At 42.4% G+C, this 144179-nt stretch overlaps 2 protein-coding genes and 1 long non-coding RNA gene across 4 annotated transcripts; 2 read left to right on the top strand and 1 right to left on the bottom strand.

Moving 5' to 3' along the window:
* Positions 1-41555: 41555 nt before the first annotated feature.
* C11H5orf58 (chromosome 11 C5orf58 homolog) lies at positions 41556-48079 on the top strand. The gene is given in 5 exon segments (XM_037799287.1): positions 41556-41607; positions 42490-42584; positions 43380-43413; positions 43416-43466; positions 47829-48079. Coding segments are annotated over 3 exon segments (234 nt in total). The 5' UTR covers positions 41556-41607; positions 42490-42584; the 3' UTR covers positions 47978-48079.
* Positions 48080-49931: 1852 nt separating this feature from the next.
* Positions 49932-107852, bottom strand: LCP2 (lymphocyte cytosolic protein 2). Of its 2 annotated transcripts, none has more exons than XM_037798878.1 (21): positions 107563-107852; positions 103377-103439; positions 97042-97088; positions 85961-86026; positions 85464-85495; positions 84709-84746; positions 81969-82161; positions 79086-79183; positions 77382-77448; positions 77206-77289; positions 73281-73306; positions 73173-73192; positions 72976-73083; positions 71494-71524; positions 69382-69394; positions 68541-68670; positions 67095-67144; positions 54596-54699; positions 53935-54012; positions 52262-52417; positions 49932-50696 (listed from the first exon to the last, which is right to left on the bottom strand). In XM_037798878.1, the coding sequence occupies exons 1-21, from the start codon at positions 107638-107640 to the stop codon at positions 50574-50576; spliced, it is 1605 nt and encodes a 534-aa protein (XP_037654806.1). In that variant the 5' UTR covers positions 107641-107852; the 3' UTR covers positions 49932-50573. The 2 variants fall into 2 exon arrangements, with proteins under 2 accessions (XP_037654806.1, XP_037654805.1); XM_037798877.1 differs by having other exon boundaries at positions 77382-77451; positions 107563-107851.
* A 205-nt stretch (positions 107853-108057) lies between these two features.
* LOC119506505 lies at positions 108058-141142 on the top strand. The gene is made up of 4 exons (XR_005211008.1): positions 108058-108187; positions 139774-139843; positions 140874-140975; positions 141104-141142. It is a non-coding gene; the product is annotated as an uncharacterized LOC119506505 (long non-coding RNA).
* Positions 141143-144179: the final 3037 nt, after the last annotated feature.

The following is a 144179-nucleotide window of genomic DNA, read 5'->3' as shown; positions in this document are numbered from 1 at the left end:
AGCCACCATGTCTTAGGAAATGAAGCTCATCTACCTTCCTCCCAGCTGTTCAGAATACCCACTAAAGAGGAAAACACTGAAGCTCAAGGAGAATGAGGCACACAGCTGGCGACAGCAGAGGGAAGATCTGAAATCAGCCCTGACCTCAGTACGGGGTCCCTTCCTTAGAATGCAGCCTCCCAGAAAATGACAAACATCTGTGGGTTTGGGAGAAACCAAACCTCCTTGCATTTCTTGCCTGATTGCCTGAGCCAGTGTGTCCCACACTTTGCTGGTCTATATGCCATGCAGGTGAGCTTTGCCACATCCATGGCCACAAACATTATCATTTACTTAATAGTGAAAAAGATGTTAAACCCACTTTTCTTAAAATAAAAATTCACAGCCTCCTTTAAAAATGCCATAAATCAACAAAGGTTATCACAAAAACAAAACAATGTCATTAAGTCCAAACCAGAAACACCTACTTTCTAAAGGGCCCAAGACAGAGGCCTTGTCTTTCTTTACTTAAAAATTGGAAATGTTAAAGCAAAATAGTGCCAAACTGAGACTTTGTCCTTGATTTAATCAGAAGGACTGAAAGAGAGTTGAAAAGCTAATCATTATGTCACTATGTGATTCATTGTTATTTTAAGCCCTCTCTGAGCATCATCTAAAATCAACACTCATTTGTTCAACACTTTGAGAACCGTGGATCTAAGCAGACTGGAGACTGGTTCCAGGCTTTGTCTCTGAGTAATACTGTCCCCAAACTCTCTTTGGATGACAAAATTCTGGCCAGAAATCCAGCTCTTCTTTCCCAACCCACTCCTGGCCCAAGGATGAGGTGCAGACATTCCTTAGGTGTTTCAAATGAAAACACAGTGAAATCAATATGTTCTCAAGGCCACCTGGTGGGGTTGGCTCATCAAGAGACCATGGGCCTGACTGCCCCATCCTAAATGTCATCGCCACACCAATCTGTTTTATGACACTCAAGTTGCCGCCTTACAAAATCACACGCTGAGAAGCTAAGCTTGAAAAACATTCTGATATTTCTAGAGGGAAATGGGAAGTGAAAAATGGGGTTCAGTTACCTTGAAGATAAAAGGGGCAATCTAACTCATAAATGTCATACCTACAAGCTCAATTTGAAAACAGGCATTCAAATACATCCCAGACTAAGGTAAAAAGAAAGAGGGTAAAAAAAAGGAATCGTTTATTAATTGCCTTTCCACCTTCTGACTGAGTGAATTTTCTTCCAATTGAAAAAAGCTAAATGGGCTTGAAACACAATTAAATAAGCATGTTATGATTTTAATAATCCAAGCTGCAGAACTTTTCCATTGAAAGCTGAATATTTAGAAGACTCATTGGCTTGCCCTAACCACTCTACTCCCCGGAAACCACCAGATCTGAGAAGAGCTGAAGCAGGGGTGCTGCTCTTTTCCCAGGGATTTGGGGATAAAGATATCACTAAATCTTTTAAGAGAGCCAAAGACTCCTAAGTGTTCCTGCCCAGCATGTTCCCACTTTCCACACCAAGGAAACGTCACTAAAAAAGAAGAAAAGAAGAAGGACCGATAGAAACAGAAAGATGTTATGGAAATTAACTTACTCCATATGATAGAACAGCCATAAATATCCCATTTTAACTGCTACTCATTCACAATTTCTTTATATTTTTATTCCTGCTAGGTCAAGGTGTAAGAGTTGTTTTTGATTTCCCAAAGCACACTTAGATAGTGTACTTTCTCCTGCCACACATAAATACAGCTGGAACCTGACTGCCCAGGGATTGGATTCCTACTCTGTAAGTTCCCAGCAGTGGACCTTTGGGCCTCATTTTCCCTTTCTGTAAAATGGGGTAATAGTAGCACCTACCTCATAGGTTTGTTGTGAGGATTAAATGAGATAGTGCTTAGCACAGTGCAGAACACATAGTAAGTGCTCAGTTGACGGTCATATTAACTCTGGTTCAAGCTTGTGCTGTGGTTTATCTCAGCAGCTCATGACTTGCCTGTTGGGAGCAGATGCTCAGATGCTCAGAAGTACCCAGGCAACCCACAGGAAGGTGGTGAGAGGTCTGACCCCTCTGCCAGCCTCTGAGATGCTTCTCTGTCCTTGTTTCGGACAATCACACAGACCAAAGAGTTGGGGCCAGAGCCGAAGTAGGCGCTGATGGTTTTCCTTAGGACCTGTCTGGCAAAGAAAGGCCATGTGTAGCTTGCGGAGGAGATATCTGCTCAGTAGACTAGCTCCCTCCTGGAGATCCATTCAGATTGTGGATCCAAAGAAAATCCTTTTAGGCTTCATGTGCACACGCCAAAACCCGCACATGCATATGCATACTTTCTTTCTCCTTCTGCTTCTCCCTGCCCACCTGGGCAAAAAGCAACCCCTGCAGGTAACTTCTCGTACCTGTGCCTGTCCAGTCCTATGATAAAATGCACCATTTCTCTCCGAGTGATGCTTAATGAGCCTCAGCCTGGGGATTTATACCGAGCAATAAGATCCACAGACTAGAGACATGCAAATAAATTGTAAAATAAAATATTATCATTATCAACATAAAAGGCATTTATTTACTGCCCCCCAAAAGAAAATACAGCATACTGTCATTTGTTTCAGGGAATGCAAAAAAGGTTTCAACAACTAACAGGGCATGTTTCTGAACAAAATATGCCCCGTATATGATGTCGGAACACATATTGTCAGCGGCCACTTTGTGTGTCTGTGTTCTCTCAAACAAACCCGCAGAGTCGAGTCGTAGAAGGTCACATCCAGCCCGTCTCTCTGAGCCACGGGCTACCAACTCCGTCCACAAACAAACCAAGCACCATCAATTTATTTGGAGGGAGAGGCCCTCTAAGGCAGGACACACTTAGCGCATCTCAGGACAAGGGTCTGAGTGGCTGCCGATTTGGCTTCCTGAGGAACTGGAGGGTAGAGGCTGAGGAAATGGATGACGCATGTTGTTCTCAGAAAAAGAGGGAGTAAAGGGAAGACACAGCACCACAAAGATGGGGGGGCAGAGACATGGAGTTGACCAGATGCTTTTCTTGGGAATGTCTTCCAACAACATGAGCCACCTAAAGCTCATTCCATCAACCTCTTTGTTGCACAAGATGCTGACAAATAATGAGACCAATTGACTTTGGGCAATTGATTAGATAATAAATCTGTTATTCTATTTAGAGTTTTGGGTGTCAAATTAGACCCAGTCACGGTGATAATTTTGTTTCTATCTGGGAGGGAAGGATTTATATTTGCAAGAAGGCTTTACTGAATGACAATAAATGTAAAAAATGCATTCCATCCAGTTGGTTCTCCCAATAGCCCTTGGAAATATACAGGTATTATTTTAACCAATTTACAGGTGAGAAAACAGAGGGTCAAGAGAGGTGAAGTACATGTTCTGTGGTTGAGATTAAATTCAGGGTCCATCTGACTCGAGGGCCTTTGACCCTGGCGACTGCTCCCTCCTGCCGACCACATGTCAGGGACACCCTTAGAAGCCCTGTGCTGTGAGCTCCGTCCTGGGTTCTATCTCTCAACCTTCACAAGAGTCCTGTGGGCTAGGTATTATCTTTTCTGTTTTACAGATGAGGAAACTGATGCTCAAGAGATGAAAAGCATCTGCCCAAGGCACACAGCGATTATGTAGCTTAACTGGGATCCAAACCCCAAACCCTGATTCCAAGTCCTGTGGAGTTAAAAATGAGAGTGTGAAGGTGTAGTGGTTATGCCCTTTACAGATCCCCACACCGAATCTGTATCCACCTGACACACTGGATGAGTTTCATGAACTTCTGCAAGTAAATTAGTGGTACCCTCATTTTGCATCCACAGTTCATATTTTTATCTATAGATCATTTGGACAGAGAATGCCCTCTCTTGAGAAGATGGTTCAGGAAGTAGCTTTAGGAAATCCCCAGGGTTTTTGCATCCAGGTGGGATAGAGAGGTAAAGACAATGGCTTCAATCAAAGTAGAAAAACAGGAAACCCCATCCCAGAGAGGAGCTGGTTTCCCTGTTCCTAGGGGTCAGTGCTATGAAACACCCAACACAGTCCTAATAGACCCATCATAGACACCCTTTTGAGCTCCCACTGTGTACTCACAAGACATGCTATGCTCCTTCAGTTTGCCTCATTGGGCTCTCTGTCACAGAGGGTTCAGAGTGGAAGAGGATTCATTTACTCAGGCAACAAGTATGAGTAACCAATGCAATGCCAGCCACAGTGCCATAGGCTGGGGAGTCCGTGGAGAGTAACACAGGCATGTTCTCTGATATCTGGGGGCACACATCCTAGTAGGGGGTGGAGGACAGACAAGAATCATGTGAACAGAAAAACCAGATCAGCTGTCGGATGGTGCCAAGTGCTAAGAAGGCAATAAAACAGTGTGATATTGGAAGGTTGATGTCACTATTAGATGCAGAGGCCAGGGATGGCTTCCCTGAGAAGGTGACATTGAGCTGGGACCTGACTGCAGAGAAGGGAAAGGAGCCAGGCCTGGGAAGGTGGGGGGTGGGGGGAAGGCACTGCAGGAGGGCAGGTGCTGACCCTGGAGAGTTCTCTCCCGGGCAGCCAGCCACATCAGACTTTCCATGATGTTATGAGGGACACAACCGATGCCCATACTCTAATTTCAATCAACAATGAATCACAGTCATCCTGAGAGCTCCACCCTTCACAGCCCAAACCCCACCCCATCCACCTCCACCCACAATGTCAATGGGATCAGATGGTACAGTTTGTTTGACCAACAGAGAAAAGATTATTTCAAAATATGCTTGGTGAAAAACATCCACGGGGAAAGGGAAGCTTTAAGTTTCTTCTTCAAATAGAGATAATCTTTGGGTATTCCGTACTTCTCACAAGGTAGCACCTGCTGTTTGGGGTTTGCCCCTGGAAATAATTTCCACAATTCTGTTCTTTGCTTCTGAGAACTCTGCAGAAAGGGGGGTGCTGATAGAGGAAATAGGCAGAGGCTATTTTGCCATTAAGAAGTCAGTCGGCATTTGCAAAGGGAAAGGGAACTGACATTGGCTGAACTTTACCATGCCCCAGCCTTGAGCTGGATGCTGATCCCAGATGATAAAGGGATGATGATAACGGGATGATGATAATGGGATGATAAGAAGGAAGGTATTAAAGGCTCAACTTTTACAGCTGAGTTCATTGGGTCTCTGAGTGGTAAGGCAATTTCCCAAAAAGTCACATGGCAATTATGAGTCAGAGCTACATTAATCCCAACCAAACGTATTGATACCTTACTAGGTTCCAGGCGTGGGGTTAGGTGCCTCAGGTCATACAGAGTTTCAGTGAATTCTCACTAAATATTATTAGGATTCCTCGCTAAGCAGACGAGAAGATTGAGACTTGGGAAGGTGAAAGAGCTGGCCTGAGGTCACTCAGCTGCTAAGTGGCAAAGCCAAGATTCAAACCCCAAAATGTCTAATGTCAAGAGAGGGAAAGATGAAAATGCTCCATATTAAGGGAAACTAAAGAGATGTGCAAATAAATGCATTGTCAGATCCTAGACTGGATTCTGCACTGAAGGGAAAAGTGCTATAAGGGACGTTTGGTTGTCAATTGACAAACTCGGACAAGTGAATGATGTATTAGATAAAAGTGTTACATCAATCTTGAATTTACCGATGTGGTAACTCTATTATGATTATATAAGAAAATACCCTTGTTCTTAGGAAATGCCTGCTGAAATATTTAGGGTTAAAATGCCATGATATGAGCAACTTCTTCAAATGGTACAGAAAAATAAAGTGTGTGTGCACACGCATGTGTGGGTGTGTGAATATGTTTATGTTTGTAAAGAGAGAGAGAACAAATGAAGCAAAGTGGGCAAATGAGGCAATAGGTAAATTTTAGTATTGAGCATACTTTTTAGGTAAGTTTGAAATTATTTCCAAATATAAAGTTTATATAGAGAGAGAAGAGAAAAAGGATTGTAAGGTGTCATATAATGAACTTGTAGGCATCTCCTGACTCTCAAAGATTCTTCCCCTCTGTCTGAAATTCCACCATTACAAATTCATTCCTTCAGCTTAAGATGCCCAGTTTTTTTTAATAATTCAATTTTATTGAGATATATTCACATACCATACAGTCATACAAAGTGTACAATCAATTGTTAACAGTACCATTATATAGTTGTGCATTCATCACCAAAATTAATTTTGAACATTTTCATTACCACACACACAAAAGTAATGAGAATAAAAATTAAAGTGAAAAAGAACAATGAAAGTAAAAAAGAACACTGGGTGCTTTTTTTTTTTTTTTTGGCCCCTGTTTTTCTACTCATCCATCCATACACTGGACAAAGGGGAGTGTGGTCCATATGGCTTTCCCAATCACACTGTCACCCCTCATAAGCTACATTGTTATACAATCGTCTTCAAGATTCAAGGGTTCTGGGTTGTAATTTGATAGTTTCAGGTATTTACTGCTAGCTATTCCAAGTCATTAAAACCTAAAAAGGGTTATCTATATTGTGCATAAGAGTGCCCACCAGAGTGACCTCTCGGCTCCTTTTGGAATCTCTCTGCCACTGAAGCTTATTTCATTTCCTTTCACATCCCTCTTTTGGTCAAGAAGATGTTCTCCATCCCACAATGCAGGGTCTAGATTCCTCCCCGGGAGTCACATTCCACATTGCCAGGGAGATTCACTCCTCTGGGTGTCAGATCCCACGTAAGGGGAAGAAATGCCCAGTTTTTAAATACATATACTCTTGAGAGTTATTCCTTATTCACATCGTAAGGAGATTTAGTTTGAAATATTTTTGTTAATTTCTGAGATTCTTTTCCTGAGGGAATGAGCTAATGAAAAGGAGGAGAGAAGAGTATCTGTGATACGAAGTAAATGAATATACAACCTTAAAAAATGAATAGCAATTATTGCTCAGATTATTTGATTACCAAACCCATTATCATCCTCTACTTGTTTTTTGGGGTTAATTTTGCAAGTTATAAAAATAGAAATAAGCATAAAATGAGGAATAAATTTATGCCTATATATTAAAAAGTGAAAATAGGGATAATACCTAGTATTAATGAAGATGTTCTTACATATAAAAAAACAAAAAGAAAATGTTCAATCTTGCTCTTCATCAAAGAAATGGAAAAAAAGGAGTAATAATTTCATAAAACTAAATTAATGCAATTTAAAGATAATGATAATCCTTAGTGTCGTGAAGGTACATTTTTACAGTGCTGATGGCAAGTAAATAAATAAGACCTCTGGGAAAGCAATGGGGTGATACGTTTTAGGAACCATAAAAAATGCTCATACTCTTTACCATGAGAGTAATACTCCTGAGAATTCATCCTAAGTAATTAATCCAAAAGAAACAAATAGCTAAATCCATGATACTGTTCACCTTACTATTACTGATAGTATTTTTAAAAACTGGAAAAAAACTCAAATACCCTAAAATATGTTTTAAAAGGTAGAGGAAATTATGGCATGACCAATAATTTATTTAATATTTAATATATTTAATATATGTATAAATATATAATTATATATTTAATATTTAAAAATTAAATACATAATATTAATTATATACCAATTGGTATAATAATTAAAATGAGAGTTATGAAGAATATGCTCTTTGTTACATGTTAAATGAAAAAAAACAGATGGACACAAAATTGTGTTTGTGGTATGTTTACAACAATAGTAGAAAATGAAAATTCAGGTTTCCTGACTGGAAATCCAATGTTCTTTCTTTAACATCATTGTCGGGGCACTAAACACCTTAATATTGACAGAAGTAAGACTACTTGCCATCATTTGAGAGCTAAAGGCAAGGTAAACTGCTAACTTTACTGTGTTGCCTTACCATCCTAAACAGTGGGAGCCCTGATGCAGAGAGAGCAGCGATTGGCTCCAAGTCCCTCAGCTAATGGGCAACAGAGCCTGGGTCTGAACTGGGACTTGTCTTGAGTCCAAAGCTCAAACTCTTCACTTTGGTAAAGGTTAAACAGTTTGCTTTCATGGCAGAAAAATAAACTAGATACCAATTTTTCTGGAGAAGCACCCTTAGAAAGGCATCGTTAAAACTCCTCTTTTCCCTGGAACATCAGCTGACTTCTGAGCAACCACAGGGAATTTGGAAATCACTGGAGGTTTATCAGGTGCCAGCATCACCATTCCCAGGGATTCTGGCCTCCCCAGGATGGTCTCCTTTTCAGTGGCCTCTCCCATTGTCAGACCACAGCTCCTCACAAGTGGGTTGGAAAAGGCTGACCCCTGTGGCTGATAGATCATGAGATTCCTAGGGTAGAAACACCCTTGGAAGGTTCCCCACCACCCTGGGGATCAAGTGTAAACTCCTTGCAGAGTCTGCAAACCCATGAATCATCTAGCCCCTGATTCTCTAGACTCAACTCTGGTTGCCCTCCACCACCGCCTACCCCTCCCCAATGCAGATAATATCAGGTGTACAAACCCCTAAATAATCTAGGAATGTGTCTTGATCTGCTATCTAATGTCTGTAGCCTAGCCCAGAGTAATGGCTCAAGAAATATTTGGTGCATAACTGAATAAAGGAAGAAGCACTAAAGATTTGTCTTAAACTGACTTTCTCTGTGCATCAGTGAGGGCTTTGAGTCGAGTCCATGATTCTGTAATGTGAGAGGAGGTTTAGAAAACTAACTTATGACCCGGTCAAATGGACCTGGTTGCAAACTCCAGCTCTACAACCTTCAGTGACTTTAAGCAAGTTACCAAACCTCTGTGTCTCGGTTTCCTCCTCTATAAATTAGAGATAATCATTACCTCTGCCTCCTAGTGTTATTGTGAAGATCCAACAACATTAGGTCCTTGGAGCTCTTGGCACCATTTCTGACCTTAGTAAACACTGGATAAATGTTATCTATCATTATTATTATTGTTGTTGTTGTTATTATTAGGGCCATATTTAATAGTAAAAGAGAAAAGCAAGCAAAGCTGTTCAGGGGGCTGCTGCCATGGAAACATGGGACAAAAACCCTGGATGTGCAGTAGACTCTTCCTCCAGATGTTGGATGCATTGCAACATCTGGATGGCCTGCCTGAAGCAGAATTACCTCTGCAAACAAGATTTCTGTTTCCTTGGTCAAATTTAGACCTGATCAGGGAAAATATAAAGCACATCAGTTCAAACTTCCAGTCCCCTGGCATCCAGAACAAAGACAGGCATGTTCTACTAAATCTGATCTGGAACCTTGAGTCAGGCCAGGCTATTCTTTGGTCTTTCAGGAAAGTACTTGCTCTCACGTGTGTTTACCCAACAGCTGCAGTGTCTTCAGTCCAGCAGGTGTGACTGCTGCAGCTAGAGAGGTCTACAGCTGGTCCACATCTGGAAAGGCAATGTAACATAGCAGTTAAGCACACAGACCCCGGGGCTCAGTGGCTGTACCACCTTGGGCAAATTATGTTACCCCTCTGTGCCACAGTCTCAATCTGTAAAAGATGTCTAGTGATGGTAGCTACCCCAGTTTCATATGAGAATTTAATGAGTTGGTATTTGTAAGGAGCCTAAAACAGTGCCTCATACACAGTGTTTGTTAAATAAAGTAAATGATAGGACTTTGAGACCAAGTCAAACAAGAGAGAAAATTATAGATTATAACCTCAGGGCCTTGGGACATTGGACATGTGTATTTATTTCTGCATTTTCATTTCAAAGGTCTCTTATCTGTTCAGGAGGGCAGGGAAGGAAAGAAGCAGAAAGAAAATCCTTCTTGTTCTGTTTTTGTTGTTGGCAATCCCTTCGAGGCAGAAATCAATGACAATTTGATAAACAGTTTGCAGCCCTCCCTGGAAAATCCCTAAAATCAATTCCGCTAAGATACTTGACTTTTAAGTCCTATAAAGAAGGCAAAAATAAACACATACTTTTATTTAAGCTAAGAGATAAAATCCTATTGTTTTCAGTAGTAGTAGTATTAATACTAATAATTTTTAGAATGATAGACCAGTTACATCCCAGCCAAGGGTAATTTATTTTATGAGGGATTGTTCAAATATAGAATAAGAGAGCAAGACTTACGCTACTTGCCACAATAACCAGCAACAAATACATGGCACTTTAAGCTTCTTAAAATATATTCGCATTTCTTATCTACCTTCTTAAAGTGCCCTACTCCTCAAGTACTGATGAATAAAGAGCACACGGCCCAATATTAGGTGACTTCAAGTATTCTGTATGAACTTCTGTTCACAAATAATTTCACATTTCCCTGCCTCAGTTTCCCTGTCCATGAAATAAGGATAATATTCCTGACCTTTTAGTGTATTGCAGTATTGAGTGATGAACTATGTAAAGCCACTAGCATGGTCATTGGCACTTACTGTCAGTATCATTGGTTCACATGATAGATTTTGATGATTAGATTGTGAGAATGAGTATGAAAGTCAAATTAAATCAAAGTGTTTTGAAATTTTCACATGAAGGGTATTTAAAATAGGATTCATATATTAAGGAATGATTGTTAAATTTTTAGGTATGATCATGTTAATAGCATTGTTTTAAAAGTGGGCAGGGGTGTCCAGATTGTAGTCTCTAAATGCCATTAACCACTTAAAAGAATCAGAATTTCCAGAGAAAAAAAATGGCTGATTGCAGGTCTAGGGCAGGAAACGTACATGATGAGCCTGGGACATCTCGCATACCAGGCAACATGGAAGCTGTCAAAAACCACCAGGGGTGCTACAAAAGGGCCCAGGAGACAACTTAAAGAGGCTCCTCTGGGCCTAAAATGGGACAATTTGAGCACCAATAATGCTAACTGCAAAGTATTAAAAAACATCCACTGTTAACACCCATGGGTTCATAAATGATATTAAAAAATGGTAACTATTGGAAGGTCCCAGGGAACTGTTTTGATTTGCCAAAGCTGCTGGAATGCAGTATAGCAGGAACAGGTTGGCTTTTTCAATGGGGTTTCATTAGGTTACAAATTTCCAGTTCTGAGGCCAGGCAAATGTCCAAATTAGGGCATCAAGAGGTAGATACCTTCTTTGAGGAAAGGCTGCTGGCATCTGGGGGTCCTCTGTCACATGGGAAGGCACATGGTGGTATCTGCTGGTCCTTCTCTCCTGGTTCTGGTTTCAATGGCTGTCTCCCTCAGCTCCTGTGGGTCCTCCTTGCTTCTCCTGGGGTGTTTTCTTTCTAAACTCTCTTTCCATGAGCTCTCTTAAAGGACTCCAGTAAAGGATTAAGACCCACCTTGAATGGGCTGGGTCACTTCTCAGTTGAAACAACCAAATCAGAAGTCCCCACCCACAACAGGTCTGCACCGAGAAGAATGGATGAAAAGAACATGGCATTTTCTAGTGTACATAACAGTCTCAAACCAGCACAGTAACCAATTAGTTATTTTCAGAACTGGTTAATAAAGGGAAAGAAATCCAGCATTTATCCTGCCTTTTCTATATGAACTGTCCCTGAGTAACCAAATCATTAAGTTGGGGAAGTTTCTTTGTATGGAAGAATTCCAGCTAATAAATGCAGAAGGAATGGTAGCCTATCACCATTTTGCAAGTTCCAATGAATTAAAGGTTCTAATCAATGATCACCAGTGGTTGCTCATGTCACAGATACTATGTGCCAATGAAGTAGCCTTGCCCCTTCAAAAGAATAAAAAAACAAAACAAAACAAAACAACAGCAAGAAAAATATGCACAATCTGGTCAAACTTCTAGATTAATTACCAAATTACAGAAAATATGGGAAACAAATATGCTAAACACCACCACAGAGATACTGTCAGCAAAATTCAAATCTGTGAGGCCAGTGACCAAGCTTCTTCAATTTAAAAAAAAATTGTAAGAGAAAGAGGTGGGGAGGGAATGAATTTACATATTAAAAGAAATATAGCAACCATTCAGAATGTACAAACCTTATTTGGATACAAATGTAAACAATCTAATGGTTTAAAATTAACAGACATTCAGGAAAATTTGAATACTGATGCTATATGATATATTAAAGGAATTATCGTTAATTTTTTAAGTGTGATAATGGTTTGGGGTTATTTCTTAAAGGTATATGTCTATTTTTATTTTATTTGGTAGCATATATATAACAAGAAATGTATCATTTTAACCATTTTTAAGTGTAAATTCAGTGGTGTTAAGTACATTTACAATGTTGTGCTATGTGCCAGTTTGGATGTATTATGTCCCCCGAAATGCCATGTTCTTTGATGCAATCTTGTGTGGGCAGATATTAGTGTTGATTAGGTTGGAATCCTTTGAGTGTTTCCATGGAGATGTGACTCAATCAACTGTGCGCAAGACCTTTGATTGGATAATTTCCATGGAGGTATTACCCCAGCCATTCAGGGTGAGTCTTAATGGAATCACTGGACTCCTATAAAAATGTTCACAGACAAAAGGAGCTGCTACAACCAAGAGAGACACTTTGAAGAACACACAGGAACTGAGAGAGGAGCTGGAACACAACCTGGGATCAGCAGATGCCAGCCACATGCCTTCCCAGCTAACAGAGGTTTTCCAGATGCCATTGGCCTTTTTTTTGGTGAAGGTATACTTGTGTTGATGCCTTAATTTGGACATTTTCATGGCCTTCAGACTGTAACTTTGTAACCAAATGAACCCCCTTTATAAAAGCCAATCCATTTCTGGTGTTTTGCATAATGGCAGCATTAGCAAACTGGAACATGCTATATCACCATCATCCATTGCCAAAACATTTTCATCACCCCAAACAGAAACTCTATACCCATTAAGCAATAACTCCCCATTCTCCCCTCTCCATGACCCCTGGTAACCACTAATCTACTTTCTGTCTCCATGAACTTTCCTATTCTGGATATTCCTTATAAGTGGAATTAAACAATATTCGTTCTTTTGTGTCTGGACCTTTTCACTCAGTATAATGTTATATATGTTCATTCAGTAGTAGAATGTATCAGAACTTCATTCCTTTTTATGGCTGAATAATATTCTATTGTATGTATATACCACATTTTGTTTATCTTCTCATCTGTTGGTAGGCTCTTGGGTTGTTTCACCTTTTGGCAATTGTCAATAATTTTGCTATGAATATTGGTGTGCAAATAGGTGTCTGTTTTCAGTTCTTTTGGGTATATACTTAGAAGTGGAATTGCCAGTCATATGGTTATTCTGTTTAACTTCTTGAGGAAACAAGAAGTTTTCCACAGCAGCTGCACCATTTTATATTCCCACCAGCAATGTACAAGGGCTCCAATTTCTCTAAAGCCTTGCCAACACTTTGGTATTTTCCATTTTTTTTTTTTTTTTTTTTTTGATAATTGTTGTCCTGGGGGATATGAAGTGGTTTCTCATTGTGGTTTTGATTTGCATTTCTCTAATGGCTAATGATGTTGATCATCTTTTCATGTGCTTGTTGGACATTTGTATATATTCTTTGGAGAAATGTCTATTCATGTCCTTGGCCCATTTTTTTCTTGCAATTTTATTGAGATATAGTCACTTACCATACAATCATCCAAAATGTTCAATCAATTGTTCACAGTATCATCACCACAGTCAATTTTTTAACAGTTTCATTACTCCAAAAAAAAACATAAAAGTAAAAATGAACACCCAAAACAACCCATCCTCCCATCCCCCCTATTATTCATTTACTTTTTTGTCCCCATTTTTCTACTCATCTGTCCATACTGGATGAAGGGAATGTGAGCCAGAAAGTTTTCACAATTACAAAGTCACACCATGTAAGCTACATTGTTATAAACTTGTCTTCAAGAAAAAAAGGCTACTGGGTGGCAGTTCAACAGTTTCAGGTATTTCCTTCTAGCTACTCTAATACACTAAGAACTAAAAAGGAATATCTATATAACATATAAGAATAACCTCCAGAATGACCTCTTGACTCCATTTGAAATCTCTCAGCCCCTGAAACTTTGTTTCATTTCTCTTGCCCGCTTTTGATTAAGAAGGCTTTCTCAATCCATTGATGCTAAGTCCAAGTTCATCCCCGGGAGTCATGTCCCACATTGCCAGGGCGATTTACATTCCTGGGAGTCATGTCCCACATAGTGGGGAGGGCAGTGAGTTCACCTGCAGAGTTGGCTTAGAGAGAGTGGCCACATCTGAACAACAAAAGAGGTTCTCTGGGGGTGACTCTTATGCACAATTATAAGTAGACTTAGCCTCTCCTTTGCAGTAACAGTCTTCATAAGGGCAAGCTCCAAGATCAAAGGCTTGCATGACCCATTTGTAAATTGAGTAGTTTGTCTTTTTGTTGCTGAGTTGTAGCTCTCTACATATCATGGATATTAAGTGCTTATCAGAGATATGATTGGCAACTATTTTCTCCCATTCTGTAGGTTGTCTTTTCACTTTCTCGATAACATCCTTTGATGCAAAAAGTTTTAAAGAATTCATTGCCAAAGTCAAGTTCATGAAGATTTTCCATGTTTTCTTCTAAAAGTTCTATGATTTAAGGTATTATATATAGGTCCTTGATCCATCTCCAGTTAGTTTTTGTATATGGTGTGAGGTCTAACTTCTTTCTTTTACAGGTAGACATCCAGTTTCCTTGGCACCATTTGTTGAAGAGACTATTTTGTCCCCATTGAGCACACCTGGCATCCTTGTTGAAAATCAATTGATCATAGATGGGTGGGTTTATTTTGGATTCTCAATTCCATTCCATTTGTCTATATGCCAATCCTTCTGCCAGTACTACAGTGTTTTGGTTATTGTAGCTTTGTAGTAAATTTTGAAATTGCAAAGTGTGAGTCCTCCAACTTTTTTTTCCCCAAGATTGTTTTGGCTATTCAGGCCCCTTGTAATTCCTTACGAATTTGTGGATCAGGTTTTCCATTTCCTTAAAAAAATGGCTGCAGGAATATTAATAAGGATTGTGTTGCCTTTCCATTTATTTATGTCTTCTTTAATTTCTTTCAGCCATGTTTTGTAGTTTTCAGTGTACAATTGTTTAACCTCTTTGGTTAAATTTATTCCTATATATTTTATTCTTTTAGAGGAGTCATCTTTTAGAGATGCAAAACAAAATATTTACTGATGAAATGGTTTCTTATTTGGAATCTGTTTCAAAATAATCTATGGAAGTAGAGAATAGAGCACATACATAAAATAAGATTGGACTTGAGCTGAGCATTGTTGAAGTTGAATGATGGGTATATAGAGGCTCATAATACTCGTCTGCCTACTCCTGCATATTTAAAAGAATTCCAAAATAAAATTTTTAATAAGGGCCTTGTCTTTTGAAGAGATCTACAGAAGTTTCGAAGATGAAAATTTCTGATGTCTAAAATTTGTTTCAAAATAATTTTGGTAAGGGAATAGGGAGGGATAGGAATGAAACTAGATTTGTCAAGAGTTGATAGGTTTTGAAGCTGTGTGATGATACATGTAGGCTCATCATGCTGTTCTTTTGAATGTATTTGAACTTTTTCCATAACAAAGTTTTTTTTAATGGAGTTCATAATTCTTTGCCTGATATTTTACTTGGCAATAGTGAGAATCATCCCAAATGAAGACAAGAGACAGGCTACAAAATAGTACTGGTAGGTGGTGTTCATTATTTTTAAAAGCCAGTAAATGTTAGAACTGAATAAAAAGAATATGGCAGATGACATTTGACTGGGCTTAAAGGATGAGCATAAATTTGTTAAGCAGATAGGAGCAGGAAGTGTGGCCTAGGTAGAGGCCCTGGAGTAGTGAAGGGGTTGGAATATTCAAGAGGAGTGAGCAGCTAAGTACAGGGAGAGTCCAGGGGATTAGGCAGTGGACAACTAGAAACGTCCTTTTAACTTTTTATTTTTAAATAATTTCAAACTTACAGAAAAGTTGCAGAACAAATACAGAAATAATACTGAGAGCTCCAGTAAAACCTTAAACCAGATGCCCAGTTTTACCAATGTTTATCATTTTGTCACATTATTTCCTTTTTGCTTGCTTGCTTTCCTTCTTTTTCTTTCTCTCTCTCTCCCCCTCACTCCCTCCCTCCCTTCTTTCCTTCCTTGCTTTCTTTTATCTAATCATTTATTTTCTAAACATTTGAGAGTAGACAGCATACCTCATGTTCCTTTACCACTTAATACTTCCATGTATATTTCCTAAGTACAAGGATATTCACTTATGTGACCATAATAAGTACAATTATCTGGTTCAAGAAACTTAACATTGATATAAAGCATAAAGTCCATATTCCAGTTTTTTCAATTGTCCCAATAATGTTTTTTTTGTGCATTTTCTCCTCCCTTATGAGCTCCAGCCCAGGATCATGTACTGTATTTAATTGTCTGTGTCTTTAGTATCTCTCTCTTTTTTTTAATTATGATGGTTTATATACAACATGAAATTCCTCATATCAACTACTTCCAAGTATACAGTTCAGTGGCATTAATCACATTCACAATGTTGTGCTACCATTCGTGATAGTCTTTTCACGTCATGCTAAGGATGGACTTCCAAGTAAGCCAGAATCTTTAGCCTATTAGTATGTGTGTGTTTTAAATGTTCCAACAATTTAAAAAAATTCAGGACACTTCACCAAAAATCTGGACTTCTGCATTTCTTGAAAAATGGAAGCTCCTAACATCATAGGGCCTGCAATCTTTCATGTGACAACTGGCAAGCTGGAAAGTGGTTTCCCCCTTTAGGCAGGCCTTGCTCTCTTTAGTTCATCATGGTCTCTTCCATCCAGGAGGTCTAGTGGCTGGGCCATTAGACACCACACTCTAGATGGAGTTTTTCCTTCATAATAGGGGAATATTTCTCCGTGACTCCTTTCATCATCATCAAAAGTAGACACACTGATCTGCACATCTTAGTAAGACCTTTGAGACAGCACATTTCACTGGGGCAATGAAGAGTAAGACTCTACTCTGATGGGTTTAATAAGCAGACTGTAGCAGTGTCCAACATACACAACCTCAGATGCCAGAGTAACGACCACAATAACACCATCACCAACTAGAATTAACTGAGCTCCCACTTGCACAAGACACTCTCCTGGTGCTTTTCAGATAGTGCCTCATTTCCTCCTAATAAAGACCTTCTATTGTACAAGGGAGGAGACTGCTCCAAGGTCATATTGCTACTAGGTATGCAAGGGAGCTGTTATGGAGGTTAAGATTCAGTGCAGTCAGACTCCAGAGCTCCAGCCCATCGTGCCAGGCAACCAGAAGAAAGTTGTGACTGCTACTTCAGCAAGGTTTGTTCTTGAATGTGAACTAGGATTCATCCCCTCCACCTCTGCCCTCACTGCATGAATGACATCTGAGTTTGCTGTCCTGTTTTCAAGGGTTTTGAGCCCAGAAAAGGTATGAGTAGAACGGGGTGGAGTAGGGGATCAAAGAGCAGCCGGGAGCAGAGAGACCACATGGTACAAATTCCTACCCCAGGCAGGAACTCTCCATACAACCTCCTTTGCAGGCAGGCCCTCAGTTTTCTTTGAATAACCTTCAAAGTGCATTGCCCACTAACTCTGGAGTGAGCCTGGTTCTTTGCCTTCACTGAAGGCAGGGACACAGTCTTTACTCATGTTTGTATTCAAGACCCCTCCCCAATATCTGGCACAGTCGGTGCCTTGTTTAAGTAACTAATTAATTAATTGTTATCATATTCCCTTGGGATTTTCTCTTCTCCAGGGTAAACCTCCTTTGCATGTTCAACAATCCTCAATTCTCAAAGATAACTCAAGAACACTCAGGGCCAGGACTAAGCAAGAGAGGGACCCAGGGTGCAAAATTTAAGGATGCTCTCACTCTCAGATGCCAATCCTGCACTTGCACAAGCCTGAGAGTTCTTCCTTAAATTCTGTGTTCTGGATGTTACTCTTGCCTCACCCAAGTCCTTTCCCAGTAAGGTGCCTCTCTTTTTCATGCCCGTGAACTCCAGATATGAAAAAACCAGAACAGATTATAAAAAAGGCAGTCACCTTCCAAGCTCATGCCTATTAGTCTAAGATTCCCCTTCTAATCTATTAAAACCTCCCCTCTCCACCCGAGGTCTCTACCCCTCCAACTCCACCATCTACTCACATGGGCTTCTGTCAAGCCAGCTCTGGCCCATCCTATTCTTATGCAGCTGAATTCTTGAGACTTAGGAACAAGACTTTGCATTTAATCTGAATAAACATCACCTTGTTTCTTTCAGCAATTTTTGCAACTGAATTCCATTTTTCAGGTACTGCTTTATTATTCAATGTGTTAGCTCTTTGCTCAAGTTTTGTGTTCATTCATTCAATCAGTGCATGTTCCCTGAGCACCTGTTCTGAACCAAACCCTGAGGGCCCAGAAGTGAATGGTCTGGTCTCTGTCCTTGAGGATCAGTAGCCTGGTTCAAAGAAGAGTGAGGAAGCTGTGGACAATATCTCAGTGGGCTGAGTGTGATGGGGAGGGAGGACTAGCAGTACTGAGCACATAGAGGGAGCTCATGAACCACACTGGAGGCCCAGGGAGAGAGCAGGTGACATAAAGGTTGAGATCAGAAAGGTGAGCAGACATTGTGCATCCCCAGATCTGGTAAACCAGCCTTCTATGTCTTCCTCCAAGTTTGCTAATAAACAGTAAACACGGGGCAGGACCGAGGCTAAGCTTTGTAGCAAACAGGAAACCGACCCCATCTGAGAAAGAAAGTCACCCTGGTGTGCTCTAAAGGGCAGCTGCTGGCTTATAGGGGGCCTTTGTGTTATTAGAAAACCATGTGCCTCTAGATAAGGAATTAAAAAGGCAGCCCTCAAGCAGTCTGTGTGCTCCTTCCCACCTTCACCCCACCCCAGCATGGTCTTGTGAGAGAAGGATAATCCAAGTACAGTGGGAGAGGACCCTTGAGGTGTTGGAATCTTATTTCTCTGCTTCTCTCCCCCTTTCATCCATAAAGACTGAGAGCCTCCTTTTGCATGGTTGCAATGCAGGAGAGGGTAGTGACTAGCCCCCAGTCCAAAGCCAGCTCCAAACTTAAAGAAGTTAAAATGCAGGGCTCTGGACTTGGGAGCATCATCAAAAGATCTCTGTTCAGAACCTACACAGTCCCTGCCACAAGGAACTTGCTGCTCTTCAAGCCACCAACTTGACTCAGTTTGTCAATGCAGTATCTTTGTTGCTGTGAGCTCTTTTGATCCTTGGCTGTCACTTTATCAAGGAAACAGCACCCCCTCCTGTCACTTCAGATTGAATCCAGATTTTTTTATAGCTTATTACCTGAGATGAGCCTAGAGCCTGTGATGATTTTATTTACACTCCCTCACTATACCTCTAGAAAGAAGTCTAGCTGGTCCTCTGTTAACTGGTTTTTATTTGTTTGTATTTTTTCAAATTAACATGGTGCTGAGGATTTGGGGATTCCATCTAATGTTTTATTAACAGTAATAAGAACAACAATCATCAATTATCAAATACTTATGAGCCAGATATTAAGTGCTTATATGCATTCTTTTGTTTAATTATCTCAAGAGTAAAGATTATTATCCACATTTTATGGGTTAAGAAACTGAGAATTTGGCCACCTGGAATATTTTTATTTAATCTTTTAGTAATAATGATTTAATAGATATTTATTCACTCAACATGCTTATATTGAGCACCTGTTACATCTCAGATTTTAGGGGCCCAAAGACAAATAGGACACTTCCTAGGCCTTTGCAAATTCATAAGAGAGCAAGGTGGGGGACCAAGAGGAGACAGAACTAAAGTTGATTGTGAGCTACTCTGAGCCACTCTGCTCAGTATTTTAAATTGCAATAGCTCATCTAATCCTCCAATAATCCTGTGAGGTAGGTGTTTATATATCCACTTCACAGGTGTTAAAAATTGAGGCTCAGAGAGTTCAAATGACTTGCCTGCAGTTATACAGCAGGTTGGCAGAGGAGCTGGGCATGGAGAGGACCAAGAAGATGTAATTAGCAGCTCTGCCTAGGTGATTTGGTGATCTTTGCGTTCTGTTGTTAATTCATTTCCTCAGTCCTTCAATGAGTCAAAAAAAAAAAAAAAAGTTTGCTGAGCACCTGCTATGTGCCAGGCACTTTGTTGGAAACCAGAGAGATGGTGATGTCTGCTTCCACGGAGCTTATGGTTGCAGGGAGGGGGGAGTTGGCATTCAGCAATGGAACTCCCACTAAGCAACCTGATTGGGATCAAGTCCTAGGAGGAAGGAGAGGTATAACAGGGTTTCACAAGAGTGCAAGGTGTGCCCTAAGTGAGATAGAGGGTGTGTTGGGAAGGCCTGGCTGAGGAAGTCACATTCGAGCTGCCTTTGAAGGCTGGGGAGCAGAGAAGCAAACAGAGAGAGGAAGGAAGAACTGCCAGGCAGAGGGCATGGCATCCATGAAGTTTCAAGTCAGGGAGATGTTGGGAGATGAAGTGTTGTGAAAAGAGAAATGGGGAGGGAGAAAAGTCCAGTAAGGCTGTGTGCCAGTTTGGATGTACTGTGTCCCCCAAAACACCATTATCTTTCATGCAGTCTTGTGGGGGCAGGCTTATTAGTGTTGATTAGGTTGAAACCTATTGGTTCAGTGTTTCCATGGAGATGTGACTCAATCAACTGTGGGCGAGAGCTTTCATTGGATTATTTCCATGGAGGTGTTGCCCCACCCATTCGGGGGGGGCTTGATTAGATCAGTGGAGTACTTTAAAAAGAGCCACACAGGCTGCAGCTGAGAAAAACATTTTGAAGATGGCTGTTGGAAGCTGATGCAGACATTTTGGAGAATGGCATTTTGAAATACAAACTGGGAGCAAGCAGATACCAGCCATGTGCCTTCCAAGCTAACAGAGGTTTTCCAGATGCCATTGGCCATCCTTCATTGAAGGTACCCTATTGTAGATGCCTTACCTTGGACACTTTATGGCCATAAAACTGTGTGTAACCAAATAAGCCTTATTTATAAAAGCCAATCTATTTCTGGTATTTTGCATTCTGGCAGCATTAGCAAACCAGAACAGGCAGTTACAGATACTCAAGTAGCGTTGTGGGTTTGGAACTTTAGCCTTGGAGCTGTGCTTCTCAAACTAGCTGTGGGGAAGCATGAGTTCTGTTTGTGTTTTTCTTTGTTCCCTCACACACCAATACTTCTGTAAAATACAATAAAAATGAATTATTAGAAAAAATAAAATGAAAAAAAAAGACACAAAATAATGGTCCACTACATACATGTCTGAAAGAATAAGTAACATTCAGCCAGGGAGTAAGGAGAAAAGAACAGGAGAGGAGGGCACTGAGGATGAAGGCAAAGCCATATGAAGCAACCTGGTAAGTTTGGGGATGGCAGATTGTTGGGTGGGTGGGCTGGAGAGGTGAGCAGTGAGATTGGTGGGCAGGCTCAGGTCTTGGTGGGCTTTCTCAGATATGATGAAAAGTTGAACAGAAAGATGAACCGTACCTGACAGGCACTAAATCTCAAAGCACCTGCCAGGGTCATAATTCCTTTTTGAGTGTTGTAAAATCAGCCAGAGGCACATCCACCTGTATGCATTGTCTTGTTTTGCCCATCTAACCTCCAACCTTAGCAAAATCCTGCTCCCAAAAAGAAAAAAGAAAAAGGTACTGGAATTTGATTAGATCATTACTTAAATCTATAATTTGATTAGCAAGCTCAGACATGAAATTGCTAAGGAACTTTAACCAGTATGGGTGTCCTATATAGACAGTAACCGTTTTCTCCCATCACTGGTATTTTATAGAAATGTTAATTTTATCATCCCAAGTGTTTCATCTAGGTTATCTAATTTGTTGGCATACAGTTATTTCAGTTATTCATAGTATCCTCTTAGTTCCTTTTATTTCTGTGGGGTCGATAATAATGCATCCGCTTTCATTTCTGATTTCAGATATTCACATCCTCTCTCTTTTGTTTTCTTTGTCAGTTGTTTTAGTTTCCTGGGCTTGCTGAAAGCAGATACCATAAAATGGGTTGGCTTAAACGAGAATTTATTAGCTTACAATTTGAAGCCGAGAAAATGTCCAAATCAAGGCATTATCAAGGTGATGCTTTTTTCCTGAAGACCAGCTGCTGGTGACCCTTGGCTCCCCTGTCACATGGCAAGTCACATGGTGGCATCTGCTGGTCTCTCCCTTCTCTTCTGGGTTTCACTGATTTCAGCTTCTTGCTTCCACAGCTTCCCCCCACCCCCACTCTGTATTCATTCTGTTTATAAAGGACTCCAGTAGGAGGATTAAGACCCATCCTGACTGAGGTGGGTCACATCTTAACTGAAGTAGACCCATCAGAAGGTCCTGTTTACAGCAAGTTGCTTTTCTGGGATACATACAATTTCAAACCACTACAGTAGTCTAGATAGAGCTTTGTTGATTTTTTTGATCTTTTCAAAAAACAATTTTTTGTTTTGTTGATTCTCTTTCCAATCTTTTAAAAAAATCTTTATTTCATTTATCTCCTTTCTGATCTTTGTTATTTTCTTCCTTCTGCTCACTTTAGGTTAGTTTGCTTTTATTTTTATAGATCCTCTAGTTGTGAGGTTAGATTTGAGCTCTTTCTTCTTTTCTAATTTTGGCCTTTAGAGCTACAAATTTTCCTCTCACTGCCTTTACTACATTTCATAAATTTTGTTATATTATGTTTTTGTTTTCATTTACCTCAAGATATTTCCTAATTCTCATATAATTTCTTTTTTGACCCATTTGTTGTTTAAGAGTGGGTTGTTTAATTTCCTCATGTTTTTGAATTTTCCAGTTCTCTCTCTGTTGTTGATTTCTAGCTTCATTCCATTGTGGTCAGAGAAGACACATTGTATAATTTCAATATTTTAAAATTTATTTGAGAATTGTTTTGTGACCTACCATACGGTCTATCCTGGAAAATAACCCATGTCCTCTGGAGAAGAATGTGTATTCTGCTACTGCTGGGCAAAGTGTTCTATACATGTCTGTTAGGTCTAGTTGGTTTATAGTATTGTTCAAGTCTTCTATTTCCTTCTTAATCTTCTTTTTTATGTTCTAGTATTGAAAGTGGTGTATTAAAATCTCCTATTAATGTAGAATATCTGTTTATCCCTTCAAATTAGTTAATTCTTGCTTCATATATTTTGGGGCTCTACTGTTATTTGCATATATATTTATAATTGTTATGTCTTCTTGTTGAACTGACCTCTTTATCAATATTTAGTGACCTTCTTTGTCCTTTGTAATAGTTTTTTTAGTTAAAGTCTATTTTATCTGGTATTAGTATAGCTACCCCAACTCTTCCTTGGTTACTATTTGCATGATATATATTTTTTTCTATCCTTCTACTTCCAACCTACTTGTATCTTTGAATTCAAGGTAAGTCTCTTGTAAATAGCATATACTTGAGTCACACTTTTTTTTATCCATTCTGCCAATCTCTGGCTTTTTGATCAGAGAGCTTAATCCATTTACATTTAAAGTAACTACTGGTAATGCCAGGCTTCCTTCTGCTATTTTGCTTTTTGGTCTTCGTAAGTCTTACACCTTTCCTGTTGATCAATTCTTCCATTAAGGCCTACTTTTATATTTATTTGAATTTTTATACTTTACCATTTTGAATCCCTTATCATTTCCTTCTGAATATATTTTTTCAGATATGTTCTTTGCATTTACCATGGGGCTTAAATTGAAGACAATTCTAAATCTACAACAATTACACTTGCTATGATACCAACTGTTCTAGTTTGCTAATGTTGCCACAATGCAAAACACCAGAGATGGACTGGCTTTTATAAAAGGGGTTTATTTGGTTACACAATTATAGTCTTAAGGCCATAAAGTGTCCAAGGTAACACATCAGCAATCAGGTACCTTCACTGGAGGATGGCCAATGGTGTCTGGAAAACCTCTGTTAGCTGGGAAGGCTTGTGGCTGGCGTCTGCTCCAAAGTTCTGGTTTCAAAATGGATTTCTCCCAGGATGTTCCTCTCTAGGCTGCAGTTCCTCAAAAATGTCACTCTTAGTTGCTTTTGGGGCACTTGTCCTCTCTTAGCTTCTCCAGAGCTGCCTTCAACAGCCGTCTTCAAACTGTCTCTCATCTGCAGCTCCTGTGCTTTCTTCAAAGTGTCCCTCTTGGCTGTAGCTCCTCTTCAAAATGTCAGTCTCAACTGCACTGAGTTCCTTCTGTTTGTCAGCTCATTTATATGGCTCCACTGATCAAGGCCCACCCTGAATGGGTGGGGCCAACCTCCATGGAAATATCTCATCAGAGTTATCACCTACAGTTGAGTGGGGCACATTTCCATGTAAACAACCTAATCCAAACATTCCAACTTAATCCCCACTAACATGTCTGCCCCACAAGATTGCATCAAGGAATATGGCTTTTTCTGAGGGACATAATACATTCAAATTGGCACACCAACTTAACTTCAATAGCATACACACTGTTCCTTTCCCTGTCCATCTCCCACCTTTTTGTTGTACTTGTACACATTGTATCTGCATATGTTGACATACCAAACCACAGATTTATCATTACTTTTTATGCATTTGTATTTTAGAACCTGTAAGAAATATACAGTGGAGTTACATACCAAAAGATACAGTACAATACATTACTGGAATTTATAATTACCCATATTTTACCTTTACTGGAGCTCTTTATTTTCTTCATGCCACTTTGATCCACTGTTTAGTGTGTTTCCTTTCTGGATGAAGAACTCCTTTTAGCTTTGTGTGTAGGACAGGTATAGTGGTAACGAACTCCCTCAACTTTTGTTTATCTGGTGTGCTGGTTTGAATGTATTATGTACCCCAGAAAAAGCCATACTCTTTGATGCACTCTTGTGGGGCAGACATTTTGGTGCTGATTAGATTTGCATGGAAATGCACCCCACCCAACTGTAGGTGATAACTCTGATGAGATATTTCCATGGAGGTGTGGCCCCACCCATTCAGGGTGGGCCTTGATCAGTGGAGCCATATAAATGAGCTGATGGGCAGAGGGAACTCAGTACAGCTGAGAGTGACATTCTGAAGAGGAGACACAGCCAAGAAGGAAACTTCGAAGAAAGCACAGGAGCTACAGATGAGAGACAGCTTGAAGATGGCCATTGAAAGCAGACTCTTGCTCTGGAGAAGCTGAGAGAGGACAAATATCCCATGAGCAACTAAGAGTGACATTTTTGAGGAACTGCAGCCTAGAGAGGAACGTCCTGGGAGAAATCCATTTTGAAACCAGAACTTTGGAGCAGACACATGCCTTCCTAGCTAACAGAGGTTTTCTGGACACCATTGGCCATCCTCCAGTGAAAGTACCCGATTGCTGATGTGTTACCTTCGACACTTCATGTCCTTAAGACTGTAACTGTGTAACCAAATAAACCCCCTTTTATAAAAGCCAGCCCATCTCTAGTGTTTTGCATTCCGGCAGCATTAGCAAACTAGAACATCTGGGAATGTCTTAATCTCTCCCTCATCTATGGAAACCAGTCTTGCCAGATATAAAGTTCTTGGTTGGCAGCTGTTTTCTTTCAGGACTTAAGATGTTTCATCCCACTACTTTCTTGCCTCCATGGTTTTGATGAGAAAATGGCTCTTAATCTTATTGGGATTCCCTTTCCATAATATGTTGCTTTTCTTATGTAACTTTCAGAGGTTTCTCCTTGTCTTTGGCATTCAATATTTTGACTACAATGTGTGTGGGCATGGTTCTCTTCATGTTTATCCTGTTTGGGGTTCATTGGTCTTCTTGAGTGTTTACATTCATGCCCGTTCATTGAATTTTGGAAGTTTTCTTTTTTCTGCCATTTGTTTGAATATTCCTTCTGCCCCTCTCTCTCTTTCTTCTCCTTCTGGACTTTCATAATGTGCATATTGACAAGCTTGATGGTGTCCCAAAGGTCTTGTCAACTCTGTTCACTTTTTTCATTGTTTTTCTATCTGATCCGCAGCCTGAATCATTTCAATTATCTTGTCTCTGCTTGTCTTGTCACTGATTCTTTCTTCTGCTAGCTCCAATCCACTGTTGAAACCCTCTAGGGAATTTTTCATTTCAGTTATTATGGTCTTCAAAGCCAACATTACCTGGATTCCTTTTAAAAATTTCTATCTCTTTATGGAGATGCTTGTGTTGGGCATTTATCATTCTCCTTATATCCTTTAGTCCTTTCTCCGTATTTCCCTTCATCTCTTTGAGCATATTGAGGACCATTTTATTAAAGTCTTTATCTAGTATGTGTGAAATCTAGTCTTCTTTGTTGATGGTTTCTGAAATTTTACCTTTTTCCTATGAATGCCCCATAATTTCTTATTTTTTTTGTCTTGTAATCTTTTGTTGCACATTGTATATTTTACAATTTTAGCATGTTAACTCTGAGGTTTAGTTCCTGAGCTATCTTTTCCTTAAGTTTGTATCCAGCTAGTGATATGACAGAAATTTCCTTGAGTGCCAGGAGCTAGCAAAAACAAACAAACCAATGCAAAAGAATCTTTTTTACAATTTTTGCAACTTGGCTCTGCATTGGTGGCTACTCCCCTTCAGATGTTAGCCCTCCTATCAAGATTAGCCCAAGGTGAAACTGAAGTTCAGGGCCCTCTCCATCTTTTATGAGCCTTGGTCTTGTCTTTGAGCTTGATCTCTTCGACTTAGGAATTTTCTCATTGACAGGAATCTGAATGTTCCTATTTTTCCTATGAAATAGACTCCCTGTCCCCCTCCAGGGTGCTCTATTGTATGACTTAACACAAGTAAACCTTTGCCCTAGGCCACATTGACTTAATTGTTTCTAACACTGCTTTAATTGTCTGCAAGCTGCTTCTGCCTTCAGGGCAAGTTCTGGGAGAGCAAACCCCAGACACATATGTTTTCTGGTCTTGGAGGCTACCACCTGAAAAATTGGCAATGACATACAGGTACCCCAGTATGCTCATGGGAGTTACTCTACTTCCTCCAGAACAGGGCCAGAGACCAATGATTGGAGTGCAGGCTGGCTTCACAACATGCTTGAGAGAGGGTAGGTGAGGTGGGGTGGGGCTGGGGCTAACAAGGGAACCATGAGCTTCTCCTACCATTTTTTTTCATGCATATTATAGTTTATTAGGGACTTAAAAAAACAAACAAGTAAACAAAAAGCAAATCATTATAAATTGGGATAAATTCTCCAAAAGAATGAAAAAGGTAAACAATGAAGTAGAAAGTGGTAAGGGTAGGTGTTCTAGCTTGCTAATGCTGCCAGAATGCAAAACACCAGAAATGGATTGGCTTTTTAAAAGGGGGTTTATTTGGTTACACAGTTACAGTCTTAAGGCCATGAAGTATCCAAGGTAATGCATCAACAATCATGTACCTTCACTGGAGGATGGCCAATGGTGTCTGGAAAACCTCTGTTAGCTGAGAAGGCATGTGGCTGGCATCTGCTCCAAAGTTCTGGTTTCAAAATGGATTTCTCCCAGGACATTCCTCTCTAGGCTGCAGTTCCTCAAAAATGTCACTCTTAGTTGCTCTTGGGGCATTTGTCCTCTCTTAGCTTCTCTGGAGCAAGAGTCTGCTTTCAATGGCCATCTTCAAACTGTCTCTCATCTGTAGCTAGTCTCTCAGTTCCTGTGCATTCTTCAAAGTGTCCCTCTTGGCAGTAGCTCCTCTTCAAAATGTCACTCTCAGTTGCTCTTCAAAATGATACTCACAGCTGCACTGAGTTCCTTCTGTTTGTCAGCTCATTTATATGGCTCCAGTGATTTAATTTAGACTCACCCTGAATGGGTGGGGTAACACCTCCATGGAAATTATCCAATCAGAGTCATCACCCACAGTTGGGTGGGGTGCATCTCCATGGAAACTCTCAGAGAATTACAATCTAATCAACACTGATACGTCTGCCCACACAAGATTACATCAAAGATAATGGCATTTTGGGGGACATAATATATTCAAACCAGCACATTCCACCCACCAACCACATGATCTTCCCATATACAAATTACATTCATCCCACAACAATATCACAGAAACTTAAATCATTTCAGTAACAATAGTTAAGTACAAGACCCCACCAAAATCAGTTACAGGCATGGTTGGTCCTAAGGCATAATTCTCCTTTAGCTGTGGATCTGTGAACTTAGAACAAGTTATATACTTCCAATATACAAAGGAGGGACATGCTGGGGAGAGGGTAGGTGAGGTGGGGTGGGGGTGGGGCTAACAAGGGAACCATGAGCTTCTCCTACCATTTTTAAAGCTGTGTTTTCTTGATTCAGAACTTCCCCAAGTAACTGCCCAGTTCCTGCAACCCTTTAACTGTCTTCCAGAATTTTGAGGATGATGGTTCTGACAGTTTTCACTAGCTCTTCAAAGATTCTGTGGAAGAATGGTGGCATCTTATGCTGCCAGCTTGGTTGACCAGAAGTCACACTGACCAATGCTGGGAGCTTTACACACATTCTTTAAATGTCATGGTTCAGCTTGGTAGACATTATTATCCCCATTTGGCTCTGTACACCCAGAGATGTGGTGTACCCAAACTAAGTCAGCCAGTTGAAGCATAGAGGGCTTTGAACCCACATCTGCCTGTCACCAAAGCCTGTGCTCCTTCCTCTACCCAACATTGCCTGGCCCTGAGAAATTATTAAGTCCAACTCCTTTCTTTTATAAATGGGGAAACAGAGGCCTGGAAATACTAAACAGATTGTCCAAGGTCATCTCTCAAGGTCTAGAGAATACCTCCCTCTGACCTGACAAGGAAGATGGAAAAGAGTTAATCTGCTCTGACCTGGCCTGGTTTGCAAATAGCCTATTTTCATTTGGCCACGTCTCAGGAGGTTCAGCTAAAGCAGCTGCACATGAAGAGTGAGCATTTAATTGGGACTACAATGGAGACTCGAGTCATTTCTTTTATGGGCCTTGCCATCTCTTCTCCCTGACCTGGTGTTGTCATACTTCATATCCAGGGAAATTCATCCTGGAAGTGAAACATCTAAGGGCTGGGTGAAGGCGAGGAGCAACATTTCTGATGTTTGGTATTATTTGTTACTCCTGTTCCCTCCCTGATTGGCTGTGTGTCTTCTGGAAGTCACAGATATGATCAAGTAGATCTCTGCCATGAACTCTTCTTCTAAGTTCTGGTAACTGTTTTCTTGCCTTTTTTCCTTCAGACCCAGGGACAGAAATGATATCCCACTGTTTTTAGCCCTGGAAGTAGTGTCCTTTAACTTTCCATTTTTAACCAAAATCTTGCTCATACCTTTATAAGCTATCTCTTTCATAAGGTCTCCTCAAGTTTCCCTACTGGGACCCTGACTGATTCACTCTCCCACCTATTCTTGGATTCATCATTTGATTTATTTCCTTTCCAATACTTACCACAATCAGTAACAGTTTTATTTGTTATTTATTTACTTTTTTATCATCTTTTTCTCCACTAGAATGTGAGTTGAAGAGGACCAAGACTTTATTGATTTATTATCATCATTTTTCCCTAAAGTTGGATTGTAAGAGATGTTGGAAGTAAGCTGGAAGACTCACACTTCCTGATTTTAAAACTCATTACAATGCCATGGTAATCAAAACAGCATGGTACTGGCACAAGGACAGACATATAGATCAATGGAATTGAACTGAGAATTCAGAAATAAATCCTTAATTTATTTTTGATTAGAGTGCTAAGTCCACACAACGGGGAAAGAATAGTCTTTTCAACAGATGGTGCTGTGAAAACTGGTATCCACATTAACAAGAATGAGAGTGAACCCCTATCTCCCATGATATTCAAATACCCAAAATGGACCAAGGACCTAAATAGAAGAACCAAAACTATCAAACTCCAAGAAAAAAAAAACAGCAAGTATCTTCAAGACATTGTGTTAGGTAATGGTTTCTTAGACTTTACACTAAAGGCATGAGCAACAAAAGAAAAAATAGATAAATGAGACTTCATCAACATTAAAAAATTTTTGTATCTCAATGTGGTTAAAAGGGGAAATGTTAGGTTGTATATAAGGTAATAGGATAATTTTGTTTTCATTTCTTTGGTACTGCAAAACATAGTGAACCCTCAGTTAAACCATGAACTATAGATAATAGAATAATATAGAAATGTGCTTTCATCAACATTGTGTAACAAATGTACCACACCGATGCAAGGTATTAATAATAGGGTGGTATCTGGGAATCCTCTATTTTATGCATGATTGTTCTGTAAACCCGCAACTTATCAAAAAATAAAAAAGACAGTGTATTACTGACATAAGGACAAGCACATAGATCAATGGAAAAGAAGTGAGAGTCCAGAAATAAACCTAAACTTGGAATCAATTGAATTTCGACAAGCCTGCCAAAGCCATTCGAAGGAGAAAAGATAATCTCTTCAAAATGATGCTGGGACAACTGGATATCCCCATGCAAAAGAGAAGTTGAGCACCTCCTTTGCACCATACACAGAAACTAACTCAAAATGGATCATAGATCTAAATGTACGAGGTAAAACTGTAAAACACTCAGAAGAAAACATAAGGGTAAAGTTTTGTTATATTGGTTTAGGCAATGATTTCTTAGATAGGACACCAAAAGCACAAGAAACAAAGAAAGAATAGATAAATTCAACTACGTCAAAACTAAAAGCTTTTGTGATGCAAATGATGCCATCAAAAAAGTGAAAAGAAAATACAATGAACGGGAGTAAATATTTGCAAATTGTATGTGTAATAAGGAATTGTATAAAAAAATTAAAAACTTTTGTACATCAAAGGACTTCATGAAAGTAGAAAACAAAATGTAGAGAATGGGAGAAAATATTTGGAAAGCACATATCCAAAAAGGGTTTACTATCAAGAATATATAAAGAAATGCTACAAGTCAACAACGAAAAGACTAATGAACCAATTTAAAAATGGACAAATACTTGAATGGGCATTTCTCCAAAGAAGAAATACAAATGGCCAAGATGCACATGTAAAGATGCTCAACATCATTAACCATTAGAGAAATGCAAATTAAAACCACAAGATACCATTGCACACCCACTACAATGGCTACTATTAAAAAATGTAAAATGACAAGTGTGGGAGTGGATAGGGAGAAATAGGAACACTAGTTCATTGTTGGTAGGAATGTAAAATGGTGCAGCCACTGTGGAAAACAGTTTGGCTGTTCCTCAAAAAGTTCAGTATAGAATTACCATATGACCTGGCAATCCCACTTCTAGGTATATACCACCCTCAAAATTGAAAGCCTGGACTTGAAGAGTATTTGCACGTCTATGTTCATAATGGCATATTCACAATCGCCCAAAGATGGAAGCAAACCAATGTCCATCAACTGATGAATGGATAAACAAAACGTGGTATATACATAAGATGGAATATTAATTCAGTCATAAAAAAGAATGAAATACTGATACATGCTACAACATGGATGAACCTTGAGGACTTTGTGTTGTGTGAATAAATCAGACACAAATGGACAAGTATTGTATCATTTCACTGATATGAAATAATTAGAATAAGCAAATTCATAGAGTCAGACTCTAGAATACAGGTTATTGGGGGCCAGGGTGGAGGTGGGGAATGGGGAGTTAATGGTACAGAATTTCTCTTTGAAGTGATGGAACAGTTCTGATAATGATGGTGATGATGGTAGTGCAACATTTTAAGTGCAATTAACACCACTCAATTATATATTTTAATGTGGTTAAAAGAGGAAATTTTAAATTGTATATATTTTACTGGAACAAATTTTAAAAAAACCCATAGGAATGTGCAACACAGCGGACCCTTATGTAAATTATAGGCTAAAGTTAATAATATAATTATATTATTTCATCACTTATAACAAAGGTACCACACAAATGCAAAGTATTAATAATAGAGAAAATGGTGTGTGTGAGGAGGGTATATGGAAACTGTGTTTTCTGCATGAATTTTCTGTAAATCCACAACTTCTCTAATTAAAAAAAAGAGGAAAAATCTTAGCGTTGTGCCTGGTACATAGAGCAGGAGGGAACTCCACGCTTATTCCTTTCCTTCGAGGCAATGCTGCAGGAGGGTCAAGAGAGCAAGCTCTGAGGTAGACGACGAGGGGAGTTTGAAGTCGGCTCCACCATTTCTAGCGTGTGACTTTGGGAAAGTCTCTGTAAGCTTCTGCTTCCTCAACTGCAAAATGGGGAAAGTGCTGCCAGAGTTGTCATCAGAATGAAATGAAAGAATACATATCAAGCATCTAGAACATTTCCCCAACCCTCATCCCTTCAGCTATAATATTCTGCAGCTGTACATAACATTGCAAGGAGTTTTCCAGAATGTTTGAAGGGTGATTTTCTCAGTATTTTTAGTTTAACCAAGTTACCTGGGGTTGGTTACATCTGTTGCCGGAATTTTCACAGTAATGGGATTGTACCCGTGAGCCTGAAATCTAGCTTTGCTTTGCTCTGGATAACATGCATTCAAGGTGGCACACTGTGTGCCCAGCAAAGAGGAAGCACCAAAGAAGAGAGTATATATTAATCTCAGGTCCCCAAAAGGCTGCCAACCAAAGGTGAGCTGACCCCAACCCTCAGCATCTCAATTGACAGCCCTAACAGTTTTTCCAGCCCCTATGTCTTGACTTGGTGTGAAGCAAAATAAACTCCAGTGACCAAGGAGAGAGCTGCTAATTTAAATGAATGGCTTTGGCAAAAATGAGTTCCCCTGAAGAGCTCCGAAGGAGATGATGGCTGCTTGTGTTTGGAGGTTGAAGTCAGGATGGTTGTTCATTGTGTTCTGGGTTCAAACATTGCTATAGCAACAAATGACTTAGCTACAGTTTTGAACAGACTTGTTCTTTGAAAGAGTTTACATGATAGAGATTACTTGAGATCTTTCTGAAAGGGTTAACGTAAGGACTACCTTCCCACCTTTTCTTAAATGTAAGGACATTTCAAGGAATAATCCTTTTTCAAAGGCTGAACAATGGGGGTGGGGGTTGGGGAGAATGGATAATTGTGCATGAAATGTTAGCAGTTGTATTCCCTAAGTGGGGATTACTAGTGATTTTTTTGTTATTTTTTTTGGGGGGGTGGGAGTGGGGGCACTTTTCTGAGTTTTCCATGATGGCTTTCGTTTTGTAACTAGTAAAAAAATGCATTAAAAATAATAAATCAACTATGATGAGAAACGAGTCTGAAAATGTTTGAAAACTCAGGAACAAAACAGGAGTGGGTATTTGTGGCTGACAAAGAGGTTGGGCCCCACATTAGTGAAGGAGTGGCCCATAGGGGCTTTGGGGCACAGCAGCCCCCTGGTGTCTGCAGGCTTTGACAGTGGCCAAGACACCCCAAAGGTCAGAGTGACCCATGGTGAGCTGACATCTCCCAGAAGGGAGAATTTGAATCCTGCTGCCCTTGGGATAGAAGAAGGAGCCCCACCAGCACCTTATATCTGCATTCCATTACTGCTTGCCTCTGCAACACATGTGGGGTAATTCTCAGGAGATCAAAACCATGCTTCTTTGTGAAAAGTGACCATCTGGTAATAAGGGTAAAATGCCAGTGGTTAATGTGTAATATGAGGGTTTATTCAGGGAACTGGTGACTTTGGAGGGAACTGAGTTTTAAGAGACAGCATCCTGTGCAAATATTTATTTTTGTATTTGTGAATTGGGTGATTCATGTAGGTCTTAAGATGTATTTCTCTAAGATGATTTTTTCCAGGGATCAATGTAACTGTCTTGTGGGGCTATGGGTAGGGAATAGAGGGAGCAGGGAAATTTCAGGGGCAAAAAAAATCTAAGACAGCAAAACTTTTGACATGCATTTATTGGGTCCTATCTGTATACTAGGCATGAGTTTTAAGGAGGTCATAGTTTTCGATAAATATTTAAGTGACCAAAGTATGCCATACTATGTTCACAAACAATATGATACAAGGGTTATCAGTCACAGGGTTGGGTTCAGATTTGTGTTTGAATTCAGTTCTGCAAAGAACCAGGTGTGTGCCCTTCAGTCACTTGTTCAAGCTTATAGGAATAAGCAGTGCAGATGGGATTTGAACCAATGGATAGATGATTCCAGAGTCCTGGATTCCTTAAATCAAACCAGTTTGGACCGGAAGGATTTGTTGCTTTCTGCTCCATCAGGCTGCAGTGCTGGCTGTGCTGTGTTGCGCCCAAAGCCTGAGAACACAGGAGTTGGGACACTTTGATTGCCGAGGCTCTCCCATCATCTTCATTTTTAATTTTGTCACAGCCATGAATTAATCAGGAAGCAGATCTAATTGATTAATTCTATTCCTGCTCCATGATGTGCCCAGAGGCTTGCAAGGGCATACTATAAATCACAAATAATAATAATAATAATAATAAAAGAGCTCTCTGTTGAAAGCTGCCTTAGGGGACACCTATCTGTCTGTCAGCTTATTGGGAACTCTAGAGAGCCAACTTCCTCTTTCCTTGTTGCAGAATAGATCACAGGAAGAGGAGTCAGTAAGTGACAGGAACTTTAAGGCCAAGTACAGAGAAACCCCCTTCTCCATCCACTTATTATGTATTTCTGTGACTTGTTGATTTGGGTCTGTCTCCTCCTCCAGACTGTCATTTCCATGACAGCAAGAGACCTGTCAGTTTTGGGCTCACGGCCCTACACCTATATCTTAGCACAGTGTGTGACATAGATGAAATAGTCAAGAAATATTGGTTGCATGAATAAATGCATGGCACTCCATAAGTTTATAAAAATGTGAGCTCCTTTTACCTTGCCTTGGGCTTCCTGTAGATGAACGTTCAAAAAAAGGTGTTGTCTCGTGGTTGCTTTAATGAGATAGATGCTTTGTCAAAGTCTCCAAGCGTGTGGACTCAAGGAATTTCTCCTTCTACAAGAGACGGTCGGCAGAGGGCCTCACAGGAGTAATTATAGAAGTCAGGTCAGCGGTAGCCGCAGCTGCTGGAAGACGGCAGACCTGTCCCCAAATCTCTAGACAGATCCTTGAGCAGCTCCAAGAGATCACAATGCCAGGCTGTGTAATCCAGAGACCTCTGATCTGCTGTGGCCGAAAACCTTTTGATCTGGACTCAAGAATTCATAGGAATTCATACAGAATTCATTCAGAGCTCTGTTGATTATTTTAACACAAATCCACTGCTTGCTCCTTAAATTGTCAATTTCACACTGAAGAATTTGTAATCAAGAGTTCACACTGTTGGGTAGAAACATGCACGACTGTTTGGGGAGAACTGCTTTCTTTGGGGGCCACTTTTCTCTTGCCAGTCGGTAGTTTTTTTTCCACTTTAATTTTCAGAGCATCTGCCCCTCAGCAACAGCCCGTGGTTTGGAATTCATGGCTCTGTTGTGTGTTTATGCACTATGCTTGCTTGTAATTGACAAATTTAAATTCTGGTCATATTTCATTTATTACACAGGCCTGGGGAAAAATGCTTGGTGAAAACCTAATTACAGCAAAAGTGCCACAAGGTAATTGCTGGGAAAGAACTGCAGCCGCAGCGCTGAATATTTCATCCACCCATAAAATGATTATGCTGACAAGATTCTGAAAAATAATAAAATCTGTTTAATAAAAAAGAAGCAAAATATCCTTGTTTTTACATGCAAAGTATTAAAACATCTTTCATTTTGGACAGATCCTAAGTCATTTGATTTTTATTCAAATGCTGATCCACAGCCAAGATAGTTCTTTTATCAAAGACCAGGTTTGTAATCCTTCCAGCATGAAGCTGTTGTGAAGCTTTCAGGCATGTTGCTGCTTTTTAGAACAGTCTTGAGCCTGCTTTTCACTGCTCTATTAGACTTCAGTCTGTGTCCCAGACTCAAAAGACAGGTGTACCTGGAGGGGGAGTACCCTCTTGGTGACATGGCTGTGGTTCATCCACTTTCTCCTTAGCCACCCTGTGGGGATTGTCCTCCCTTATGGAGCTTATAAGCCCTGAAGGCCTGATTTCTGCCGTCAGAGGTTTTCCTAATAGCCAGTGCTGCTGCACACCTTGGTTTCTCTGAATCTCAAGAGTACCACTACAGCAGGCCAATCTAAAAAGGCCTTTCATCATTCATTCAGTCAGTTAGTCATTGAACAAAGACATATTGAACACTTAGCATGTTCCGGAACTGTGCTAGGCTCAGGGTAGATAATATTGAACAAGACAACCATTCCTGTCCTTTAAAAGAGTATATTGTATGTAGCTTACAAGGGATGACAGTGCGACTGTGAAAGCCTTGTGGATCACACTCCCTTTATCTAGTGTATGGATGGATGAGTAGAAAAATGGGGACAAAAACTAAATGAAAAATAGGGTGGGGGGTGATTTGGATGTTCTTTTTTACTTTTATTCTTATTTTTACTTTTTCTGGTACAAGGAAAATGTTCAAAAAATAGATTGGGGTGATGAATGCACATCTATATGATGCTACTGTGAACAACTGATTGTACACTTTGGATGACTGCGTGGTATGTGAATATATCTCAATAAAATTGAATTTTTTAAAAAAAAGGTGTATTGTAGTGACAGGCACAAAGCAAACCAAAACCAAACCAAACCAAAACCAAACCAAACCCAACCAAAACAAAAAAACCAGAAGCATAAATAAAATGATTACAAATTATATCAAATATTATATGGAACCAAATAAGGGGTTGGAATAGGGAATGGGGTAATATTAGAAGATGGTCACTCGGGATCTAAATCATAAGAAGGCACCAATATGGGAGGGTCAGAAGAAAAAGTATTAGCAGGCAGAGGGAATGACGACTGCAAAACAATTTGCATGTGCTAAGGCTGGGAGAAGAGTGAAGATAAAGACACTGGGTGGGGTGGTAAGACTAGGGTCGGAGTTTAGTGCTTGTTCCAAGCACTATAGGAAACCGCCAAAGAGTTGTAAGCCTGAGAATGACATGATCCAACTGATATTTGCATAAGCTCACCCAGCTATGGTGGGTAGAGTAGATCACGGGGCGAGAGTGGCAGTGAGAAGCCAGTAAAGATGCTATTGCCAGCTGTGCAGGCAGGAAGTGGTGGTGCCCTAGACTAGGGGATGGAGGGCAGTGGAGGCAGAGAGAAGTGTAAGCACAAAATGCGACCTATAAAAAAGTAAATTAAAAAAAAAATCACATAGAATGTCAGACACAAGTATTGGACTTTCCATTTTGATGGCAGGTGAAATAGCATACAAAAAAAAATAAAGGCTAGGAAACAAAAGAAATAAAGATCTAAATTAGAAAGAACTTGAAACTGGGCTGCCATCTCCTTCCCCCTGCCTCAGGGAATGTAGAAGATGTTAGGAGTCTGGGGAACACACAGGAAACCTCTGTTTGCAGCTGTGCCAGGGAAGCCCTTCCACCCCCAAACATGTTCCTGTCTAATTAAATGGACCTGAATTGTGACTGCCAATTATACACATACAGAAAAAGCGATACCACTGAATTCTGGCATCAGTGGTCCAAATAAGCTTCAGCTGTGGATCACTTGTTTGAGACCCATAGAAAATGCCCAGTGCTCTGCAAAATATGGTCCACAGACAACCTACCTTAAAATGGTAACTAGTAATTGCAGATTCAGGCAGCCCCACCCCAGATTTACTAAACCAGAGTCTCTGGAATCTGCATTTTCCCAAGCACCCTAAGCAGCTGTTTTGCATTGTAACGTTTGAGAATCTCTGCTTTAAAGTGATTGGTATTGCACCGTGCTGAGAAATGTCCCGGAGATTTTAAGATATAGAGAAGATAGCTTGGGGTAAAGTTATAGGTAGGCAGAATAAGTACATACAACCAAATAAAATCACCCATAAATCTCACTACCCAGAGATAATCATTGTTAACATTTTGGTGTGTATTTTTCCAAATTTGCTTTTCTGCACATATACATTTTTTTTTAATATCAAAAAAGGTGAGAACACACTTATATGCTATTGTAATTGACTTCGTGGACTCAGTATGTCTTTTTATAAAGATGCTAATTTTTCATTGAATGGTTGGCTAATGAGGTGGGGGTGGGGGTTCAGTACACTGCCCAGAGAGAGATGACATCTGACCAGGATCTATGTCTTTAATAAACAGAAGTATCGCTGGGAGTTGGAGGATGACATGATAGAATTAGAAACACATTTTATTTTGGTACAGTGAAGGGCATTCTCTGATTGGTGGATCTCTGGAAACAAACACAGCATCCTGTTATGAATAAGCCTTGCTAGATGGAGGCATTTTCTAAGAAGCCAAGCACAAAGTGTTTTCAGACAAGAAGGGATAGAAAGCAACTGTCAAAACACAGTGCCTTGTTGAATATTGTCGGCCTCTATCCATCTGCTTTCTCAAAGACTGAGCAGCTTCTTTCTTGCTTTACAAGGACGTTGAAGAAAGAGAGGAGCTAAGTTCTGGCACAGTAAGTACATCTATTTTGTTATTTTGGACATCAAGTTGTAAAACTTCAAAATTCTCTTGGCTTCCATATCTACTGAATCCACAAGCCTTCACAATCTGCTTTTTCTTTTTCATGGTTGAAGTGTTTTGGGTCTAGGATGGCCAGATTTAGCAAATATACAGGATGCCCACTTGAATTTGAGTTTCATATAAACAAGGAATAAATTTTTAGTATAAGTATGTGCCAAGCAATATCCGGGATATACTTACACTAAAAAGTTATCTGTGTTTATCTGAAATTCAAATTTAACTGGAAATCTTTTATTTTCTCCAGCAACCCTCTTTGGGTAGCTTCCAATTTCACAAGGAAACACTGGCACAGAACCATAATTTTTTAATTAGAAGTGGAAACATCGCAGTTAACATAGTGAGCCAGTGGATTTTTGTTAATAACATTTTTCTGTTTTTCAGAAGCATTTATCCTGAAGAAAAAAAAATTTGACTTAGTGCAAAGAATGTCAGCTGCCTGAAGAAGACAGGGAATTCAACTTTCACTTCAGACCAAGGGGCAAGAGTCATCTGCCTTCTGGCTTCCTTTGTATGACTGGATTTGTGCAAAGCGTTGGTTTTCTTAATGGCAGTTCTTTCCATGGCTGGCTATGCCCGTCAGGTAATGATCCTAAATGTGTTTGAGCTGTTACTTCCGAAATTCTTGTGCTCGGGGGTTGTACAAAGCAATGTTCAGAAGACAACTTATGAACCAGCAGGAAGCTGTCCCCCCGCCACCCACCCCAGCAGAGGCCAGCACTTTTCATTGCTAATGAGCAGGCCGAGGATGCCAACGGGAGCTCCGAGAGCAAGTGGAAGAAGTGAGATCATTTACTCAATTTGTTTTCCTGAAAGTGAAGCCTTTATGTCAAGAATTTATAATAAAACTAACTGAGGAGCACACAGTAACTGAAGCTTCATCATCTTGTTGTTTCCTAACAGCTTTCCTATTTATGGGTGAATTTAACCGGCTTTTTAATCTTGATTTGATTAACATTAAAATCAATAACTGCAACCTGTGCTGGGCGCCGGAAAAGTGTTGCATTCGCAAACTTAACAAGGAAGATAGATTTTTTCAGAGCCTCATTTTGAACAGTCCCAAGTCTTAAGTAGCAGATCACACATGTAAAGTTTTACCTTCCTTAGGAAAAAAAAAGAAAGAATCTATAGTTACTTAAGCAAGAACAATACTACAATAAGTAGTAAAGACATTTTTAGGGAGGAAAGGCATCATTACATTATTTTTCTGAGTTCAGATCTCTTTTTCCTCTTACAGCACTCATTTAAAATAAACACAAAGGTGATTCTCCTTTTAATTCAAAATAAAAGGCTTATTTATTCAAAGTAAAAGGTCCTGCCAACATTTGAGTGAATTCAGTGTGTTTGGGACAATTCAGCTCCAGAGACATCATGTTCTACTCTGCCCCTATCATCACTTGATTTCCAAGATTCTGGCTTAATGCTCTCTCGAGCAACAACTTTTTCACCCAACCTCTCCTAAACATCTTATTTTCTCCTGCTTTTACCTACTAGGACTTTTCAAACACACGTCTGGAATCATGCAGGTCCCAAGTGAAGTTTCACTAGTCAGAATCAAAATAAGGAGGGGGGGGGGAGGTAGGGTGCAGGGGGGTAAGAGTACACGTCCTGTAAGCTAGCCTTATTCTGAAACTATGGCCTGCCTTCCTTTTTACCCCTTTCCTTTTTGATGTTAAACTATCCTTGCTTTTATAATGCAGTTGACGGAAGTTATTTTTGTTTGGTTTGATTTTGTTAATGCCCTTCATTTCAACAACAAATCTTGCTCACCTTATGTTGGTCCCTCTTTCTGTGTATATGTATGTATGTGTGTGTGCACAAATGTGCGTTAATACACATGTATTTAGTTTCAAGGATCCAAGGAACCTGAAATGTTTGGGAGCCATAATGTGCTTGTTTACTATTTCATGAGATGGTTTCCTACTCTGGGAGACAATGTGGTGCAGAAGGAGGAACAGAAGGCCCTGGAATCTCACAGACAGGAGCTAAATCCTGGTTCTGCCCTTTCCTGACCTGGGGCCCCTGAGCAGGAGACTAAGCTCTCTGAGTTCAAGCTTCATTTAACTGGGATGGTAACAGCTACCTCAGAGAGTGGCTAGAAGATGAAAGCTCTTAACATAATGAGTGATACACAGTGAGTGCTCAGAGCATGTTTGTCTCTGATCTTCGGCTCCTCTTTTTTCCACTTAACTCAACACTCACTTGGAGACTTACATGACAAATGCTCAGTGCACATAAATAAATAAGAAAATGCAAGACCCTGACACTAGCAAGAGTTCAGAGTAAAAATGTTAAGTGAGGGGGCAATTGTTAGAGAGACTGGTAGGAGGTACAGAGTTGGAGAGGGTTAATTCAGAAAGGCTCCTTCCAGGAGCGAGGTGAGTCTTGAAAGGCACATCAAGAATTGAGAATTAAAGAGTCTTACAAAAGGAAGGTGTATGGGAGGATATACTGGGTTCCACAAAGGGTGAGACAAGTCCCACTAGGAACATGAGAGTTTTAAGTGGTACACACGCTTTAAAAAACATGCAATCACACAGGGAAAGTCATTCCCTTTCCAATTCTCTTTCAATCCTTTGGATTACATCAAGAAGAAAATCTATGCACTAAACTGTTGTTAACGCTTCTTCAATACTTAATAATCACCCCATTTTAACAGAGACCAGGCTACAGGGTCATAGCCTGCAAGAGGCAAGATTATCTAGATGACTGAAAAAGTTTTACTTTGTCTTTATTTTCCTTTTACCTTCCGTTTGTTGTATGCCATCCACACTGGTGATGTAAAGATTTTTAAGCAAATTTAAATTTTAAAACGGAGTAAATTTAAAACATTAAGTAATACAGGTGGTACACAGTTATGGTAAACAATTATAATGGTGGCCCAAGAACCAGTGAAATCTAGGAAACACTGATCTAGTACCTCCTCTCCTGAGGAAACAGATGAGGAAAAAAAAGGAAGACACCCTTTTCCAAAATTACAATTATCTATTATTAAGACTGAAGCTCATTTCTCCCATGCCCCTCTCATTTAACTGCATATCAGAAAACAAATTCTATAGTGTTAAACCAAAGGCAATCAGATATAAAACAAACAGACTATGTGTTCTGGGTTGATAGGAAGGGGCTAGTTCAAGAAGTCGGTGTATATCATAAGGGAGGGTTCGAGCCAAGAATCCTTAACGTTTTCCTCAGGGCCCTTGCCTGGGACTACAACTCCCAAGATGCATCGGGCCGCGAAGCCGACCAATCAGAAAGCCCGGCCTCTCTTTCACCACCCGCTCGACGCGCGGGAAGGAACGGTCTTCGGTGACGGTTGGTTGCGTCAATCGTGTCAGGGACTGGGTTTTCTTCCCGCCAGGGTCACTCCGGGCTCCTTTTACTTTTTCCTAATCCGGGTAGGGAGGGTGAGGACTGTGGAAACTTCCAGGCTGCCTTGGGCTCCTTCATCACCGGGCGGGCTGGCTGGCTTCCAGGCCTCCCGCCCCGCGGCCCCCAAGAGCGAGGGCGTCTCGTGGCGTCCGTTGGCGGTGAAGGCTCGGTTGCCTTTAGAATCTGAACCGCGGTGATGATGCTCGCTCGTTGGGCTGGAGGGCTTGCGCTGCCCCTGGCCACTATATTAGTAGTAGCGCCTTCTGGATACAATATCTTGACCTCTGTCCCCTTCACTCTTCTTCTGCCGCCAGAGACACCAGAGCACGGTGTCCACTTCTCGCCTCCTGGTGAAGTCCCATTTGCCCTGCCTCCTTTCTCTGATGATCGACTTGTCCGAGCTCCCTGGGGAAGTCCTGACACAGCCCCGACCTGTCTCCAGCCAGTGGGGTCCAGACACGTCTGTCCCTCTGTCGCTGCCCACCCATCCGCTGGGTGCTGGAGGGCTCTGGACAGCCCGACACCCCAGACTTGGGGGAGTCAACTCTTTTGGGCATTTCTCTGTCCCTTTGGTTGCTATCCCACCCTTTTTTTTTTTTTTTTTTTTTTTAACAGGTATTCTTCATTCAAGTTTTTTAATTCCACCCTACCCGGCCCCCTTTATTTTTTAACATCTTAACCTTTTCCCTCAAACCTGGTTCTTTTGGTTCGGCATACCCAGGTAAGACAGCTGCCATTCCCCTTTTAGAGTGTGGAACCTCGTAGGTGGATGCAAAGTGCATTGTATTCACTGACGTCTGGAAAATAAAATTATTCCCTTTACAGAGGCTCTTAGGCTGTGCACGTGCCAAAGTGAATAAGAGAAAGAGGATAAATTTCCCTGGCTCAGGAAAAGGCAGAGGCAAGGAACTGACTTCAAGGTTAGTTTGTTTTCATTATTTTGGACAAGTAGCCTGACCCATAACTGCCCATCTTTCACATTGCTGGAGTTGTGTGCTAATGGTGGTTTATGTTTCAAGTCATTTTAAGAGATTTGAATGGCCAAGAGTTCTAGTGAACTGCTTCTCTCTCTCTCATATCTGACACAATTGCTTAAGTACATGAGCTGTATATATAAGGTGGCAACACGTTGATTTACCTATTCCAGTTAAGCATAATTAAAATGTGTTGCCCTAATTTCCAAAGCTAAAATTAAAATGGCCACTTTGCCATCCACTTAGTCAATGAATTCTAACTGAATCACATTTTGAATTTTACTGCGTCCTTGAAGAAATTGTATATGGACCCTGTCATTCAAGAATAAATCTAGAGTTTAGTTGAAAAAAGACAATGACTCTAAACAAAATTAGAGAAGATCTTTTACAGTTGCTACATTGGAAGGTAATTTATGAGACTGAGCCTTTCTGGAAAGGGGACATCCACATTGTGATCATAAGAGCCCCATATATAATTTGGGTATAGTTTGATTAAAGAAGAAACCTCATCCTAAGAATTCTAATTGGAGGGGTTTTCAGTTGGGGAAATATTACATAACAAGTTGTTGCCTCCCTGTGTTATAAATCTAACCATTTTTAAAGACTATTCACAGTAATTTCAGTTCTCAAATAGAATAGAAAATAAGATTTTCCTTTTAGAAATACTGAAAATTTTAAGTGTTTTTAAGATATATGTCAATACTTCTGGATTATACATTCTTTTTTTTCTCTTAAAATCAGATGTTTAAGAATAATGTTAGTGACCACAAGCTAAAGCCATAATTAAAAATATTAACACAATTTCTTTGGAGCTGAAGAAGATGAAAGGTAAGTAAGGAATCACTGAATTAAAATGTTTGCATGCCATTGTTACAAAAAAAATAGTAGAGCCAGTTTGTTCTTCTCTTGGTATATAACTAAATTTTGTCCTCTAATTAGAATTTCTCTGTTTCTTAAGAAATTTTCACAATGTAATATGAACAAGAGCTCTAAAAAATTATCTTTGAGCATTGACCTGGGAGTTAGATGACTTGAATTCCCATTCTGACAGTGGCAAGCTTATGATGTTGTCTGACTAACATCTCTAAATTTACTTCAACAACCTATTGCATGATGATGTCACATTCTGCAGAATTCAGTGTCTTTATCCATTAATCCTTACTAAACCCTTAAAGTTTCTTCCAAATAAAAAATGTTTGTTCGATTCTGTGAGTTAAGGGTTGTTCATTTTAAACAGATTATAGTAAAGCAGGATTATACTTTATAGATCTAGATAACTCGCTTCACAGAGATATTCTGTTATTTTATCCCTAGCGTGTAAAATTCCCATGACTGAACATTTCTAGGGATAATCTATCCCGGACTAAACATTTCCTGAGTTGGGGAACTTCCTGCTTCACCAGTCAACCTATTCCATTTTGGACAATTTTTTCTTGTGGACTGGTTGAAATCTGTTCCCTATTCCTTTTGTCTACTGATCTTATATCTAACCATGAAAACTAACCATGTATATTTAGTTATTATCCTTTATGACTACTCTCGGATATTTGAAGATAGTTTCTGTGTAATTAGCAAGGTCATCAGATGGAAGTAGCAAAATACCAACTTAACCTGGCTTATACAAGAAGTTCCAAGGTGGGGCTGTCCTAAAGTTAATTTAGAGCTTTCAAGAATTCATCAGGTATCCAATTCTTTGCATCTTTCCCCTCTGTGTGTCACTCTTCATAGTCAATATCTGCAGAAGTGACCATGCCCAGTGGAAGAAGAGAAGCTATTTCTGCCTGTGACTCTTTATATAAACCATTCCCCAGATCCCTCCAGTACATTTCCCCTTTCCTCTCATGGGCCAGATTTGCATCAAAAGCGCATGCTTCCTATAGCCACTGCCAAGGGGAATGGGACTGCCAAGACCAACTTGGACCAGTCAGGATTTACCTCTGGAGTTGGGGAGAGGATCACCTCAAATGGAATCAAGTTCTGCCACCAGGAAGAGGCGGGGGATGGCTGTTAGTTAGGCACCAAATAGTGAGTGCCTGTTACGTATTTTCTAAGTGTTCTCCCTAGGGTAGCATTTCCCAGATTTTGATCTATGAACCCTATCTCAAGATGGTCTGAGAAAAAAAAAAAAAAAAATGAAGCCCGTCTTCTTATGGTAAAGCAAGTTTGGGAAGTGCTTTATGCTATATATTGATTCTCACAAGTTCACAGTACATATTAAGAAAGGCTCTGAGGTGTCTAAAGAAATTTGGTTAGTTTTTTTACAGCTAGGTTTTTTTTTTTCTAAAATGCAAATCTCAATGGCATCTTAAAATCCAAAACTCCTAGAATGAACTATATGACCTCTAGTGATCAGGCCTCTCTACCTATCTCTCCAGTCTCTTACCTCATTCATTTCTGCCTGTGCATTCTGTGTTCCAGCCAAACTGAACTATTTGCATATCCATGCCTGCTGTCTTCTGTGCCTATGCCTTTAACACATGTATCTTCCTCTGGAATGCCCACTGCTGCATCACCACCACCATCACCACAACCTCACGAGATTAACTGCTACTTATTATTAGTAGTAAGGTCACTTTCACTGGAAAAATTTTTGAGCCAGAAACACACCCCTTTAACCCTTTTCAGATCACCTATCACATTGCATGTTTACTTGTTTTTACTGTCCCCGCTCAACTGTAAGCTGCTTAAGGGTATTCCTAGCACTTAGCATAATACCTTGATATAATAGGTTCTTGGAAAATGTTTGTTAAATGAATCAGTGTTTCTGGATGTCTCAGTTCTAAAGCTTCCTTCCAAACGTCATTACTGTAATTCTTCCAGTTTGGGGATCATTCTTTCATGACACAAAATAGAAATGAGATAGGTAACATGTTCCTGAAAAGTTGTGTGAGGAGGTCTAGCAGTTGGGATATGAGAGACCTGTAGAGATGGACTAGAAAGGGGTAGATTTCTGGGAAACATGGTGGATTGAATGAATATTCTGTTTACCCTTACCCTCCCCCCAATAATAATGCCAGTGAAATTTATAGCATTTACCATATCTAGGCACTTTTCCAAGAGCTTTACATAAATGAACTCACTTAATTTTCGTAACAACCCAGTGAGGTAGGAACTGTTATCAGCATTTCAGATGCAGAAACAGACATAGAGAGGTTAACCTTCCGAAGGTTGCACAACTAGCAAGTGACAGGTATGCGATTTAAATTCGAAGTGATTTAAGAAGACAGAAACCCACAAGATAAAGAGATCTTGAGATGAGATGACAACAAACAGAAAGCAAACAGACAGCAAATGGTTAAGTAGTAGCATTTTAATTGACCCCAGAAATCTGAACCCTAAACAGACTGGGTAAAGTCAAGAAACAGCCCCAAAGATGCAATAAGTGTGGCATCTCTAGAAGCAGGGATAAAGGTGGGGCTAAGAACAGAAGGACTGGTTTAATGTCTGTTAAAAAGTCTAGACTTCTGAGGTCTTCCCACCTCTACATAACTGGGCAACTGTTCTTCCTCTATGAAAGAAGACTCAAGGTTTATTCTCTTAAGCTGATAAAAAAAGGAATCTCTGGCCTGGAGCCATTAGCCACAAAGTTGAAGGGGGGAGTACTATACTGAAACCAGGTTGATAGACTGAATTACAAGACCCTCAGCTTAATTTACCTACTTGGCTATCAGAACACTGGCAGAAAAAGGAATATTTAGAGAACATTAAAATTAAAATAACATTGGAAATTAAATATAGTACAGCAGGGATGAAAAACTCTTACGTATGGTTTGAAAATGAAGAAAATAGAATGTAGAGCAAATAGATTGAGATGGAAAGTGTTAGGGGAAAATAAAGAGATCAGTCAAGGACAGCCAATGTCCAATAAATAGGAGTATTAGAAGGAGAGAACATAGACAGTAGAGGGGAGGAATTTGTCATAGAAATAATCTAAGAAAAATTCCCAGAACTGAAGGAAATAGACCTATGTCAAGGCACAATATTGTGAAATCTCAAAACACTGGAAAAACAAAAAGACCCTTAAAGCTTCCCAGAATAAAAACACAAGATTGAGAATCATGAAAATTCTCAGTAACAACACTGGAAGCTAGCAGACAATGCAGCAGTCCCTTTGGAAATCTGGAGAAACTTTATTTCCAATGCAGATTTCCATACCCAGTCAATTAATCAATTAATCTAAAATGAGTATATAGAGAGAAGTTTTCAGACATATCATATATGATTCCTTCAGGTAGTGACTGAGTCTATAATCCACCAAATAAGTGCAAACCACAAAAAAAAAGAAAAAAAAAAGATTCTGGTTGGAAGGCACCCCTAGGATAATGGTGAAAAGATTTCCCGAGATGGGCTGTATACAGCAGTCCTGGAGAGCAGCTAGTCCAGACTAGAGCATATCAGAAGGCTTCAGGAGAGAGGAGACTTTTTCGAAATTAAAATAGCTAAGGTACTTGAATTTACCAAGGGGAGATATACCCAACAGGGGGAAATTTGGGATACATTCATGATAATTAAACAATGAAAAGAGAAAATTACTTGGGGCCGGAGGGTGGGGGTAGCTTGAAGGAAGGGAAATATCATACTAATAGATTAAACTGTGAAGAATATTTACATAATCAAAGAATAAACATTAAATATTGAGCTAGCAAAAATTATAAGTATATTGGGGGGATAGGGGTGAGTGAAGAGAAAAGCTTCATTTCTGTAGTCAGAAGCAGGTAATACCCAGCCCCCACAAAAAGGCTGTCGTTTGTTGATAATGGAAGTGAATACCAAAAATAAATAAGAATAAAAGCAACAAAACCAAAATAAGTTAAAAAGTTGAAAGTGGCTGCCTCTGAGGGTAAGAACTACTATTTTCTGTAACCTTATAGACCTGTGTGATTCTTTATACTATGGGTTTGTATAACTTAGATAAAAATAAGTTAAAAATGTATAAATCAAGTTGCAGTTTAGTAAAAGGGGCTGACTGGATTGGCTAAAGAACCTTTCTTAGTAAAATTTTATGTCATGGTTATTTTGTAGAACATAAATCTGAATTTAAGTCAGAATAGGTCACACCTAAGTTGTGGTTTGATCAATAATTTGAAAAAAAAACTAAGGAGTTAGTTGCTACTTATAGCAATAATAGTTCTCTGTCTTACATATGTGCTACAATAAGATTAATATCTTCCATTGTTTTGTTTTGCCCAGAACTCTCCCAGTTACTGCTGTGTGATCTTATCCTACATTTTAATCGTCCTGTGAAGACAGAGGACTTACAGGAAACAGAAAACAGTTCCCTCTTTGAAGAGTCTAAAATGTCAGATGTATCCCTTGCTCCTAACAGTTTTTCTGTCTGATTTCTTATTTGTTTGCTCTGAATGGCTAATTGTATTTATTAATTGTAAAATTAAAAAAATATCTGGAAGAATTGAGTTGGTTTATATTTAGTGTAATCTAAACAAAATAAAACTATGTAGAGTTATAATCATTTCATGTTCTTGAAGACTGTTTCATTGTTTTAATGTTTCAAAGAATGTTTGATTGATGTCATTAATGGCAAGAATTTGATGAAAGAAATTGGCTCCAGGACACTACTTATCCTTTACCTTGTATTTCAATTTGGCTCAGGTTGAAAGAGACTTAGTAACTTATTAATGGATGGTATAAGTTTATATTAACCAAAACTCACCTGGTATAAGTGCCAGAACAACTAAAGCTAGCTGAAGCGTTTATTGGGTCATGTGACATGGAAGTCCATGGTTGGAGTAGATTTCAGGGACTCCACTAATTCATCAGACAGCTGTCTCTGGTTCTGTTTCTGTGTGTTGGCCTAATCCATTCCTATTACAGACTAGTTTCCTTCATGGTGACTTGAAGCAGGTAGAGGCATGGCAGCAGACATCAAGTGTACAGCATTCCGTTTTCAGGACCCCAGAAAAAAGGAAGATCCTCTGGTCCAGCCTCTGTTCAACATTCCAGAGAAGGAGCCTCATTGGCTCCCCTTCCGTTAGATGTTTGTCCCTGAACAGGGTCCTGCGCAACAGTGATTGGCAAGGCTAGGGTTCATACACAGGGTCTATGGCCAAAGGAGGCAACATCCTGCAGAGAGAATGGAGTTGCTGGCACCTGAAGAGGATAAAGAACGCCTGTGATAGAAAAGCATACAGCAGTGGCAGAGGATGCCTTTATCCTAAAACTTCATAATTTCTGTCTCCTTCCACCAAAAAAGGACCACAGTTAAAATAACAAGCTTTGATTTACCTTGTAAACGAGATTTGCTACCAAATTGCTGCTTTGAAATCTACCATGTACTTCATTCAAGATATTTTTGAACATAAAGAATGAAATACCGTGAAGTAAGATGCAAGTTCAACTCAATAACAGAACTTGTAGTTGTCTGCTACCTACACCACTCAGTGTAGGTATACTAGCTCAGTGTTTAATACACATTAGGAACTAAATAAATGCTCCTTGAATATCCTGTTGAATAAATATGTAAATGAATACAAGTTTTCCAGCTTTACAACTCTCAAGTTCTGGATCCTAAGTTGAGAACTTCTGGTTTGTAAGGAGGAGATTTTGTGAAACACCATTTTTATCATCATTGGTTAAGTCTCCACATAATCGTTATTTTAGGAATTACTCAGTTTGAATCAGATTACTTCTAGATCCCTTCCCATGCTCTTTCTATCAGTTCATGAAAAGGAAGATGCAAGATATTCTTTACCATCCAGAAAACTTGTATATTAAGAAAAGAAGTACAAAAAAAAAAAAAATGTTAATAAAAGGTGTGGAAGGACCCAAAGGGTAAAACTTGAGCAATCAGTTGTCACTGTTTTGCTGATACCATTTGCTAAATGTCTAACATCTTTGTGTTGAGATATGTAAACTGAAGGAAAGAACCGAATTGCTTTGGAGGATTTATAGAGCCTTTTTGGGAAGGATGAAGAGAAGGGGCTTTATGACAGTTCAGGGGGGAGGGGCAGTGGGCAGAGATGGACAGTAAAGAGAGTAAAGGCATCTAATAGGAAAGTCTAAATTTTCTGCATATGTGTGTTAATGTTTCAACTTCCCAGGATGCCTTCAGTAAAATCTGTATCACTTGACAAAGCTTTTGGAGTTGGATACGGGTGGAGTGAATGGGATGTGGATGTGACTGACATGGTGAAGTGCCAACTGAAATCCAGTTGCATTTGACACCAAAATCTGCCTCATGTCTAAAATGTTTTTCTGTTGGTATTTGAAGCTTAAATTTTCTTTAAAACATGAAATATATGGATTAAACGATAACTTGTTTTAGGAACCCAAAAGTAAAGCAAAAAGGCAAATTAATTTTAATTCCAGGCAGTTATCCCAACATGCAATTTATCTTTCCATTAAAAAGTACACAAAAGTCCCCCCAGAAAAAAATCACCAAATAAGAATGAATGAAATTATATTTTTAAGCCTCTTAAATTATTTCTGCTGAGAAAGTGTATTTTAGTAATTTTCAAATTATTTGTATAAAACCAGTGATTGCCTCTGACTGACAAAGGTTTGTCTATTTTTAAAACAATCAGTTTTATGAGAAGCCAAAAACCACATGGTCTCATGTCTTTAAAGTTGCCCCAAATTATTTCTGTGGCTGGGTAAACGACTTTACTTTGAAATGGGTATTCAAAAATACACATCTATTTTGCTTAAATGAATTATTACAGTGCACTTCTAGACTTTAAGTGTGAACATTATTACTCATGCACTTTACAAACATTGAAGCATAATAAATAAATTATGGGGTATTTGACAGTCTTCATTTCTAACTTTTTTTTTTTTTTAAATGAAAGGACAAAACCCTTGTATCCCACGTTGAGGAATTCTACTCAGTTCAAAGTGTTTGTCTGTTTGCTGAGGGTGATTGATCTTCCCATGTGGGCAAAAGAGGCAGGAGGAAGTTTCATTTGCTCGGCTGACTTGCTACGGATACCCTGCAGCATGCGTTAAGGTGCACTGGTATCTGGAACCTCGGTTTTTCCCATCAATGAGCAGAAGTGGCATTTTCCTGAAGTAGTCGATAATATCTGCCACAGACAAAAAGTCCTGAAAGATAAGAAATAGAGAGATAAATCAACATCGGAATGGGGAGCATGAATTTCACCCTCAGATTTTTCATCTGTATCATGTGTCCTACCTCTGGAAGTTCTGAGGATTAAAGAAACTGCAAAATGTGGCAAATACTTTCATGATTTCTGCCATAGAACTTTGAAATAAACTTTCTCACCAACATCCAACAAACCATGGATAAAAGACAAAATATGTGTATATTTTTAACTTTGTATTAGGTGTCATTTAACTGTGTATTCTAATCACAATGCCCTTGCCCTGCGGTTGCTCATTTGTGCTTTTGGTTTTGGTTTCTGCAGCCCCATTTCACCCCCTGAATGATGAATAGCATATGAAGGAGTCAGGAGGTCAGGCAAAGTCCCCAGGGTCTGAAGGCGATATCAGACCCCACACAATCGTGCCTTCCTCATCTCTCTGCTACGTCCTCGCTGCCACCTCCACACTCAGACTGGCTCTGCAGCCAAGGCTTTGCATTGATTGCCCAGAGCACCCCATCCCTGATGACCAGACAGGAAAACCTCATTCATCCTTCTGGACATGGATCAGAAGTCACCTAGGGCACCTGATACAGGATTATGCTTTTCCTACTCAGTATACTAAGTATCTCCCTCCAGGGTAGCTGCAGTGAGTGGTTTCTAATGTGTCCCACATTAGACCAAGAAAAACAGTGTTGGAGAGCAGTCACCTCTGCTTCCATAGAGCCCAAGCAGCTCTATCCACACCAGATCTGGGGTGCAAATATTTTACCAAAGTCATGTCTTTTTTCTACTCACTAACATCATCATAACTTAAAAATCTTTGGAGTGAAGTGGAATTTATGACTTGCTGTTTCTCATTTTTGGCAATGTTTAATCCAGCAACTCCTTCTGGAATTTTGTATTCAATGAGCATGTTTGGGGCATTACATTTAGCTTAGTTCTCCTTTTTCAAAATGCAGCCCTGAGGGGTTCCCTTCACACTGGTTCTGATTACCACCCACAATGCCAACAGCATGAGAATCTAATCTTTTGAGGAACAGAGAAAATTTTCTGTGGCAATTCGGCCATCTTAGAGTATAAACCTCCATTTTTAGTAAGAAATGATCCAAGTATCTAAATAATCATCAAATCAAGTATTCTCCTATTTTCTTTTTTCCAGGTGGTGCTGATTACAGCCTTATAAAGTACACTGCATCTCACATTAAGATTATGTCACAGAGGTGAAAGACAGACAGGACATGCCTTTGACACCATTCAATTCTATTTTTTAAAAAATTTTACATTGTAACATATTCTTTATCTAGTTTTTAAAACTATACATGAGATTTTAGATTATTTGGAATAAAAGATATAAAGAAAGACTCCTATGGGAGAAGTAACTACTGTTAGCAATTTGCGTTATTTCCTCCCAGTAAATAAAGAGCTTCACTAATGTGATTCAGCTCTAAAGTTGCCATACATTATGGACTCCCAAAAAATGCTACAGTGAAGCTTTATGTAGGAAGGTAAGCAGAGAGGCATGAAAAGAGAATTGGGGGAAATTCTGAAACTGGAAGTCCTTACCTCTTTCCCTCGGAGCCCAGTTCCCAACAAATAAACTTGATTCTCCTCCTGATAACGGATCTGGATATTGTAAACTTTATCTTTGTACAACACCATGAGGACATATGGATTGGTTACTGTTTTCCTAGAGCTGTCTCTAACCAGAAAAGTACCGTCCTAAAAAGATAAATTCTTGTCATTACGGGAGCAATGAAAGGCAATACTTCTACAAGTCTTTAGGGATCTGCAAAACCTATTAGTCCACAACTCAGCAAATATTCTATTTCCCAAACAGCCATGGATCCCAAGTGTTACAAATTTCCTGGTTGTGAAGAAATAGGCAACAGAGATCTTATCAGAGAAATTTCCAAGTTAACCTCTTTAAAGTCTCTTAATGAAAAAGAAATCCCTTTTTCAGCAATAAGCATAGTTGTGGTTGAATGGATAAAGGACCAGGAGAAATAAGGACTTTATTTTTAAACTAAAAATATTTCTTCCTACTCCCGTGAGCTAATTCTCGAATCCTTTCTTTCCACACACAGTCAGAAAACACCCAAATGCCCAAGAAACTCACCCCTTCCAAAACCTCATGATGTCTAGATAGAGTGTTTTGTCTATCACACACTGAGTCAACACTGAATGTGAACTTTGTTATTACTTTTTTTCTGATATTTTCTAAAATAGTGTTATGATTTGCCCTGTACTATAAAATTTCATCCCACAAATTAAAAATTTCATCCAACAAATTATTGCTACATAATAATAATACTGTAAAGATCTAATATTAAAATAGAATTAATTAGTAAAAGGACTCATTTAAGCTACTCCCTCCTCCCTATATTGAATCAGGATAATTTTAAATTAGCCTTCAATTTGCAATAAAAGCTTTCCTTTGTTCTTTTTATTCCCAGTTAATTGAGCAAATCAGAACATCTCTATTAAACAAGCATAATTCTGCACCAGTGATTCTCCACCTTGGCTTCCCATTAGAATTACCTGGGGAGCTTTGAGAATCCTGGAGCCCATGGACTAATTAAATCAGGGTGAGTCCCAGGCATCCGGATTTATTAAAGGTCCCCAGGTTATTTAAATGTGCAGCTAAGGTTGAGAAGCAGTGTTTTATACTTTAGGTGCAGTTACAGCACCTCAGTGTGCTTTCAATGAGAAAGAGGAAGGATCTTCTTCGCTTTCTCTTCTCTGATATATAGATTTAAGGTTAAAGTTCATCATGGGACCACAGAAAACTTGGCCAACACCTGATGATATTAAAGAACAAGTTAGAAATTTCCAGGAGGAAAGGGCAAAAGCTGCTGCTCTCTCTCTCTCTGGATGTGGGTTCCTTCCCATGGATATGAATGGCAACAGTGCATCAAGAGGAAAATGGATCTGGAAAGATGTCTCCTTTTGATACTATATGATTCCTATGAAAAGATGGACACTTTTCATGAAAAAAATCTCCTGAGATTCTGCCAGCCAAATGACTGCCCAAATTTAGATTTTTCCCGAGGTCCTAGGAATCATTGTGATGGATTCTAGAAGGTGTAAAGCTGGCACTAATGGGTCTTGCAGGTGTTAACAGTGTCAACAGCACCTTAGCAGAATTCCCAGCCATAATTGGAACTCAAGAAAAGTTAGTTCCTTCTTTTCCCTCTGTTACTATATATAACTGCTTAAAAATAAGTTTTGCAGAGTACCTGGTTTATCTTTCTAAGAGCCGCTTCTGCCTCTGTTCGGGTAATATAAGAAACGTACCATTCTTCATCTAATGAATTCTGAAAATGTAAATTTTTAAAAAACTGAATGAATCTTGCAATTACATATATAAGTGTAAACAAAAGCCTCCAAGTCATAATTTACATAAACCATCCCCCAGTTCCATGAGGTCTGAACATTTGTTTTCTTAATTTGACTATAGAATCATTTGGGTAAGGCTAACCAGTAGATATTTTGTGTAAACTGCCTTTATCATGATATTCTTTGCAAAGATTGCTGTGAATAAGCATTTCTTATGTAATAGAACCCTCATCAGTAAAGATACAGATATAACAATTTCTTCAGGTTGGTATAATAATAAACTGAATGAGAAAACTGGGTTAAAGAGCTATAAAATGACTTATTCAAGGTCAGAAATTAGGAAACATAAAAAAATAGGATTATTTTTCTCAGGTTTAATGCAATGAAGGAAACACCAACATAAAAGAACATATTCTTTTCATCTAGATCCTTCACTTTAAATTTTTTTCCTCTAAAAAAATTAAAGTTAATAGAAGATAAAAGTACAAAAGAGAATTCAATACTAATGTTTCATTTGCTAGGGGAAAAGAAAAACAAAAATAAAAATATATGCTTTATTACCTCATCTTCCCCAGGCGACGGTGGCCAAGGTTTGTTTGGAACTGGCAAGGGAAAGTTCCTGCCTTCAGCTGTAACTCTGGGAGGAGGTGGTCTGTTGCTAACGCCTTTAAAAGTAAAAAATTTTGAAAGTTAATTTATTATAAGCTATTTTTTTTACTTCTGTTATAACACCCCCCAACATCCTTGAAATTGTTCAGATAACTAACATTTCAAGAAACCATGACATCAAAAATAATTTCTACCTGTTAAAAACCAAAAGACTGCTCAAGCATTATTATATAACTGCGCCAGTGAAATTTTGAGAGCAATACCTTCAATTTGAGTGATTTCTTAAATGTGCGTATTGCATAATATCAAGTGGCTAGAGCCATTGGTTTAGAAGTCACCAAGTCATTTTAGGATGAACATCAGAAAGAATACTCAAGAGACAGATTGTTCAGAGACGTCTGCAATATCCAGTGTACCTGGAATGGATTCTCAACCACTGAAGTAGTAACAACACAGATAAAACAATCATTATTTCCTCATCGCTTTCACAAAAAGAAATGTAAGCTACTCAAGATGAGGTGAAATTACCCTGAAGATATTGTTAGCTTTTAAAACCAAAGTGTGCTATCTGAAGTTCTTTACTGAACATTCGACAGAGGCAAAACTGTTAAACTCGTATAGAAGGCAGCAAAAGTTATCTGATCCATCAGGAAGTCTTCGCTAGATGCTTACGAAATTACCCAGCACTTGTGTCTCACTGTCTCTAAAACTTTTTTCTTGTTTACAGTTCCCTGAGACTTTCTGAGAATGTGTTTTCTTTTTTTTTTTTTTTTTTTTTTTTTTTTTTTTTTTTTTAATTCAGTTTTATTGAAATATATTCACAAACCATACAGTCATCCATGGTATACAATCAACTGTTCACAGTATGATCATATAGTTATGCATTCATCACCACAATCTATTTCTGAACATTTTCCTTACATCAGAAAGAATCAGAATAAGAATAAAAAATAAAAGTGAAAAAAGAATACCCAAACCATCCCCCCATCCCACCCTATTTGTCATTTAGTTTTTACTCCCATTTTTCTACTGATTTTTTTTCAATTTTTTAACTTTGTTTATCAAAAAATTAAAAACAAACAGGCAAACAACAACCAAAAAAACCCCACAACATTTCAAACAAAGCAATGGATTAAGGAAAACAAATAACCTAAAATAACTACTTTGCTTCCAATATGTTCCTACCATACCCCAAGAAAATTAATAAACCATGTCCAAACAGAGGAGTAAGAAAAACAAATAATCTAAAATAACTACATTGCTTCCAACATGTTCCTTCCATACCCCAAGAAAATTAACAACCCCTAAGAAAACAAAGGAATAAGAGAAAAAAAAAAACCTAAAATAACTCTATTGCTTCCAACTTGATCTTACTATATCCAAGAAAGTTTACAAACCATAATCATTCCTGAGCATTCCCATAACATTGAGATTACCCTCCATAGTTTATCTGTTCTTATTAGATTATCATTCCCCCTCCACTAATTGGTATCTCTAGGTCCCCTACATTCTACAGTATAAAACATTGTACATTTTTCACAGAATTCACATTAGTGGTAACATACAATATCTCTCTTTTTGTGCCTGGCTTATTTTGCTCAGCATTATGTCTTTTTTTTTTTTTTTTTTTTAATCTTCATTTTATTGAGATATATTCGTATACCACGCAGTCATACAAAACAAATCGTACTTTCGATCGTTCACAGTACCATTACATAGTTGTACATTCATCACCCAAATCAATCCCTGACACCTTCATTAGCACACACACAAGAATAACAAGAATAATAATTAGAGTGAAAAAGAGCAATTGAAGTAAAAAAGAACACTGGGTACCTTTGTCTGTTTGTTTCCTTCCCCTATTTTTCTACTCATCCATCCATAAACTAGACAAAGGGGAGTGTGGTCCTTATGGCTTTCCCAATCCCCTTGTCACCCCTCATAAGCTACATTTTTATACAACTGTCTTCGAGATTCATGGGTTCTGGGTTGTAGTTTGATAGTTTCAGGTATCCACCACCAGCTACCCCAATTCTTTAGAACCTAAAAAGGGTTGTCTAAAGTGTGCGTAAGAGTGCCCACCAGAGTGACCTCTCGGCTCCTTTTGGATTCTCTCTGCCACTGAAGCTTATTTCATTTCCTTTCACATCCCCCTTTTGGTCAAGAAGATGTTCTCCGTCCCACGATGCCGGGTCTACATTCCTCCCCGGGAGTCATATTCCACGTTGCCAGGGAGATTCACTCCCCTGGGTGTCTGATCCCACGTAGGGGGGAGGGCAGTGATTTCACCTTTCAAGTTGGCTTAGCTAGAGAGACAGGGCCACATCTGAGCAACAAAGAGGCATTCGGGAGGAGGCTCTTAGGCACAACCATAGGGAGGCCTAGCCTCTCCTTTGCAGCAACCGTCTTCCCAATGGTAAAACCTGTGGTAGAGGGCTGAACCCATCAAACCACCAGTCCCCTATGTCTGTGGTCATGTTAGCAACCATGGAGGTGGGGTAGGCGAATACCCCTGCATTCTCCACAGGCTCCTCAAGGGGGCACTACATCTTTTTTTTTTTTTTTAACTTTCCCTTCTTTTTTAAATCAACTGTATGAAAAAAAAGTTAAAAAGAAAACAAACATACAATAAAAGAACATTTCAAAGAGACCATAACAAGGGAGTAAGAAAAAGACAACTAACCTAAGATAACTGCTTAACTTCCAACATGTTCCTACTTTACCCCAAGAAAGTTACCTAATATAGCAACATTTCTGTGAACTTGCTCCTACTATATCCATCAGAAATTCACAGACCATAGTCATTCCTGGGCATCCCCAGAACGTTAAATAACTTATCTGTTCTTCTTGGATTATTGTTCCCCCTTCCTTAATTGCTCTCTATTGCTAGTTCCCCTACATTCTACATTATAAGCCATTTGTTTTACATTTTTCAAAGTTCACATTAGTGGTAGCATATAATATTTCTCTTTTTGTGCCTGGCTTATTTCGCTTAGCATTATGTCTTCAAGGTTCATCCATGTTCTCATATGTTTCACGAGATCGTTCCTTCTTACTGCTGCGTAGTATTCCATCGTGTGTATATACCACATTTTATTTATCCACTCATCTGTTGAAGGACATTTGGGTTGTTTCCATCTTTTGGCAATTGTGAATAATGCTGCTATGAACATTGGCGTGCAGATATCTGTTCGTGTCACTGCTTTCCGATCTTCCGGGTATATACCGAGAAGTGCAATCGCTGGATCGAATGGTAACTCTATATCTAGTTTTCTAAGGAACTGCCAGACTGACTTCCAGAGTGGCTGAACCATTATACAGTCCCACCAACAGTGAATAAGAGTCCCAATTTCTCCACATCCCCTCCAGCATTTGTAGTTTCCTGTTTGTTTAATGGCAGCCATTCTAACCGGTGTTAGGTGGTATCTCATTGTGGTCTTAATTTGCATCTCTCTAATAGCTAGTGAAGCTGAACATTTTTTCATGTGTTTCTTGGCCATTTGTATTTCCTCTTCAGAGAACTGTCTTTTCATATCTTTTGCCCATTTTATAATTGGGCCGACTGTACTATTGTCATTGAGTTGTAGGATTTCTTTATATATGCAAGATATCAGTCTTTTGTCAGATACATGGTTTCCAAAAATTTTTTCCCATTGAGTTGGCTGCCTCTTTACCTTTTTGAGAAATTCCTTTGAGGTGCAGAAACTTCTAAGCTTGAGGAGTTCCCATTTATCTATTTTCTCTTTTGTTGCTTGTGCTTTGGGTGTAAAGTCTAGGAAGTGGCCACCTAATACAAGGTCTTGAAGATGTTTTCCTACATTATCTTCTAGGAGTTTTATGGTACTTTCTTTTATATTGAGATCTTTGGTCCATTTTGAGTTAATTTTTGTGTAGGGGGTGAGGTAGGGGTCCTCTTTCATTCTTTTGGATATGGATATCCAACTCTCCCAGCCACATTTGTTGAAAAGACCATTATGACTCAGTTCAGTGACTTTGGGGGCCTTATCAAAGATCAGTCGGCCATAGATCTGAGGGTCTATCTCCGAATTCTCAATTCGATTCCATTGATCTATATGTCTATCTTTGTGCCAGTACCATGCTGTTTTGGCAACTGTGGCTTTATAATAAGCTTCAAAGTCAGGGAGTGTAAGTCCTCCCACTTCGTTTTTCTTTTTTAGAGTGGCTTTAGCAATTCGAGGCATCTTCCCTTTCCAAATAAATTTGATAACTAGCTTTTCCAAGTCTGCAAAGTAGGTTGCTGGAATTTTGATTGGGATTGCATTGAATCTGTAGATGAGTTTGGGTAGAATTGACATCTTAATGACATTTAGTCTTCCTATCCATGAACATGGAATATTTTTCCATCTTTTAAGGTCCCCTTCTATTTCTTTTAGTAGAGTTATGTAGTTTTCTTTGTATAGGTCTTTTACATCTTTGGTTAAGTTTATTCCTAGGTACTTGATTTTTTTAGTTGCTATTGAAAATGGTATCTTTTTCCTGAGTGTCTCTTCAGTTTGTTCATTTCTAGCATATAGAAACATTACGGACTTATGTGCATTAACCTTGTATCCCGCTACTTTGCTAAATTTGTTTATTAGCTCTAGTACGTGTATCGTCGATTTCTCAGGGTTTTCTAGATATAAGATCATATCATCTGCAAACAATGACAGTTTTACTTCTTCTTTTCCAATTTGGATGCCTTTTATTTCTTTGTCTTGCCGGATTGCCCTGGCTAGCACTTCCAGCACAATGTTGAATAACAGTGGTGACAGCGGGCATCCTTGTCTTGTTCCTGATCTTAGAGGGAAGGCTTTCAGTCTCTCACCATTGAGTACTATGCTGGCTGTGGGTTTTTCATATATGCTCTTTATCATGTTGAGGAAGTTTCCCTCAATTCCTACCTTTTGAAGTGTTTTTATCAAAAACGGATGTTGGATTTTGTCAAATGCTTTTTCAGCATCTATTGAGATGATCAATTGATTTTTCCCTTTTGACTTGTTAATGTGTTGTAATACATTGATTGATTTTCTTATGTTGAACCATCCTTGCATGCCTGGAATAAACCCCACTTGGTCATGGTGTATGATTTTTTTAATGTGTCTTTGGATTCGATTTGCAAGTATTTTGTTGAGGATTTTTGCATCTATATTCATTAGGGAGATTGGCCGGTAGTTTTCCTTTTTTGTAACATCTTTGCCTGGTTTTGGTATTAGATTGATGTTAGCTTCATAAAATGAGTTAGGTAGAGTTCCATTTTCTTCAATGTTTTGAAAGAGTTTGAGTAAGATTGGTGTCAGTTCTTTCTGGAAAGTTTGGTAGAATTCCCCTGTGAAGCCATCTGGCCCTGGGCATTTATTTGTGGGAAGATTTTTGATGACTGATTGGATCTCTTTGCTTGTGATGGGTTGGTTGAGGTCTTCTATTTCTTCTCTGGTCAGTCTAGGTTGTTCATATGTTTCCAGGAAATTGTCCATTTCCTCTACATTATCCAGTTTGTTGGCATACAGTTGTTCATAGTATCCTCTTATAATTTTTTTAATTTCTTCAGGATCTGCAGTTATGTCACCTTTTTCATTCATTATTTTGTTTATATGGGTCTTCTCTCTTTTTGATTTTGTCAGTCTAGCTAGGGGCTTGTCAATCTTGTTGATCTTCTCAAAGAACCAACTTTTGGTGATATTTATCCTCTCTATTGTTTTTTTTGTTCTCTATGTCATTTATTTCTGCTTTAATCCTTGTTATTTCTTTTCTTGTACTTGGTTTAGGATTGGTTTGCTGTTCATTTTCAAGCTTCTTCAGTTGATCCATTAGTTCTTTGATTTTGGCTCTTTCTTCCTTTTTAATATATGCGTTTAGTGCTATAAATTTCCCCCTCAGCACTGCTTTTGCTGCATCCCATAGGTTTTGGTATGTTGTGTTCTCATTTTCATTCGTCTCTATATATTTAGCAATTTCTCCTGCTATTTCTTCTTTAACCCACTGATTGTTTAGGAGTGTGTTGTTTAACCTCCAGGTATTTGTGAATTTTCTAAGTCTCTGATGGTTATTGACTTCTAATTGTATTCCATTGTGGTCAGAGAATGTGCTTTGAATAATTTCAATCTTTTTAAATTTATTGAGGCTTGTTTTATGTCCCAGCATATGATCTATTCTGGAGAAAGTTCCATGAGCACTAGAAAAGTATGTGTATCCTGGTGATTTGGCATGTAATGTCCTGTATATGTCTGTTAAATCTAATTCATTTATCAGATTGTTTAGGTTTTCAGTTTCCTTATTGGTCTTCTGTCTGGTTGATCTATCTATAGGAGAGAGTGATGTGTTGAAGTCTCCCACAATTATTGTGGAAACATCAATTGCTTCCTTTAGTTTTGCCAGTGTTTCTCTCATGTATTTTGTGGCACCTTGATTGGGTGCATAGACATTTACGATTGTTATTTCTTCTTTTTGAATTGCCCCTTTTATTAGTATGTAGTGGCCTTCTTTGTCTCTCAAAACATCCCTGCATTTGAAGTCTATTTTATCTGAGATTAATATTGCTACACCTGCTTTCTTTTGGCTGTAGCTTGCATGAAATATTTTTTTCCATCCTTTCACTTTCAGTTTCTTTGTGTCCCTGTGTCTAAGATGAGTCTCTTGTATGCAACATATTGATGGTTCATTTTTTTTGATCCATTCTGCGAATCTATATCTTTTAATTGGGGAGTTTAATCCATTTACATTCAACGTTAAAACCGTGAAGGCATTTCTTGAATCAGCCATCTTATCCTTTGGTTTATGTTTGCCATATTTTTCCCCTCTCTCTATTAATATCCTTTATTGTACCCATACCGAATCTCTTTAGTACTGAACCTTTCTCCAAGTCTCTCTGTCCTGTCTTTGTTTCTCTGTCTGTAGGGCTCCCTTTAGTATCTCCAGTAGGGCAGGTCTCTTGTTAGCAAATTCTCTCAGCATTTGTTTGTCTGTGAAAAATTTAAGCTCTCCCTCAAATTTAAAGGAGAGCTTTGCTGGATAAAGTATTCTTGGCTGGAAATTTTTCTCACTCAGAATTTTAAATATATCGTGCCACTGCCTTCTCACCTCCATGGTGGCTGCTGAGTAGTCACTACTTAGTCTTATGCTGTTTCCTTTGTATGTGGTGAATTGCTTTTCTCTTGCTGCTTTCAGAACTTGCTCCTTCTCTTCTGTGTTTGACAGTGTGATCAGTATATGTCTCGGAGTGGGTTTATTTGGATTTATTCTATTTGGGGTTCGCTGAGCATTTATGATTTGTGTATTTATGTTGTTTTGAAGATTTGGGAAGTTTTCCCCAACAATTTCTTTGAATACTCTTCCTAGACCTTTACCCTTTTCTTCCCCTTCTGGGACACCAATGAGTCTTATATTTGGACGTTTCATATTATCTATCATATCCCTGAGGTCCATTTCGAGTTTTTCAATTTTTTTCCCCATTCTTTCTTTTATGCTTTCATTTTCCATTCTGTAATCTTCCAGGTCACTGATTCGTTGTTCAGCTTCCTCTAGTCTTGTACTATGAGTGTCCAGAATCTTTTTAATTTGGTCAACAGTTTCTTTAATTTCCATAAGATCATCCATTTTTTTATTTAGTCTTGCAATGCCTTCTTTATGCTCTTCTAGAGTCTTCTTGATTTCCTTCATATCCCGTACTATGGTCTCATTGTTCATCTTTAGCTCTTTGAGTAGCTGCTCTAGGTGCTGTGTCTCCTCTGGTCTTTTGATTTGGATGCTTGGGCTTGGGTTATCCATATCGTCTGGTTTTTTCATATGCTTTATAATTTTCTGTTGTTTTTGGCCTCGTGGCATTTGCTGAACTTGATAGGGTTCTTTTAGGATTTGTAGACCAATTGAAGTCCTTATCTCTAATTTATCAGATCTACAGCTTCGTGGAGTACACTTTCTCTAACTAACCAGCAGGTGGCATCCACGAGCCACTTGTTCTCCACAAGCCAGTTCTCCCCTGCTTAGCCTTTTTGGTGAGTGGGGGAGTGAGTCTTGTGGGGTCCAATTGGTGTACCGAGCTTGCCTGGTAGTTGGTGTTGCCTGCCCTGTATATGGGGCGTGTTTCTGGGCAGTCAGGGAGGGGGGGGGTGGCTCTAACAATCAAATCTCCCTGGTGATCCTAGAGTTTTAAAGCTGCTGCAATAGTCTAATCCTTCAGTTCAGTCCTGCCACAGTTTGTCTCTGCCACTGACCCACAAGTCCTTGGTATTGGCGTATGGCTCCTGAGACTTGCAAGTGGGCCCCTCTTCCAGGCCGTGCACCCCGGGTCCTCTGTTGAGGGATGACTGTGCTATGTCACAGGTGAGTGCCGTCCCCCCAGGGCAGTTCTGGGCTGCTGGGCTGTGTAGGGAGGCTCCCAGTCTGCTGAAATGATGGCTGAATGGGGCTTTGTTAATTCACACTGCTCTACCTTCCCAACTCTGGGACTATCAGCTGAGGTTGCAGGGAAGGCTAATGTCCACACCCAGTTTTGTGGTGTGTGTCTGTTATTTGAAGCACTTCCGTCACACTGGGTTGTCTGGGGCAGTTCTGGGCTATGGGGCTGGCGATGGGCAGGAGTGTTTCCTGTCCACCAGGATGATGGCTGTGGGTGGACACCCCCCTTTTCTTGGGAAGTTGTGGTGTTTAGTGAATTTTCTCAGCCACTGGATTATTGCGTTTTGTCTCAGAGCTCTCCTAGTTCTGCTCTTGACTTGACCTGCCCAAATAGTAAGTCTTTGAAGCTTTCTGTATTGGGCTTCTTAGAGTAATTGTTTTAGAAAAAGAAAAAAGGATTAAAAAAAAAAAAAAAAAAAACGGACCCTCCTCGGAGATCTAATGGGTTATTGAAATGCTAAGAGACAAAGCTACCAGGTCCACAGGGCAGAGAGATCAGCTTTTCTTCTTGATTTGCATATGCGCCTCAGGGCCCTTCCCCTTTCTATGTTCACCAGAACTCCAAAAATCCTCCGCTTTTATTTTGGAGTTTTTCGTGTTGTTTTTTTTCTATGCCTGTCTCCTTTCTGCTGGGCTGGCTGCTCTCAGATTCTCTGGTGTCTGGTCTCAGTCTATCTGTGGTTGGAGTCTGTATCAGTAGAATGAGTTTCCGATAAGAGCAGCCACTGCAGTTCTCCCTTCTCCTTCCCGGAGCTGACAGCCCCTCCTCCCCCGGGACTGAGCCTGGCAGGGATGGGCGCGGGTCCCCTGGCCGCAAAAACTTACAGATTTCGCTGATCTCAGCAGTTCCACGTTTTCATGAGTGTTGTATGAAGTATGCCCAAAGTCAGATTGCTCTGTGGTGTCCAGTCCACGCAGTTCCTGGCTTTCTACCTACTTTCCTGGAGGAGTAACTAAAACATACAGCTCACCAGTCTGCCATCTTGCCCCGCCTTCTGAGAATGTGTTTTCTAATCGCAGGTAAGGCTCGACTGTGTTGACTTGTAAGTGCCAAGGCTGCTCTCTATGTGCCAGAACAACTCTTAAAAAAAAAACTAAAAAAATGCTGTTAACTGGATGTTCTCTTAATCCGTCATCTGCCATTCATTGGCTCATTGAGCCCTACTATGTGACGCCTTGAGTAATGAGCACTTTGTGTACATTAACTTGAATCCTCAAGGCGACACTGCAAGATAGATACTATCTGCATTTTGCATGTGAGAAGACTGAGGCTTAGAGAGGCTAAACAAATCATGTGCTATTTAGAGGCAGGTCCAAGACTTGAACTTGTGGTTCCCAAACATCACTGTGACTAAATAGGAATCACCAAGGCACTTTGAATCACCCGGGCCCACACATATTAATGACCACCCCCGATGGGTCTCCCCAGGTTGTTACTGCGTTTACAATAAGCCACAAGTGGCAAACTCTTGACTGCCACATGTCATTGAGGGGAGGCATATTATCTGGGAAGCCCTGAAGTCTCCAGAGCCCTGTCCCCAGGATTATTTAAGATGACCCTTCTTTGTTTCCAACTAAGCATGAGACTACCCCGATCTGCCACTGCCTTCGTTCTCCAGGCTCCCAATGCCTAAATAGACCATCCCCATGGCCATCCGACATAGCAAGCACTTTCAGAGGGTTTGTTGAATGACTAAGTGAAATCTAACACTATAGGAGAGTAATAGAACCAAGGTCTCTATGGCATGGCCATATTAGAGTTGAGGAATTACTCTCCTTCTGCTTCTGCACCTGTAAGCCAGCACCAGAATGTCACGAGTCACAAGACACGAGCAGCCATTTAAACACATATATTTTTTACTGCAGCCACCTACCACCATTAATTTCTAGATCCTTAAGGGAGTTGTGATAGATTTTTGGGGAAGATACAACACAACCCTTACCCTCCTCACTTTGGAGCAGACTGAGGGACAGGTGTCCTGGCAGTCTTGAGGAAAAGAGGTGAATTTTAAATAATATATTATTCCAATTATAATGAATCAATTATTTGTATTACTAATTCCCATCACCAACCCATAAAATCAGGTATCTATGGAACTTGCTTTGGGAAATATTGCTGTAAGCGAGGTATCTGGAACTCAGACACCTACAAGGGGCCAGGCAGGTAACACAAATGTGGGTTCCCAAAGCTCAGGGAATTGCAGGGACTGTGGAAAACTGAGGGTGGGGGGGCATGGGCGCCATATGGTGATCAAGGACACTGTATCCTCCAATGCTTAGGAAATACTGAGAATTTAGTAGCTCTCACACTTATGGTGTGATGTCTCCAACTGAATGCAAGAGACGTGATCCTGAACAAGTGCTATTTACTCTTGGGCTATAATTCAAATTTCCTAATGCTGTATATATCACACTCACACTGGTGTTTCTTGCAGATGGACAAGACTGCAAAAAAGTGTTTTGTTTGTTCCTCAAAGCTTACTTTTTTAAAACTTTGAGTCAACATTTAAAATTTGGGGTGAGTTTACATTAAAAGCTATATTTATGGCTTTTGTTAAAAAAAGTCAGAAACTCTGACAACACCAGGCCAATTTGGTAGAAATCTACAAGAGTTGGATAACTTTTCCACAGCCATTCAACACATGGTCATGCAACGAGCAGTTTAAAAGTGGTTACCAAGTACTGGTTACTTGCAAGCCTGTGAGGATAAAAAATAAACACAATCTAGTCCTGCCCTATAAGATTGCTGCTGCTCAAAGTGGCCCGTGGACCAGCATCAGCTGGGAATATGAGGGCCCATCTCAAACCTACTGAACTGGAATCTGCAGTTTCATACAGTCCAGAGGTGATTTGTATGCACATTGAAGTTCAAGAACACTGCTCTAAAAGGAGTCAGTATTAAATCTTATTTCTGAGTTGAATCAATAGTCATTCATAAAACATCTTCAAAAAAGTATGTATGCAATTTTGAAAGGTGCTACTTTTGGTAACAGTGTCTGTACGGGTTTGTATATATTGTGTCCCCCAGAAAAAGCCATGTTCTTTGATGCAGTCTTGTGGGGGGCAACGTATTAGTGTTGATTAGGTTGGAATCTTTGAATGAGGTTGTTTCCATGGAGATGTGACCTACCCAACTGCAGGTGATAACTCTGATTAGATAATTTCCATGGAGGCATGGCCCCGCCCATTCAGTGTGGGCCTTGATTAGTTTACTGGAGCACTATAAAAGCTCAGAAGTAGAAGGACTTCAGGAAGCTGCAGCTGAGCCAGACATTTTGAAGGTGGCTGTTGGAAGCTGATGCAGACATTTTGGAGAACACCATTTTGAAACGCAACCTGGGAGCAAGCAGGCACCAGCCACGTGCCTTCCCGGCTAACAGAGGTTTTCTGGATGCCAATGAACTTTCTCCAGTGAAGGCACCCTATTGTTGATGCCTTACTCAGACACTTTATGGCCTTAAGACTGTAACTTTGTAACCAAATAAACCCCCTTTATAAAAAGCCAGTCCGTTTCTGGTGTTTTGCAAAACAGTAGCATTAGCAAACCTGAACAGTGTCCTTAACCTTGACAGAAATGACAATTATGGACCCACAGAGGAGGTATGTATTAAACGTGCAGGCATCCCAGTCTTGTTGAATGAGAATCTGTGGGGTTGGGTTCACTTAATCTGTATTTCAAATATGCTCCCAGGGGATTCTTTTGCAGGTTAAGGTTTAGAATCCACCTTCTTTAACTTACAACCCAAGGGCCGCCTCATCTTGAAAACCTGAAACTACACAGAAAGCCAAGCACTATTCTGAGCTCTGTACAGAAATAGCAGGAAAAGCTCTGTCTGGGAAGATTAGAGCTGGCATCCTGGTGAAGTGTGTGCATGTGTGGGTTATATAGCAGCCTTTCCATCCAATAGTGCTTGGAGCATTATAGGCATTGAATTAAGTGTTCTATGAGGAAGACAGATGCTGAGAAACCCCTTGCCCAAAGACTTTGGGGCAGGTTGGGAACCTGGCCGTAAAGGTGCGTTGACCAGATTAGATAACTGGAATCCCAAGTACAAACCTTGAGAGAAGTACGGCGGCAGGGAGGCGCTCTGTGGAAAATTGCTGTTACTGTGGAGACAGAAAGAGAACAGATTTTAAATTGGGAAGCAGCTTTAGGGCTGCCAGGCTGCAAATGCTGCTTGCTTTCTTATTACTTTTTACTGAAATCTAGGGAGCTGGGAAAAGATGGAAAGGATCGTAGCAGATGAATTTCGCTACTGTACCAAGATGGGCCACCCCCAAGTCTAAAGAGCTACATGAGCCAAAAGAATAAGGAAAAAAATATGTGTAAAGAACATTAAAAAAAAATATTTTAGAATGCTGGCTGCAGTTTGAGATCTTTGAGTTTGGGGAATGGCAGAAGTCCTCTGGAGAGAGGATTTTGCTTTCGATTAAAAAAGCATATTAATGGGGCACTGCTTGTTAATAGTGAGTTCTCCTGGAGCTGATGATCTGCAAGGAGAGGGTAGGATGGGGGGACACATCGAGAGGACTAGATTGGAGAGTAAAAGCACTTGCAGGGACTGGGGTGCAGAAGAGAGGGCCTGTGGGGAGCCCAGAAATGCTGTTTGCTTCGGGCTGAGCAGTAATGCCCCCATCTATGAGCTAAAACCTTCAGTAAAAGTGTGCTCTGCACAGCAGCCTCATGTGATTGGTATTTTGCAATAACAAAGGGGAGGGATGGGAAGAAGACTCATGAGGAAATAGCAGACATGGCAGAAGAAGGAAAACAGCCGAGAGATAGAAAATTGAGATGCAATGAGAGCTAGGGCACCTAGAGGAAATGCAAGATGCTGAGAATCCTCCCAGATATTCAGCAAGGGTTAAGGAAGGGTTGCTGAGAGTTGGGTTTTCTACAAAAGGTAGGGTGGGGACTTGGGCCCTCCCTTTCAATATTAAAGGAGAGGGTAAGCCCATAGGGCTGGAGGCCTTGGAGACACCAGGAGGCGGTCTGGAGACTTGCTTTTGGGAGGAAAGATCCAAGCCTTTCTTCTATTTGTGTCTCTGCCTCTGGACAACCTTATCTTGAGATATTGAGAATACAGACTGCAAGAGACAGGCCTATGCAATGAATTTCTAGAATCTGCTAAGAATCTAGGCACATTTTCTCTGTCTTCTGATCCAAATCGCAGGATGATCTCCAAGTACTTTTGTTAACTGGGTTTCTTAAGGGGTGATCACTTTTTTTTTTTTTTTTTTTTTTTTTTAATCACAAGGTAAAAACATTTTCCATTTCTTTCCAAAGGATTCATTCTGTCAAGGGAGAGACTGGAAGGACAGCAATGGATTAACTCATGATGTTCTCAATTCTCTACTTGGTTTTATTTCTTACGGTCCCAAATGTTCCGACCCATGACCAACTGACTCATTTCTTACTTCCTCAAACTATGTCATTAGCTTAGTGTAGGGTAGACCCAACCACAGGTATGCTGTGAAGTTAGAACTTAGCAATATTTCCACAAACCTTTCTGAGAATGCTCCCGACATGTGAGGCGAAGGGAAGGAATGCTTGGGGCTTGGTTTGGTAGATCTCGAAGGGAAAGTATTGGAACTCATGGGGGGCAACCCTGGCTGGGGCAAAGGTCTTTGATGCACTGTAGAAAAGAAAAAAAGGGGGAGTTTCAAGATCCACAATCCCAAGTGTCACCAAGGAACATTCCAGAACTGCCCCTCAAAGGACCCCAGTCGGGAAAGGCTAATCTAAAGGGAGATAGAAAAATGCAAAAGATCAGATGTAATTAGAAAAAACCCACTCCCAAGGTTTTCCTAGATGATTTCCCACCTTGCAATTCATTTTGAAATACTGCCATTCTATTTAATTCTGTATAATGCACATTTATTTTATTTTTTAAGTTTCAAAAGGCCAACTTGGCAGAAAATTGTCCTCTGTAAACCTTGTGAATTTCTGAAATGAGTCACAAGTTTTATGTTGTTTTCTTTCACAAAAGCCAAAATTCTATGCTATCTCATTGATCTGCCGTTAGTGGTTCTTTATCCACTGTGATACAGGCATAAACATCAGGCATTTTTCTATCAAACCATGCAAGTGATGTTTAATTTTCTCATACAATTAAGTAATCTGTGCTCTTACACACAAAGTTAAGAGTGGTTTTCAGTAATACAACCAAATAATTCAATTTGATTATAGCTATCCAGTATATCAACTGACATATGTCAACCTAATATTAATTTAACAATTATAATTGATTTTATAGGGTTCCTGTACTAAATAATTCCATCTGAATGCCAGAGCAGAAAAATGAAGGAATGAGTCATAAGTAATAAGAAGGCTTTTCTGAACATACCATCATCTTCCTCCTGGTAAAGGGGAGAAAAAAATACAAGATATTAACTTGTTGTCAAAACACAATTCCTAAAAGAAATACATTCCTTAATAATAAAAGTGTTTCTGTTTCTTTGGTAGTTATTCCTCCTCATAATAAATATATTTGCTAATTGGTTTAAATTTCCTTAATACAAATCATCATCTAAGGACACTGTGATCTGAGACTCTCCTCATAGACTTAGCATAAAATAGATTCTGATGAGCCTGAAAGTGGTTGCTATAATAGTAATGACAAAATCAACTATGTGCCTGAAAGAGTCACACAATTTGTCATTTAATTCTCCTACCAATCCTTCAAGGATTTAATTCCCCATTTTGCAGATGGAGACATGATGATCAGAAAGGGTTCTTAACTGGCCAAGGGTTGCAGAAAATGGATTCTACCTCAAACCTGTCTGATCCAAAGCTCAGCCTTCTTTTCGGCTCTGCTTTGCAATGGCCACCTTCTTAAAAGCAATACAATCTCACTTGTTTACAGTGTGACCTGCAAGGCACATCCACATCCTTAGCTCGTTTATCCTCACAGCAAACTGGTGAAGTTGGCAGGGGAAGGGTTATTTTCCCTGCTCCTCAAAAGACAAATACAGTTCAGTGAGGCCAAATGATTTTGCCATTCATTAGAAGACCAACATTGCAAATTTGGGATTGTTTGTTAGGTCAGCTCGGTGGTGATAAAAGAGCTCCTTCCTCAAAAGGCTATTGTGAAGATTAGTTAATCCATGTGCCTGGCAAATGATGCATGCTCAGTAAAAGTGAGTTTTCATTTTTCCTACCATGTGCGGAGACATAAGGCAAGAAGGATCGTGGGCACAGTCACTAATCCCAATGGGCCAGCTGTGAGTCCCAGCAAAGGGCTGTATAAAGGCACATGGACTCTCAAACTCCCCACTCTACAACACTGCTGCAAACGCACCCTCTCTTGTTCAGAATACACAACTCTCTGTTTCTCATGACAACTAGCATCAATCCTTCCAGAGACTGGGGACCTCAAATATGGTATTACCCTTGCCATTCCACCTCGCCTCCTCTTTGTCCCTGTGGCTCTGGAGCCAAACTGTTGTCCTTGCTATCCCCACAGACTCCATGGCATTGCCACCCACCTGCCTTTGCTCATGACATTCCTGGGGCTAGAATGCACTTGTGTCTCTTAGAGGGACTCTGTTCTGTCCTCTCCATCATTCAATGACCATCACAAATCTCATCTAAGTAGTCACCCCTGACTCCTTGACCTACATACATCACTTTTTCCCCCAACCTCCATAAACCATTCTGTTACTGTATTTTACATGTTTTCTCTTTTGCACGTTTGTTTGCTCTTTTGCGTGTTTGCTGGGGAATTGCCTATCTCCCTTGTATTTTAGCACTTCATCTAAACAAGCATACCATCTAAACAGAGCTACATACACAGCAAGCACGTGTGACTGCGCATTTGAATGGAGACTGGAGATTGATAGCCTTTGGAGTGTTTAGTGTAGAGGAAATCCAACAGGCCTGGATTCAGATTTATGAGCTATGCAATTTGGAGTGAGTAGCTTACCCCTTCTGAGCCTCAATTTCCTCTTGGTAAAAGAGAAAGGATGATTCTGCACAGGGTCATTATGCAAAACGTGCAAAACTAGGATGAACAACCTTCCTGGTTTGCCTGGAGTGAGGGACTTTCAAAGGCAAACCTGGACAGCAGGTCACCCTAATGTCGCTAATAGGGCAACATGCACATAGTAGGCATTCAGCGAATGCTGGTTTCCTGTTTTTTCAGGTCGTGGAGTTACTTGGAAACTTTGCAGGAGACCAGACTCAGACATCCCTTGCTGGTCCTCCCTGACACCCCTGCTCCCTCACCTCGCTATTCACCACCTGGCCACGGGGCTGCAGTTAACTCAGTCATCCTGGGAGCTCCCAGAGGGATGGGAGCTATGCATTACAGGACATGAGGGAAATCCAGGGATCTACTGTGTGGCAGCCTTGCTCCAGGTGCTGGAATTCAGTAAAGGCTAAGAGAGATACAACCTCCAGGAAGCCCACACTGATTTTCCCGGTGCAAAGCATTTACAAAATAGCATTCTGTACTTACATTCTCTCTTCTATCTGGTCCCCATCCGTGCCTGAAATGAATGAGAGCAAAGAAAAAGAACGGAGCATGAGGAGTCTGCAAGAGCTTGCTTCACGATACAGATAGTTTCATTTAATCTAATAATAAGAAATCAAACCCACTGAACCATGGTAAGGTGGGAAGCAGAAACCCCAGGCAGAAATGCAGTGAAGAGGGAGTGGGAGGGAGGTTTGGTTACTCATGTTCTGTCATCATTGTGAGCTCAGCTAGGCAAACCTTTATTCTGTTTAGCTATGGCAGCAAATAATTATATACACTGTATATAAAAAAAAAGTTTAGTCAGCAAACCAACTCTTTAGTAGCTATTAAATTTCACGGAGTAGATGTTTCTCAAAGCAAATGAAAACACTTAAGGCAATATTCTCCTTTGCTGATGTTTGAAAACAGCCGTCTCAGGGCTCTCCCTCCACAGGAAGAGAAGACAGTTAGAAAATGTTGCTGCTTTGGGACTTTTCCAAAAGGGCTTTTTGCAGTTGGCCCAGATGCATAGGCCAACCACACAGGTTTGGTGACCACTGCCGTGGAACTGTGGCAGGCATCTGCAATACCTGGAGCCTCTTCTTGCTGGGCTTTGGGGGAGGGTCAAGAGGAGGAAGTTTTGTTGAACATCTATTATGTATCAGATGCTTCACATGTCATTATCTTGTCCTGTCTTTATTTAAAAATATTTATTTGTATTTATTTAAAAATATTTATTTGATATTTCATTCATTATGAATTTTTTTGCATTTGTTTTAAATTTTTAAAAATATTGCATTGAAATATATTTAACTTGATTACTGAGGTTGTTGGCATACCCTAGCCCTGGCTCTGATTTAATCCTCTTGACAACTAAGCAAGGGTGATAGGTGTGAATCCCAGTTTCACAGATGAGATGAATGGAAGCCTTGGTTATAGACTTCAGAAGTTGTGCAGCTGCTTCTGAACCCAGATACATCCATGTTATTTGGTAAAGGGACCCAGAATGACTTTACAGTAAGGCTAGAAATATTAGAGCAGACCTCAGGATTCTGCAATTATAAAATGTGGTTCAGCAGTAAGAGAGACACTCACAGTGGCCTAAAAACCTTCCCCTTCTGCTACCTGAATTGAAAAATAAAATGGATAGGGCCAGTTCCTATGCACTGTGAAGGCTTTGCTATAATAACATAGGAAACCCACCCAAAATTTGGCCATCTGAGAATGATGTCTCTTCAAACAGCACTAATTCTCATACTTCTGATTAAGCATTGCTCTATCCATTTCTTTGCTAGGTTCCCATTTTCTCCAAAGAGACCCCAATACTTTATATCCGGCCTGAGAAGCCCGAGCATCCCCTAAGCCACAGCAGCTGAAAGAATCCACTCCAACCCAAAAAGTCGTTTTAGGTCCCCAGTGTAGAGCTAACACTAGATGTTATCCTCTCTGTTTGAATGACAAGCTCAAGCAAGAGAAGGCACTTACTTTGGTACAGGCGGCTTCTTCCCTGGCAGGGGACTACTTCTTTCAGGTTTTTCAGTGGTTGGAGGTATCGGAGGCTTTGATGTCTTGGGTAATTGCTCCCCGAGAGGCCTGCATAGTTCAGAGAAAGGATGTGTAAGAAACAAATGTAACTGCCTACGCATCATGAACCCTCCAGAAGATGCAACAAAACGTCTTACCTTCCTGCCGGAATTGAGGGCTGCAAAACAGTAAAGAAGATACATGAGTAAACCCCCATCCTTTCAAAGGATAAGAACAAGATGCAAAAGAACAGAGAAATCGCTTACCTTGTCAGAAAATGCTGGCTTCTTTCCTGTAAATAACAAACAGGTGGCCCTTGAATTCAGGACTTTATAAGCATGAGGTTTAAAAACAGAGTTTGATGAAACCATCAGTTTCTGAGGCCTTTAGGGAGTGGATTGGGTTTAGGCATGGAAGAATTGTAGACTGTAGATCTGGAAGAATCCCTTACGAAGCACCTAATTTTTTTTTTAATACACTTTTATTGCGATATATTCACATATCCTATAATCATCCACAGTGTACCATTGATTATTCACAGTACCATCATACAGTTGTGCATTCATCACCAGAATCAATTTTTGAACATTTTCCTTACCCCCCCAAATAAAAATAAAAATAAAAAAGAGCACCTAAAACATTCCATCCCCCCCATCCCACCCTATTTTTCATTTAGTTTTTGTCCCCATTTTGCCACAAGGTTTTCATAATCACACAGCCACACCATGTAAGCTACATAGTTATGCAATCGTCTTCAAGAATCAAGGCTACTGGGTTGCAGTTCAACAGTTTCAGGTATTTCCTTCTAGCTATTACAATACACTAAAAACTAAAAAGGGATATCTATGTAGCGCATGAGAATGCCCTCCAGAATGACCTCTGGACTCCATTTGAAATCTCTCAGCCACTGAAACTTTATTTTGTTTCATTTTGCTTCCCCCTTTTGGTCAAGATGTTCTCAATACCATGATGCTGGATCCAGATTCATCCTCGGGGGCCATAACCTGCATTGTCAGGGAGATTTACACCCCTGGGAGTCAGGTCCCAAGTAGTGAGGAGGGCAGCGAGTTCACCTGCTGCATGGGCTTAGAGGGAGAGAGAGCCCACATCTAAGCAACATAGAGAGGTTCTCTGGTTCTCTTAGGCACAATTACAAGCGGGCTCAGCTTCTCCTCTGCAGTAACAAGCTTCATAAGGGCAAGCCCCAAGATCGAGGACTCAGCCTACCAAATTGTCAGTCATTAATGTTTGATGAAGCACCTAATTTTACAGGCTTAGAGAAATTAAGTGAGTTGCCTAAAGTCACACAGCTTAATGTTCATACAAACAGCATTGTAGGTGTTATGGCTTGAATTTGTCCCCCCAAAAAATATATTCAAGTCCTAACCCTTTGTCTGGTGGATATGGCCTTATTTCAAAATAGGGTCTTTGAAGAAGTGATTAGTTCAAATGAGGTCAGATTGGATTAGGGCTGGCACTGATGCAATATGATTACTGTCCTTTTAAGAGGAGGAAATTTGGACACAGATATGGGGAGAATGCCACTTGAAGATGCAGGAGGCAGAGTGTTGCATCTACAAGCCAGGGAACGCCAAGGATTGCAAGCAAACACCAGACATTAAAAGAGGAGAGGAAGGATTCTCTCCTACAGTGTTCAGATGGAACTGGCCCTGCTAACATCTTAAATTTGGCCTTCTGGGGGCCAGAACTGTGAGACAATACATTTCTCTTGCTTTAGCCTATCAGTTTGTGGTACTTTGTTACAGCAGCCATAGTAAACTAACACAGCTGGTTCTGTGCTTCTCTGCAATATTTTATTTTATGTAAGTGATGATAAAAAGGATTAATGTCTCCTTGGGCTTTTATGCCTCTTTTATTGGCCAAAGTGTTCTTTGTACAGCCTCCGTTTATTCCTATATCTGAAATAAACCCAATTGCCTCAGAGGGATTAATTTTCTTTGAATCCCATGGTACACTTGACATTAAATAAAGTAGTTTCCTTTCTTCCTATTCAAGTATTTCCAGAGAAACTTTTGTCTTGGGGCAGAGGATGACAGGAGATTCTCCTTATGGGCTGCAGAGGAGTTTGTCTTCTGTTGGTTTTTTTTTGTTTTACTTTTCTCTTGGAACAGATGACATGCAGCCTCCCTAAAGAGATGCCAGGAGGACCTGAGAGCTCTGCATTGCAAAGTTGTACAAAGGAATTTAGTTTTTATTCTGTCTGAAGTTCCCTAGAGTAGATACGCCCTTTATTTTCAATGTGATAAACGTGTTACTAACTGTTCAGTCAGGCCTAGAAGCAAATCCTATATGACCTTAGGCAATCTATGTAAGGCTTTTGAGTCTCAGTTTCCTCATCTGTAAAATGGGGATTATAGGTTAAGATTGCATAGGTTTGCTATAAGGATCCCACGATAACTTACATGCAGTGTCAGGCACGTCACGGGTAGGTGCTGGACAGTTGTTAATTAACTCCCTTTTTCTTCCCTCCCTCCCAGGCCTGGGCACACTTAGTGGCCCAAGGTGAGTGGCTATGTTCTGCCTGGAGCTGCACTTTCACAACATGATTTCTTCTTTAAAGACTGAATATATGCCAGGCCCATGACAAGTGCTAAGAGTATCACAGCCTTCTTAAAGAATCCACTGTCCATTGGAAGAGAGTTTTGAAGATAGAAAAGATGTTGACTATTTGTCAAACTTTGGTTTTGAATGGAACCCCTACTTCCCAGACAACTTAGATTTATGTCCCTAGGCCTGCATTCATCTCTGTTCTGGATATGGTAGGAGTCTCATGTTGGGTCTAAGTAGTGTACGGAGAGGTTGGTACTTACAAAACATCACGGACAGGGAGCAATTCAAGAATGGAGCCACTAATGTCAGGAAAGAGTGTCTTTAAAAAGTTACAGAAAAAAGAAAAAGCATCTTTTGAAAAGGGTAACTTTTGTGCAAGGAGGTGATTCTGATGGATTTGGCATCAGTATTTCACTTTTCTGATGGCTTGGCTCACAGTAGTGAGCAGGACTAAAGTCTGAGATAAAATCTACCTTCTTTCATTTTCACATAATTTGTTCAGCTCTCTGCAGTGAATTCTAAATGAAAATAATTGACACAGCTTTGCACAGCTCAGATGAGCTGTAATGCAGTTTAGGCAAACCACAAGAAGGGGAGGCCATTTTACCAATGGACAAGGAGACAGGCCACAAAGGGCAAACGCCTTGCTCAGAATATAGCTGTGAAGGGTTGAGGTGGGGCTGGGGTTCTGGTCTCCTCATCTCTCCAAGTTTGGGGCTCCTTCACCACCAGATCCCCCTATTTCATAGCAAGTGAAAACCTAGGGACCCAGTGGCAGCATGATGTGATGGAAAAGAGCACTCACTTCAAAGTCAGAGAGATATAGGTTCAAATCCTAGGTCTGCATTTCATTATGTGAGTTTGGGCAAATTATTCAACCTCCCCAAACCTCAGTTCCATCATCTGCCAAGTGGGGGTAATAATGCATTCCCTTCGGCTGGTTGGTGTGAGGATTGACATAGGTAGGTGTTTATTAAGTGTTTGCTAAGTTTTAGAATTGAATTCAAAATAGCTCCATGTGGAGGAAGCTGCAATCTAAGAATATTTTGAGCAAATTCTGAGGGAAAAGGGCTGTAGTACACCCACTCTTTTGTTGGCTCCACACGTGCATCAAACACCAACCCCAACATTCGAATAGCACTCTATAGCTGTATAAAGCATTTTCTCCGATAAGAAAACCCATTTTACAAATAAGGAGACTGAGCACTGAAAACAGGATCTCCCTGGGGGTCAGTGAGCTACTAGGGAGCAGCCGAGGCAGCGGACAACCTCCTTCCCTCCACACCATGTTGTTGGGTGTGATGTCTCTGCTGAAGGAGAACGTGAGATGTGCGTACACAGATCACGCACGTGGAGAAGCCGGCAAAGCCCAGGAGCTAGGAGTATGAGCACTGCAATCAGGTTCAAATGGAATGGGTCTCTACCCTACCGCTTGGTAGCTGAGTGATCTTGGAAAGTTACCTTTTCATGCCTCAGTTTCCTCTCCTGTAAAATGAAGATGATTCTAATGGTCCCCACTTCATGGTATTATGACAATGGTATTTGCTTCTGAAAAGCATGCAGTAAGCCTCTATACCTGTTGACTATTATTATCATCTATCAGATATGAACTATACCAACCTAGTGTGAAGGGCTCTCTGTCAAATGGAGCTAGTGAACGATCGAGGGGAGGTTTCGTGCTTCTGTCTATGGAAGGAGCAGGGACTGGAAGGGAAAAAGACCAAAGTCAATTAAAAGAAGAAAACAGTTGGTTGTGGGTGGGCTGGTGGGCAAGACATAGCAACCCCTTTACTCACGCTTTGCTGTCTTGTGGTTTTTACTTTTACTAGGCTCTTCGTGATTGGACTGCGGTGGGAGTGGTGGCTGCTTTAAAAAGATTCAAATGTTAGGAAACATTTTCAGTGCATCGGCAATGCCTGGTGGCTTTACCTCCAAAAATATGTCTGGATATGTTCACTTCTCCCTCTCCAATCTTCATTTCTCACCTGAGCTATGGTGGTAGCCTCCTATGTGAGCTCCCTATTTCTACATGCTCTCATCCAAGGCACTTTCTGCTTGGCAGCTCCAGAGAGCAGGCCACTCTCCTGCTAAACCTTTCAATGGCTTCCATCATGCTCAGAACAAAATAAATCCTCACCATGACCTGTGTGAGCAGGTCCATGTCCACCCTGCCAAGCCCTTCTTGTGCTCCTCTCTCCAGTGCTTACTGGGCTCCCACCATCAGGGTCTTCTTCAAGGTCATGTCCTCTTGGGCATCTCTGTACATGTCTTCCCCTCTGACTGGTATGCTCTTATCCCAGCTCTCCCCATGACTGGCTCATTCTGTCCCAGCTCAACGTCACCTCCCCATCCTTCATCAAGTTCCCTGCTCTCCTGTCTCCCTAAGCACGTTACATGTTTCTATGTCTATCTAGTTGTTTATTATCTGTCTTCTCTTAATCAAAATCCTTAAACTCTATGTTAGCAAGGACCTTATTTGTCTTGTTCACACTATATACCCAGCAACCAGAATACCACTTGACACACAGTAGGTGCTCAATAAATACCTATCGATATTTGCTAATGAGTAACAAGAATGAGTAAATTCAGCACCCCAACAGTAGAGTTGAAGGCCTTCAGATTTCAAAAACAAGGTGCATTTGTAGATAAATTCAACTCCATCAGCCCCCTTGGCAATGGAACTGCAAAAGCAGGAGAGAGCTATCCTGTTCTTAAATGGGAGGTTTCCACCGTGGAGTGATCTGGATTTTGAGCTTTAGGAAAATGGTTTGACACCTCCCTCTAGCCGTGAAACTTTGGCATTTGGTCTCAGCTGTTAAAGTGCTCAGTTCATACACATTCCTGGCCATTAACTCCTTAGCCTGAGCTTCTTGGGGTCTCTCTGGGTAATTAGGTCCACAAGACTGGGGACTATGTGCTTGAAGAACGAGGAGATGGGATTTGCTGACTATTTCTCCCAGAGCTCATTGCATTGTAAGCCCAGTGGTCTGAAGACATTTGTCCCTGGAATTTCAGGCGTCGACCAGCAGGTGGCGCAAGTCTTTTTGCAGGCGAGAGGAAGACTGTCCAGGAAAGACACCATTAGGTGCCATTTATTTAACTTGGCTCTTTCAGAGTTTATTTTAAAATTATCACCTATTTCAAGTAGTGGGAAATAATAGCACAATGACTACTATAAGGGGGGTTTTAATTATACAAGTAGTTTATACTTTCTTTACATGGTAAATACGTGGTATATGCATCGAATTTATATGGTATGTGTATTTATATGGTAAAAAAAAAACAAAAAAAAACCGGTAAGCATTATGACATAAATAAAAAAACCACCGGTTATTCAACCAAAAACCAATGTGAGTACCTGGGTATACATTTCCCCAGCCAGTATGACCTTTTCCTCCAAAATTAGAATTAGATACAGATGTGTATAGTTTTTTTCTCTACACTAGGGGAAATAACGAGGGCGAACACGAAGGACTATAACAGAAGATGAGAAAGCCTACCGCAAGGTTCCGGCCTGCTGGCGGAGGAGGGAGGGCAGCCGACGGTCTCTGTGGGGGCACCGGAGGCTGCTGTGGGCCCTTCCCGGAGGGGGACCGGTCTGCGGAAATGCAAGGATATGAAAATGAAAGGTCAAATGGTAAACCAAGGCGTGCATGTCAGCCAAGCTTCCGTGCTTACTGTGGACAGACCCCATGCCTGGCTCCGTGCAGCTCAGGGCAGCTCGTAGACCCCCACCAGGGCAAGCAGGAGCCCCAGCCATGGTAGAGATATGTCCCAAACCTGGGTGTGGAAGCTTGGAGCTATGCATCCTAGAAAAATATGGTCATAATCTTAGTCCATGCCTGTGGATGCATGCCCATTGTAAATAAGACCTCTCCAAGATGTTATTTCCATTAAGGTGTAGCCCGATTGCATCCGGTTGGGCTTTAATGTGATTACTGGAATTCTTTACAAGCAGAGTAAAAGTCAGCCACTGGGAGCAGCCAGAAGCTGGAAGTCAATAGGACCCGGAAGTGAAAGGAATAGAGGCCGCCATGTGCATTCCAAGTGACGGAAAAGCCAAGGAACCCCAAGGATTGCCGGCCAGCCGGAAGATACTGATCCCGGGAGAAAGCCAGCCCATTCTGGCCTCTGAAACCGTGAGCCAGCACATCCCCATTGTTCAGCCAACTCATTGTATGATATTTGTTTTAGCAGCCGGAAGACTAAAATACAAAGGGGTGGGGAGCCCTTGGTCCCCTACATACCTCTTTTTCAATCCCAGTTTGTTTTACTCTCCTTATACCTAAGAGCAACTCTCACCCCACCTCTCAGGAAAAGGTACTTATCAGAGTTTATGAGGAAAAAGGTGTAAAAAAAGGCCTCTTTGTATTAACTCAGTCAGAACCAGAAAGGTATGTTTTCAAAGTTGTAAAGAAGTGAACATTCACATGCCCCTGCATGTATACACATGTACACAGACACATGTATACACACCCACACACATGTCTACCATATGTACGCATGTGTGTGGATGCACATATGCACATGCAGGCATGCTCACAAGCACACAGAGACACATGTATGCAAACACCCATGCACACCCAGACACACACACACACACCCAGGCACAAATAGGCATGTACGCTTGCACACAGAGGCATGCATATGCACACACAAATGCAGGCATACATAGGCCTACATGCACATGCACACACACAGGCACACCCAGATGTCCCTGCTCTTGAGGATCCTATTCTGGGTCTCCTTCTTTCCCTTCACAAACCCTCTGGGCTGTCCTCCCCACTCCCACTTCCTCTTTTTGATCATCTCCACCCTTGAAGGGAGGAGCTGGGCAGTGGATGTGGTTACCAACTCCCATCACCAAATCAAAGCCTCTTAACTGGTCCCTCTACTTGCCTTGGGCAGAGACTCGCATTATTCTGATCACCACAAAAGCAGCCCTAAGCCAGATCAACAGGCTGGCAATTTCCTACCGATTTGACAGGGAAAGTCCAGGACAGGACTGTGAGGCAAGAAAGGCAAGTGAGCAAGAGGCTCCTTACATTTTACACTCTGGAAGCCTCCCTTGCCCCATCCTAGTCCCAGCCCCGAAGAAGCATCAGGACTCGGGCAAAACTGAGGCCACTCCGTCCACATTGGCCATCTCAGCTGTACCAACAAGCCATTCTCCCTAGAGCCTCAGGGCCTTCGCATGGCTCTTTCTGCTGCTTTGAATGTTCTTCCCTTCCCACATCCGCCTCCTTTAGCCAACTCCTACTCATAATTTTATGTTTCAGCTTAAATAGCCCATCCTCAGGAAAGCAAGCCCGGACCAAGCCTATTCCCCAGCCTCATCTCTTGCGTTCGTCTTCCTGAGCACACATCCCCATTTAATTAAATAATTTTGGGATCCGTTTGTTTGATGCTGCCTCACCCTCTGGACTCTGAATTCCTTAGGGGACGATTTTCTTGTTCACTCTATTCTCATGACTGGAACCTACTGGTGCTCAACAACGTTCTTCTCTGGGCCTGTTTCCCTATATATTAAAGAGGCTTGATAATTTTTGCCCTATCACCCAGGGTGCCTAAAAAAGACAAAGCAAGATACTGAGACAGTGTTTGTGAAAGCACTTTAAAATTGCAAAGTATTAAGCAATCATAAAGGGTTAGACGGCATTCGTTTTTTTTGTGGTTTTGGTCATCAACCCTCCAGCTCACTACCTGGTATTATATTATGCAAATGTGTATGCGTTCGTTTTCTGTCATCACCACTACTAGAATGTGAGCCGCACAAGCAGTGGCTACGTCTTCTTTCCTGATAATCTCCCAGATTTAGAAGAGTGCCTGACCCTTAGCATGAGATGATAATTTTTGTTGAATGAATGAATGAGGGAGAAATGGGCTAACAGGGACATATCAATGATGGAAATATTTGGATAGAGTTTAAAGTTTTTTCAGGCTATAGTCAAACCCCACTTCGATATCTCTGTTTATTCTGGCAGTTCGTGGCTGGTCGTGCCACATAAGTAGGAATTGGCCAACACATGGGGAGGACCAGAAAAGTACTCTGGAGTATCTGAGTAACCCAAAGAATGAGTATAAAATGCTGAATACCCTGGAGTGGCAGTTTAATGCTGATAACAGCCCCAGAGGACATGAATTATGTGCATTGTCAATGATCACCACAGAAATCAAGGCGACCTGTACTATTATTGTCCTTATTTCACAGATGGGAAAATCGAGGCCCAAGAAGGTGGAGTTCCTTGCCCAAAGCCACACAGCTGGTAAGCTGAGCTGGCATCAGCACCCCAAGCTCTCTGCTGTGTATCCCAGCCCTGGGTGAGCTGGGGCTTCGGGCCCCTTGCAGCAGTGGGAAGCGGGACACAGGGAGGGGCCCTTACCCGCATATATGGAGTTGGGGAAAGGCTTGGCAGGCAGGATGGAGTTCTGCATGGCTTCCTCGTCGTTTGAAGGTGGCGGCTCATAATCAGCATCATCCTCCACGGGTGCCTCTGCCTCCTCGTTCGGGGACTCGTAGTCGCCATCATCCTCCCTTTCCTCATCCTCGATGGGGCTTTCATAGTCATCTTCTTCCTGCCAACACAGCGACAGGGACAGTGCAGCCTCTGGAGGCTCCGTGGCTCTTGGTGTGCCCACGTCTACACTCTGCTCTGCCAAGACCCTGAACGGCACACCCCAGATGTGCAGGCCCCCCCCATTTTGCAGGTGGGGCAGCTGAGGTCAGGGAGGCCAGGGTCACTCACAGCCAGAAAGTTGTGGGCCTGGGACCTCTGTCAAGGCTTCTGACCCTCAAGCAAGTGCCTTTGTCCTCTGCACCTTTTTGCACAACATAGGAAAGCAGAAGAAATGAGGAGAAGGCTGGAGGAGAGGGGTGAGGGGTGGGGGAGCCAGCTGTGTCTTAAGTAACCACAGTTTTTATCCCAGGCATCCCATCAAGAGCAGACTAAGCACCTGGAGCATTTGTGATGACACTAGATAATTGTCGGTTCTGTCCTTAGCATCCCTGTCCTCAGAATGTTCTTCTCACTCTAACGGCGTTGAAGGCCATGCTAATGGGGGAAGCCAGAGAGTGAAGCCTATTAATTAGAAGGCTGATTCAGTTGGATCTGAGAGGAAATAGTTGGGCGTTATGCAATTCCTTTTGGTAAGAGTTGCATGTATAGAGATGACAGCTATTATTTATGGCATCTGACACTGCATTTGAAAAGATTGCATTGGAAAAGACTCTAAGTCTACATTTAAATATTTTAATTTTATTTTATTTTTGCTTCTTCATGGGTCTCAGAGAAAGCAAGCCTTGGGTGCTGGGTGACCGCCTTTGAAGCAGTCTGTGAAAGCAGACTGTCCCAGCAATGATTTCCCAAGCAGAGGCTGCACAGCGCCTTCACACCAAAGTTAAGTGGGTAAATAAATAAGCCCTGTGCATTTCTCTGAAAAGGAATGAGCAGTGTTGAAAGCAGGAACAGGAAGTTGCAACTTTGGAAGGAGTAGTAGTTTCCAGTATCCTAGAAGTCCTGGTGTGTGGCTTCAGGCAGACCATCTTCACAGTGGTTCAACGGAAAGACTTCTGAGTTTATCTTTGACTTGTAGAATATTAAATATAAAAAGCAAAAACAACTTGGAAGGCAAAGTGAGAGTTGGATACCTCCCTGAATTCAGAAAAGACGTATTCCTGCCCTGTCAGAATTTCTAGAACAGAAGAAACATGAGCAAGAAACCCTGAGGAGCGAAGCTTGGGAACCATCACCCAGAGGCAGCCCGATCCCCTCTTGGGGGGCCATGTCTCCTCCCTCACCACCACCCACCCAGGACCCCTTGCTCCTGACTTTACCATAGCCTTTCTCAAGGACACACACTTTTCCTCTCTGCTTCTAGAAAAATTAATTTCTCCCAGTCATTTGGCTCCTAAATTTTTATGCATTTTTTGTTCCTAATCATATTCTACCAATAGATATGTGTTACCTGTACTATAAAATGCTCACAGGATTGGGTTCTATCTCTCCGTACCCCTCCCCCTGGGTCCCTGGTGCAGTGCTGGGGACACAGTGGAACCACAGAGTTTCATAGCCACCTGCTAATGGAACCCCTCAGTTTATAGACAGGATTTAAGCGACTTGCCCTGGGCCATGGTGGGTGGCAAGCAGTGGCAAAGAGGCAGCTTCTGGGCAAAAATGTAAACAATTTTGGGGAACTCTGGTCTCTTTTCCCTTGTGTGTCATATTCTTTTGTTTCCATGTAGAAAGCACAGACTTAGCTAACATATTTGCAAATCTGAATGGTTTCTTTTTCCAGAACCCAAATAGGATGGGGACTTCTTGTGCCTGCTTTGTAAAGGCAAGACAGGCAGCTGCGAACCAGAAAGACCACTCGGCTGACGTCGGGCGACCTTGCTCCTAGGCTGCCTCTACCTGGTTGTGTGGTTCTACATAAGGCGTGTTCTCCAGAGGGTTGGTTGCTTCATCCAGAAAATGAACGGATTGGACTACGATCCTTGTAAGTCCTAGCCTGAGTCTAGCATCACACATTGAGGCTGGAGATGTTGTTTTCTGGGGACAAGATGTATGGCACCCATCAAAATCTCCAGTGGGTCCCTGTGACTCCTCACATGGAAAACCCAACTGGAATGGACCTTCCCTGTTATCTTTTCAGGGTACTCGTCTATTCTGAAATCCCTTTCCCTCTGTTCCTCCAAAATGGATTTAAGTTCACAAGAAAAGCAACTTTGTAGTAAATTCCTAGGGAAGAGCCCCTTTCTGGAGACAGATCAGGGTGGCGAAAAGTCCTGCGGTGGGGGCGGTAGGGGTGGGTAAGGGTGGAGCCAGCAAACTACAGCCTGTGGCCAAGTCCAGCCCACAGTCTGTTTGTAGAACTGAAATTTTATAGGCAAGTGGCCACTCCCATTCATTTCCATGTTGTCCAGAGACTGTATGGCTCACAAAGCCAAAAATATTACTACCTGTCCTTTTATAGAAAACAGTTTCCCACTCCTGGCTGGGTGTTCTGGCATCTTGGTAGAGGCCTTGCTCCTTTTAGCATTGCTTGTTCCTTAAATATATATAAAAAGTCACTGCAGAAAGTGCTATAAAGGTAAAAGAGCAACCCGCCCCACGCCATACTCACAAAGGACGACCAGCCTCCATTGTCTTCTTCGTGGCTTTCTGTGGAAGGAGATGACAGTCTCATCAGTACCCAAAGAAGCCACGGGAAGGAAAGTCAAAGCAGTTCCAGAATAACACCTCCGTCTGATGCCCTCCCATGTGCACCACCCCATCCCAGGCCTCCGACCTACCTTTTATACACACACCTGGCTGTTAACTTACTAGCTGCTCTAGAATTTCGACCTGAGGAGCTTGTTCTACTAGCTGGCGGCAGTGGTCCTCAACCTTTCATGTGCATAAAAGTCAGCTGAAGGTGCTTTAAAATATGCAGCTAGCTGGGGCCCTATTCCTAGTGCTTCTGATTCAGCAGGACTGCATGGAGCCCAGGAATCTGCATTGTTAACATTACGTGCTATTCACCCATTGAAAAAGTGCTTTAAAGACTTTTAAAGCAAAGCTGGAGGACCGGATCAGCTCAGGGGCTCAGTTAAAGGCAGAGCCCTTCCCATGCTCCTGCACAGAGCACCCAGAGTTCCTCAGGGAGACCCTGCAAGCGGACCCACCCGAGCAGGGGCCGTAAGCCTGGTGCCCCGAAGCCAGGTGACTTCTCTCCTCTTCTTCCTCTTGGCCCAGACCCAACCTTGGGTAAGAATTGCTAATTGCAAATGAGCAAGGCCACCTGCATGACACCCAAGGGGCCCCAGAAACTGGAGGACAGAAGAACCGCAGGAGCTGTCATCTCCCAAAGCAATCACCTCTCAACTCTGAGACCTTTACCTGTCTCTTCAGGGAACCGCTGGACCTGGGGTCTGCGAAGGCAAACAGCTTTGCATTAATCAACCTGCTTATTTAAGGAGGGATCCCCTCTTTCATCGATCCAGCCCCGGAGGAGGATGTATCTCACGGCCCAGGACTTGGACTTGTGTCTTTGTTGCTCGGCAACAGGGCCCAGGCTGCCCCGGAAGTCTGGAAACCACCAAAGTCACAATGGTGGAGACTGGACACTCGTGACTGCCTGACACTCCAGGGGAAGTTCCAAAGAGCCCTAGACCCTGGGACAGAAGGTGGGGTGGGGAGAGCGAACCCCCGCCACACACACACACACGCATACCTCCTTGGGCACCAGCTTAAAGACCCTCCCAGGGACTGAGGGGAGTCTTGCAGGTCAAAATCAGGACAAAACCTGATCTGTAACTCCCATTTAAGGTTGCATTTGGGGTGTGACAATTGAGTTTCATTACAGCAACACCCAAGCCCTGGGCCACCCCACTTACTTGCGTGTGAAAATGCTTCTCCTCTCTTCATTCTTGTTGATTTCTTGACTCAACTTGCTGAGAATCCTACAAGATAAAAAAACATGTTGGGCTCCTGAAAGACACCCCAGATCAAGAGATAAAGCCATACTCTCTTCTTCCACCTCAACCTTCCCTCTGAGCCCTGAGCTTCCCTGATCTGTATATCTAGGGTATGGCAGGACATTCGATTTAGCACCCAAGCAAACCTTGGCCAGGATCCTCCAGTGGTCTTCAGCCAGCCCTACCTCCTTCACTCTACCTCCTGGCGGGGCCCTCTGCTCCTCATTTCCTCCCAGAATTTGTCACCCATATTCCCCTTGCTCCTGCCAGTCCCCATGTCCCTACCCTGGAAGCCCTCTCTCCTCTTTGCTGATTTGTGTCTGGCTCAGCCTCCAAAGTCTAGTTCAGGTCTCTTCCATGAAGCTCTGCTGGTTCACACCTGGCTTCCCCTTCTCCGAAATGCTGAGCCCTATGCCCTGGGCACTATGTTTCTGTATGTTATTGTGGAATTCCTGAGGCTGAAGTCCCCTGATTCTTGGTTTAACATCCTTGAGGTGGTATCTTGTTTCCAGGAACCTTCACACCGTCTCCTAGACCTGGAGGCATCAGCTACTTGTTGCATAATTCTTGTCAAAAGCTCCAGTGGGCTGTTCTTTGGCCTGTTACTCTGTTCTCTCCTGCTTCCTCCTCAGTGATGTGGAGTCTTATAAAAACCTGAAGAAGCATTCCCTAGAAAGGCAGAGCCTGCAGAGTAGGCAACTCCATGGACCACCCATCCCCTGAGGCCCACCTTGGCCAGGAGCCCTTGGAGATTGTCATGGTCCTTGGCCACTGCTAGGTCTGAACTAGCAAATCCCCCAATCCCAGAAAACTGTGCCTCCATCATGCCTTCACAGCAAGCATCCATTCTAGTCTTTCAAACCTCCAGGACAGCCTTCCTTAGCACCCACTGCAGCAACCAAAGGGACCCTCGTTAGCAAGCAGGCTCAGTGTTTCCCAGAGATTTGGGGCAGCTGGAAGGAGCCTTGGAGACTATCTAGTCCAATTCCATTTCATTGATGAGGCGACAGAGGTCCTGACAAGGGAAGGGGCTGGCTCCACATCACACAGTGGGTCCCCCTCCCTGCAACACATACCAGCCCCAGAAGCCAGTCTCCCTAACTTCCAGGCCAGCACCCTTTCAACACACCACACCCTTGTATTCATTCCCTTTAGTCATTCATTCCTTGGGAGCAGACACTGTTGAGCCCAGGCCTGCTAGGAGAATGACCTGCCATCTCCATTCCTTCTGCTTAAGTGACCACCTCAAGGTAACAAGTTCGGTCCAAAACAAAATTGTTAAGTTAGCAAAGTGAGTCTTTAGCAGCCTCCACTTCCCTCTTCCCTCCCTCAAGCCCCCACTTCATGCTCCCAGGAAACTGCTGCCCAGAAGCCTCCTACCTTGTGAGAATGTTAGGGTAAACAAACTTTGAATAGCACACTAGGACAATGCTTAATCTCTGTAATAACTCCATTCTGTAAAGTATAGTTTTCGGTGGCTGCCCAGAGGGGAAAATACTTTAAAGCAGGGGTGCTGGCTTCACACCATCGTAATGCTTGGGACAGTGTTTTCTTTAAACAAACTTTTTGAGAAGATGATGCAGAGACCCTCTCCTCCTTCCCCATAACATTTGAGAGATTGAAGGGCTTCTGCAAAGCTACCCAGGGGGCCCCAGAGTCTAGTTAATATAGCTGCACTCTGTCACCTGTTCATTCAACAAATATTCATTACGGACCTTTGAAGTGTCAGGCACTCAAATGGTGCTTCGGGTGCATCAATGAACCAAAAAGGCAAAGACCCCTGCCCTCGAGGAGCTTACATGCTATGAAGAGGGACAGATGATAAACAATGAACACTGAGAGAACTAAAATTATAAGTACAAAAATATAAGTACAAAAATATACAAGCAATGGTGGGAGGGGCTGGGTGAGGGGGGTTGGGGGGACACATGGGGGGCTGTGGTTTCATTTTAAATGATCAGGGTAGGCCCCAGTGAGAAGGTGACATTTCGGCAATGACTTCAAGGAGATACCTCAAAGCCTGGTTGTGTTCCAACCTGCTCACGATATTGTTGAAAAGGCCTTCTGCTCCATGTGGTGCCCTTTCTTACCAGTGTCTTTAGCAGCCAGGCTAGAGACTGCTGGGGCTGTAACTAGGCAAGGAAGGAAATGCCAAACCGCAGGTCCTACCCGACAGAGGAGCAGCAGAGAGCTGAGAGAGAGCAAAGCAGGCCCCAGCAATCTGGCTTGCAGCAGAATTGGGGCTTTTAAGGTCCCCACTGCTGGGCTAAGAGGACAGGGTGGTGACAGTGGTGGGGGCAGAGGGAGGTGGTTGCTCCCTCATTGTGCAAACCTCCAAAGTCCCCCCCACCTCCACTGGACCAAGTGACAATGAGTGGCCGGAGGTGACTCATTCCCCTCCCGTGCCATGAACCACAGGCCTCACCATGACCAAGGGGAGAGAGGAGGGGGCTGGGCAGCTGGTAGATAGTTCTCTTGGCTTCCTTTCATTTTAGGGAGGAGCCGTCCTCCAACAGGAAGTTGGGCCATTGGCAGGCAGGTGGAATCCAAAGGTGACCTGGGTTCTAGCCCAATGGCACCCTAGCTTGCTGCATGACTTGGGCCAGTCTTCAACTTCTCAGTCTAAGGCCTATCCCAGTGGCGTACAAGGCATGGAACCTGTACTCACAGAGTCAGTTCTTGTCCAGAATCTGCCCCAAGGGCAGTACCCACTGTTGGACTTCAGACAGGACATCTGTCCCCCATGATCAGCAGCAGCAAAATAAGGAGGGGTGGGCCTGATGGTCAGGTCACACGGTTGCTCCTGTTACAGACACAGATTGCCAAGTGCACCCTAGATTTAACGGATAAGAATTGCCAGGAGAGGGAACTAGGAATCAGTACCATCAACCAGCCCCCAGGGTTGTTCTTATGATCTGGAGAGTTTGTGAAATAAATCCTGTCACTCTCTGACACTGGGGAAGAAGGAGAAGGGGGGGAAGAAATTTTATAATGATGAAAGGAAGCAAGGTAGGCAATTAGGGAAGGGTGAGGGGTCTCAGCCTATCTTTATTGGGTCCCCTAAGGTTCCCCCAGGAGAACCTGGTCTCCCACTCAGTGCTCCATCCTCTAGACCTGTGCTTTACAAAGTGGAAACCTATGTGTGGGTCTTGAAATCAATCTTGCTGGTCACCTCTAGAAATAAGAAGGAAAGAAAGTAAGATGGAAAGAAAGAAAAAATGAAAGAAGGGAGGGAAGGAGAGAGGGAGGAACAAAAAATAGAAACTGAACAGCATAGAAAATATCTGAGCACATATCACACAGTCAGGGTTGGTATTGTTTCGTGCAAACTCTATTTCCATCGTCTACATATTTGCACATGTGGCTGTGTACTGGCTTGCAATGTAAAAAGTATTTCTTACCCTGGCATGCATAGTAATAGATTTAGACCTGCTTTCCTCCTCTCCCTCCCTCGACTCAGGCTTCAAATTGAAGACTGGCTCCTTCTGGGACAACATCGGCCCCAGGCTCCCAGGCAGAAGTCTGCCTGTGCCTCAACCCTCTGCTCTTGCACTGGCTCTCTCCTGTCTCCCCACCTCTCTCTCCTCTGAAACTACCTCCCTCCTAACACACATTCTCTTGCTTTCTGTGCATTGCATCCTTCTTTAAAGGAACCAAATGTTCTTCCTTTGAAGATCAGCCTCTTCGAATCAAGGGCCAAACCTTCCAAAGTTCTGTCCTTATCAACTGAGAAGCCAAGGAGGAGCCTCAGTGTAGCCTTAGCACTTAAGAAGGGGCCTTTCACTGTCATCTTAAGACCTCAGAAGAGAACCACGAATGGGTGAGAAATACTTTGAGGGCATGGTGTGGTCTTCCCACTTCTTACCCCATGTTGCTCACTCATTGCCTTTCCACCAATAAAGCAACCTTGACTTCTTGGGCCTCCACTCCTTTGAGGTGTGACCCAGAAATCCATTATTATCAGCCTTAGACAAAGCTTGTTTATAATCCTTCTCAGCCTCCCATGTCACACCTGGCCTTGGATAAAACTTCCCCACTTGTCATCATGGGGAGCCTTGGCCTTTGGAGTTTTGTAAACCTGGATGTGAATCTTTCACTGTCACTTGCCAACGATGTGCCGTTGGAGGGCAACTAACCCTGCAGAGCTCAGAGCGGGGAAGGTCGTCATAACTGGTTCACAGAACTCAATGAGGCAACTTTAGGTGAGGCTGAGAGCACTTTGAGCCTCAGCTTCCTCATCTGTAAAATGGGAATAATAACAGAACCCACCTCCTAGGTTCAATGTGAAAATTAGAGGAGACAATGGAGAAACAATGATATACACTGAATAAGTATTAGCTATTATTATTTTATGCAAAGTCCTGATTAACATAATCTCAAATTTTTACTCATTATTCCCTGCTGCTCAGAGAGGGTAGGTCAAAGAAAAGAAAACTGAGCAGTAGATGCTACTTCTCCCCCACACTCATTCTTTTTACATGCATTCTCCCATGTGTACTTCGTGATCATTGTGTGGGGTGGATAAGTGCAATTATTCCCATTTGTGCCAATAAGGAAAGTGAGGCCCTGAGAGAAGGACTTGTCAAGGCCACCTGATGATTAATTAGGTGCTGAGCCAGTAAGTCAGGTTTTTCTGGATTTGGATTGGGAGAGAAGATGGGATGGGGAGACGGAGCCCCCTTTGCATGGAGAGGATGATTGAAGGTTGAGGAGGGCTGGACTGGTCAATGAATGAGAGAGGGAAGACGATGCTCGGAGACAGGCTCTGCCACCATTTCCGCTTTGCTGAGGGTTAATCACATTCTTCAATGGGCCCAAGACTGTTCTGTTCACCTCTGGGTCCCTCCCTCCCTCTCACCTTCCTTCCTTCCCTATCTTCTCTGTCTCAGGAATGGAAATACATACTGAGTAGATGAGATTGGAGGCTGTCTCCACTATCAGGAAACCAACAGCCTAACCAGGAAGGCAGACAAAGAAGCAGATATTACCACCTTACTTCTACATTTAGATCTTAGATTTTCCCAGTCTAATTCCACCATTGGTAGTAGATACAATAGAATTAATAATATAAAGAGATATAATATAATAATATAAAGAAAATAATCCAACACCTACCTGTTGTCTGCACTACCACCCCCAAAACTCCCCTTTTCTTATTTTTTCCAATTTACTATGGATTTAAATAGAATAGAATAGAAAATATTTAACAAGTTCTTCTTTAATAAATTCCATATAGGTGTCAGCTAACTTGAGCATCTATTCTACAGATTTAACCAGATTACGGGTTTGATGCTCGAACCTGTCGAGGCAGCCTTTTTATACCCCTTAATTTTAAAATCCTCCCCCTTTACAGTATCAGGGTGTATCTGGGTTACACCATGTGCTGGGAGAGCATCTGCATGTACAGAGAAGAGAAAGCTTTCCTCACCAGAGTCTGCCTTCTCACAAAATCTATTTAATACTGAGTTTTTAAAAAATCGGGGAAGGAAACAGAGATATTCAGAGGAGTGTAATCTTGTTTTGGTCTGCTGTACGTAAACACAATTTCTTTCCACTAGCCCTTTAGGGTAGTGATCAAGACAAATCAACCTATGTACAAGGGAATGGGACAAATAAGTATTAGATATCTTTATGAGTTGAGGGCTGCACCGGGTTATGGATGTGGGCTGCTCATTTAATGCCCACCACATCCTGAGAGTTCATTATTTTCCCTTGTATAGTTGGAGAAACTAAGCTTCAGACAATTGAAGTGACTTCCCCAAGGTCCCACAGCTGGTAAGAGGCAGACCCAGCTTTAGAACTCAGATTTCCCTGACACTGCAGCCATGTTCTTTCGATTCTTTAACCCTCTTTTGCAGGATTGAATAATTAGAAAAAATTTGAAATTGTGCTAATCAGGGCTTGCATAAGATAATGAGGGCTGCTAACACTAATTTGGTGCATATTATTATTTCCCCATTATTTCCTCTTTTATTCCCATAAACCATATGAAGTGGGGTCTATTATTTTTCAGAGGAGGAAACTGAGGCTCTGAGAGCTAAAATCACTTGTCCATAATCTCACAGCTAGTCCATGGAAGAATTAGATTTCAAGCAGCCTGACACTGGAGTCTGCAGCCTGCACTTCTGCTCAACAAGCTCTCCTGTCAGCTTGGTCATACCGAAAATACTAATAATCTAAAACGAGATGAGCCCACTAAGTCCATGTCACTCACTCCCTCATTTCATAGATTAGGAAGCTGAGAGTGGTCTAGGGACTTGCCCTAGGTCACATAGCTCATTAGAAGTAGACCTGGAATTGGCACTTATTTTGCATTCCTGCCAAGAGGCACAGTAACTCTTGGAGTCCCCCAATCAGGGCAACCTGCAACTTCCTTGGAGGCCTCCCCTGTCACTCCCCATGCTCGTCTGTTGTGCTCCATAGACAGACCTCAGAGTTTATCTGGGGTCCACACTCAAACTTATTGAAGGGGAACTGTGCTACAAGCCAAGTGTTCATTTCAACTTTCCAAGAGCTAAAGAAATATCACATCCCTCCACCCCACCGCACATATTTATAGCACAGCAACTGCTAGCCACTTCTCACCCCACCTCCTTCTCCAAGCAGGCGAACATAGCTCAAGACGTCAGTCGAGCTCAGATGAGATTATAAAGGACCTTCCAAGCTGAAAGTACCTTCCCTATTTCTGTTCTTCTACTGCTCTGATTAAATCCCATCCACTCAGTTATCATCCTCACAGCCACAGCCCTCAGTGAGGCTCCCATCTTCTGTTAGTGGGACCATTTCCATCACCTTCCAATTTGGTGCCTCCAGTTGTACCCTCTTCTAAATCATCTTTTACACTGCCCTGGAGAGATCCAAGGCACACATTTTACCCTGATATTCTCCTTGTTGGACTCACTTCACCTACGCTCTGTCTCCTTAGAACAACCCACAAGGAACTTTACAAGTTGCCCCCCACTCATTGTCCTAGTCTCTTTGCTTTCCACTTTCCCACATATATGCCCCAGCCACTCTGACTCAACTTCTAGTCTCATCAAGCCCACAGATGCCCTGTGCCTTTGCAATATGCTCCATTTCTAGGATCCCCTTCAATCTACTCTTCATATGACCACTCCTCACATTTTTCAAAATTCAACTTAGGGTCGACTCCTCCCAGAAGTCTCCCCTGAATTCCCTGGGGCAAACTTAGGTTCTCCTGCCTTCCTGCCCCCATTGAACCTGTGCATGCATGTGTCATAGCACTGCTAGAATTTTAGCATAATTGCTCTGTTTATATGTCTGACCTTTCCATGAGAATGGGAGCATCCTGAAGGTGGAGAGTAGGTCCCTTATATCTCTATCCTGAGTGACTATCAAAGGACTGATGCATTGTAGATATCCAGTAGAAGCTCTCTAAATGAATCTTGTATGGGAACTAGGATGTGCAAACTCCAAAGCACTCAGGGGCCAGGTGTGTAATGTAAATGTATTTACCCACATAGTTATCATTTCAGGTATTCTTCATTCCTTTGTAAAGATCCAGATCGTCATCTGGCATTATTTTCCCTCTGCCTGAAGGATTTTCTTTAACATTCATTATAGTGCTGATCAGCTGTTAATAAATTCTTTCAGCTTTTGTATGTTTGAAAAGTCTATCTCACCTTCATGTTTGAAAAATATTTTCTTGTGTATGGAACTCTAGGTTGACAGTATTTTTCTTTCACTGCTGTAAAGATATTGCTCACTGTCTTACTTGCACTTTCTGACAAGAAATCTGCTGTTATCCTGGTATTTGTTCCTGTGTATGTAATGCATATGATTTTCTCTTTATCATTGGTTTTGAGAAATTTGATTATGATGTGACTTGGGATACCTTTTTTTGTTGTTGTTTGAACTTGGGTTTTTTTTTTTTTAACTTATTGGTTCTGTGGGCTTATCATTTTTATACAAGTTGGAAAAATTTTAGCCATTATTTCTTCAAGTATTTTTCTGTCTTCCTTCCCCTCCCACACATAACACTCTTTCCTCTCCTTTGGGAACTCCAGTTACGTGTATACTAGGCTACTTGAGGCTGCTGCACAATTCCCTGATTCTCTTTTCATTCATTTTGCTTTAATTTGTTTTTCTCTCTGTTTCATTTTGCATAATTTCTATTGCCATGTCTTCACGTTTACTGCCATGTCTAATCTGCTGCTAATCCCAAACATGTCTAATCTGCTGCTAATCCCAAGCAAGTATTCCTCATCTCAGATACTACAGTCTTCATTTCTAGTCTTCATTTCTAGATGTTTGATTTGTGTCTTTTGTATTTCCATGTCTCAACTTCACTTTTTTTTAAAAATATGGAATACAGTTACGTTGTCCTTGCCTGCTAATTCTAATATGTGTGTCAGTTATGGGTCAATATTGATGCACTGATTTTTCTCCTCATTATGGGTCATATTTCCCTAATTCTTTTCATGACTCTTAGTCTTTGATTAGATGCCGAACATTGAAAATTTTACTCTGTTGGGTAATGGATACTTTTGCATCCCTATAAATATTCTTGAGCTTTATTTCAAGATGCAGTCAAGCTACTTGGAAACAGCTAGATTTGTTTTAGTACTTACTTTTAAGACTCATTAGGTAGGGTCCAAACAATTTTTTGAACAGGGCTAATTATTCCCCCACTACTGAGGGAAGATCCTTCTGATTACTCTACCCAATGCCCCATAAATCTTGAGGTTTTCCAGTCTTCCTGGATGAAACAGGCACTATTTCCAGCCCTATGACTGGCTACTATTACCTCTAATCCTTTTGGAAGTTTCTTTCCCCAGCTTGAGGCAGCCTCCTCATATTCATGCATTGATCAGTACTCTGCTCAAGAGGGACCTGCTGAAGTTATTCACATTTTTTTTCTCTATGTAGCTTCTTCTCTTTGGAACATATCCATCGAACTCGAGACTCCTGACCTCTCAGCTGTCTCCTCAATGCAAGGAGTCCACCAGATTCTGTCTGCACTCACCCTCCCTACACCCTACTCTGTGGTCTAAACATTTTCTCAAGACAGTGAGCTGGGGCAATCATAGGGCTCACCTCATTTGTTTTCATTCCTCATTGCCTGATGTCCAATGTCTTGAAAATTGATCCTTTATATATTTTGTCTGTTGTGTTTGGTTGTTTTGGGTGGGAAGATAAATCCAGTTCCTGCTACTTCATCTTGGTCAGAAAGCCACTGCATGTATATGATATAAATGATTTAAACACCCTAGGATAGCCCCTTAGGGAACAGTGGGGCCCTGGTGGACTGAGGGCACAAGGCCCATCTAAATGGAACAGTAGACCCTCAGATACAGCTAACCATTGCCACAACAGAATACAGGAGCCAGATCACCACATCTTCCATTAGTTCCTACAGAAGCTGGATGTTATGGCTCATTTACTGATTTTTAAAACACTGTGTGGCCCAAACCAGTAAGTCCTGCAGGCTATGTCTTGTCCGCCAGCTACCATTTCTGACCCCTGTGTGTTAAGTTCTCTCCTCTAGAGCATCACATTTCTGCAACGATGGAAAAGTTCTATAGCTAGTTACATGTGACTATTGAGCCCTTGAAATGTGGCTTGTGCTCCTGAGGAACAGAATTTTTAATTTAATTTAATTTAAATTTTAATAGTCACATGTGAGTAGATGAAACCCTAAAGAAGAACAAGGAAATCTCTAATAACACTTGTCTTTGGGAACAGGCGGCAGGAAAAAAAGAAAATACTTATTCCTCTTTTTTTCTTCACACTTCCAGACAAGAGAAACCATAAGATCATGTTCAAAATATTTACCCTAATTGAGCCACTCTGGCAGTCCCATCCTCCTGTTTCATTGGCCTAATTTCATCCTTATCATTATGAGTCGGAAACTTTTAGAGCAAAATAGGGACCTCAGATAGGTCTCAAACTGGTAGCCCCCAGAATAATTCTGGTTCATAGATAATGTTTACTTTGACTTTCACAATGTTTAGAAATACTTGAGCTGACACTTAAAAATTGAGATATATCATATAAGACCCATATCCTTAGCTACTCTTAATAAAATTCAAAGATTGGGCATCATTGGACCACATTTGCTGGAGCTGAGTAGCTGCTGATCTTTTTGGATGGAACATGAACAATTTCTGGTTTGCCACAATCCTCACCACTCCCTATTATTCACCAACAATAAGGCTTTGTATTGGTTACCTTTTTTTATCACCATAATTGTTCTACTGTTTTACTTATAGCAGATAAATATTTCTCCATACTCATGATTTATTCAAAAGAGCAAAAATGAAAGATAAATCAAAGAGGCTTTGTGATTTTCAACCTGGCCCAGTTTACACATTTATATCAACTGCCTGGTTCTTGTAGGTATTTTAGTATGTGAGGCCTTTTACTAAAGGGAGGAAAACCATGCGGCACGATGCATATCTGCAACTTCCCATTTCAGCACCCATGGCAGACACCAGTAATCAATCATAGTTCCCTTCCCTCAGGATTTTTCTCAATACAACACCCCTGATGGCCATTCCCAAGCGATCAGTATTGTCAGATAAAATGGTGACAATTGTCATCCTTCATCTGGCCCAACTTTCATTGTACTGAGCTGGAAACTGAGGTCCAGACAACTCAAGCAATCACTGAGTAAGTGAGTAAGTAGTGATGCCATGAGGAAACCTCAGGTTTCTTGCATTTCATATTATTTTCACATACCCAAGCCACTGCATCAGAAAGAGAGGAAATGAAAACTTGGCCAATAGTTGGGCTTGTCTTTAGTAAGAGCAGCCAACACTTCAGCTGGGATGGATCAGTTACTTCCTTTCTCCAACTTGTCATGTAACATCTCTTTCCTTTACCCTGCCTTTGCATTCTCACTTCCTATTCCCTTTCCCGTTTCAAACCAACAGTGATAGATAACTGACTCAGCTCCCTCCCTATCATTTAGTTTCTGTTTCCCTCATTCTAGTGTCTGTTTCCCAAATCACCCAGGAGGAGCCAGGAGGAGTACTTACGGCACCCAGAGCTTAGGGAACTTCTGGATGTCATTTTCTGTCAGGTTCTGAAACAAAGACACAGGCAGCAGTTAGGCTACAACCCAAAGGAAGGACTTGGGGCCAAGTGATTAGAGTAAGGTGTGCCACAATAGGGAGTGGTAGGGACTGTGGCAAATTGGAAAGTACACACCCTCCCCACCCATGCTGTGCTGGTTTGAATATATTATGTCCCCCAAAACACCATTATCTTTGATGTAATCTTGTGTGGGCAGATGTATCAGTGTTGATTAGATTGTAATTCTTTGAGTGTTTCCATGGAGATGGGTACTGTGGGTGATGACTCTGATTGGATAGTTTCCATGGGGGCATGGCCCCGCCCATTCAGCATGGGCCTTGATTAGTTTACTAGAGCACTATATGAGCTCAGACAGAAGGAGCGAGCTTGCTACAGCCAAGAGGGACACTTTGGAGAATGCACAGAAACTGAGAGAGTAGCTGCAGATGAGAGGCAGTTTGAAGACAGCTGTTGAAAGCAGACTTTTGCTCTGGAGAAGCTTAGAGAGGACAAGCACCCCAAGAGCAACTAAGAGTGACATTTTTAAGGAACTGCAGCCTAAGGAGGAACATCCTGGGAGAAAGCCATTTTGAAACCAGAACTTTGGAGCAGATGCCAGCCAGGTGAAGGTACCCTTTGTTGATGGACACTTCATGGCCTTAAGACTGTAACTTTGTAACCAAATAAACCCCCTTTTATAAAAGCCAATCCATTTCTGGTGTTTTGTGTTCTGGCAGCATTAGCAAACCAGAACATATGCAAAGAGGACAGATTCTAGCTGTTGCATAAGAGCCTGTAGTCCTGGTATTGCTGGATCTACTTTTCCAAAGGGAATCCTGAAATCTGGAGTTTTATGTGGAATTTCCTGAGTTCTAATTGTTGGCAAATAATTTTAATATAAACAAACAAACACTGTGAGGACCAAATCCATGGGAGACCAAAGAGATCTTTTTTGCTGGCTGCATGTGGCTACGTTGCAATGTCTTTCCTAAGCTCTTGCCCCAGAATTCAAGGTCCCCTTCAGTCTCCATATGGGCCAGCTGTAGAGAACCAGCCTGGAGATGGAATCCATGCCTCTTATTACCTTCATCACACCCCAAAAGCTAATTTCACCAGGTTTATTTGTAGAATACTCCAGTTTGGGGATGCAATAAAGAGGCTTTCCTGAGGGAACCCAGAGGGGAAGGGAAAAAGAAACTCATTGGTGAAAACTGATGCTGCACCTCTGCCTTAGACGTAGCACCTTGTTTAATCCTCACAGCCACCCTGTGATAGAGGAGCTGTCTGCATTCCCATTTCATAAGTGAGAAAGCTGAGACCCAGGGTCGTTAAGCGACTTTCAGCTTGTAGGTGATGGAGCTGGGACTGGAGCCTCACTCTGTGACATTTGTCTATTTTCTTCCTGTAAGCCTCCCTCCTGCCAGGTCAGAGCCCTTTAGGGTCCTCATGACCCACATTGGGAAAGGTGAAAGGAAAAGGCACCCTGAAGGAAGGAGGAGAGTCGGGGGTGCCAATATTGGGGACAGAACAGAGGGCAGGCACGCTTTCTATAGAGCTAACAATGAGCCCACAAAAGGGACCAAGACTTAGGCAAAGAAAGAGCTGGCCTGTGGCTCCACTTACATCTTACTTAAGACCAGAGGACCCAGGGGGTGAGGGTAGGAGCTCTGGAATCAGACTGGGTTTGAATCCTGGTTCCTCCACTTAGCAGCTATCTGAGTAAGGGTGCACAGGTAAGCCTCAGTTTCCTTATCTGTAAAATGGGGATCATTTAACTAATAATGCCTACCTTTCAGGGGTTGTGAGGACTGAATGAGATGATGCATGTAACATGCTTAGCATGGTGCCGAGTATGCAGTATGTGACCGAGACATGGAGGCATTTGGTTGAGTAGTCACTATCCCAAAGTTCTGGTTGGCTTAGGGGGTGGGGGTTGGCGTTGGGGTCAGGTGGTCTTGCTTCTTCTCCCTCTCCCTCTCTGGGCTGGGAGCTGCCTGTCAGGTTGTTTGTTGCTCCCTGGGAAGAGCCGGACACTCTTCCCTTTGGAAATCAGCTGGCACAAGGGCTGGGGCCAGAGCATCTCAGCAATGTGCTTGTTGGACTCATCCTTTCCAGCCTTTAGGAAGGACTGCTGGTGCAGCCCCCTTGTCAGACCACCTGAAGCAGGACTGGGGTGGGTAAAGGCTGGCTGCCAAGGGTCCTGAGAGAATCAGGCTCTGTGATCAAGCTTCTTAACTTTTTTTTTTTTTTTAAATCACTGAACAGCAGCATCTCTACCTTCCAGAACCACTCAGATCTCAGGGAAAGCAAAGCCCATGTTCAGAATGTGGCATGGTGGGTTGAGAGCTCCCTATGGTCTGACAGAGGGAAATAGCTGCGTACTGAGCACCTGGCTCCTGGCTTCTGTTTTGCTGAGTGGAAGGTGGAAACTGAGGGAATTTTGGGAGGAGTGTAGAAGAGAAAGTAGGGGTGAACAAGGCTGGAGAAACAAAGCAGCAAAATGTTAAGAAGGAAATACAGCCTTTAGAACAGGGACAGGATCTCTGAGCAAAGATGAGAAATGTTCAAACAGCATTTCTGAGAGTTTTGCTGTGTGGTGTAACCCCCGTCCCTCCTTGAAAAACCTTCAGGAAACTCCAGGCTAATTATATGATGATTTTAGATTAGATGTGAGGTTTGGCTGGAATACGATGATACTGATATGCTGAAGGTGTCCTGAAAGGGGTGCACAAGAGAGAAGAAAAGCTGCAAATTGAGCTCAGCCCATAGAGGCAGCATGCCTCTCTGATATCCACTCTCTCTTTCTTCCTTACTGCCAGGATCTGGATTTTGTTTGGGCAGTAAAGGTCCCAATTCAAAAATTGGGGTCCCCAGACTTCCTTGCAGCTGGTGGAAGCCATGTGACTTAGTTGAGAGCAGTGAGACAGAACCTGAAGTCTACTGGATGGAACTTCTGGAAAAGTTGCTACTTTCCAAAGAAAAAGAGTAGGGAGAGCCTCACCATGCACCTTCTCATCCTTGCCTTCCTTCCCACCCCTCTTCCTGCCTGTGATGCAGATGGGATGCTTGGAGGTAGAGCAGTCTGCTTGTAACCATAAGGACAGAAACTGCGGCCTTTCAATGGAAAAAGAAGCTGGATGGTGTCTGAGTTATTGAGGGCGTCCTTCAGCAGCTCAGCAGCCCTGAGCTCCCACCTACGGACTTCTCAGTGCTTGAGGGAGATAAACCCTTGATTGGTTAAGCTGCTGAGGTCGGTTTCTGCCACATGTAGCCACATGCCTTCCTAACTGACACAGGTTCAAAGCATTTGTCCTCTCCTTCTTCCACCTTCTGGAATCGTAGCATCCTCACCCCCCAAAAAAACAAGCACCCAGCCTTCTTGCTGGAAAACAAAAATGGCAGCAAAACAGAGTCTTACCTCTTCAAAGGGACCTACTAGCTCCTACTATGAAAAAAATAGAGAAAGAGACAGGGAGGAAGGGGGAAGGAAGGAAGGGCGGAAAGAAGGAAGGAAGGAAGGGAGGGAGGGAGGGAGGAAGGAAAAACTGATCGGGGCCATCCCCTTCTGCTTTCAGTAGCAGAATGGGCTTGGATTTTATAGAGCTGGAAGGAGTGACAGGTGAGAAATGAGAGCTCAGACCAGGGGTCCCAAATTGCAACCAGAGTGCTTGCTTGCGGGGGAGGGTGTCTCAGCAGGATTTGCCTTTAAACAACCACCCCAGTAGCTTGTGGCATAGGCCAGTTCCACTTTTTGCTCTCTTTTCACCTGCAGCCCCTCTTTCCGTTCTTCCTGCTCTGTATGCAGTAAGCAGAATGCGCCCCATTCTGTGAAGGGCTGGCAGGCCCCAGAGTTGAGAGCTGAGGAGATACAGCTGCTCAGATACCATCTGTCCACCGAGGAGATGGCTCTGTCCTAGCAGGCCTGAAACCCACACAGGGCACTCAGAGCTGGAAAGGCCTGCCTGTGCTAGTGTCCAGGACAAAGCTCCTGGTTTAAAGGGGAGGGAACAAGGCAAGGCTCGGGGGGCACATGTTCTCTCGAGGTGAGCCTGGGCATCAGGGCAGCAAAGGATGGCCCTTAAAGATGCCTCACTCCCTTTCCACTCAACCACGATAAAACTCTATTCTTGATGCTAATGGCACCAGAATACGGTGTTGTGGGGTGTCAAAGTTAGCAAACTCTGGCTTAGCAGTAATTTTTGAGAACCACAGTGATCCAGGAATTCTACTGGCTCAAAACCTCAATGTGCATAAGTAACATTGTGAAAAACTCTTACAGTATTAGACTAAATTAAATATATGCTTTAGTCCAATTATAAGCTTTGGGGCTTGGGATGAGTCACCTCACACCTCTGTACATTGGTTTCTTCTTCTACATATGAGGTGGTTCGAGGCCTTCCTGAAGATATCTTTGTGCTATAATACAGGCTTCTGGAAAACAGAAACCACATCTCAGTCACCTGTCTAACCCCAGCACCTGGTGTGAGTCACCTCCAGAGAACCAGTTCTGTTGCTCAAATGTGAACTTTCTCTCTCTAAGCCTAACTCTGCAAATAAATTCATCACCCTCCCCCCGACATGGGACAGGACCCCCCAGATGAATGAGCATTCTTGGCAATGTGGGACATGGATTCCTGGAATGAGCCTGACCCTGGCATCAAGGAGTTGAGAATGTCTTTTTGACAAAAAGGGGGAAAAGAAAGACAACAAAATAAGGTTTCAGTGGCTAAGAGGATTCAGTTAGAGTCAAGAGGCTGTCCTGGAGGTTACTCCTATGCAAGCTTCAGCTAGATATGCCAAATGGCCACAGTATGATAAGCCCAAGTCAGCAGTAATCCTGAAAACCTTAAAGAATACCTGGATCCCTACCTGAGACTCCATAAAATTTTCACTCACTAAGTTTATTTTTCAGAAACTTGAATCCTCCAGAGAACTCCTATGCCAGCTAAGTCCCCAAACCCAGAGATAGTAGCCTCTTCAAGAACCAGATGTGTCCCCTTTTCCCATAAAGTTGACACCCCTTTTCAACATGAACAGGTTAGAGTGGTCACTGCCTAGACAACCCTGAAGATTGGGAAAGTAATTAAACTAGAGGAAGGGGTAGCAACAGACAAGATGGAATTTAACAAAGGATTATGAATACTGAATCATTATACAATTTTCTTCTTCTTAGTTGCTAGGGTATTAGAATAGCTGGAAGGAAAGAACTGAAATGGCGGAACTGTAACCCATAGCATCCTTTGAAATGTTCTATATCTACTTGTTGAATTGTAATCTGAAAGTTGTCACCTTTCTGTGTATATGTTGCATTTCAAATTTGGGAAATGTCTGAAACTATGGTACTTCAACTCATAACACTTTTGGAAATTTCCTATATAACTACTTGTTAAAACATGCTTTGAAAGACATCACCTTTTTGCATATATGTTATATTTCATAGTGGGGGAATGACTGAAACTGTGCAACTATCACTCATGGCATTCTTTGGGATCTGCTCTCTAGCTGCTTGTTGAATTGCACTTGGAAGGTTATCACTTCTATATATGTATGTAATATTCTACAATAAAAATATGATTATTAAAAAAAAGAAGAAAGGATGAAGCAAATGCCCAGAAGAGATGGATTTGTGCAATCAGGACCTCTCTTTCCCTAGGCAAAGGTGTTGTTTCACGGGAAGTGTTCAGACACCTCTCCGGCTACTACCCATTGCCTTAGTCTTTGTGCCTTTGTCACATTCCAGCCATATCCCTTTCTCTTTAATGGCTTGGTCCTTAATATACAGTTGCAACTTAGCCTTACATGTAAAGCTTTTTGAAACAGAGCCAAGAAAGCCATACCACATATGTGTTTAATTGGCACAAAACCAACTATGTGGATTCGGTAGAGAGAAAGAAGAGATCATTGAAATATTAGGGGTGACTCCGCTTTTCATTCTGCTCAGTGAGCATGTACCACAGGATGAGAGATGGGAGAAGAGACTCTCCTGTTCTTCCACTTATTCTATCCCCTCCCCTGCCCACCTTGGGTCTCTAAAGGTATGGATGGCATTTAATAGATTTCCAAGAGCATTTTTGCTTTAACAATACTTGGATTCTTGTTTCTGCTGTGATGCAAGACTGTACCTTGGGTCAGTGAAAGATATGAGAGGGGTTCTGCATCGGAGAACCCTGAGCAGTGACGAGGGAGAACAAAGGGCTGTGTTGGGAACCCAAAGACAAGCAGCGATCCTGCGAGTCCCCAGGGGCAGGGTAGGCCACTGGGCTCTGCGGCCTCGGGGGTCGTGCTGGCCAGCGCTTACCAAAAACCGTGGCCCGTCAATGTGGTGCTTCTTCACTGCCTTTTCACAGTCCTTGTAGTTCAGCTGCAAAAAGGAGGGGAAGGTACGATTAGTGGCAGGCAGGCTCAAGCCATTGCTCCCCTGCGTTGCCTGCCCCAGAAGCTTAGCAATTTGTGGTACTTGTGGCTAGCCAGACTCCCCCTTCCCTCCCCTGCCTAATGGAGGGGCCCCATCCCCACCTCAGCCCGGCTTTCACTACCCCCTTGGGGCTGCCTGAAATGGAGAAATTGCCTCTGTCTAAGGTCTTGGGGCCAACCCCAACAAAAAGAGGCTGCCTTTAAGGCACCTAGAGGGCTGGTTAAGGGGATCCTTTCCAGTTACATAACAGCCATGTGCTCCCTGGGGAAACAGAAAGGAGCTGAAGGAAGAAAATAAATACCGTCCAACATCTCGTCCCTTTGAGTGAACTTTATGGTATGTTTCCTTCAATGCTTTTCCTAAGCATGTTTCTAAACATAATCAAGATATACTTTATACTTTAGTCTTATTATCTAGGCTTTTTTTTGCCTCTTAAAACCACCTTAAAATGATCACATAAGCACTGCTTCATATTATTACAAACTTATTTTAAACATTATTTTAATGGCAACTACATTATTTAATTACTCCCTTGTTGCTGAGCATTTAGATTATTTTCCAAACTGCTGATCCGATAATGGTAATAAAAGCCACTAATAATTATTGAGCACTCGGCTATGTGGCAGGCACTGTTGCAAATATTTAAATCAATCATAAGTCATTGAATCTTCACATCTTGCAGATGGGGAATCGGAGGCACAGAGAGTTATATAACTTGCATGAGTTTCCATGGCTGGTTTGAGGGATACGGGACAATTTGGCTCCAGAGCAAGGCTTCAATGTCTCTGTCAGGAATGTTTCTTTTTAAAAAATATCAGTATAACTTACGTACAGTAAACAAAGTATACAAATTTAAGTGTTCAGCTTACTATAGCATCCAAATCAAGATTTAAGAACAGCTTAGACATTCTCTTGCATACAGCGTTATTTGTCTGTTTTGTTTTGTTTTTTTTTCTGCATTTAAGGTAAATCATTTGTCAGATTCTTGGAATAGGGTCAAGGGATGAGCAAAGTTGAGCATTTTGAGCTTCTTTTTGTGTTTTCCTACAGGGTCACACCAATTGACGATCCTACGTCACATCCATTTCTCTTTGACCTCCAAAGCAGTTTTGAAAGCACTCACATTTTAAATCTCTCTAAATTTGATGTTTTGGGCTAAAATATTTAAGGTTAAATGTTTGTCTTCAAGGATTCTATGTTCTCTCCACAACTGTGGGCCTCACAGTTGGTGGCAGCTTTCCTTGGGGGCAAGATTTAACTCAAATACACTTGCAACTTGGCCTCAAAGGGTAGGATGAAAGCTGATTTAGAGTTCAGTGCTGATGGCAAGCAGCATCTGGGGAGTCATGGATCTCCCTTTTAGCCACATGCAGTGGGGTAAAACTGTTCTTGAGATGTTCAACTGCCTAGAATTCATTGTATCAGATGAATCTCTGGTTATGTACAGTGCTGGGCTAGACTCTTGACAGACAGATAGCTCTGCAGACTGGGGCCTTAAGGTTTGACTCCGATCCAGGGTATCTGGGTCTGGAATCTGTATTTTCGACAAGCTCCCTGGAGGATTCTTTGAGCACCCGGCTTTGGTAGGCACTCGTCTAGGGCAGTTAGCTGGCATTGTGGATGGGATGACTGAGGCCAAGAGAGGGGAAGGGACTTGCCTAATATTGCACAGTGAGCTGGGAGCAACTCACTCTGCCTCTCTGCTGCAGGCACAAGGATGTTCACCAGCAGAGTCAAAAGCCATTGGAGAGGGTAAAGAAACTCAAAGTCTGGTCTCTGCCCTGGGCTTACGTTCCAGGCAGGGGGTGAGATATGCTCCTCTGAGACAGTAAGACACAAAGGCCTCCAGTCTGCACAAGTGATGGCAGCCAAAGTCCAGTAAATGGAGCAGGCAAAAGGGAAGGGTCAAGCATCAACTGGGCCCCTTCTTTCTGCTAATGCCTCACACCCATTATTTCCTTTAATCCTTGCGACACCCATGAGATTCCTTACTGTATCTCTGTTTTACTGATGAGGCAGAGAGAGATGACATAGCTAAGGGAAGGTGGCAGGTGGCAGAGCCTGGATTCAACCCAAGGTGAGTCTGAACCTCAAAGGATAGGCTGTCTCTGAGGTTGGCCGATCACCCCACTGTTTTGTTAGGGATTGCACTTGCCCAGTGATACTTTAAATGGCTAGTTTGATGGCAAAGATCCATGCCAAAATGACTAGGTGGTCAGTTCACTGGGTATTTCCTCTCTGGGGGATTAAAGTTCTCGGGTTTGAAGGTCTCCATCTGAGCCCGGGGTGGACTGGGCCTTCCCAGATCTCAGACTCCCCTCAGCCTCATCGTCCTGGCCACTGGTCCTTTTATGCTGGGAGGGGGATCCTGTCCTGGTGTCGTGGGTTTGACATATGGTCTGGGGTCTCCCAGAGCCGAACTCTCCCTTCCCCCAACTCAGTCGAGAGATGTCTTCTGGAATCATCCCTTACCCACATTCCACCTCCCTAACTAACCGGAACTTTACCAGTGGATCCCTCTGTTCTTAGACAGTCCTATATAATTCCCCTTTTCACAGTTGAATATGGGACCTACCTGTGCCTCTAAAGCTAGCCTCTCACTAATTCTTTTCTCCTTTCTTTACTGAGGCAATGCACCACTTCATTCCACTTTGGCAAATTGCACTGTTGCCCTAACTTACTTGGTTGACATTTAAGCAAAGTATTTAGAAACAACCTTCAAAAAGCCAACTGTCCTGCTATCTTTGTGCCCGCAATGCTGAAACCTAAGTTTATCATGACCTTTTGGAAGGAAAATAGCAGAAATGAGATGCACAAAAGCCATCACACCCAATTCAACATTTTCCCAGGTTTCTTCTTATAGGTTGGAGCAGAATAGTTGTGACTCTAAGTTCCCTGACACTACATAGTCCCCAGGTTTTTACTCTGGATCCTGGGGAAGCTATTCCACCCCTTGGTTCTCAGTTTCCCCAGAAAAAAAACAGAGAGTTGATTTACATGACTTCTGAGTTTTAACTAGATGAAAAGGCCTCATCTTTACGACTGTTTGGAATATCGACTGTATTTAATGCCAGGCTCCATGGATGGGAATGTTAGAAGCTGAAATGTCCTCCACAAGACCTCTTTTCCTTTAGATGGGGAGAGAGTGTCCTTAATTGGGTCACATGGCTTAGGATCTGCCCAAGCAAGCAGATATGCTCCCCACCTTCAGATGACCAAGCACAGGGATCCTCGAGCATCTCCTCCAAGACTGGAAGGCAGGATGGCAATGCTGTGGCCCAGCTCTGCCCCAAGAGTGGCCTCTGACTCTGCCTGGCTAAGCCTCTTCTCTGCTGGGACTCAGTATCTCTACCTGTAAACTGGAGCTCATGCCAGATTTCTGACCCGTCTCACAAGACTCTTCCAAAATTCCAACGAGACCCTGTCCCATGTAAGAGCTTGATGACACTCCCCAGGGTCCTGAGCAGTGAATGTCAAAGCACCATCTCTTGCATCAGGCACCATAGTCCTCCCTCCCTCCCAGCCTGCCCTCTCATCTACCCCCAGAGCCCCACATCTCCCCTTTCTACTAGGTAGTCTTGCTCTCATTAGCATTTGTGGCAGTTCCCGAAGTCTCAGATAACGGACTTGCCAACCAGACAAGTGTAGCTCAGGTCCTGCCTCTGTTACATGCAGTCTCTGGGCTTTGGGCCACCTCTCTGAGCTCATTTGGCTACTGAGCCGAGGGGACAACAACATTCACCTCCAGGGTGCTGTGAGCTTTAAATGGGGCAATCCCTGTAGAGCACCAAAGTCAGGCTCTGGCAAATAGTAGGTATGTGCTCATTTTAGCCAACCCACCCTCACCACCACTTTCCCCCAGAACTCACACCCAGGAAAACTCAGTGGTTGGTGTCTGTCTACACGGCACCTGCTCAAGAGGCAAGGAAAGTCGTGCTCGCCGCGGGGCTGGTAGTTCCATTGCCAGCCTTTACACCACCCATGTTTGGCCCAGACTCCATCTTCAAGCTTCCATCCAGCCCACCAGGGGCACTTCCAGCCCTACCACCAGCCAGAGAGCAAGGCTCACCTTCTTGAAATAGTCTGCGAGGCTGTTGGGGTCCCAGGCCAGGACCTCAGAGCGAAAAGGCACATTCCTTAAGGCCATGGCTGTTCTCTTGTGGTAGGGGGCTCACAAGCTGAGTGAGGATGCTGCACCCATGGACAGCCAGCCCCAGATCCAGAGCTTGGAGGCGTCCTTGGCTCTCCCAACTCCCAGAAACACGTTTGTTGGAGCAGACGTCTTTTCTGCCTTAGCCAGATCCCAGAAAGCAACGGCTTCCTCTGCGAACAAATATGGTCTCTTCTCAGAAAACGACTCAGCTAGTTTCCTTTACCACTTCCTCTGCCGGGGCTCTAAATAAGTAAACAAGGAAGCCCAGCCCTGGGGACTTGAGATGCAGAGAGAGCAGCAGGGCTGGTAATTCCCCACTGGCCCCGGTTACCCCAGCTCAGTGGGAGGGACGATGAAGGAACTTGAACTCCAATGCGCGTCCAAGTGCTTTTCCACTAAGACTCCTGCAGATGAAAATCTATTTCAATGGTTGGCCTGAAATACAGACATCTTCCCACATCTGTGAACCGCTGGGGGTAGGAATGTAGCCTTCTCCTGCTTTCCAACCACCTCCCCCTCTCACCTTGAGTCACCATCACAGGTATGGATTTGGGGTTCCTCTGGCTGCCTCCTTACCGTTACTATAAATGGCTTCTCGGTGTGGGAGCAATGCATCCAGCATTGTGCAAAGTGTTGCACAAATCAGGCTTGATTCTTGCTGTAATCACTTCCATGCTGGGCAACCCTGGGCAAGGACATAATCTCTGGGGACCTCAGTTTCTATATCTGTAAAATAGGAAAACAGAGGCATTGCCTCATATACCCACATAACTTAAATGCATTTGACGGGTCAAACTAAAGGAATAAAACATGAAAAGAAGTTAATGATTGCTTATGGATGCTGACATATATTCTCTTTTCCACTGATTCTGACATATATCCTATTCAAAGAGCCCTTTCCCTGGAGTGACCTTGATAGAGGAGATGGGAATGTGCTGTTTTCTTTGTCAGTCTCAGGTTCTGCCCCTGGTCAGCAGAGTACAAGTCCAGCATTCAAACACAAAAATATCTGTGCAACGTGGCTGCCTCTAAACACAAGTTAGCTCCTTCATCTGGTGTTCCATGACCACAGGCAGATAGCTCTCTGTTCCACTGCTTTGGAAAACACACCAGCTCCCTTGCACTTACTGAGAGGTGCTATGTTGGTCCCTAAATGGTGCATGTCCATGGCTTTTTGAGGGGTAGCTTTGGCAATGCACACTTCCCATCGTATGCACTATCTGAGGATACTAAAGAGCCCCATGTCACTGTATTTGCACCCACCTCATCAACTAGTTAAGGGCATTAAATGGGATGAGAATTTAGTCCCAGGCCCAGCACATGGGAAGATACCCATAAACATGAGCTGGGGTTATCCTCTCCTCTCCTTGGAGCATCCTGAGAACATCATTTGAGAAGCATCATTTGAGGTGGCACAGGCCAAGTGGTCCTCACAGGACTTAGTGCCCAGCAGCTGCTCAGTCAGGGATCATGCTCTATAGACTTGTCACTTCTCTTCTCAAATCTCTAAGTTACAGAGACAAAGCACTTCTGCGTGGGGCAACCAATTCAGGAAATTACTGGGGTAGTTAAGCAGGGCCTAGGAGAATGGAGCAGAGGAGAGGGCATTCTGGACATGTGTGTATGCTTGTATCTGTGCCTGATGCTTCATGAGCAAACGAAACACACATCTCTTATGGGAGGGAGCCTTCAAGATCATTCTTAAAAATAGAAGCAATTTTTAAAAAATTGACATTCACCACCACTAAGGAGAAGAAAAACCTACAGAAAAGCAGAACCTGGAATTTGGATATAGCTAAATATCAGGCCCCTTTGGAAGAATTATAAAATGAATGTGGCCAAGGTGGGCATTTAGGATGCGATGGGTAAGAACCCTGGATGATAATAGTGATGGTGAGAATAAAAGTCGTAACACTTCCAATGCACTGAGCCTTTCAAATGTGCCAGGCAGGGTGCTAATTATTTGCACTAATTATCGTATTTAATTCTTGATGCTACTCACTCCTACTTGACAGGAGAGAAAACTGAAGCTCAGAGAAAGGAAGGAACTTGTCTCCTTGCACCCAGCAAGTAGAATGTGCAGCTGGGTCTCATCCAGAGTTTATCTGAGTCTGGAGCCCCTGTTGTTTACTCCTCTGCCATCTGGAGACTCTGAGACCTGGAAGAGCTTGCTCACTGCGGAGGCGGGATTGAAACCCAGGTCTCTCTGGAGCCTGTGCGGTTTCCTCCCGATCGCTCCACTTCCTCCGCCTTGAGGAACAAGTGAGGTTCTCTGTACGGACAAGCTCTGAAAAGGATGCAGCATTTTCCAGGAGGTGGGCATTTGGTGTCCCCTCCCCACAGATCCTCAGGCCCACTCCCCAGAAAGGCAGCCGGCCCGGCGTGAGCAGGTGGCGCAAGAGGCAGCTCGTGGCCCCAGGCCTGCAGCGTTCCTCTTCCCCTGTCTTTGTGATTTCCCAATGCTCATGAGTTTCACATCTCCAGCACCTGGCTGGAGTGTTCCTGAAACTCCCAGGGGCAGAGCCAGGTTGTCCCCCACTGAGGCTCAGGATGCAAGGAAGGCAGCTCAACTTGCTCGGCCTTGGGTTGCTCTCCTGTGAGACGGGAGAGTTGTAATAGCCATAACAGGTCCAGTTCCCAATAGGAGCAGGTGCCACGTGGGTGAAGGCCACGGCCAACTCAGCGTGGTTTAGAGCAGCGGTCCGTTGGCGCCCAGCATGAAGCAGGGCAGGGGAGTGGATAAGCCCAGGGATTTAAAGTCATGGCTTGAGGTGGGAATACCCTCTCCTATCTCTCTCTCCCCACCCAACCGGGTGGGAAACCCACAACTTGTGAAGGAGAAAATTATAAGGTTAAGAGACATCTGCTTAGGTCTCCCAATCTAGACCTCAGTGCACTGCCAGCATAAGATCAAAATTGTGGTGGCACCCAGGGACGGAGACTCAAGGGAGAGAAAATCTCCAGTGTGCACACAGTGGAGGCTGTGGTCAAGAAAGCAATTCCTGCAGGGGGGTGGAATGTGGATGTGGAAGCAGCAAATCACAACTCAGAGGGGAGGATTTCCCCTTAGCCCCCGCACCTCCAGATGTGAAGATGGGGGAGATAACTGCCTTTCCTCACAGCTAAGGCTAGAGGTAGGGAAAATATACAACTCATTAGAAGAGATTTAATCAGGCATTGTGGCTTCTGTGTGCATGTTGGAGGACTAGGATGTTGTCGCTTGGAAAGCCAGGACTTTACAGAGGAGACTGTATTGACAGGACAGAGGCCCATGGCTGGAGGAGAGAGAAAAAGGTGGTGGCATGTGGCACCCAGGGGTGCGCACTTGGGACCCTCGGCCAATCTAGAGAATATTCATCCAGCCTCACCTCCACCAATTTTTTTAAAAGTTTTTATCATGCTCTGTTATCTACAACATAAAATTTCCCACTTGTACCACTTTCGAGAATACAATTCAGTGATGTTAATTACATTCTCAATGTTGCACTACCCTCACCACCATCATTACCAAAACTTTTCCGTCATTCCAAATGTAAGTCTATACCTATTCACCATTAACACCCGTTTTCCCATGCCACCCCTGCCCCGGTAACCCATATTCTACTTTGTGTCCCTGTGAATTTGCATATTCTAGTTATTTCATTCAATTGAGGTCATATAATATTTGTCCATTTGTGTCTGGCATATTTCACCCAATGTGATGTCTTTAAGATTCATCTATGCTATAGCATGTATCAGCACTTCATTCCTTTTTACAGTTTAATAATACTCCATTGTGTATATGCCATGTTTTTGTTTATCCTTTCATCTGTTGATGGACACTTGGGTTGCTTCCACCTTTTGGCTACTGTAAATAATGCTACTATGTATGTCAGTGTAGAAATGCATGTCCAAGGCCCTGGTTTCCATTGTTTTCAATTCTTTTGAGTATATACCTACAAGTGGAATTGTTGGGTCATATGGTAATTCTAGACTCAACTTGTCGAGGAACAGCCAAACTGTTTTCCACAGTTTTTGTGCCATTTTACATTCCCATCAACAATGTACTAAGGTTCCTATTTCTTTGCTTCCTTGCCAACACTTGTTATTTTCCACTTATTTAATAGTAGCCATTCTAGTGGGTGTGAGGTGATATCTATTGCGATTTTGGTTTGCATTTCCCTAACGGCTGATGATGTTGAGCATCTTTTCATGTGCTTATTGGCCATTTGTGTTTCTTCTTTGGGGAAATGTCTATTCAAGTTCTTGGCCCATTTTTCAATTGGGTTGTCTTTTTGCGTTGCATTGTAGGAGTTCTTTATTTATTTGGGATATTAAATCAGATACATGGTTTCCAAATATTTTCTCCCATTCTGTAAGTTGTCTTCCTTTCTTGATAATTTCCTTTGATGCATAAAAGTTTTAATTTTGATGTGTTCCAATTTATCTACTTTTTCTTTTGCTGTTTGTGCTTCTAGTATAAAGTATAAGAATCCATTGCCTAATACAAGGTCCTGAAGACTTCCCCCTATGCTTTCTTCTAGGAGTTTTAGAGTTTGGGTTCTTATATTTAGGTCTTTGGTCTATTTTGAGTTAATTTTTCTGTATGTTGTGAGACAGGGGTCTGCTTTCATTCTTTTGCCCGTGGATTTTCAGTTTTCCCAGTACCATTTGCTGAAGAGACTATCTTTCTCTTTTGAGTGGACTTGGCACCTGTAACAAAAATCATTTGGCCATAGACATGAGAATTTATTTCTGAATATTCAATTCTGTCCCCCTGGTTGATATGTCTGTTCTTGTATCAGTACCTTACTGTTTAGATTCCTGTAACTTTGTAATGCATTTTGGAATCACCCACCAATTTTTTATGGCTCAGATCAATCATCTGAGGCTGAGGTAAATTGCCTTTGGAATGTTCTTTAGGGTCTTTATGGAATAAGGGCTGAAGCCTTAGCCCTTACAAGGAGAGGGGTAGTTTCCCTCTCCATTCATAGAGGTAGGCAGTGGCTCCCCCATACAAGAAGGTCTCTTGACCTCTCTGCCAAACAGGTTAGGCCCTCTCACACAGGGCACAGAACTCAGGGATGCTGTCTCAGCACGAATGTGCTTGAAGGCAACTGGCATCCCTTCTTCCATCCAACAACCTGACGTGGAAGGGCAGTATTCACCAGTGCTCACAGAGGCACTGGGGTGGAAGTGGTGAGGAGCGGGGTGGCATGCAACCCCACAACAGCCCTTCTCCAGACCATGCTGTCTTGACCAGTCCCAGCAGCCACTTCCATTTTCCCACACCCCACCACCACCTCCCCACCATGGCCAGGACGTGGTTCTCACCTCCCCCATCCAGGAATTTTCATGGGGAAAGCATGAACCAGCTGCTGTGCAAGAGGCAACGAGGTGCAATATTTTCCACTTCCTCATAGCCAACAATTTCATTCTTTTAAAACATATATTTTTTCATCTTCTCTCTCTCTCTGTTTCTCTTTGCTGTTTTAGCTGAGGTACCTAAGAAGTTGGAAGGTGGGTGGGAGGAAGTGCTAATTTGGACTTCCTATCAAACTTCCCTTCCTTATCTGCCCTATTTTTGACTTTGGCAGACTGTCCCCAGATAGCTCTGCTGCAAAGGGACACTCGTCAAGCACCAGCGAGGGTGGGTAGGATGTGGGCAGGGGACGGAGAGGGGAAAAGCAGGCTTCTCAGTGTGATAGGAGAGAAAGAACCTTGTCCTCCCCGGTCAAGCTGGGTAAGGGCAGAGTTGAGGGAGGAGTGGGTGCAAGAAAAACAAAAGACCGCTTTACCCACAGCCCAGGAAAGACAGATGTGACCTACTCCAGACACTTCTCTCTAAGGGAGAGCTGTGGGCCCAGGAAGTGCATACATATTCCTGCCCTTCATAGATCTCAGCATGTTTGATCTTCACAACCGTCCTGTGAGTTGATGACATTGCCCACGTTTTACAGATGCTGAGAGACTGCAAGTTACTTGCCCAAGTTCTTGTAGCTGGTAAATTATGGAGCAGAGATGCAAACTTGTCTGGGACGTGTGGCTTTCCTTCTGCTCTTCTATTTTTATGACTTGTCCCTTCAGCTTTGGCATGTCCCTTAGCTGATGACTTTTTATCTGGAGTGTTCTCCCTCACCTGGGTCCTGGGTCCTGTGGCCTCCTTGCTATTTATGGAGCTCCGTGTCACCTGCCTTGAAAATGTTGGTGCCTTGACCACCAGTTTACAGCTGGATTTCCAGATTTTTGGCCCAAACAGAGCCATCTCCCAGTACGCTCTCCACAAATAGACCCTGCTAAGTTTTATCAGTCCATTACACCTTAATGCTCATGAGTGTGTCAGAGCTTTCCCATAAGCATGATCCTGGCAGCATGCAGAAGGAACACAGATAGCGGGGACCTTAGAAAGAGACGGTTGGGCTTTGGGTAGATTTAGGGAGAAGAGAATGTATCCAGGATGCATGAAATTTGTCGAGCCAACCCTTTCATGAAGCCTTGAGTGTTCAGAGGAAAGGGATACTAGGAACTTACCTGTGTTATGTCATGTAACCCTCATGGCTGCTTTTGGTAAAAGGGGGATTTAGTGAAACCCATTTTATTTTTATTTTTATTTTTATTTTTTTATGTTTTCTAATTCAGTTTTATTGAGATACATTCACATATCATACAATCAACTGTGGTGTACAATCAACTGTTCATAGTACCATCATATAGTTGTGCACTTATCACCCCAATCTATTTTTTGAACATTTTCTTTACACCAGAAAGAGTAAAAATATGAACAAAAAATAAAAGTAAAAAAGAACACCCAAATCATCCCCCCCACCCTATTTTTCATTTAGTTTTTTGTACCCGTTTTTCTACTCATCCATCCATATAGTGGATAAAGGGAGTGTGATCCATACACTGGATAAAGGGAGCTTTCACAATCACACTAATACAGACCAGGTTTTGAAGACTTAGTATGAAAAAAAAGAAATATAAAAAAGTCTCATTACTAATTCTTTATATTGATTATGTGTTAAAATAATACTACTTTATGTACATTGGGTTGAATAAGGTATATGATTAAATTTAATTTCACCAGTTTCTTTTTTACTACTTTTTTTTATCTTCATTTTGTTGAGATATATTCACATACCACGCAGTCATACAAAACAAATCATACTTTCGATTGTTCACAGTACCATTACATAGTTGTACATTCATCATCTAAATCAATCCCTGACACCTTCATTAGCACACACACAAAAATAACAAGAATAATAATTAGAGTGAAAAAGAGCAATTGAAGTGAAAAAGAACACTGGGTACCTTTGTCTGTTTGTTTCCTTCCCCTATTTTTCTACTCATCCATCCATAAACTAGACAAAGTGGAGTGTGGTCCTTATGGCTTTCCCAATCCCCTTGTCACCCCTCATAAGCTACATTTTTATACAACTGTCTTCGAGATTCATGGGTTCTCGGTTGTAGTTTGATAGTTTCAGGTATCCACCCCCAGCTACCCCAATTCTTTAGAACCTAAAAAGGGTTGTCTAAAGTGTGCGTAAGAGTGCCCACCAGAGTGACTTCTTGGCTCCTTTTGGAATCTCTCTGCCACTGAAGCTTATATCATTTCCTTTCACATCCCCCTTTTGGTCAAGAAGAAGTTCTCCGTCCCACGATGCCAGGTCTACATTCCTCCCCGGGAGTCATATTCCACGTTGCCAGGGAGATTCACTCCCCTTGAAACCCATTTTAAAGACTGAAGAGAAAGGCGTGGGGAGATCAAATGCTTACCCAAATCCTCACAGATAATAAGAGGTAGTATGCAGGATTTGAAACCAGAGCTATCTGACCCTAAAACAGACTGTTTCAGTGGAAATATCATCTTTCCACTGAAAGATGCAGTTTCCAAGGATGGAAATTTTACTCAGATCAGGCTGACAATAATGTTTTGCGTTGTGAAAGCCAGGGTACTTTGTCTCTGAGTTCTTCTAAAATAACAATCTTTGGTTTGCATATATTTTTCTCTAATTAAAAAGAAACACGCTTGGTGATTGTAAGACTTTGCTAGTGAGGTGGGCCCACTTAGTCCCTTGGCTGTACTGTGCAGCTAGGGAGAGCCACTTAGGGTGGTCGGGCTTGTCTGGGCCAGGGAAGGGAGGTGGGAGTGGATGGAGGGAAGAGCAGAACAAGGCTGGACAAACGATGGACCCTCATTCATTCCAGCCCTGGTGCCCTGGTGAGGATTGAATTGTCCTGATGTGGAGACCCCAGGAGCTGCCTGGTTTCTTCATTTCCCAAACCTGGTTCTTATTATTATTTTCTTTTTAGCTGATTTTTTTAAAAAATTCAATTTTATTGAGATATAGTCTCATACCATACAATCATCCAAAGTGTACAATCAGTTGTTTATAGTACCATTATATAGCTGTGCATTCACCACTACCATTAATTTTTGAACATTTTTATTATCACAAAAAAACAAGAATAAGAAAAAAAATTAAAGTACAAAAGAAGACCCCAAACATCCCATCTCTCCCATCCCTCCCTATTATTCATTTACTTTTTGTCCCCATTTCTCTACTCAACTGTCCATACACTGGATAAAGGAAATATGAGCCACATGGTTTTCACAATCACGCAGTCATACTGTGTAAGCTATATAGTTATACAAACATCTTTAAGAATCAAGCCTACTGGGTTGTAGTTCAACAGTTTCAGATATTTCCTTCCAATATTCCAGCACACTAAAAACTGAAAAGGGATATCTATATAACACATAAGAATGACCTCCAGAATATCCTCTTCACTCCATTTGAAATCTCTCAGCCACTAAAACTTTATTTTGTTTCATTTCTCTTCCCTATTTTGGTCAAGAAGACAATCTTAATCCCTCAATGTTGGGTCCAGGTTCATCCCTGGGAGTCATGTCCCACGTTGCCAGGTCAATTTACACTCCTGGGAGTCATGTCCCACATAGGGGGGAGGGAAGTGAGTTCACCTGCAGAGTTGGCTTAGAGAGAGGCCACATCTGAGCAGCAAAAGAGGTTCTCTAGGGGAGACTCTCAGGCACAATTAAAAGTAGGCTTAGCCTCTCCTTTGCAGTGACTAGCTTCATAAGAGCAAGCCCCAAGATCAAGGGCTCGGCCTTCTAAATTGGTAGCCCCCAATGCCAAGCCTGGTTCTTAAAACCTTCCTTTGAATATGTGAATGCCACCAGATGTTTCCAATAAGATACCTTTTTACTTGGGTTGGCCAGAGTTAAGTGCTGTTGCTTGCAACCAAACATTCCTAAGTGTTTCAGGTTACACAGACTATTACTCTATAAATCCTTCCAAAAAATATCAAGGGAAAAATAAAAGGATGTAGACCCTGGAGTAGGGAAGAGAGCTGTGGCCTGGGGGTCCCAGGCTTGGGTTCTAGTCCTAGCAGGGCCACCAACTGGGTGTCTGACCTTGGTTCCCCATGACCTTGGGCTCCTCTTCTTCAAAAGGGACCAATAACACTTAACATCCTTCTTGGTGCTTTTGCGACAAATGAAGCTACATATGTTAGGTGACTGCATTGTGTTGGATGTATAAGAGAGGTGTTGCCTGTGTGTTAGTTTTCTTTCCTCAGACAATCTGTAGAGCTTCCCTTCAGCTCTAACTTTCTATGATCCTCTCAGAAGTCAATTAATTTTCTGGTCATTGGTCTTTAGGGACCAAAATAAAAGAGACACAGACAACCTGATGCAGAGGATTTATTCTGAAAAGCTTTCCCTGAGTTTCATGGGAGGGTGGCAGTATACTTCTCAGCCAAGCCAGGACGTTTCCGCTATAGGCAGGGACCATAGGCAGCCTCTGGAGTCTTCTTGACAAATGGGAACTTTGGGGCACCTTAATTGCATGGGTTGTCACCTGCTTATACTGATGCCTTGGTGAGCCTCTCTCCTGCGTTGTCTCCTCTGCCGCAGTCAAGCAGAATCCCCCCTACTCTTTACTTGTCTTGACAAACAGTGACTCTATTTGCATTTAGCAAGAACTCAGAGTCTTCGTTCAAGCAGGTGGCGACTGTGGATGCCCCCTGCCCCCATTGTCTGTTACTTGCCAGCTGCCTCAGGGAGTCTCCCCAGAGCCCTGCCTTACCCTCTCCTTGCTGGAACTGGAGAGGCTGCTTTATCTTTCAACCAGGGAGATGATACAGGTGCACAGCTCTAAACTGAATGTGGGAAAGGCCAACAGAAATGCCAGTTTCTCACAAACGAGCCTCCCTCGCTGCTCCCTCCCCCAGGGCCCCCTTCACCACCTCCCACCCCCAGTGTTTCTTGTTGTCTGCAGTAGAGTTTCAGGCTCTCTCCCAAGCATTGTGGGCTCCCTGGCCGGCAGGGAGGGTTGTGATTTAGGAAGTCTTGCTGAGGCACCTTCATGGCCAGAATTCCCCGGAGCTGTGGCCTCCTCTGACAGGGGCCTTGATTCCTGTTTTCATGGCTTCCTGTGTGAACTTGGGGTCTCAGAGGGGCTCAAATCCATTGTGTTGACCTAGTGCTCCAGGTCCCGCTTTGTTCCCCAAGTCTAATTCTTCCAACGGTTGAAACCACAGCTGATCTCTTCTCTCTAAAGGCAGAAGGGACAGGAGTGAGGAGGCAGAATGACACATTTGGATCCCAGCTCTGTTACACTCCTGCTGTGTGACCTTGAGCAACTTCCTTAACTCCTCTGTGCCATAGTGCCCACAGCAAGGTGGAGAAAGCTAAATAACAGCACTGGTCTCATTGGGTGGTTGTGAGGTTTCAGTGGAATAGAAAGGAAGCACAGGGCACAGTCACTGGCACATGGTGGTTGGTGGGCTTTATTGGCACACATATGACTTGCTCATCTCTCCCAGGGACCAGCCCAGAGTGGCAGTTTGTCCCCCATTGCCAGGGGTTCCTGGGGTTACATATAACACCGAAGTCCGCTTTCCCATGTCACATGTGGGTGGGGATCAATTGCACACGCTGCTTTGCAATATATCTGATGTAGGCAGATAGCAAATGTGGCAGAGTTGGGCTTTCCTAGTGATTAAGGAGAGATTTGCTGGCTCAGAGGTGATAAGGCCAGGGGAAAATACAAGTGCATGAGACCTGATGGGCAAAGCCAAAACCAAATGCAATGATAAATTGCAACTGACCCTGGACTTTGGTGTCAGGGAGACAATCAGGAGGAGTGGGGACTAAGGCAAGCAGGGAACAGCTCAGTTGAAATCCATTGCAGCTATACAGGAATGCAAGAAAGACTTCCACTAGTGCAAGAATGTGGGCCCAAGGTTCCCCAATTTTTGTTTTACTTAAGAAAAGCTAAAAAGCTAAATTTGGGGTCAAAAAGGAAAGAAAGAAAATTGGCAGCCGTGGTAGGCAGAATAATGGCTCCCAAAGACATCCATGTCCTAATTCCTGGAGACAAGATGTTAAGTTGTCTGGCAAAGGGGATTTAAGGTACCAGATGGAAATAAAGTGGCTGATCAGAGGTCATCAGGATATTCTGGGTGGGTCCAATGTCATCAGAAGTCTCCTTAAAAGTGGAAGAGGGAGGCACAAGAAGAGAAAGTCAGAGGGAGATGTGATGGTGGAAAATAAAGGCACATTGCTGGTTTTGAAGATGGAGAATGGGGGCATCCAGAAGCTGAAAAAAGCAAGAAAATGGATTCTCCTCTAGAACTCCAGATTTTACCCTATGAGACATGTGGGAAGTTTCCGAGCTCTAAAACTGTTAGATAATAAATTTGTGTTTATGGTCATTTTTTTTTTTTTACAACAGCAATAGAAAAGTAACATGTCAACTTTTAAAAACAAAACAAAACAAAACAAACAAAATACATGGGCCAAAATATCATATCACAAAGACAGTAACTGTTGTCTGTATACTACCCATGAGCCACTTATTGAGAATCATGGAATGACACAGAACATAGTCAAATGGAAGGACTTGGGGTCCCCAGCATCAACCCCATGATCTAATCAGTGGAAGTGTGGTGCCAGAAGTCCACACTGCTGTGACTCACACACCAAAGAATGTCAACTCATGGTGCTGTCACTGATACCCAGGCATCAGCAGGTGGCGAACGTAGGTAGCCAGTCCTGGGTAAGTCCCTGACTATGTGGAGTTCCATTGTGCATGCTTCTAATTTACACAAACACTCCTGGGCATGGTGTGGAGTGAGAGAGGGAGAAAAAGCAACTGAAGTGTTGTGAGACATTTTCCCTAGTGTTTTATTGAAGAGACCCCATAAATTCCCAGCCTGAGGTCAAGGAGGAATGCTATGGGCATTGTCTTCAGAATGTAAAATCTGCCCAAGAAAAGACTCCTAGATTCACTTCCAGCTTTGCTGTCCACTCTGTCACTGGTTCCCAGATGGGAAGTTTCTGTTTCTCAAGTCAGACACACTGTGTTGGCACATGTAATTTCTGAGGCATCATTTGGTTTCCTCAGAAAGGTCTGCGCTGGGTGAGAAATGCACCCGCGTGCCTCCTGTGGTGGTCTGAAACTGTTATGCACCCCAGAAAATCATGTTCTTAAAGTTAATCCATTCCTGTGGGTGCAGACCTATCGTGGGTGGGACCTTTTGATTGGGTTATTTCCGCTGAGATGTGACCCATCTCCTTCAAAATGAGCCTTAATCCTTCTACTAGAGTCCTTTTAAAGAGGATAAAAGACAGAAAAATGCCCCAGAGAAGCTAAGAGATGACATTCAGAGAAATACCCAGAGAAGTTTAGAGAAAAAGCCACAGAAGGAGGAGTCAGAAGCTGAAGCAACGAAACCCAGGAGAGAAGGACAAGCAGACGTTACCATGTGCCTTGCTATCTGACAGAGGAGCCCAAGCCCGCTGGTAACTTGTTTTCAGAGAAGGTATCGTCCTGTTGATACCTTAATTGGGACACTTTTCATGGTCTTAGGAAGTAAATTTGTAAGCTAATAAATCCCCATTGTTAAAAGCCAGTCCATTTCTAGCATATTGCATTTCGTCAGCTTTAGCAAACCAAAACACCTCCCTTCAGCACTAACCGTGCACTCATCTTCCAAGCTCTGGGTCCTGGATTGCTTTACTCCCAAAGGATGCTTATGGCAATTGTGGCATGTTGGAGAGCTGAACCTCTGAGAAATGGAGCCAGTAACTTGTAATTGTACGGTGATAACAGCCCTTAAAGGGAACTTAGTTCCAAACTGGCAGCCCAAGGGCCTTGTTTAGTTATGGGTATTCTGTCCAGGTGAGCAGCTACCTCATTGGACAGTGCAGGCACAGGACATGTCCACCCTCCACAGACTTCTATTGGGCACTGCTGGCCAGCATTCCAGATACCTTCTCGGTGAACAATGCAAGCTCCAAAATTTGAAGGCTTTGACACTGGTCACTAGCTGGGAGATACTGAGCAAATTTTCTAACCTCTCCATGTCTCACATGTTTGATCTATAAAATAATAATAATTATTATTATTATAAATAATATATAATAATAATTCCAACCTCAAAGAGTTTGAGGAAGATGAATTAATTCTTGTATGTTTAGCACATGATAAACATACCATCAATTACAGATATTATTATAAATACATAAAATAATGGAAGGTTATGAAGGGATATAAAGCCGAGCCAGAGGATGGTGACAGGGGGCACTTGTTAGGATAGGATGGTCAAGGAGACCCTCTTGAGGAGGTGACATTGAATGAAGTGAGAAAGCCAGGTGTCTTTGTTTCCTAGGGCTGCTGTGACAAATAATCACCAACTGCGTGGCTTAAGACAACAGAAATTTATTGACTCACAGTTTTGGAAACTGGAAGTTCAAAATCAAGGTGTCAGTAGAGACTTGCTCCCTCTGAAAGCTGTAGGGGAGGATCCCACCTTGCTCTTCCAAGCTTCTGGTGTTTGCTGGCAATCCTTGCTCCTCCTTGGCTTGCAGCTGCAGCATTTCAACCCCTGCCTCCATCCTCACGTGGCTCCCTCTCTGTGTCTGTGTCCAGATTTCCTCCTCTTTTAAGGACACCAGTCACGTTGGCTCAAGGCCCCCCATAATCCAGTTTGAGCTCATCTTAATACATCACATCTTCAAAGAACCTCTTTCCAAATAAGTTCCCAATCATGGGACCAGGAGTTAGGACCTAGGCATATCTTTTTGGGGGGCACGTTTACCCCATAACACCAGGCTTGTGGATGGCTGGGGGAAGAACACCCAGGCGGAAGCCGTGGGCAAAGACCCTGAAGCCAGGGCTTGCTTGGTGTGTTCCAGAAACAGCAGGGAGGCCAACGTGGCTGGAAAGGAGGGAGGGAGGGAGAGGGCAGAGGGTGAGATTCTGATGCACGGTGGAGAGGACTTCACATCTGTTCTGAGCATGGCAGAAGCCCCTGTTGAGCTTTGAGCAGAATAATTGACATGGCCTGGCTTCATTTTAAAGAGTCACTCTGGCCTGCGGGGACAGAGGACCTTAGGGGCAGGAGTGGAGGCCAGGAGGCCTGTTAGGAGGCTGCTGCAGTCAGTGGGCCAGGAGATGGAGGCGAGAGGGGCTCATATTTGGAGCAGCCCTTTGCACTGGCTCTTTCTTCTGTCTGGAACATTCTTACCCCCAGATATCCTCCTGACTCACTCCCCCACCTCCTTCAAGTCTTGATTCAAACGTCACCCTTTCAGAGAAGGTTCCCCTTCCCACTTTGTTTTTTTCTTTTTAGCACTTACCTCAAACAGAGATTTGAGTGGGTTTGTTTACTGTAGGCAGTAAATGCAAGGGAAGGAATTTTTGTCAGCTTTGTTCACTGCTGAGTCCCCAGCACCCCAGCAGTTCCTGGCACAAAGTAGATGCTCAAGAAATACTGCTGAATCAGCAAATGAATGGAAATAGAGAAGGCAGGAGAACAGATGGCAATTGAGAAAACCAAAACTTGGAGAGAGGAAGTCACTGGTCTAAAGCCACTCAGCGGTTCATAGCAGAGCCTGTGCTGGAACCCAGGCCTCTCACCCCTGACCCTGTAGCCCCTCTGCTTCCCACCACCAGTGCCAGGTTTTCCTTTATTCTCAAAGCTCATGAGCATTTTTTTCTCTAGGCTCAGTTGTTGCTGTTCCCTTGAGCCAGCTGTGTCTTGACTCTCTTCCCCATTTTCTCCACAATGTGTTCTGTTTGGCTGAACTTTCCCTTTTTCTGTCAGCCTGGCCCAATTGCAACATCCAGATAGTTATCTACATCACGTGAGAGAAAAGGAACAGGAAGCTAAGATGCCCAACTGGGTTTCTTTACCAGCACAGTATGCGCAGTAAGATGCGGAGACACTGGACCCGGGGCTGAGGGCAGGTGGGGGGAGTGGAGGGCAGAGGTTAGCTGAGCTGATCATTCAGCTCCCCTCCCGCCAGGCATAGATGCTACTGAGCAATACACTGGGCTGTGCAGCTTGCTCTGCTATCTACTCAGAGACTGTACCGAGAGAATTCACTAATCTGCCTTAAGAACAGAGAGACACAGGAACATGGGCTCTCCTTTCCTCCTTGAGGTCATTAGTGCTGACAACTCCAACCTTTCCCTGCCCTTCCTCCCCTACCTGTTCTCTCTAACTTGACTGCTGTCCATTCTGAAATCTTCCTCCAGCCCACCTGGAGTATAACAGCAAAGTGCTCCTCCTCATTCTTTTAAAAAAATACTAAAATAAAATAGCTACTTTTTACAACACTTATTCTATATCAAGAAGTTTGCAAATCTACAATTGTGCATATCCCATTTTACAAACCAGGACACTGGGCTCAAAGGTTACCCCATGGGTAAGTGGTCAAATTGGGGTTCAGTTCTACAATCTGACTCTGGACCTTGTTGACTTTCTCCTCCATGCAATCATCACTCATCCATCATTCATTCAGCCACTCATTCATTTAGCAATTATTTATCAAGTCACCTCTGTACCAGGCACCGTTCTAAGTGCTGGGTGGTGAGGTGAACAAGGCAGACAAGTCCCCTGTCCTCAAAGAGCTAACGTTCCATTCAAGCAAGTGGGAGGTAAAACAACGAGCAAGAAAGAAGCATACACATCAGACCACTTCAGAAAGGAATAAAGCTGTGAATCAATTTAAACAAGCTAATGTGAGAGAGTGAGCTCAGTGGAGGCTGGAGGCCTTCCTGATTGAGGGTGCTTGGGGAAAGTTACTGAGTACAGCTGGAAGGAAACACTTCACCTGCAGGCAGGAAGTCTGGGTCAGGAAGAGAGTCCGGGACTGAGGAGGCCGTCAGGAGGGTGGGGAGCTGTATGGTTTACCTTGGAGAAGACCACAGGGAGGGTATATGGCTCTTTAATCACTCACTATTCAAGGGCATCTTCCTTCATCTCCAGCCCTTCTTTATTGTGTCATTAAATACCAACTCCCCCAATACATTTACTATCAAACAGCTCTTCTTTTAGCTTTGTCCCCATGCCAGTTTGGATGTATTACGTCCTGCAAAATGCCATGTTCTTTGATGCAATCTTGTGGGGGCAAATGTATTAGTGTTGATTAGGTTGGAACATTCTGATTGAGTGTTTCCATGGAGATGTGACTCAATCAACTGTGAGCGAGAACTTTGGATAATTTCCATGGAGGTGTTATCCCGCCCATTCAGCGTGAGTCTTAACTGAACCACTGGTGTCCTATAAAAGTGTTCATAGACAGAAGGAAGTGCTACAGCCAAGAGAGACACTTTGAAGAATGCACAGGAGCTGAGGGTGGAGCTGGAACACAACCTGGGATCAGCAGACGCCAGCCACGTGCCTTCCCAGCTAACAGAGGTTTTATGGACTCTGTTGGCCTTCCTTTGGTGAAGGTATACTTATGTTGATGCCTTCATTTGGACATTTTCATGACCTTCACACTGTAACTTTGTAACCAAATAAACCCCTTTATAAAAGCCAATCCATTTCTGGTATTTTACATAACGGTAGCATTAGCAAACCGAAACAGTCCCTATCCCTGTCTCTTTCCCTCTCTCTGGTTGGGTCTTGTAATGGGTTGGTTTTTTTTTTCCTTCCCTGCACACACCAATGGCTGAGGTTCAAACAACCATCTCAGCAATGACAGCAGCAGCAGCACCTCCAGCTGGGGGACTTTTGCCCCCCAGTGACACCCTTACCCTCCTGAGGCCTGGGCTGCTGGTTCCCCTCTGCTCCCGCTTCTGCCCAGCCCCCCGCAGACCGAAGTCTTGATCAGACCCACTGCCTGGCTTTGATTTTGTTTCCTCTCTTTCCCTCCTTCTGGAACCCTCCCGGCTCCCCTCCATCCTGTCCTACTCAGGACACTGGGGTGCTCAGAGCCCCTAGACCCACTTATCTGAAAGGTGGCTATGGAATCCCTGTAGATGACCCTTCAACGGGAAGAGGGATCTTCTAGTAGGATCCTGTCCCTTTTATGAGAATGTGTCAATGACCCCTTCCCTAGTTCTCTCCCCTGTCAATGTGGAGCATCTACTCCTTTGGAAAACCTTCCCTGAACCTCCAAATCTGGGGTAGGGGTCCCTCCTCAGGGCTTCCAGGGTGTGTATTCTTTCCCCTTATGTAGCACCAACCACAGGTGGTCACCTGACCACTCTCCTCTCCCACTAGACTGTGACCTCCTTGAGGGCAGGCCCCATGGCTGGGTTGTCAACATGGTGTCTCTACGTCTAAAAGGGTATCTGACACCAATGAATGGATGAGGCTGCCCACTCTGGGCTTACAAATAAGGAAGGGTCCCTGGGTTTTACCAAGACGGGTAGTTGGGCCAATTGACCTTACTGGTCCAACTGAGAGGCTGCTGCCACCCTACAGTTGGGGAGCCTGGGAGACCAGAGCACATGCTCATTTCCATTTCTGATTGCTGGGTGTGGGAACACTTTCAGGATATGGGAACCAGCTTCTTCTTTGGTTTTTCCTAAAAAGTGACTTTGTGACTGGCTTCAACAAACAGAATGTACAAGGAGTGACACCATTATGGTTTTGAACCTAAGTCTTAAGATGGCCCGGCAGCTGCTTCTCCCTGAGGAGACTTTGAGCCACCACGTAGGAAATCTAGCTAACCTGATGGAGAGAGAACATGTGGAAAGGCCATGAAGAAAGGGCAAGTACTTGGAGACTACATGAAGAGGTGGAGAGGCCTACCTGTCATGTCATCCCTTCCAGCCTTCTCTGCCAAGGCCCTAGAAACACTGTGACACCATCTTGGGTGTTCTAATCCCGGCTGCCATTTGACCACAGTCTCACAAGAGGCCCCAAGTGAGACCGGCAGAGGAACCATGTAGCTGTAAATCAATGCAAATCTGAGAAATAATTAAATGTTTCTCTCTTAAGCCAGTTTTAAGCCACTTTCAAAAAGTGTGAATGGGGATCTGTAGACCCAGCAAGGGCTTTGAGTGCTCCCTCCTCTGACTGCTCAGTGACAAGCAGAGAAACCAGACTTTCTATGACATAACCCATCCTTCAACGGGGATTTCTGAGGTTCCAGGAAGAGTCTGAGACACCCGCTTTTAGAATGTAGTACATTTCTGGCACTGCCTGGGGCTCTGAGCTGGTAGAAAGGCAGAGTTTCTGGAAGACAGCCTGAGGGGCTGGGGAGGGACAAAGTTGCCTTCAAATATAGGTTCCACCCAGTTCCCTTCAAGTGCTGCAATACTTTTAAGTTTTATTTTGCTCAAATTATTATTTTCTCTATCTACAAAAGTAAAACATGGTCATTACGGAAACATTAAGAAAATACAGGCAAGAAAAAAGAATACAAAAATTAAACGCTGTTAACATTTGGTACACTTCTCTCTGTACTGCCCCCCCCCCCCCCCCAATCTCCCTTTTGGGTATATTTCCTTCTTTTTAAATCTTTTTCTCTGTCAGAATGGGATCACAGTCTTCATGCAATTCTTTGCCCTTTTTGTTTTTTTGTGCAGCATATTGTGAACAGCGTTCCATGTAGTTGAATGTCACCCCCAGCAACTTTTTAAATGGCTGCCAAGAGTCCTGTTGCATGCATGTACTACAATTTATTTAAATAATTCCCTAAAGTTGGGTATTTAGGTTGTTTGCAAACATCACTATTACAAACAATCCAGGAATGAGCATTCTTTTTAGCTAAACTGCTGCACACAGCCATGATTATTTCTTGAGGATAAATTGCTAGATGTAAACTTGTTAGATCAAAGGATATTTTGCTACATCTTGCCCAACTGCTCTCTACCAAAAGAAAAAGAGGAAAGTGTTTTCATTTTGGCTCCTGCCAGGAGGTCGTGAGGGTGTGGGTTGCCTTTCTGTGACATTTCCTCTTTTAAGGCTGTCCTTGGTGCCCATTTAACCTGGTTTCAGAAGGATGGTGGCTTGTGCAATTGGCTCCTGTACCCAGCTGGGAAAAGCCCCAGAGAAACCTCAATAATTCTGCCAGAAGGTCTGTGGCGATTAGAAACTGTGTGCACCCCAGAAAAATCACGTTGTTAAAGCTAGTCCATTCCTATGGGTGTAAACCTGTTGAAAGTAGGTTTTCATGAGGTTACTTCAGTTAAAGCATGACCCAGGGTAGGCCTTAATCCTCTTAGCAGAGTCCTTTATAAGAGAGTGCAATTCAGACAAAGAGAGAAAAAGTCACAGAAGCAAGAAGCTGAAAGAAATAAAACCTGGAAGAGAGGGGAGAGACCAGCAAATGCTGCCATGTGCCTTGCCATGTGGCAGAGGAGCCAAGGATCGCAGGCAGTCAGTCTTTAGAAAGAAAGTGTCACTCTGATGATGCCTTGATCATCATGGCCTCAAAACTGCAAGCTTGTGCGCTAATAAATTCCCAGTGGGACAGCCAACCCATTATATGGCATCTGCTTTCAGCAGCCTAGCAAATTAAAAAATGCCCAAAGTGATTAGGAGTCAAGTGGAACAATAAATAATTAAAGAAATGCTATAACCACAGCATAGAGGTTATTGGTACAGACTCTGGAATCAGGCAGCCTTGGTTTGAATCCCTGCAAGCCTTAGGCAAAACTTCTCCAAGCCTCAGTTTTCTCAGCTGTGAAATGGAATCATCACATCACACCCAGAGGGGGTTTGTTGAGCATTAAATGAAATCAGTTTGCAAAAAACCCATAACACAGGGCCAGGTAGGTACAAAGCGGGTCCTCAGCGCAAGGTAGCTAGCATGGTGATTAAATAGGAGCAATGATTTCAGCCCAAGTAGCAAACTTTGTTTAGCTGTGACCCTTAGGGACCTGTTAAACTGCTGAGAATGATTTCTAACTACTATATCCATCACTGTCATGGGAAGAGATGCTCATATGAGTAAATTTCCTCAAATGTTTACTGTATTGTAAGTTTAGTAATTCAATGTTTCTTAACATTCATGCAAAATTTTAGTTGGCTTTACAGGCCCTTTTTTTTCTTAATGCTTATCCTAGCAAACCAATTGTTCATGGCAAAGGGAAAGGCAAACTCAGGGGTGACCACTGGTCAGGAGCTTCCTGGCCACACAGCTTGGCAAAGAAATAGATTCTTGGATCCTACTGAGCCCCCTGGATCAGATCTCCAAAGGGGGCCCCAAGGAACTGTAGCGTGAGCAAACCTCCCAGGTCATAATTACATAGCTAGCCGGGCCCCAGACTGCAATGCAAGGTCTCAGTTTGAAACCTTCTGCTGTCACTTTAATTTTCTTTCACACTAGACTGACCCCTCAGAGTTGGCCTTTTGGTTCACTGACGTTTGGCTGGGTAGGATAGCCCCAGAGTTCCACTTCCTCCTGACAGCACAGATTCGGGTGGGTGTGATGTTTTTTTTCTATTTAAATGCCCTTTGGCAATGAAAGTGCTGCTGCCAATAGCAGGCTGCTGCGCTGGCTTTGTTTGTGGTAATCGTGTTAGAAACCACTTTGTTCCTAACCGGTGGTTTGGTTGGGAAAAAGTTTTTAGCCTCCTAGGAACATAATTGCTATTTTATTTTATTTTTATTTTTATTTTATTTTATGTGTTATTTTTATTATTTTAGTTAGAGCTACTATCTTTTCCTCTCCTTTAAAGTCTCCATAGACCTGCCTGAGACATAGAATTAATTATGTGGGTAGAAAAGAACTCTATCAGACACTTTTTACAAATTATCAGCAGAGGGGCTGGTTGTCAATGTTGGCCATCCCTCATTACCACCTTCCTTCCTACTAGAACTTTGAGCTTCACTTAGGGAATGCAAAGAAAGACAAGGGCTCAGCTGGAGCATCTGTGTACCTAACACCTGGCCTTGGAGGTGTGCACCTGCTGTGTGGATCCTGGCCTGCTGAGATCCTGTGATTCCTGCCCATTTCCTAAGCCTGTTCAGTTTGCCAACAACTCTGTGAGCTCCCAGGCCCTGAAGCTGTTCAATACATTTCATTTCCTGCTGCTTGTAATCAAGAACCTGGTCTAATCTTTAGAGATTATTGAACCCAGTTTACAGGTAAGGAAGTTGAGTGCCAGGTTGGAGCTTTTGAGCAAAGAGATCCTCTTCTAGAGACCTTGCGTTCGGAGGAGAACTTAGTCCAGACTGGGCGGGGGTCAATCCGGAACCCTGCTCGCCAAAAAGATTATGATTTTTTGCTTTGATTTCCTCATGGAGGCCTGCACTCCAGTGTCTTTTCTGAGTTTTGCATTAAACATAGCCAAGTCCAAGTCAACACTGAATGGCAGCTTAGTATGATGCAGCATTCCACTGTGTGTGCTACACAAAAAGATTTGAGTTAGAACTCTGATTAATACAGACATTTAAAAAAATATGAGTTCATATATATACATATATATATAGCTATGTGTTAGAAAAATAAAATTATCTCATTTAACACATGGTTTCATGTGATTTACTACTCAGAAACTTTTGAAGTTAAAACAGTGAATTGAGTTAAAATAAAATTTTAAATAAACAGATGCAACTGCTTTTAATCTTAGGAAAGTCAAAACCCATATGGTGGCTTGGAGCTATGTACCCCAGAAAAATATGTTCTTAAACTGAATACATTCCCATGGGTGTGAACCCACTGTAAATAGGACCTTTTGATGAGGTTAGTTCAGTTAAGACATGACCTGACTCAATCAGGGGTCTTAATCCTATTACTAGAGTCTTTTATAAGCAGAATGAAATTCAGAGACACGAAGAGAAAGTCACAGAGGGAGCAGCCAGAAGCTGAAAGTCAACAGAACCTGGAAGAGAAGGGAGAAGCTGGAAGAGGCCATGTGCATTGCCACATGACAGAAAAGGACCAAGGATCATTTTCTAAAGACCAAGGATCACCAGCAGCCAGCCCAAGAATGCTGCAGTCTTCTGGGAGAAAGTATCACCTTGATGATGACTTGATTTGGCACTTTTCTTGGCCTCAAAACCATGAGCCAATAAATTTTCATTGTTAAAGCCAACTGTGCTAGTTTGGATGTATCATGTCCCCCAAAACACCATGTTCTTTGATGTAATCTTGTGGGGGCAGATGTATTAGTGTTGATTAGGTTGGAACCTATTTGTTCAGTGTTTCCATGGAGATGTGACTCAATCAACTGTGGGCAAGACCTTTGATTGGATAATTTCCATGGAGGTGTAACCCACCCATTCAGGGTGGGTCTTGATTGAATCACTGGAGTTCTATAAAAGAGTTCACAGAATAAGGTGCTGCAGCCAAGGGAGACACTTTGAAGAATGCCCAGGAACTGAGAGTGGAGCTGGAACACAACCTGGGATCAGCAGACACCAGCCACATGCCTTCCCAGCTAGCAGAGGTTTTCCGGATGCCATCGGCCTTCGTTCAGTGAATGTATACTTGTGTTGATGTCTTCATTTAGACATTTTCATGGCCTGAAGACTGTAACTTTGTAACCAAATAAACCCCCTTATAAAAGCTAATCCATTTCTGGTGCTTTGCAAAACAGCAGCATTAGCAAAATGGAACACCACCCCCTTGCATGATATTTGCTTGAGTAGTCAAGGAAACCAAAACAACCTGTGATGGTGGTACATGAAGGTACGAACGGGAGAAACTCCAGCAGAGGAGAAAGACTTTGTGGGGAGAGTCTCAGGCCAGATTCTGGTCCCAGGTGTTAACCTGAGGGATGAAGGTTATGTCACCTCTTCACTTGAGATGGATGATCTCTAATCTTCTGTTTGCTATTGACCATCTATCCTTTATCTGTAAGTATGAGTGAAACCATGCCTGGGGAAGAGATAGGCATTCCTTGTCCAGTCTAAAGAACAAGTGATAAGGGCAAGTTGTTGTTTTTCTGATCAATAGAAAAGAAGTTCTGGGCAGCCCATGAATTGGGAACTCTTGTGTTCTGGCTGGTGCGTACTGAGGGGCAAGGGCAAAAATGTGTTTCCAGGCACAATATATATTTTTCTAACATATACATACATAACACTTACATGGTGTTGGAGAAGTTCAGATCTGAGCCACCTTCCATCCGTTCATTGTTTCCTTACAACATTTATTGAAAGCTCTTTATTGCCCACCTACCAGATGCCAGAGAGTATGCTGAGTCCTGGCAATCCCAAGTGGAATAGTCCTAGGTCCTGTCCTCCTGAGTGAAACAGACAGGTAACCGGTCCTTCACAGTTGACTGAGGTTCGTGCAAACAGGATGAAGTAGCAAAGGAGGAGGCAGCTGCCCTCTATGTTGTGCAGGGGCATGGGAAGGCAGAGGTAAGGAAGGGGAGGGAGGGAGGGCTACAAGGAGGGCACCTTTAAACCAAGCAGGGATTTGCAAGCCTCCTCCATTGACTAGCTCTTTGCCTTTTGGCAAATTGCTTGATTTAATTGTGCCTTTGTTCCCTCATCTGTAAAATGGGAATAATAACACCCTCACAGACTAAATTAATGTATTAAAAGGGAGAGGGTTTAAACAAACACTACTATATATTCTTTATGAAGAGCTACATCTGTAGTAAATGCATAAAATCATGGGAGGAAGTTTGCCTACTAATTTTTCACAAGGAATTGTTTCCAGGGAGGGAGGGAGAGAAGTGGAACTTAGAAAGGGAAGATTCCAATATACCCATAAAGTTTCGTTTCTTAAAACAAACAGGATCTGAAGCAGAAGTGGCGATATGTTAACTGCGCTAACTCTGAGTAAGGGGTACATTAGAGTTTATTGTTTTTTATTATATTTAAAATATTTCATAATATAATAATTAGAGGAAAGAAAGTAGATTTATTATGTTTGAAATAGTTCAATAATAATTAATAAGGTGGTGTTTAGCAAAGCACTCAGCATGGAGAAGATCTCAAAAAGTGGAAGTCAGTCAATACAAAGCAAAACGCGAAGCCTGTGCAAAAGTCCAGATATGAGACGGAGCATGCTGTGCTTCCAGAATCACCCATGTGTCAGTGAAAGTGGGGCATGGGATCAAGAGCTGAGGCTGTTGAAGAAAGCCAAAGCCAGATCACAAAGTGCTCGTATGCCAACATGTACTTTCCTAAGGCTGGCTTCAAGCCTGCAGACCAGTACCTCCAGTCCAGTGTGGATCGAAATGGAAGTCCCAGCTGCAATGCTCTAGAAGCTCCACTCATCTGCAGCTTCACTCCATCATCAGGGGAGCCCATGGTTTGTAGGTTCCAAGTCTATGCATTTCCACTCAACGCTGAGGCTCCCTGCAAGAGAGGCTCTGCCAGACACTACAGTCTGTGGTTTGGTGGTTTCTCTTTCTCACTCTCTGCATGTCTCTTTGGAATCACTGAACCCAACCTTCCCAGGATAAGAAGATGGACAGTTACTTTGAGTGAGAGAGGAGAAGCAAGATTTTTTTTTGCAATTTGAAGATTTGAAGAAAAACTGTCCTACTCTTTGCATGAAAATTACTGGGGAAGCAAGGAAATCTGTGTTTCCCAGTCTGTGAGGTGGCAGATTCTAAAAACAGCTCCATCCCAAAGTTTCAGGGTCAGCTTGGAGGTGGCTGGATCTGGGAACTCAAAGAGCAGTCACTTAGGGTTCTAGCAGATCACCAAAGCATAATTGAGAAAGTGAAAGTCAGCTGGAGGAGGGGGGTGGTACCCAACACCACATCCCATGTTGGACCCTCAAGGGCAGCTGTGAGGCACAAACAGGCTTCCACCTATGGAAATCTGCCCTTCCACGTGAGGTAGCAATCCCAATTGTCCTCGAACAACCTTCTGTTTCCTGCTCCCACTCTGTTTCCAGGCCATGCCCCACTGGCCAGGTGCTTGGAGCCACGTGACTGTGGTCCATCCTCGATCCAGTTCTCTGCAGCCTTACCCTCAAGAGGGGACAGGAGACTGCTTCATACCCAACGGCTGCAACCACTTTGACTGGGAAGTTGCTCTACCAAGAGGGAAGGAATTGAAATAATTTTCATGGGAAATATCTGAGTTAGTTGGTTTGGTAATGCTTTCCTCTGAGCCTAGAACTGGAGAGTAGATGCCCCATCTCCTGAAGCTAACTCCCAAATCCTGACACCAGTGTCCACTACATAATTGGAAACTTAGGCAGCTTCTGGGATTTGGGACACAGGAAGCCACAGATAGCTTTCCTGAAGTTGTTCATGCCCTCTAACCTTGTTCTTGAAAAAGAACACAATTCTTTTGTTAAATTCTTTTATAAAATTAAGGAGTCCCTGAACTTGTAATGGACTAGGAGACCCTGAAACTCTTGCAGAGAATAGACTTAAATTCTGCTCCTTCTTGTTGGAGTTGGAAGAAGGCAAGGAGTGGGTGCCCTTGGGGCAGAATGGAGCATATTAGAATACCTAAAGTTGAGTAGGGGAACTCACTTGTTTTTTGATGCCAAATGATCCACTCTCCCCTTCTTCCTGAGTATGTGACTGCTAAGTAAGAGATGACATTTCTGGTCTTGTTTCATGATAGGAAAAGCCATGTGCTGATAATGCAAAGTTGCCATCAAGGACTTAAAGCTTAGTAAAGAAAAGAACAGGAAATCAATTGAAATATTCAGCAATGAAATGTGAGCAGGGTGTGCAGCTTCAATGACACTTGGTTAGAAGGTCTCACTGGAGAGTTCTACTAATCATTGAAATACAAAAAGAACACCATTTTTATATAATCTCTTCCGGAAAATAGAAGAGGAGGGAACACTTCCCAACTTATTGTATGAGGCTGACATTACCTTGATGTTAAAACCAGATGAAGAAAAGATAGCACAAAAAAAGACAACTACAGACCAATATCCCTCAAGAAAATTAATGCAAAAATCTTCAACCAAATATTAGCAGATCAAATCCAGCAATACATAAAAAGAGTGATATACAATGACCAAGTGAGATTTATCCGGGGAATGCAAGGCTAGTTCTATATTTGAAAATCCATCATGTTAACAGTCTAAAGAAGAAAAACTACATGATCATGTGCATAAAAAGCATTTGAAAAATTCCCAGTCAACTAAGAACAGAAGAAAACTTTCTCAACCCAATCCCCATCTAATAACACACTTACTGGTGAAAGATGAGATGCTTTCCTCCAAATATTGGGAATAAGCAAGGATGTCGACACACCACTCCTATTCAACATTATACCGGGAGTTCTAGTCAGTGTCATAAGGTAACGAAGTAGAAAGGTATCTAGATTGAAAAGGAAGAAATAAGACTTTCCCTATTCACAGATAAGATGGTCTACATAGAGAATCCCAAGGACTCCATTAAAAAGTCCTAGAAAAGAAACATGAATTTAGTGAGGCCTCAGGATACAAGGTTAATATGCAAACCTCAATTGTATTTCCATATTCTAGAAATGAACAGTAAGTAGGAAACTGATATGAAAATATAATTTAGAATAACTTATAAATGAAATCACCAGGAAGCTTTCTGGGGTGATGGAAACTGTTCTGTATCTTTAATGTCGTGGTAGTTACATGAGGCTGTATATTAAAATTCAGAGAATTGTACATGTGCACACACAAAAGTCAGTTTTACTGTATGTTAATTTAAAATAGAAAATTTTAAAAATCCTGGAAGTGACAATATACTTTGAAGGTGGTCGGCCATCACTACTAGTACAACTAAATTGAGGAAAGAAGATTAAATGGTAAAAGCAAAGGTTAGATATTTCTTATAAAACCTTTAGAACTTACATTCATCCACCCATCCATCTGGGCATCCATCCAACCAGCCAATCATTACAGGTTGTCTCAGACCAGCACACTTCCATGGAGTACACCACAGGATGGGGAAGACGTGGAAAAAATGACCGAATGATGCGTCCCAACAAGGAAGTCTGTTGATAACTGAAAGACGGAAAAGGTTGGAGTAGTTTCCACTTAGGCAAGAATTTTCCAGGCTCCTATAAAGTCCAACAGCCACCAGTTCTTCTTCCCATTAGGCTTTACCCATGCAGCTATTTGCACATTGGCAAAAAATATCTAATTTGGCCTATTTTCAAAACATGTAATATTTCTGTTGTTTTGTCTATAGCTTATAAAATACAACAGTGATGTGTCTTCAAATCTGAGTTCACTTTTTGTGGAATACTAACTTTAGTGTATGCATATGTATCGGGAAACTGAGAATTTCAGTTTCCGTGTATAAATGTAGCAACACTCTTGATGAGGACAATTAACACAAGGGAACTGGGAGCTGGGAACGGAAGTGGAAGGGAAGCAGAGGAAGAGGAGGAATAAAGGTTTTTTTGTTTGTTTGTTTTTGGTTATTTCTCTTTATTTATTGCATTGAAGCCCCAGAAGAGATGGAGGAAGCGGGTAGACAAGCTGTCCCTCAGGCTGTGCGTGTGAGGACACTGCCCGCCATGTTGGGTGGGACGTGGTCATGGCATAGCCACGACCTGTGACCTTGGAGGCTGGCAAGGAGTCTTTAGAAACAGTGTACAGACAAATAGATGAAATACCTCAAGCCATTTCCTTTTCTTTCCCTGGGGATTTTTTGCATGTGTGTATGCTTCTGGGACCCCAATGGGACAGAACCCAGGAGTTGCATAGAGTCTGAAAGGAATCTCGATTTGGACTGAAGACCAGACAATGCACAGAACTTTCCTTAGCACCTGTATCACCAGCCACAAAATAAAATAAAATTTCAAATTAATTTTTAAATGTGTCAAAAAATAAGACGGATTGAGGATGCATAGAGGGATGGCTAATTGGAAGATAGAGGTATGATAAAAAGAAGGCCCCAAGGAGGTGGAGCCTAATCCCCCACTCCTTAAGTATGAGCTGTGCAGTGACCTCCTTCCAAAGAGTACAGTGTAGAAAGGAGGAAGAAAGAGTAACTCTACTGTGGAGAAACCTGCCCTACGCTGCCTCAGCCGGGGCAGCAAGGTCAACGTCAACAGTGATAAGACATGTTGACAGTGTGTAGGCTACATGTGATGCGATGAAGATGGCTCTTTACCTCTGTAGTCTCCCTTCCATAATCTAGGGCTAATCATGAAAAAAACATCAGAAAAAAATCACAATTGAGGGACATTCTACAATATGTCCAGCATTTCTCAAAACTGTCAAGGTCATCAAAGACAAGAAAAGTCTGAAAAACTGTCACAGCCCAGAGGAACCTAAAGGGACAGGACAGCTAAATGTATTGTGTTACCCTGGATAGGGTCCTGAAACAGAAAAAGGATATTTGATTAAAAACTACAGAAATCTGAATAAAGCATGAGGTTTATTTCATAATAATCTATCAATGTTAGTTCATTAATTGTGACAAATGCACCCTATGAGGTAAGATGTTAAAACAGGAGACCCTGGATATGGGATATATGGGAACTCTCTATACTATCTTCATCATTTTTCTATAAATCTAAAAATTATACTAAAATAAAAAGTTTATTTTCAAAAAGTTTAGCAAAATGTTAGTGGTAGAACCAAAGTGGTAAGTGTATATGGATGCACACTATAAAATTCTTTCAATTTTGTTGCATGTTTGAAAATTTTTATAATTAAAAAAAATATATGCAAGGATTTTGTTTAAACTGCAGGGTAGGAAGATCCCGAAATGCTCTGAATAGCTAGCAAGCCAACAAGAGTTTGCAAATTAAAATGAACTGCACAAACTAAATGAAAAATAGGGTGGGATGGGGGGAAATGATTTGGGTGTTCTTTTTTACTTTAATTTTTTATTCTTATTCTGATTCTTTCTGATGTAAGAAAAACATTCAAAAGTAGATTGGGGTGATGAATGCATGAATATATGATGGTACTGTGAACAGCTGATTGTACACCATGGATGATTGTATGGTATGTGAATATATCTCAATAAAACTGAATTTAATTTAAAAAATGAACTGCACAGTACTAATAAAGATGTGCAAATTCACCATTGAGGTGGCCTTCACTAGGTATGCTGTTTTCATTGCTTTGTATTACCCGATGTAAAATAATTTATAAGGATATTAATATCTTTGCCATCAACTTTAATTCCGCCAACACTGTTTTCCCCCTTGAGATTTTGTTTCTTAATCACAATTTCTCCTAAATGCCTTACAGTTGGGGAAAGGCTATATATTTATGTATTTCTGCAGATGACCTATTATCCTTCACAGAAAAAAAAAGTAAGACCATCAGGCATAACTCCCCACTTCCTGTCCTCCTACATGAAAATGTATTTATAGCCTTCCCACTCTCGCCCCCTTGCTTCCAGGCTCAGAGAGCTGCTCACGGTTGATTCCCCACCCTGTCTCTTGAATCTCTCCTTCCTAATTCTTCTGGGACATTCACAGCTTCCCATCAGTTGCTCCTTTTCTCTCTCAAATCCTCAAACTCTCCATATTAACTCTCCTCCACAGTCTAAAGAGCCTGTGAATCTCATTTTCAAACAAGGAAACATCTTCCAGAACAAAACAAACCCACCACCACAAACATCTCTCTGACTTCTGTTCTCCTTTAACTCCTGCTCCAAGTCTTTTTCTCCTGGCTGAGGTCCTCCAGAGAACAGTCTACACTTGCTGTCTACGTTTTTTGTCTACACTCACTGTCTACACTTGCCATCTGCATCCCTCAGTGCCCGACTCTACCTTGAAAGCATTCTGACAATGTCACCCGTGACTTCCCAGAGGCCCCCCTCCTTGCTAGACTTTCAGCAGCAGGTGACAATCATAGCCAAGTGCCTGCTTGACATTCTCCCCTCCCCTGCCTTCCAGGAACCCACTCTCCTCCCGCCCCTTTGGCTGATCTTTGTCGGCCTCACTGGCTGGTTCCTCTTCCTCCACTCACCCAGATAAATATCACAGCTCTGTCCTTAGCTTTCTTATCACCCCCTAACACCCCCTTCTTGCACAATCCAACTACCCCCACTGGTCTCCATTACTGTGATGATCCCCAGATCTATACTCCCCACATAATACCAAGAGCTAACATGCAACTTCTTTGGAGGAACTACTGTGTTCTAAGCACTTTACATACATCATTGAATTAAATCTTTGTAACAAACCTATGAGGAAGGTACTATTATTATTATCATATTTTACTGAACACTTGCCCGTGTCTACACAGCTGGAAGCCAGCGATCACACAGAGACCTGTTTTCCAACCACCACTCTTATGCCCCTTGTAGAACATCCCCACCTGGAGGTCCTTCATCTGCCTCAAACTCAGTGTACCCCAAATGGAACTCATGATCCCTCCCACCCCCTGAGTGTTCCCCTTATACTTCCAGGGGAAGAGCCAGGACAGGTGGGGACTGATGTTTCTATAATTGGCAGGGAGAGGGTTTTTTAGGAAATTAAAAAAAAAAAAAAAAAGAAAGAAAAGAAAATAGTGAATACAAAATTCAGTTCAGGGCCTTGAAAAAAGCCCATGTGAGTGAGGGGCTCTGATGCATTAGCTTCCTCAGTTTCATGGTGAACCCCCCTCTATACATTCCATATTTCAGGGACTAGTGTCTAATCTCTTTAGCTAGAGACCTGGGAGTCTTCCTCTCTTTCCATTCCTTATGGAATCAAGGATGCCATCCTGTCAAGTCTATCTTCCTCGCATCTCTGGAACTTCCCTCCACCTCTTCATATAAACCATCCTGTCTTGGTCCAGATCCTCACCATCACTTGGACCATTTCCATAGTCTGGCTGCTTTCCTGCATCATCCTGGGATTTCCCCAATCCATTCACTCCCTAGGCTATAGCAGGGAGGCTATCCAAATCAAACATCCCATCAACCCTTCCTTGACTGCCCATGGTTCTCTTGATAAACTGCAAATTCCTCAGCCTAGCATTACACATCTCTGGTCAACCTCACCAGCCTTACTCCTCACCATGCTCCCCTTTATTCCTTTCTTCACCAAATAATTCCTGAGTACCTATTCTTGAGTGCCAATAATAGAGTAACTATGTGCTGAACACCAGAGATGTGGCAGCAAACAAGACAAGCTTTTTTAGACCCCATGTCCCAGCCAGGCCAAATAGCTTGCAGTTTCTAGACTGTGTGTGACTGCGTCCAGCTTCTTTGCCTTTTGCTGGGCTGAAGGAAAGGCTCTTAAATTCATTGATCACCTGACTTATCTTTTACTTTTCATGGCTCCAAGTGTCATCTGCCCTTTGGAGCATTTTCTGATCTTCCTATCTTTGACTGCTTTCCTCTCTTAGAGTATCTTCAATATCTCAACACATCCACCTGGTGATGAGAAGTTTTTCTCCACTTCACAGTGAAATCTTTGAGCAAAGGGATAATATTTTATTCATCTCTACATCTCCAGTGTTTTAATTTGCTGAAGTTGCTGGAATGCTGGAATACTGGAATACTGGAAATGGGTTGGCTTTTACAATGGGGATTTATTAACTTACAATTTACAGTTCTGAGGCCATGAAAATGTCCAAGTCAAGGCATCGATAGGATGATACCTGGACTCTAAAGCTAAGCTGCCAGCATCTGAAACACCTCTGTCACATGGGAAGGCACATGGCTGGTGTCTGCTGGTCCTTTGCTCCCGGGTTTTGTTGCTTTCAGTTTCTGGCTTCAGTTAGCTTCTTCTCTGAGCTTCTGTGGGTCCTCTCTTAGCTCCTCCAGGGCTTCTCTGTAAGCTTCTCTTAATTTCATCTCTTAGCTTCTGTATGTGTTTTATCCTCTCATAAAGGACTCCAGTAAAAGGATTAAGATCCACCTTGAACGAGGCAAGTCACATCTCAATTGAAATAATCTAATCAAAAGATCCCACCCACAGTAGGTCTGCACCCTTAGAAATGGATTAAAAGAACATGGCCTTTTCTGGGGTACATAACAGCTTCAAACCAACACATCCAGTGAGACCTGGTACTTATTAGACACCATTCATCCATTAATCCTTTCATTCATCCAACAGATATTTCTGAATGTCTGCAGTGTACCAGCAACTTCTCCAGGCTCTGTGGATGCAAAGGAGAACAACACAGGTAAGGCCCTTGATCTTACAATCCCTACCTTCTGGTGAGGTGGGGACAGATAATAGAAATAAAACAAATAAGTGAGAAAGATGAGTGAGACATGCTATAAAGTAAACTAAACAGAGTGATGTTGTAGAGGATGTCAATAGAAGGAATAGTCATTTGTGATGACGTTAGCAATGAGACCCAATGGTGAAAATGGAGCTGGCTAAGTAGAGGGACAGAAATTCCTGAGAGAGGAATGAGTTACGTGTATTTGAGGAACATAAAAGACCTGAATATGCCAGAGGGAGAAAGGCAAGAGAAAATTTGCGATGTCCTTAGGGACGGGTTCTTGCAGGGTTTTACGTGTCATGGAAAGGAGTTTGGATTTTATTCTAAGTAAATGAGAGCCATAAATAAATGTTGAATGAATGAATGAGTGACTATGTAAACATGATAGGTGTACATCGTTTTTGAATTTTATTCGTCTGTGCCATGTCTCTGCTCTGAGTTCCACCAGCACCACATTTACTTGGTGGTCCACTTCTCTGACAATCTGCTTTCGGGTGAGGAAATGTGTCCTGAGCTCCAGGCTTGTTGCTGCTGGAGAGGCTGAGGTTGGTCACCTTGGCCCCAAACCCCATCTCAGAATCAGGGTGCTGCTGTGCCAGGAAATAGCCCCAGGGCACCCCCAACTTCCTCCTCCAAGACTGGTGATTCTCTTGCAATTCGTCAGAGCTCCTGGGTGAAGAGCGAGTTCATGGGCAACGGGGTGAGGGCTTGGGGATCTGGGGATGGTGTGAGAACTTGGAAAGAGCAGGGAATCTGGCCATAGACTAGACTGCAACTCCTTTCTCTAACATTACCTAGCTGTGTGACCACGGACAAGTCACTTCACCTCTTTCAGTCTCAGTTTCTCCACCATGAACTGGGGATAAGAGTATCAGATCATTGGGTTTGGGGGAAACATTAAATAAGGAGTTTGACAAATGCCTGGCACATAATAGGTTCCAACAAACATTATTTCCTCTTTTTTTTTTTTCCTTTTGCTTTAAAGAAACAATGACCCTGTTGCCTAAAAGTTAGGCTGGACCATTAGAAAGTGCCCCTGTTCTTCAATCTTATGCCACCAGAGTGAGAAAATGGCAAAAATAATGTGGTGAGTCTCAGTTCCCCATTTTGTTTATATCTAAGTTGATGTTTCCCTTTTGTGACAATAACAAAAAGGAAAAAAAAATGCAAAGTGCAAACTGAAATAGCTTCACTTTTTGTCCCCTCTGGATCCAGCCATGAGTATCCTGATGACCCTCTCAAGACAGAGTCGTGTCTCAAAGCAAGAGGCAGAGTCCCTACAGAAGCACGTCTGGTTCTTCTCCAAGGCTTTAGAAACCGAGATGATGAGGGCGCTAAGAACTGCAGGGGAGCAGAAGATTGAACGGGTGTGATTGCTCTTTGTTTAACCCACCCTTTAAAACACTCATCCCTTTCCCAACTTTGCTTATAAGCAGATAATGCAACTTCACGTGGCTAGGTTATTTTCTGTTCTCAGCTCTTTTTTTCTTCTCCTTTCATAAAATACCCAGACAGATTTTGGGCTGTGCCAGAACTTCTAGTAAGTTGGGGTGGATGGTTTGGGGGCTGGTTTCCTAAGAGCCAGAAAGCTTTGGTCCTGGGTGGAAATTTGTGGTGTTTTCCTAGGATGCCAACTGAGGAAGATACTCACCGGCCGGTCCCAGCCCCACACATCCCTCCCTGGCCTCCCGCCCCCGACCCCAGGAAATAGATTCTCAAACAGTGGGGCTGGGGATGAGTCAGAGGCAATTCCGTTTTGGGGTGGGGAGTAAGACCTCCCACTCTTGGGGCCAGAAGATGTTGCTGAGAAGGAGATGTGGCCCTGACCTCAAGGGAAATTCCCACATCTGGGGGGTGGCTTGGGAAAGGAAGGGCATGGTCCTTTTTCTCAGCTCTCTTGAAGGGCAAGGGTGTCCTTGCTCCTGGCAGAGGTCCAGGCCCTTGGGCTGAGATCTGACGCCTGTGGGAGTTGGTGTCCCCTGGTGTGTGGAGACTGACGCGTGGAGGAGTGGGGGATGGGGGGCTCGTAGGAACCATGCCAGATCCTTCAGAGGAGAGGCATTCTTTTCACCCCAGGGCAACTTTATTTCCATTTTAAAGATGAGGAAAAAGCACCAAGGCTGAGAGAAGTTAAGTGACTACAGTGGGTGAGGAGGGGAGTATGTGTGTGTGTGAGAGAGAGAGAGACCATATGTGAACTCACACTTATGTGTAAAGGTAGGGGGTGGAGAGGGAGATGGAGGACATTAATATTTGGCACCACAGTTGATCTCTGGAGCTTTCAAACTTTCCTCCAGGGAACTGCAGACTTTGGGGTGAGAATGAAGGAGAGCCAGATGGCGGAATCCCAGCCCAGCCTACTATCACTCCCTCTTCCCTGAGGTAAATGTGAGGTCCCTTGTTCATACAATATGCCCCTTTCCCCTCAAATCAGCTCAGACCAAGCACAGAAGTGGGGTGCAGGCCCTCTTTCCATCGAACATCAGGGTGGTGGGAAGTGAAGGGGCCTCCTGGGGAGGGGAGCTCCCCTAGAACCCAGCAGGGGTAGTTCCTGCTGCTCCCTGGGGAAGCGGAGATGGATTCTCAGGAAGGCTGATCAGGCATTTAGGGGGGTGCTTAGAGGAGGGTGCCCCAGCAAGGGACTTCCTGCCTGCAGGGAGCTCCACTCTCTCTTCTGCGCCTCCCAGCCCTTACACTCCACCTGTGGGCTGCCAGCCATCATGCTTTTCGATTCCCTGCAAAGGGCTGGAGAGGAGGGAGACTACTGAGATAAGGCCCAGGGCTTTCGAAAGCAGCCCTAGCCTTGAGTCTGGGTCATCAGAGCGGCTGCAGGGCCATTCTGCTGATCAGAGGACCTTGTCCAGCACCCCATGGGGCCCGGGTGAGTGTGCATCAATCCCAGACAATGGCTCAGCACCCAAGGGCCCTTCCTGGGAAAATCCCAGGAAGAAGAGCAACTCAGAGGCCATTCAGGAACAGTGAACATTCATTCACATCTCACTGGATCCAGAGTTAGGCAGAAGCCTGAACTCAACTTTTAGGAGAAAAGGGAACATACAAGCAAACACTCTCCTAGGTGAGGGTTTATTAGAAAAGATGTCCCCAACACCTGTCTGGGGCCGGGTACACGCGGTGTCCACTCTGAGCTCACAGTCCTGGGCTTCAAGATGGGTGTCCTGGTCACTGGCTTCCCCAGGCCCAGCATCTAGATTCCATGATGGCCTCTCAGCTTGACCAGCCAGGGTGGAAAGCAGAGGGTGCCACGTTTCAGAAAGGTTCTTCCACTAAAAGGCTTGGAGCTAAAAAGGGTCTCCACCCAGTCAAGCTGGATGAACCCAGGAAACTTGAAACCCTGCTCCAGGACCCCTCTATTAACAGAGATTTTACTGTGCTCACACTGGCAGAGGGCAAAGAAGCATCTCTTGCTCTCTCCTCTCCCCTCCCTGCCCCCAGGTCTACAGCTGGAGGAAATGCTCTCTAGCAAATATGTTTTTCTCCAGAGGTAGCAAAACTGAAGGCCCGATAAGCTTATGAGAGCTCAGGCCTGGGTGTTGGAAAGATCCTGGTGTTACTGCTTTAAGGGTCTGCACTGTGGATGGAACCAGGAGATGCCTGGAAATGTGCATCGGCGTGAAGCACCTTCCACCCTGGCTCTCATCAGCCCCTTCAAGGATGAGGCTGGGAAAACGGCAAGAGGCATCTCCCAAATCCTGAATCAATGTCTGTGCCAGTTTGGGTGTATTATGTCCCTCAAAACGCAATGTTCTCTAACGCAATCTTGTGGGGGCAGACATATTACTGTTGATTAGGTTGGAATCCTTTGATTGTTTCCATGGAGATGTGACTCAATCAACTGTGGGCGAGACCTCTGATTCAATAATTTCCATGGAGGTGTAACCCCACCAGTTGAGGGTGGGTCTTAATTGAATCACTGGAGTCTTGTAAAAGTGTTTACAGACAGAAAGAGGTGCTGCAGCTGAGACAGACATTTTGAAGTTGGCCATTGAAAGCTGATGCTGACATTTTGGAGAAGGCCATTTTGAAACACAACCTGGGAGCAAGCAGACACTAGCCACGTGCCTTCCCAGCTAAGAGGGGTTTTTCCGGATGCCAATGGCCTTTCTCCAGTGAAGATATCCTATTGTTGATGCCTTACCTTGGACACTTCATGGCCTTAAGACTGTAACTCTGAAACCAAATAAACCCCCTTTACAAAAGCCAATCCTTTTCTGGTGTTTTGCAAAATGGCAGCATTAGCAAACTGGAACAACATCCATGCCTCCACTTAGAT

Source organism: Choloepus didactylus, chromosome 11 (assembly GCF_015220235.1).
Source record: "Choloepus didactylus isolate mChoDid1 chromosome 11, mChoDid1.pri, whole genome shotgun sequence".
Lineage (NCBI taxonomy): Eukaryota > Metazoa > Chordata > Mammalia > Pilosa > Megalonychidae > Choloepus > Choloepus didactylus.
The sequence above is the reverse complement of the archived record's forward strand: the minus strand, read 5'-3'. Positions and strand labels throughout refer to the sequence as shown.

What these genes read in the sequence shown, in the direction of transcription:
- LCP2 (XM_037798877.1), bottom strand. Translation starts at nt 107,640, where the DNA reads ATGGCCTTAAGGAATGTGCCTTTTCGCTCTGAGGTCCTGGCCTGGGAC. An exon ending in TTGACGGGCCACGGTTTTTG is followed by an intron (nt 97,089 to 103,376) that starts GTAAGCGCTGGC and finishes TCTTTGTTTCAG; the next exon opens with AACCTGACAGAAAATGACAT. An exon ending in CCCTCAATTCCGGCAGGAAG is followed by an intron (nt 73,084 to 73,172) that starts GTAAGACGTTTT and finishes TGAACTATGCAG; the next exon opens with GCCTCTCGGGGAGCAATTAC.